Source organism: Sphaerodactylus townsendi, linkage group LG01, assembly GCF_021028975.2.
Source record: "Sphaerodactylus townsendi isolate TG3544 linkage group LG01, MPM_Stown_v2.3, whole genome shotgun sequence".
In the NCBI taxonomy this organism is placed as follows: domain Eukaryota; kingdom Metazoa; phylum Chordata; class Lepidosauria; order Squamata; family Sphaerodactylidae; genus Sphaerodactylus; species Sphaerodactylus townsendi.
Window position 1 is genome coordinate 12,619,176 of NC_059425.1, and position 106,079 is coordinate 12,725,254.

Genomic DNA, 106,079 nt, shown 5'->3' on the forward strand with positions numbered 1-106,079 from the left:
ACCCCACCTGCCTCACAAGATGTCTGTTGCGGGGAAAGGAAAGGAGTTTTGTAAATGATTGTTTGGAGTTTGTTTGTTTTGTTTGTTTATTAATTAATTCATTAATTATTTAAACTTTTATACCGCCCCATCCCTGGGGGGCTCTGGGCGGTGTACAACATTAAAAACAGTTAAAATAAACTAATTAAAACAATTAAGGCAGCAATAATAATAAGAGGCGTCCAGCAAACCCCATTTTGTTTCATAAAAACCTAACCCCCCAGGAGGGAGAGACGGCGAGTCCCATTAGCTGGAGAAGGCCCAGATGTCAAGAGCCAGCAGGGAGGGGGGGCACCTTCAGCAGCTGGTCCCTCCAAAGGCCCGGCGGAACAACTCCGTCTTACAGGCCCTGCGGAACTCACTAAGATCCCACAGGGCCCGGACAGCTGGAGGAAGAGCGTTCCACCAGGCCGGGGCCAGAGCCGTAAAGGCCCTGGCCCACGTGGAGGCCAGCCACATCATTGAGGGGCCGGGGACCACCAACAGATTGGCCTCTGCCGAACGGAGAGGCAGTGGAGGGTCTCGAAGGTACAAGGGTCCCAGGCCGCGTAAGGAAGAGGAGGTGCCGCGTAAGGAAGAGGAGGTGTAAATGATAACTGCAGACTATCAATGCAAAGGAAGAAAAATCAAACAGATGTTGTACTTGGCAGAGAATTCACACTGCTTAAGAAACAGGATATTTTAAAAATTACATGCTGTCACACATGTAATAATTACGTACATACCCTGTTCTCTCCCACCCTGGAACTGAATGCCATCTGTCTAGATTCATGATCAGTAGCACCTCAGAGACTGAGACTTTTCAGACATGAGCTTTTGACAGTCACACCTACCTTTGTCAGATACCTGATGAAGATATATCCCTCCCGAACCATTCTCTGCCTGAAGCATGTGGCTGTATTGCATAAAACCCAGGCAAAGATCTTCAGGCTGAGAGCCAGCGTGGTGTAGTGGTTAAGAGCAGGCAGATTCTAATCTGGAGAACAGGGTTTGATTCCCCACTCCTCCACCTGAGTGGCAGAGGCTTATCTGGTGAACCAGATGTGGTTCCGCACTCCTACATTCCTGCTGGGTGACCTTGGGCTAGTTACAGCTCTCTCAGAACTTTCTCAGCCCCACCTACCTCACCGGGTGTCTGTTGTGAGGAGAGGAAGGGGGAGGAGCATGTAAGCCACCTTGAGTCTCCTTACAGGAGAGAAAGGTGGGGTTTAAATCCAAGCACCTCCTCTTCCTCTTCTTCATTCTAGCCTCACAACAACCCTGCAAGGTAGGTCAAACTGAGAAATAGTGATCCAAATTGCGCAGCGAGCTTCACGGCAGTATAGGTGTTTGACACCCCCCCCCCCATCTCTTAATATAAACCAGGGGTCTTCAAACTATGCCCCTCCAGATGTTCATGGACTACAATTCCCATCAGCCCCTGCCAGCATGGCTAAGTGGCAGGGCTGGTGGGAATTGTAGTTCATGAACATCTGGGGGGCCATAGTTTGAAGACCCCTGATATAAACAAACATTGTAACCACTGCACCACGCTGCCCTTGCTGCAGAGTTTTTAAAGGTCAAAAGCAGCCTGCGAATCAAAACATCCATGCCAACCTTTCCTGCCACCTTTGGGAGAACTCCTTTGCAACCGCAGCTATTTGGAACACTACCCTTGGAGAGGAGAGGGTAGAGGCCGGCCGGAAAGCAGTGGCCTCCTCTGCCCACCCCCTGAGCCATGCGCAGCAGCGGCACATCTCTCGTGCAATGATGTTCTCTGCTGGGTAATCAGTGGCTTGTTAGCCCTAATCATGTCAACACACTGTCACTTTCTTTTCTGCCTGTTCAAGACGGGGAAACAATAAAGGCAGCGCGCTGGTGGCGGTGGGGGAAGAATCGACCCAACAGGCCGGCTTATTAGGGATGGCCCAGGGCCAGCTCCGTAATTAGACGCAGAGAGAGTTCAGGAGGAGACCACTCCGAGGGATGGGGGCAGGAACCAGGCATGCGAATGGTTTCACGTGCTCTGCTTCTCCGAGGAGTGACATCGATTCAGGGGTGCTGGGGCAACCGAGAATGTTGATTTCTCCGCAAGGAGAGTCAGCCGGAATTGCTGGAAGGGTGGGGTTGTTTGGTAGGGCGACATGTAATAAAGAAAAAAAGTTTGAAAGGGTAAAAATGCTCTGGAAGATTTTTGATAGGTGAAGGCACAATTTTGAGAGGTTCTCCCCCTTGCCCAATCAGAACTCTTGAAAAAACCTCGCACCTCCTCCGTAATTCTCTGCTGGGCGGCTATTGAAATGATGACTATGAAAGACACTTGATCCTAACCAAAAGGCCGAGAAGCTCGCCTGAATATTCTCCACACAGCCAGCCTTCGGGACAGGTATTTACACATACCTCATAGTCAGTGGTGGGATCCAAAAATGTTAGTAACAGGTTCCCATGGTGGAGGGATTCAAACAGTGGCGTAGCGCCAATGGGGCTGGGCGGGGCACAACGGGGGTGTGGCTGGGCATTCCGGGGCGGGGCATTAATAATTTCTCTGTTACTGTAAAAAACTCTTACTGTAAAAAAAAAGTTCCTAATTTCCAGCTGGTATCTTTCTGTCCATCATTTAAACTCATTATAGCAAGTCCTATCGTCTACTGCCAACAGAAACAACTACTTCTCCTCTAATTGACTGCCTGTCAAATACTTAATACTTTCAAATACTTAATTTTGTTTCTAGAATTCAAAAGAAGGATACTTTCCTTAAACAAGGAACTTTACCATATTTCTAAAACATGTTTTTAAAACAGCCCAACAGGGAGAATTATCCCGTTTTCTACCTTCGCTAACCAGCCACATAGGAAACAACAGGACTTTATGATTTTTGGACCTAATGGAATTTCTAACGGAAAAGCAGACGTAATTAGTAACCCCCTCTCGGCACACACAAATAATTAGTAACCCACTCTCGGGAAATGGTGAGAACCTGCTGGATCCCACCTCTGCTCATGGTAAAAGACGCATACCCCCTCTGCACATGCAGAATAATGCATCTCAATCCACCTTTACAACTGTTTGTAAGTGAATTTGGCTATTCTGCACAGCTGCAAAGTGGATTGAAAGTGGATTGAAAGCGCATTCTTCTGCACATGCGGAAGGGGCAGTTGCCCCTGTTCACGAAGGGACAACCTGAAACCGTTGCACACAGGTTGCTCGACTGTGAATTCTACACACCCCAGCGTAGAACACTTATCAGATCGCTGTTAAAAGGGGATACCTTGTTTACTGACAAGGAAACAATACGCTATCTTTTAGGCGATCGGCACTTCCAGGCAAAGGTAGAGGTAGCCAAGTTTCGCTCAATCGCTGTGAGGATACGTGACTCAAAGTGGACTATTTTGTAACTTTTTATGCTCAGTGCCAATAAAGGTTGTTGACTATGCAATACCTATTATCCTCCTTTTATCTAATTTTAGACTGTTTCGTTCCCTTGCTCAGTTCTTTGCCTATGTTGACTGTTTTGGCTTCTGTTTTATATTTGCCTGAATTGCTTTTGAAATTTATTATCATTTATAGACTGCCTTCCTCGTGACAGATGACAAGCAGGAACTGTGGCTGAGGGGAAGAGATTCTGCTTTGCTTGTCTCTGGTTCAATCCCAATTAAACTTATCAGCTAGGAACACAGATCACTGTGGCATGCCTCCAAAGATGCCAGCCACAGATGTGGGCGAAACGTGAGGAGCAAAAATGACCAGACCCCAGCCATGCAACCCGGCAAACCCACAACAGCCAGTTAACACAACATACTGGAGTGGGACTGGGATGGAAGAAGTGGAGGCAAAAAACATATTACTCCACACACACCCTGAACTGATCCATTACATCACCATCAGTGCTGGTTTTACCTATAGGCTTGGCAGGCCTAAGCCTAGGGCCTCAAAATCTAGGGGTGCCTTGCAGTGGTGGGATCCAAAAATTTTAGTAACAGGTTCCCATGGTGGTGGGATTCAAACAGTGGCATAGCGCCAATGGGGCTGGGCGGGGCATTGCCGGGCATTCCGGGGGCGGGGCATTAATAATTTCTCTGTTACTGTAAAAAACTCTTACTGTAAAAAAAAAGTTCCTAATTTCCAGCTGGTATCTTTATGTCCATAATTTAAACTCATTCTAGCAAGTCCTATCGTCTACTGCCGACAGAAACAACTACTTCTCCTCTAATTGACTGCCTGTCAAATACTTAATACTTTCAAATACTTAATTTTGTTTCTAGAAATCAAAAGAAGGATACTTTCCTTAAACAAGGAACTTTACCATATTTCTAAAACATGTTTTTAAAACAGCCCAACAACAGGGAGAATTATCCTGTTTTCTACCTTCGCTAACCAGCCACATAGGAAACAACAGGACTTTATGATTTTTGGACCTAATGGAATTTCTAACGGAAAAGCAGACCCAATTAGTAACCCCCTCTCGGCACACACAAATAATTAGTAACCCACTCTCAGGAACTGGTGAGAACCTGCTGGATCCCACCTCTGGTACTTTGGCCAAGGTGTATAATATTTTTGACACTGTCATAGGCCTTTCTTATACATGCTGTCATAACACACTGTGATCTCTAAACAACCCTTTGGTAATTTTCCTTGCACTCCATTTATGGATTTCTAAAATCGCTACGGCATTTAACAATAACATTTTATGTCCTTTACAGGAGGAATTGTGAATCGCAGAATTTTAAACACCCATCAACATCCTTGGTTTTACTCAGGCCCCTTCCGCACATGCAGAATAATGCACTTTCAATCCACTTTCAATGCACTTTGCAGCTGGATTTTACTGTGCGGAATAGCAGAATCCACCTTCAAACAATTGTGAAAGTGGATTGAAAGTGCATTATTCTGAATGTGCAGAAGGGGCCTCAGTTTTGTTTAAAACACTCTTCCATCTAACTCTAGGGGTGGCGGATCAGGAGGGGTCTCACAAGTTGAATAAGGCCTCTCCCCAGGAAGGCATTTTTATCAAAGGGAAGAGCTGAACAATTTTGTTTTGCACATTTTCTGAAATGAAAGAAGAAAGAAGACTTTCCAGGAAGGAAGACTATTCTGTAATGAAGGAGGCAGGTTGTGAATGGGCAGTTGCCAAGTTTACCCGTTTGCAGGGTGACACCTTCAGAAGAATTTGATCTCATACGTAAAGCTATCAAGGCAAAACGAAACAGGGAGGGCAGGACTACCAGTATGATGGTTCAACAGTGCTTGATTTGAGAATAGCAATAACCTTGAACTGAGCCCAATACCTGACCAGAAACCAGTGGAATCACTGCAAAGTTGGAGTGATATGCAGATTAAATTTTGCACAGTTTTCAAGGGCAGACCCCTTGCAAGAATACTTTATGGAAAGCTTCAGATATACCTGCAATAGAAAAATGGTAGGTTTGGAGTTGGCGGAGACGGTCAAACTCACTTCGTTACTTAAAGAAAGGAGTTTAGTAAATCTTTTGGACGATTGGAAACCATTGATGGATTACTCGGGTAACATAAAAGAAATAAAATGATGGTTAGTGATTTTGAAGATTAGTGGATTGTTATAAAACTTAACAGAGAGAAGTATTTTAATTACCACTAGTGGTTATTAGGTTGGAATTTTGAGTATGTGGTATAAGATCAAACGGTATCATTTTTTACCGTTCACACTCGACGTAGATGAAATGGGGAGTCTTTATGTTGAATGTACTTTTTTATACTTTTCGATCTTTTCCTTTGCTTTGCTTTTTGTAAACGTTTTAAGTACAAATAAAATTTGGATACAAAGGGCAGCCCCATGCAGCGTACATTACAGTAGTCAAGCCTCCAGGTAACTGCGGCATGGATTCATGTGGCCAGGTTAGCCTATTCCTGGTAGGGAGCCATCTTCCAGGATAAAAGGAAGTAGAATCGAATCGAATCGAATCGAATAGGAAGGGGCCACACAGGCTATCCCGTCCAACTCCCTGCTCAATGCGCATCCCGGACAAAGTGTTCATCCAGCCGCAGCTTGAAGACTGCCAGTGATGAGGGATTCACCTCCTCCATTCTTACTGTAAACAAGAGTTGGGTGTGATCAACATATTAGAATCATAGAATCAGAGTTGGAAGAGACCCCAAGGGACATCAAGTCCAACCCCCTGCAATGCAGGAACACACAATCAAGGTATCCCACATCCCAAACCACAGATGAGTTTCATACTAGGTTTGCCAACTGCCAGGATTACCCGGGGATTACAACGGATCTCCAGGAGACGAAGATCAGTCCACCTGGAGAAAATGGATGCTTCAGGATAACCTCATTGAAACCCCTCCCCTCCATAGGCCCCCCCTTCTCAAACCCCACCTCCAAATCTGCAGGGATTTCCCAACATACAGAGGGCAGCCCTACTTCACAGCCCTACTGAATACTTTGGGGGACAAGATAAGACTTTTGTAGAACGTCAGAAGGCAGTCTCCCTCATATCAGCCCTCTGAGTTCTACCCAGAAGGATCAAGTGAAGCTAGGGTTGCCAATTCCAAGTTAGGAAATTCCTGGAAATTTGGGGGCGGAGCCTGAGGATGGGGTTCGGGTGAGTCCAACCATCTCCAGGTCCCATCTGGAGGTTGGCAAAACTGACTGAAAACAATCTAAAGCACATCCCAACTTCTGCTTCTAAAAAAGTAATTTTTTTTTAATCATTGCTGCCTTTGGCTTGGAAAATTGCCAGAGATTTGGAGGGTTGAGTCTGGAGAATGCGAGGTTTGGGTGAGGGACTTCTGTGGGGTGTACCACTATGAAGCATACCCTCTGGAAATCAATTGTATTTCTTGGATAATCTGCAAGCCCCGCTTGGAAGCTGGCAACCCAAAAGCGAAGTGAATATTTAATTAATGTACACCCTGCCTTTCTACGCAGCTTACATCTTTTGCCTATCTCTTATTTTATCCTCATAACAACTACCCTGTGAGGTAGGTCAGGCGGAGAGTGTGTGACTGGCCCAAGGTCACACAGTGAGCTTCCCTGGCACGAGTGCTGATCCATACCTTGTATGCCACACTAACCACTGCACCACTTTGATGCTTATAACAGTCCAACGGATTAATTATTAATTAATATATAGTAATAATTAATAAATAACAATTAATTGCGTTGCTTACTACACAGCACCATTGCTGCTATTAATGAGGAAGTCACAAAGCTTATCCTCAAGTAAAAAAAGGTAACCACAGTTTAGTTGGCTCAGCTCAGGCCTTGGGGAGCTTTCAGCAGGGCCTTATCCAAGATGGCCCCCTTTTGAGTTTGTCTTGCCCCAGACGAGAGTGACCCAGAACCCAGACTTCCGATAAAAGCGGAAGGTCTCCTTAGTCTGTCCGCTCTGGGCTTCAGTATCTTTGACCTACTTCTTAATAACAAAAGCGGCTAACGTTTACCACAAGAGAGACAAGAGTCCCATAAACCTCCTTTGAAGGTTCCACAAAATCCCGGTTTATTGTTGGGGAGAGATGATTCACTGTCAGAGCCACTCTCAACATGGCGACCGTTCCGCAACCCGGCGCTTTTAAAATGGCGCCTGTCGCGCTCGTCCTGCCACACTCAACATGGCACCGCCTCCGCCGCTCCCAGTTCTAGCCCTCCCATACGGTGGCCTGTGGGATCCAAGCAACTGCGCACGCGCATCGAGCCTGTGTCGTTTCCTGATCAATGACTAAGGTGCCGCCGAGCAAGATGGACCTACCGTCGTTTCTGCCTCCTCCCTCGTTTTGGGCCGCTGGTCCCACGCCGGGGCAGCTTTATTCGCCGCCCTGCCCGGGCCAGGGATTGGGACCCCTCGTCTCAGAAGGAGGGGGAACCAACAGAACCCTGTAAGTGTGTGTGTGTGTGTAGGGGGGGTTATGTCGTCATGGGGAAGCGAGGAGGTGCTGGTGACGTTAAAGGAGAGCTGGGGGGCACTGGTGACGTCATGGGAAGTGGGGAAGAGTGTCTGTTGATGCCCCAATGGAGCCTCCATGCATAAGAGCAGTCTACCCCGTACAGGATATGGCATGCTTGCATGTCTGTGAACGAACTGGAATGAGGGAACAAACGAAGGGGCAGGGTTGAGCCCCCACACCTGTTCTTTGGGGGAGGGGGAGTAGGATATGGTATTGAGGCTGGTGTGATGTGTGGATGGGACCCAGAGGTAGATCACCTGTGGGAAGAGGCAAAACCTTGTGGAACAGGCTGTGCACCTCTGGTGTATTTTTAGTATGTGTGTTGGGTGCAGGATAATAACCATTCTTGAGCTCTCTTTGGACTTGCCTTTCAGCTTGGTGGTTATAAAGAAACAACCAAAGAGCGTTGAAGCACTTTGATGGCTAGCCACCTTGATGGCTAACCTTCCATATTCAGGAGCAGTCTACCTGTAACAGGCGGCGGGGGGGGGGGAATGTTCTGATGCTTTGATGCCTGCCTGCGCCTTCCTGGAAAGTGTAAAGTTGTCTGGTGTGGGAATTGGACGTTGGAGTGCTGAGAAGCATTTACATACAAGCTGTCAGCAGTCTCTTTGCAAAGCATCAGTCCTGGCCTATCTGGCTGGGTTGTTGTTTGCCTTGCTGAGAACAGACACTGTTCTCACCATCAGCAAAGCTGGTCTGATTCCACGAGGAATGGAAAGGAGGACCCAAATAAATAGGAGAAATGGGGAGAGGTACCAGTTGGAGGGATGAAGGGTGGAGCTGCCACCTCTTCCCACCCGTGGGGCCTCTCTGCAGGTAAGCCCTTTGCTGCCACATATATGGGGAAAAAGATCCTTCTACACTTTTCTGTGGTTGTCTGGGTCAAGAGCCTATCCCAGTGATGGCGAACCTATGGCACGGGTGCCAGAGGTGGCACTCAGAGCCCTCTCTGTGGGCATGCACAATCAGAGTCTTCTCTGTGGGTACGTGCAAAAAGAGTGCCCCCCCCCCTCATCTAGGCTGGCCTGGGCCGCTGGGCTCAATTATTAGCATTAAACCTAAGACCTAGTTTTGGGGAAGCAGTATAGGTAACCCTGTTAAGCGCTGTTAAACCCCACTGATTTTCATGCAAAGAACTAAAGCGCAATCCTTTACCTGGGAGTAAGCTTGATTGCTGGCAATGTGGCTTGCTTCTGAGTAAACCCTCCTACAGTCGTGATTCACCCGTTCGAAGAGTTGCACGGTTGCTTCAAAGCAAAGCCACCGACGACCGCCAAGCTTACTCTTGAGTAACGCATGCCTCGGAGCCAACCATTTTTTTCTAAACTAAAACCTCAGTATTCAGATTAAATTGCCGTGTTGGCACTTTGCGATAAATAAGTGGGGTTTGGGTTGCCGTTTGGGCACTCGGTCTCAAAAAGGTTCGCCATCACTGGCCTATCCATTTGTTCCATTCATCTTCATAGGTCTTTCTTTCGGTGCTCCCACAAATGCAGGCGAAATGTCAGGAGCGTAGATGGGCGGCAACCCAAGAAAGGGCCGTTGCAGTCGTGGCCCCAATACTTTGCAGCTCTCTCCCCAGGGAGAACCTTCATGTCCCTCTATCATGGTTTTCTTCAGGCGAACAGTTAAAAAAATTAGTTATGTTTGGCACCCCCCCTCCCCCCCACAACTAGCTTTGTTCCTCCTCCCTTCTTTTTGGGATGACATATGCATTTATACGTTTTTTGATTGAATTATGTCTGGATTTGAAATGCTCCCAAAGTTGAAATACTTTAAAGGCTAACATTCGCTGCCTTGGGAGGGGACCCTATTTCGGTGGACAAGCAGCGCAGCAACGTTAAATATTTTATTTTATTTAATAATAATTAGGATAGAATAAGGATTCAAATTCCAGCCCTGCCGTGGCAGCACACTAGGTGACTCCGGACCAGTTGAACAACACTCTCTGCCTTACCAGCCTCACAGGTTTGATGTGAGGATAAAATGGAGGTGAAGGGAATTGTGTTGGCCTCTTTGGCTCCTTACTGGAGAAAGGCACGATAAAAACGGAGTGGGTAAATAACCAAGGAACTTGGTTCCTCTGTGCTGTTTCTCCCAGGAATCCCATGGTGACGGGCACCTCGGTGCTGGGGGTAAAGTTTGACGGCGGAGTGATCATCGCCGCAGACATGCTGGGCTCCTACGGCTCCCTCGCCCGCTTCCGCAACATCTCCAGGGTCATGAAAATCAACGACAGCACTGTGCTGGGCGCCTCGGGTGATTACGCCGATTTCCAGTACCTCAAGCAAGTCATAGACCAGATGGTGTAAGTTGATCTAGTTCCCGCTCCTGAGGGTTGTGGATGGTTTGGCTCAGTGATTCTCAACCAGGGTTCCGTGGTACCCTGGGGTGCTGTGAGCATGTCCCAGGGGTACTGTGGCAATGCTACCAGCCCCCCTCACTTTTGTGGTGTCTCCCACTAGTGCCAGCAAGGACATGGAGCTGGCCCATGGGGCAGGGCCTGCTGCAAGGTCAGCAGCCACTTCCCAACCCGTCCCCAGTGCTTCCCTTCACCCTTGGAGGTGAAAGTGTGGGGATGGCAAGCAGGGGCACTGGGAGGGGAAGGTGGAGGGGATGGCAGGGGTACCATGAGATATGAAGAGTGAGGCCAAGGGTACCGTGACGTCGAAAAGGTTGGGAAACACTGGTTTGGCTGTTGGTGCGTTTCTGGATGTGCCCTGCTTGGGTGTAGATGCACATATGTGAGGTATGGCTCCCCATATTGTCTTCCTCTGGAGGTAGCTTTCTGGGGGGTCCTTGGCCTCAAGGAAACTCAGTATGTCTCAACCTCTGCCAGGGCCTTTTTGGCTTTGGCCCCGGCCTGGCGGAGCCTCCCTCCCAGCTGCCACCAGGGCCCTGTGGGAACTTACCCATTTCTGCAGGGCCTGCAAGATGCAGATGTTCCTTCAATCCCTGGTTGAGGCAGCCATGGGATAGTCCCATATTACTGGCCTCCCGATTCCCTCCCCCCCATCCTCCCAGTCCTGATAGTTAAGGATTCGAAATTCTAATAGGATGGGAATGATTAATGTTTTATAGGCAACAGAGGAACCAACAGCACAGAGTCCTACGGGGTCCTATTTCATTTCATTTCATTTATTAGATTTATACCCCGCCCTCCCCCGAAGGGCTCAGGGCGGCTTAACAACAAACAAATCAAACAGAAAACATCATCGATCTTGGATACCATTTGTTTGCTATCAATATTGTTATTGTGTTTTAAAGTTTCATTTTTGTTTTGATTGTTTTTGGTCACTGTTATTAAATTATGCTTGTAAGCTGCCCTGAGCTGGGTTAGGGTAGGGCAGTGGTGGCAAACCTTTGGCACTCCAGATGTTATGGACCACAATTCCCATCAGCCCCTGCCATGCTGGCAGGGGCTGATGGGAATTGTAGTCCATAACATCTGGAGTGCCAAAGGTTCGCCACCACGGGGGTAGGGTATGCCATTTAGTGTAATTAAAAGCTACAGTTTCCGCCTCCCACCTGGCCCCCTCTGCAGCCCATGAGCCGGATTGTGTGGGTCTGTTCCCTCCCCTGACCTCATCCCGTCGAGTGTCAGGTTCATCCCGGGTCGCTTCCATTTTTCAGGATTGACGAAGAGCTCCTGGGGGACGGCCACACCTACAGCCCAAAGGCCATTCATTCCTGGCTGACCCGAGCCATGTACAGCCGCCGGTCCAAGATGAACCCCCTGTGGAACACTGTTGTGATTGGCGGCTACGCCAACGGAGAAAGGTGAGCCTCGCGGCTTGGAAATATTTTACGTAGGGGCCGGTTTTTGTAGGGCACAGTTGGGTTGTGCTACGGTGGTTTCCATTTTATTCATTTACACGTGGAGGTAACAGTGGGTAAGAATGCCTTTTTTGCTTACACTTGTTATGATTCTGCTCCTTCTAAAATGGAATAAAAGGGAGGTTAAGAGCTCATGTATCTAATCTGGAGGAACTGGGTTTGATTCCCAGCTCTGCCTCCTGAGCTGTGGAGGCTTATCTGGGGAATTCAGATTAGCCTGGACACTCCCACACATGCCAGCTGGGTGACCTTGGGCTACTCACAGCTCTTCGGAGCTCTCTCAGCCCCACCCACCTCACAGGGTGTTTGTTGTGAGGGGGGAAGGGCAAGGAGATTGTAAGCCCCTTTGAGTCTCCTACAGGAGAGAAAGGGGGGATATAAATCCAAACTCTTCTTCTTCTTCTTCTTCTTCTTCTAAATTGCTTCTTGGTCCCCATAGGGAAGAAAAGCATGGTGTAAATGAAATAAATAAGAGAGCCAGCAGTGTAGTGGTTAAGAGCAGTCTTATCTGGAGCAGAGGCGTACGGCCAATATGTCCCCAGGTGCACGTCTTTTGGTCCCGTGGGGAGGCAATGGGCACCCCCGCCACCTACCTCGGCAGGTGTCTGTTGTGGGAAGTCAAAGGGGAAAGGAGCTTGTAAGACGCTTCAAGTCTCCTTACAGGAGAGGAAGGCAGACTAAAAATCCAAACTCTTCTTCTTCTTCAGCATCTTTCCATTTGTGTCCCGCCTTTTCTCCAAGAGACTTGAGTTTTTTACTCCATAGTTTTTTACTCTCCTCTGGTTGTCCTCACAGCAACCTTGTCCTGTAGGCTGAGTTGAACAACTTCGCAAGTAAGCTTCATCGCTGTTTGAGCCAAGATCTCCCAGCTCCTAGCTGGACACTTTTAACCACTGCAGTGCCTCCTGAAAAGGACATTGCAGAGTGGGGAAAAATACTGAGGAGGACAGCCAAGATGATGAGTGGTTGGGGGGACCTTCTCTATGAGGAAAGGCTGGAGAGACGACAACTTTTCAGTTTGGAAAAGCGGTGCCTGGGATGATGAAAATCGATAGGACGACCTAGCACTATAGTCTATCTAAGAAAAAAATATGATAGGGTTGTATATTTATCTGTCACAGACCTCAACATGCCAGACCTTCTTTGTTGTAGGATGCTTTTCTAATCTGAAAAACCGGGTTTGATTCCCCACTCCTCCACCTGAGTGGCAGAGGCTTATCTGGTGAACCAGATGTGTTTCCGCACTCCTACATTCCTGCTGGGTGACCTTGGGCTAGTCACAGTTCTTTGGAGCTCTCTCAGCCCCACCTACCTCCCAAGGTGTCTGTTGTGGGGAGAGGAAGGGAAAGGAGCTTGTAAGCCACCTTGAGTCTCCTAACAGGAGAGGAAGGTGGGGTATAAATACAAACTCTTCTTCTTCTTCAAACTACATGCCACATGAAATTTGGTCCCCTATTAGGCACACGTGCCCAAAGAAAGGTGGGGTATAAATCCAAACTCTTCTTCTATCCACACAGCAGGATTCATGTCTCATTCCTGACAGAGACTCTCAACAAACAATGGAAAGGAGATCAAACCAGCGCAGAAAGTGTGGGGTGTTTTTTTGAAGAGGCTTGGATCTTGTGTTGGGTTGTAATCATAGTAAGCGTCAGACAGGGTGAGCCTGAAGTCCGGATAGGAAAGGTATCTCTGTCTTCATAGTGGGAGGGAGGAAAAGAGAAGGAAGACTTAGGCAGCCGAGTTCATCTTTCTCAAAAATGGACTCTTTCTTCTCAGTTTCTTAGGTTACGTGGACATGCTGGGCGTGGCTTACGAAGCTCCTTCACTCGCGACTGGATACGGTTCTTATGTAGCACAGGTGAGCTGTCCTGGGCCACAGGTGTGGCCAAGAAGGGGTTCGGCCTGTCAGAAGCCCGGGGGGTCTTCTGGCTTCAGCCATGATAAGTCTCTCCCCTTTCTGACTGCAGCCGTTGATGAGGGACGCCCTGGAGAAGAAGGGGACCCTATCCAGAGAAGAGGCCCGGGCCCTCATTGAGCGCTGCATGAAAATCCTCTACTATCGAGATGCGCGTTCATTCAACAGGGTAAGTTGTCCTTCCCATCCCCCCACAGAATTGTGGAGCACTTAGGACAGGGGTGGGCAATTATTTTTTCCATGGGGCCACATAAGAAACAGAAAATATTGTGGAGGGCCGGGCCAAAAGGCTGAACTCAATTCTGCATAATAGGGGCTGATAAGTGACAGACAGGTGCACAGATCAACTTGGAATCAGTGGCAACAGTTCTGCATACAACACTATTTGGCACAAAGAATCACAGGCTTAACCTACCTGCATAGTTGTCCACTGTAACAATCAAGCAAGTGGGGAGACTTAAGTCCCTTGACCTACTTTTTTCATCAACTGGTGCTTTTGAAAGCCCCGCAGAAGCAGGAAGCCAAGGCAACCGACTTCTGCGGGGCTTTCAAAGACTCCTCGCTCCCCAGCAAGGCAGGGGGACGAGGTGCTTTTGAAAGCTCTGCAGAAGCAGGCAGCCAAGGCAACCGGCTTCTGCGGGGCTTTCAAAGGAGAGGATCGCCCCGGAAGCCACTGCGCGAGGGGGGAAGGGGGCGGGTTAGTGTGAGCAGCGTGGTTCTAAACAGATCCTCTTAGGCCAGGGCCAAGTCTGTCATAAGGGCCAGACAGGGTCATCCGGCGGGCCGGATGTGGCCCCCGGGCCGTACGATGCCCAGGTCTGACTTAGGAAGTAGCAAAGGGGTCTCAGCAGTAGTCTGAAATAACATTTGTTTCGGTACAACCTTTCGGCTTACCATAGTCAACCTCGTCGGACAGATACGAGACAGAAAATCTTAACAGGAGGGGTTAAGGCAGGGGTAGGGAACCTGCGGCTCTCCAGATGTTCAGGAACTACAATTCCCATCAGCCTCTACCAGCATGGCCAATTGGCCATGCTGGTAGGGGCTGATGGGAATTGTAGTTCCTGAACATCTGGAGAGCCGCAGGTTCCCTACCCCTGGGTTAAGGCATGGGATGGATTGTTGTGTGGGTTAAGGGCCATCGAGTCGATTCCAGCTCACGGTCATCTCACGAAGTCACGATCTCCAAAATGTCCTATTGTCAGCTGAGGTCAGGTCTTGCGAACAGGGCCAAGGCTGCCTTGATTTTTATTTTATTTTTATTATTTATGTGTTGAATTTATAAGGTGCTCTCCCCCGTTTGGGCTCAGGGCGTCGTACAACATAAAAACGTAATGAATACGTTAAAACGATAAAATTCCTATTTACAGTTCAACCTCCTAAGGGGAGGAATGATCAAACCGTACTCCCAACTCCATTCATACTGGCTTGTGGCGGGGGGGGGGGGGGGGGAAAAGGAGGAAAACAGGAAAGAAATAAGATAGGAGGAAGGGGAAAGGGATACCCCGCTTTTCTCCTCAGTGGGGACCCAAAGTGGCTAACATAATTCCCTCCTCCTCCATTTCATCCTCAGTATAACCCTGTGAGATAGAATCATAGAGTTGGAAGAGACCCCAAGGGCCATCAAGTCCAGCTCCCTGCCGTTCAGGAAGACACAATCAAAGCACCCCTGACAGATGGCCATCCAGCCTCTCTTTAAAAACCTCCCAAGAAGGAGACTCCATCACCCTCTGAGGCAGTGAATTCCACTGTCAAACAGTCCTCTGTGCAATCTCTTTTCCTGTACTTTGAACCCATTACTCCTAATCCTAGTCTCTGGAGCAGCAGAAAACAAGCTTGCTCCCTCACCAACATGACATCCCTTCAAATATCTAAACATGGCTATCATGGCTCTTAACCTTCTCTTCACCAACATGACATCCCTTCAAATATCTAAACATGGCTAAACATGGCTCTTAACCTTCTCTTCTCCACACTAAACATCCCCAGCTCTCTAAGTCTCTCCTTGTTGAGGATGGATTCCAGACCTTTGACCATTTTGGTTGCCCTCCTTGGACCTGTTCCAGTTTGTCAATATCCTTCTTGAATTGAGGTGCCCAGGACTGTACACAATATTTCACGTGAGGTCTGACCAATGCAGAAATATTGTGTACAGTTCTGGGCACCGCAGGTTAGGCTGAGTTTTCGTGACTGGCCTGACGTCACGTACTGAGCTCCTGTGGCAAAGTGGAATTGAAACATGGGACTCCTGGATTCTAGTTTAGTACTGTAATCACTACACCATACTGACTCCCACTGTGGAGTGTACCTTTCACCATAAGAGCAAAAGGAAGGTGTTGATGCAGAAAGATTCTGTGAGTGTGAGTCCTACAATAATGCAACAGAAATCGCCAGAGGCGTACCAGGGGTAAATGGCGCCCGGAAACAAATTGTCTCCACGACGCCCCCCAGGCCCTGCCCCTGACCCGCCCACCTCAGCTCCACCCCCACTGCCCTCGACCCTGCCCATGTCACCATGGACATGGGCAAGATTTAGGGTGCCCACCTCCGCCCCAGACTCCCCCTGCCGGCTAGGCTCCCAGCCGGCAGCCTGCAGTCTCTTCTGACCTCCCCTCCGGGCAGGCCAGAAGAGACTGCAGTCCCGGCCTCGGAGACCTTCTTTTATAAGCACTGAGGGGAGGTCAGAAGAGACTGCCGGCTGCCGGCTGGGAGCCCAGCCAGCAGGGTGGGGAGCAAGGGAAGGAGGAGTCCAGGGCAGGGTTGAGGGGGGTTGGAGGCAGCAGGAAGTCCTGCTGTCTCATCATTTTTGCATGCCTCAGATGGGGTCGAGGCACGGGAAAACGACAAGACAGCAGGACTTCCTGGTCACATGGGGGAGCGATTTTGCGCCCCCCACGTGACCAGAAGAGTGGCGCCCGGCGACAAGGGGTACCCCTTATCCCTAGGCAGATACGCCACTGCAAATCACCATCTTTTACTGTTCTGTTGTTTAAAGTTTTAAATGGTGTGGTTGCTGTACACACCGGTTTTATATGGTATTGTTTTAACTGTTTTTATATTGATGGTTGCCTCCTGAGCCCTGTCAGGAAGGGTGGGATACAAATCGAATGAATGAATGAATGAATGAATGACAGTTACAGATCCCGGGTGGACGAAAGGCGGCCCTCCGTCTTCCATCCAGTCCAGTCCAGATGGGATGAGTGTGCAATTCCAAGATGGCTGCCGAAGGCAAACACACAGGGCAGAAAATGAGGTGCGGCCTTGTTTTGCAGTATGAGCTGATCATCGTGACGGAGAAAGGCGTGGAAGTGGAAGGGCCGCTCACCTCCGACACCGAGTGGGAAATAGCACACCTGGTCAGGTAAGTGTGGGCTCCCTTGACCAACATTTGAGAAACAACGCAGCACCGGCGAACTTCTCATCTGCTGACCTGGCCTCTCTCTAAGGAGCTGTTCTGCAGACCCTTCTCTTGCGGGAGTCTCATTAGACTGAACTGCCTGCAGAGATATTGCCTGGCGGTCCCTGCCATCCAGTATCTTTTATTTATCATTTGAGTTCTAGGCCGCCCTTCCCCTAAACTGGCTCAGGGTGGCTTATAATGATAAATGAACCAGTTAAAATTTGCAGTCAGTCCACTGTAACACAGGTGTTGCAAAAATCAATCCCAAACTTCCAAGGGGAATGGTTTTTTTTAAAAGGAAGGGTATAGGAGCGGGAAAGAAAGGGGAAAAGGGTAAAAGAGGTCAGCTGTGTTGGAATGCACTGTAGAACCCGGTTCTCATTCGACAGCAGGGGAGGGCATCCCTTCCAGGGGGCGGGGCTTCTTGAAATCCCCTCCCACTGGGATTAGGCGTTTACGTTTTCCAGTTTCAGCCATTCTTCCGGTGCTTCAGAACTACATGCCAGTTGCAGGCACTCTTCCTTCTCCCAGGGAGGGACTTTCGCGATGCCTGTTTGTGTTGTATTCAAAGTGGTGTTTGCCCTTTCGGGAGTTAAATCTTTGGCTGGAAACTGACATAAAGCCAGAAAGCTCCTTTCGTCCCTCCTTTCTCTCCTATCAGAGACTCAAAGGGGCTTCCCTTCCCCCCTCACAACAAACACCCTGTGAGGAGGGTGGGGCTGAGAGAGCTCCGAAGAATTGTGACTAGCCCAAGGTCACCCAGCTGGCGTGTGTGGGAGTGCACAGGCCAATCTGAATTCCCCAGATAAGCCTCCACAACTCCGGCGGCAGAGCGGGGAATCAAACCCGGTTCCTCCAGATTAGAGTGCACCTGCTCTTAACCACTACGCCACTGCTGCTCCTGCACAGCATGCGGAAAGTCCCAGATTCAGTTCCCAGCATCTCTAGTTAGAAGTCTCAGATAATAGATGATGTGAAAAAACTCTGCTTAGGAGAGCAGCTGTCAGTCTGAGTAGACAGTACTGACCCTGATGAACTGATAGTCTGACTCAGTCTAATGCAGCTTCGCGTGTATTCCCGTGTTCCAGACTCTGCGCTCCTCTTTCTCGCGTGTCCCAATTTGCCTACAGTGGGCCTGATCTTTCTATTCTATTAAATTTAATAAATAATATTAAATTTAATAAATAATAATAATAATATAAAAAATAATAATAATATTCTCCCCCTTTTTTCTCCCCAGTGGCTTTGAATGAAACTGAAGAAGAAGAGGGTGCCCGCCGGCTCCCTTTCTGTGAGATGCTCCCCCAAGCTCTTCTGTGGCGGTGCTCAGATGTCTTTTTGTAAACAAAATAAATAGTATTGTAGAACAACAAAAAGAGATTCGTTTTCTTGTCTCAAAAAAAGCAGACAAAAATAAAATTACAAAGTGTTTTGGGAAGGAAAAAATGCCGCAGGACCCGGCGTTCAGCCGTGTTCAAGTCCATGCTGGGTGCCGAACAGGTTCCGATTTCCACCTGGCAGAGGGCCGGCTCGGATCTGGATTTATTCTCTTGCGACTTTTTCCCAGCAGGCCTTCCTGGAAAGGCGGTTGGAAATTGTGAATGGGGAAGGACAGAAAAGACTTTGTGGAATTGCTGTAGCTTGAAAAGAAAGCCTTTATGCCTATTAAAGGTTAATAAAGATAAAGAAAAGAAAGCCGTGGGAGGGGAGGACACAAGAACAAAGGGAAGAAGAATTAAAGTAAACTTACGGACATGTCTGGTAAAGAGCAGGAAACGGGTCGTGCCCTGCAGGGTGGAGTTAAAGGCAACCCCTAGAACACAGGTGTCAAACTCATGGCCCTCCAGATGTTATGGACTACAGTTTCCATCATCCCCTGCCAGCATGATGCTGGCAGGGGATGATGGAACCATGAATCAACATCGGAGAATATCTGGAGGGCCAATGAAATTTGATACCTATGCCTATACCCTAGGAATAGGCGTGTCAACGCTATTCACTTGTAGCCCTTCAGATGTTCATGAACTACAATTCCCATCAGTCCCTCCCAATATGAGCATTGGCTACATTGGCAAGGGCTGATGAGAATTGTAGTTCATGAACATCTGGAGGGCCGCGAATTTGACACCTGTGCCCTAGAATATAGTCCTGACCTGCATGGTCCAGGGGAGTCTGGTCTTATCAGATCTTAGAAACTAAGCGGAGTCGGCCTTGGTTCATATCTGGATGGGAGACCACCAAGGAAGTCTTGAGTTGCTCCGCAGAGGCAGGCGACAACAAACCGCCTTGGTTCATCTCTTGCCTTGACCTGGATAGCCCAGGCTGTTCCGATCTCATCAGACCTTGGAAGTTAAGCATAATTTGCCTTGGTTAGTACTTGGATGGGAGGCCACCAAGGAATACCAGGGTTGCTATGCAGAGGTAGGCAATGGCAAACCACCTGTCTCATCTTCAAAGCCCTACAGGGTCACCATGAGCTGCCTGCAGCTTGACATCGCCAAGGCATCCAGGGGTGCCAAACATGTGGCCCTGGCAGCCACATCTGGCTCCTTTGGGTGGGGGGGATTGCCTTGTAGGCCCGATAAGGAAGCCACCCCACCCCACTTCAGGCTTGCCAGTCCAGGCCATTCCTAACAAATGAGTTTGACATCCCTGATATGGTCTGCGAAGGATTCACGGTTAGATTCCTTCTAATATTAATATACACCAGGGGTCTGCAACCTGCAGCTCTCCAGATGTTCATGGACTACAATTCCCATCAGTCCCTGCCAGCAGACCCCTGATAGACACCAACAGGGAAGAAATCACCTTGTTGTGCATAACGAGACGCTGAAGGTGCACCAGAGGATCAGCCTATATAGGCCTTCTGGGGCTGTGGCTATGGGCTCTGCCTGGTTGACCCATCCAGGTGCTCTCTCTTTCAAGTTCGAAGAGCCTCTCTCCGGCTCCATCTGCTGGTCCGGATGATTCCTCCTTTATGGCACGCAAGAGGGAGTCGTTCGCCTTCAGATCTAGAGCGGGATTCGAGACCTTGGCGACCAACACATTGAAAGCTTGCGTGGTAGAAAGTGCTTGTCAAGATGCAGCCAACTGAAGAGCAGTAGTGGTTAAGAGCAGGTGCACTCTAATCTGGAGAACCAGGTTTGATTCCCCGCTCTGCCACTTTAGCTATGGAGGCTTATCTGGGGAACTAGATTAGCCTGTGCACTCCAATACATGCCAACTGGGTGACCTTGGGCGAGTCACAGCTCTTTGGAGCTCTCTCAGCCCCACCCACCTCACAGGGTGTTTGGTGTGGAGGAGGGGTGGGAGGGAAAGGAGTTTGTAAGCCCTCCTTACAGGAGAGAAAGGGGGGGATATAAATCCAAACTCCTCTTCTTTTCAAGACAAGATGAACGATGGTGATTGGCCATTACCAGCCTCTGCATAGCAACCCTGGACTCCCTTGGCTGTCTCCCATCTAAGTTGGATTGAACCTGATTGGCTTCCAAGATCCGGCTAGCCGGGACCATTTGGAGGAGAGTTAGTTCAAAGCAACACAATAAGGAATTGTCCATCCTCTTCAGTAATATTTAGGTTTCAAAATTATCCCAGTTTGCCCATTCAGCAGCAGTCAGGAATGGCATACACCTTTACTCTGGGCAGCTCCTACTTGGTTAAAACTGCACGATAATCCCTTTTCTGCTAAGTGATGTCCCAGTCCCACCACACCTGGTTCCACGCTGTCTGTGTAATAACTCCCCTGGCGCTCCAGGACACCCACGGGCTGGACATGAAGAAAACAGCCCTGCAAACTGGTAGCCTGCCTCTGAACTGGGAGGCTCCATTATAAAGGGCTTTATTAATTTGCATCAGAGGTGGGATCCAGCAGGTTCTCACAGGTTTCCGAGAGTAGGTTACTAATTATTTGTGTGTGCCGAGAGGGGGTTACTAATTGGTGATTTTGCCATGTGATTTTTGCCTTAGTTACGCCGCTCCTCTCAGCAGTAGCGCGCAGAACTTGAAGCAGTCTAGCAGGAGGTGCACCGGCATGCATGGCAGCCGGCGCCTGCGTGCATTCGTTTCCCGCCCAAGGACTGGCGCAGCGGCTGTGTCCTTGCCACAGCCCCGCCCAGGAATGCCCCACCCCCGGAATGCCTGGCCACGCCCCCGCCGTGCCCCGCCCAGCCCCATTGGCGCTATGCTACAGTTTGAATCCCACCACCATGGGAACCTGTTACTAAAATTTTTGGATCCCACCACTGATTTGCATGCAGCGTATGTTTGTAGGGAGCTTCCCCCCTGCTCTGCTTCTTTAGTATGGGCCGTTGCTGTTTTGAGTGTTGTACGATTTATTCAGGTTGATTCTGCTGATGCACATTTTTAACAACAGTCTTCTTGGGAGTTGGATTCAGACTAAATGCTCAAAAGGCAGAACGAACTTTTCTGACCTCTCCTACTGCATTCTACTGATCTCTCTGAAATGGAGGGAACAGTATGGGACGAGGGGGGACGGTCTCCAACAGGAAAGGGAAATATGTGGGGGCAGAGAGGTGGCCTCTGGAAACCAAACTGTACCAAAAGGAAATGTGGAATGTGAGTACTTTAATATTAATGAATTAATGGGGGGCATTTTCGGCTGCTTGCAGGATATCCTGTGGGTGAAAATTCTTGAAACACCCATTTGTAGCCAGATTGTAGCCATCAAGGAAATATTTAAACGGCATTCCTCGAATGTGTTCTTGGACAAGTCCAAACATACTTTATTCACAATCCTGCCACACAGGCACAAAGTCCGTTTGAAATATACATACCTGGGCTGATATAGAATCATTTCATTTGTTTGATCTTTGGGCGCGTGTGCGTAATATACTGTTACGGGGCCAAATTTTGTGAGGCATATGTGGTTTGAGATTATCAGTCCCTGTTTGCTGCCACAGGGGCTAGAAGTATCTTTGTTTTTAATATACTTATGCATATACACTTTGTAACAAACATGTTTCACTGTTTAATTTGATGTTATCTCGTCCTACTCTTTGGGTAATCATCAATATGGTTACTCACCAAAGCACATGTTGAAGTAGTGGCGTGAGACTGCTGGACTTTTGTTTTATTCAGATCTGGGGGGGCATTCAATCCCACTTCCTCCAGGGCAGTTTTAACAGCTCAGCCCTGCCCCGGTTGCCTCCGCCCCCCCATTGAGCCCTTCGGGGATAGGCGGCCTATAAGTTTAATAAAATAAAATAAATAAATATTGGCAATTGGAAGTGGGGGGGGAGATTTCAAATCTGTTTACCTCTGGCTCTTGGGATTGGTTTTCAAAAACACCATTTATGGATTTTTTTAAAAAAGGATAGAAATTAACAATACCGGGGGGGGGGGGGGACGGGGACGACGACACCAGAATCAAATTGTAGTTGCAGTTAATCCTAGGAAACAAAATTATACATATACTAGTATATAAAAATGTTAATAACCCAGTCACCAATATTGGCTTTTCTTAACATAGGTTCTAATAATTCAACATTACTTGAATTTGTCTCACTTATGCCCTGCCTTTTTCGAGATTTGGTTGTGGAATCTGGCTGACAATTTTGCTGGAACTTTTCTGTCTGATTTTTCTTTTTAAACGACAAGTTGTCTTGATTGGGTCTTGGGAAGCCTGTGGCTGCTCTCGTCCTGAGGATGAGTTCAGAAGCGCAAGATTTGGATTGTGGGAAACGGTGGATGGGCAGTGCAAGAGAAAGCAACAAGGGGATAGAAGGACGAGGAAGGAAACAGGACTCTGGAGCAGGAGGTGGCGAGAGGTGTGTTTGACCACAGAACAGTTCTCATTCCTTAATTAAAGGAACAGATGCACCTGCATATCTGAAGGACCGCGTCTCCCCTTATTGCCCCGTCAGGTCCCTCTGCTCTTTTGGGCAGGTCCCCTGCCCAAAAGAGATCCGGCTCCACGAGGGCAAGGGCTTTTACAGCCCTGGCCCCTACCTGGTGGAACAGAATCCCTAGGGAGATCAGGGCCCTGCGGGATTTGCAGAGCTTCCGCAGAGCCTGCAAGATGGACCTGTTCCGCCAGGCATTTGGCCAGCCGGGCTGAAAACTGTTTCCACCCAGCCCTTTGTGCACAAGGGTAAGGGGGGAGGAAAAGCCGCCATCTGTTTTAATGGTTCTGTTCTGTATTATGATGTTGTAATGTTTAATGGTTTTACTTATTTATATGGAATTGTATTTTTAACTGTTGTGCACTGCCCTGAGCCCTTCGGGGGAGGGCGGTTGAAAAATGTAATAATTAACATTAAATTAATGCCTGATGTGCTTTCCCTTTTGCTGTTCACCCCACGCGGTCAGCTTCTCTGAGCAATTGTTCTTGGAGCTGGAAAACCAGGCACAAGAATGCAGAAGGGGAAACTGCTGGGCCTACAGCCCCGACTGTAAACGGTTAACAGAACTGCAGGGCATCATGGGAAAGGAGGCGGAGATATGCAGATCAGCAGCCAATGCCTGTGGGAACCCTGGCAGTGAACGTCACAAAAGTGACAAAGTGGAGAGAATCTTCCCAATTATGACTTCAGGTTGTCTTTGGGGGGCTGAAGACCTGCCAAGCAGCAAGAGCTGTGTTTGTGGACGGGGACTTGAGGTGTTGTGACCCCATTTGGGCTGGCAGTGGTGTTGGGCCCCTCCAGCATTGCTCACCCTGCCCACGAAGGGCCTTCTAATGGGTACAAATGTCCTATTCCAGGGAGGCATTTTTATCGCTTCTCGGCCTATCGGCTAAGATCAAGTGTAGTATCTGTTCTTATCAGTTTAATATCTGATATGTTCTCTATTTGAGAACTATATATTAAATGGGTTTTTGGGACTGGGAGATGGACTAGGGGCTTGCTCCATCCACTCCATGCATCAGCCTGGTATTGCAGTATCTCCAGGAATGGTGCACCTCCCCACCCTGGGGAGAAAAAGGCTGGTTAAAGGATAGACTGGAAAATAATATTTTCTCACTTACTTGATTCTGGAAGCTGTTTCCTCCTTTGGTTTCTGGTCAGTTTTCTTCTGTCCCACTGTGACCTTTTGCACAAAAGTATTGCAAAAACCCTTAAATCTGATCTCATTTGCTAGAACAAACTTGAGAAGGAACAAAAGGAACTTGATTACTGGATTATTTCAAAATAGGCACAAGTTATTTGAGATGTGCACCCCCCCTCCTACAAGTATTTTTTAGATGTGGGCTCAATGGACCTGAAAAAGCTGTGTCTCTTCTAGCCTTTGTGCTGTCTCTATGGTTATGACTAATTAATACAAGTTAAACTGTGTGGGAGAAATGAGAAGGAGCTTTAAGAATCCGTCCTGGTTCCTTCATGACTGCCCTTCCCAACCCCTCTCCTTCATAAGAACGTAAGAACTAGCCTGCTGGATCAGACCAGAGTCCATCTAGTCCAGCATTCTGCTACTCGCAGTGGCCCACCAGGTGCCTTTGGGAGCTCACAAGCAGGATGTGAAAGCAATGGCCTTCTGCTGCTGCTGCTCCTGAGCACCTGGTCTGCTAAGGCATTTGCAACCTGAGATCAAGGAGGATCAAGATTGGTAGCCATAGATCTTCTGATTTCTGGACAGAAGTTTCCGTTTTGGCTGATGATGGAGCCAAGAACAATATTATGTTCCAATTTGAATCAAAGTTAAAAGTTGTCAATTACAACATATCTCCTCTGGTTCACCATTCATAGCCACTTACATGGTATATTGCTCACAATACAAAACAGAAGCATGGAACAAGGCCGTAATTCAGAACAGTGCTCAAAATCTTAGGTAGCTGAGTCTTGTTCTGAGTTACGGCACTGCAGTATGTATTGAGCGTGGAGATTTTACCTTAAACTTGGCTGACTGTGTCATTTCATGCTTATGTTTTGTGCTGTGAGTGGGATTCCACGTAATTGGCTAGGAATGATACACAAGAGAAAAATACATTGTGACTGACAACTTTTATTTCTGATTCAAACTCAATACAAATTGGAACACATCAATAATAAATACAACAGTTAGCACTTTATTTTGGTAATTTGTTATTATATATGATAGATTCTGTCCCACTCCCAATTATATTGCTTTTGCTGTTTTCTCCGGGACGGGGGGGGGGGGGGGGGGAAGGGGGGACTGGTATCTGTTGTCAGGAGAGCTTAAGAGATTTTCAGGCCCTTCGAGTCCTAATTGAGGGTGAAGGGTGGGAGATTCAGGACAGACACAAAGGAGGACTTCTTCACACAGGGCACAGTTAAATTGTGGAACCCACTGCTACTGGATTTATTGATGGTCACCAACTTTAGCAGACAAATTAAGAGGAGGACATGGTATCAGTGGCTACCAGTTACGATGGCTATTTACGCCTGCCAGTTCTAGAGGCAGTCTGCCTCTTTGTATCAATTGTGGGAAGAGGCTGTTGAAGTTGTCCTGCTTGTGGGCTTTCTAGAGGCAGCGGGCCGGTCACTGCCTGAACAGGACGTGGACTCGACGGGCCGTTGGTCTGATCTAGCAGGGCTTCTCTTGGGTTCTTTCTCTGGACTGCATCCAGAGTACATTTTCGTCCGGAAATTCCCACGGGCCTCCGGAATAAAAACGCGTGTTTATAAATCCATTTCCCTGGCTTTATTAAATGTTCCACGTATGTACATTTCAAAGATGAACCATTTACAGGTCGGCCTGGCCCGAACTCCCACTGCCCGCAAGTCCCAGGGGGGTAGGGGGTGGGGGAGAGACAGTGGGTAAGCGAGGTGCTTGAAACCTCAACAGAAATGTAGTGGGTGGGGTCCCACCATTTTTTTGCCATGTCAAAATGCTTTCTTTTTTTTATACCGTAATACGTTACAATTTTTTTTTTAAAAAAAACAAAACTCTCAAACATGCAAACAGTAGTAGAAAAAAAGTTTTCCTCTTTTTCTTGACGCTGGCAGTGGAAAATAAAGACAGAAGTTTTCTTTCATTGTGCATGTCGCTGCTGGGCCTCCGGGGAACGTAGTGTCTCGATGCCATCGCAGAAAAGCAGGCCGCAGTAGCTTACAGATAGTTTTAAAAGAGCAAGTCAGTGGTCCGGTACAGAGTCGGCTCCCAAATTAGCCGTCCCGAAAAGCCGCCGAGACGGGGCTTGGTTCTTTCCCATAGTACGACGTTGTCAGCGATTCCACGAAGCAGGTGACTGACGGCTTTTCAGCTGGGGGCGAAGGCAAACCTATTCATGCAGTCACCAGGAAGTCTAAATAACTTTCTATGAGTGCATCTTCGATCGACCCTTTTTTAAAAAATACAGTACAACCAAGTCTAAAGAATAACTTTGTTGGCTGGCAAAAGAACGGGCGGGATACACCCTCTTCCTCCTGCAGACAATGATGCACACATATAATATTTTTTTTCTCATTTAAAAAGGCAATCTGAAATTGTCCATGGGCAGTTCTACAATATTCCTTTTTGTTAAAGTAATTGTTTTTCTTTAAGAATAAAGTTACTGCGGAATCCTACTCCTCTGGGTCCAAGTGTTAAAGAAAAAAATAATTGGTGTTAAGACAAATTAAGACCAAAAAAAGAGAGAGAGAGAAAGATTTAGAGATATCAACTCATTAGCTACATATCGGTTTTCCTTGTCTTCAAAAAAGGTCACACTGATGATGCGGTATAATTAAAAACCTTTTGCACAATATAAAAACAAAAACAAAAAACCCCCCAGAAACTATAATACAGTGAGGTAAAGAAAAATGCCAAAAAATATTCACCCACAATATATCTTCAGAAAATACCAACACAGTGATTTCAAAAAATTAAGCACAAAAAAAAACTCTTTAAGAAACGAACAGCGTCAATGGCTATCAGTCTGCGTGTTCACCTACAAAACTCCTACGCCCACAAATCCACAGGAAGTGTAAACGGCCTCGTCCAACGCGGAGTTAAAAACAAAGGAAGAACCCTCCTCCCCGTTGGCCGGGCTCTTCAGATTTCCATCAGCTCCAAATCAGCATCCTCAAAGCCATAGAAAGATTCCGTCTCGCTCTCCCCTTCGAACAGCTGGTGGAGGATCTCGGGGTTGGCTGGATCTTCGTGCAAAACTCCGTCCGGCAGGTCGGTCTCGTTGCAGGGTTCCTGGGTGAGCTTCAGCTGCTCCTCCAGCGAGGCGATCAGCTCTTCCTGCATGTCGGCGTTGCGGGTGGGCGTGTTGGCCGTGCCATCGGGGCCGGGCAGGACGCTAGCCACTAGGAAAGACTGCTGCACGAGCTCGGGGCAATCGCCGATCACCTCGAGGGCCTCGGCCAGCCAGCACAAGACCAGCTGGAGAAGGATGTCCGAGTCGCAGCTGGTGTCCGCCATCTCCTTTGCTTGCTCCTTCCACTTTTTGTGCAAGAAGTTCTTCACAGTCCGTTTGATGCAAACGTCCAAAGGCTGGATTTTGGAGCTGCAGCCGGCCGGAACCATGGCCGGCAGCGTGCTGGCGGAGCTCAGCATGGAGAGGACTTCTTCCGACAGGTGCGTCCGGTGGCAATCGAGGACCAGCATGCCTTTGCTGTTCTGGCCCTCTATGTACTTCTGCCAAACTTTGGAGGACCACACTTCCATGATTTCGTCGTCGTGATACCCGTTCTCCTTCGCCTCGAGGATGATCGTATCGGCCACGTTGGAGGCCTGCTCCACGCGGCCCCGGTAGAAGACCAGGGTGGGCAAGACGCTCCCGTCGGCCAAAATGGCCAGGACGATGTCGCACCACGGCTCGCCCGTCCCCACCATTTGCAAGGCGTTTTCTTTCCGGTCGTCGCTGGACAGCACTTCCACGTCCAGGAAGAGGGAGATCTCGTCGATGGCCGCGATCATGGAGAGCGGCAGGTCCTGGGTGTGAATCTGCCGCTGCACGAACTCGATGAAGCAGCTGACGCTTTCCTCGACGTCTTTCGGGAGGGGGTGAGCCACCGCCCGGCGGTTGTGGGTGCTGAGGTTGTGCCGGAGCATGAACCGCACCGCCCACTCATAGGAGATCTTGAAGCCCCCCTCCAGGGACCGCCCGATCTTCGTCGCCTTCTGGAAGAGGGTCTCTTCGTTGACCGGCAACTGCTGCTCGCGCTGCGTCAGGACCCACTCCGCCAGCTTTTCTTCAGCCTCTAAGCTCAGGTACTTGCCCTCGGACAAGGACGCCATGTTCTCCTCCTGGAAGGCCTGAAACCTCCTCAGCCAGCGCTGGATTCGCTTGGGAGGGTTCTTGAAGTGTTCCGCCGCCTGCTCCGTGTTGCAGCACAAAGCAAAGAGGACCACCCGGAGTTTCTTCAAGGACAGCTGCTCCTTTTTGCTGACCGGTTCGGGCGGCTCCTTTGTCGGCTGCTGCTGCTGCTCCTCCTCTTCCTCCTCCTCGTGGTCTTCTTCCACGTTTACGCACTCTTCCTCTGGGGCAGCGACAGGCTCCTCGACGGCCTTAGGCTCCTCCTCTGGGGCGGGCTGGTCCTTCTCTTCCTCCGGTGGAGGAGATGGTGTATTCACAGTAGCAACTTTGCTTGGGGAGTAAGTAGAACTTGGTGCCTTCACAGCTCTGTCCAAAGGTTGGCTGAGCCTTTAAGGGAAGGAGGGGAAAAAAGGCATCAGACCCTTCCTTTCAATTTTAACTTTATTCTTCTCCTAGGTGAGAAAAAGTTTAGAATTTAATACTACATTTTTTTAAACAATATATGGGAAGAGGTTTAGAGATATAAAGGTAATCAGATGGATGTACTAAGAAATATCTCTTTAATCAATATTTAGATGATTTTTTTCTGTTCTCTGGTTCTCTCTTTTGTGTTTTTTTCTAAGAAACTCTGTGCTATTACTTGTTGTGGTGGGTTTTTTGGGCTGTGTGGCCGTGGTTTGGTGGATCTCGTTCCTAACGTTTCGCCTGCATCTGTGGCTGGCGTCTTCAGAGGTGTATCACAGAGGTGTGTCCAGTGTGTAACATATTTCTCTCTGTGATACACCTCTGAAGATGTCAGCCACAGATGCAGGCGAAACGTTAGGAACAAGATCCACCAGACCACGGCCACACAGCCCGGAAAACCCGCCACAACCAGTTGAATCCAGCCGCGAAAACCTTCGACGATACATTTGTGCTATTAATTGTTAAATAATTATAAATTGTAACATTTCATTTTGTCACTATACTATTGTATACTTATACTCAATCAACTTAAAAAAATCTTAAAGGGAAAAAAAATCGGTACAAGGGACAGTTGGCAGAGGAACAAAATGCACCAGGTATGCAGGATTTACCTTGGAAGTGGAGTCCAGGTAATACCTATTTAAAAGAGAGAGACAAAACAGGAAGTTAGGCTTGCTAGAGGAAATACAGAGTCAGGCACACCCTTGGCTTCCCACAAGACTTAAAGAACTGGCAACCTGCACAGATGGACCCAAAACACAAGGACTTCCAGCTCTCTATCATGAGATCTCCACATTCTGGGCTGGATCCTGCAGATCTGTTCAGCTGTCTTCAGATGAATATAAAACTGGAAATCAGCATCCCTGTTAGACTCCCCCCCCTCCCCACATGACACAGCAGCAGAAATAAGCAACCTCCTTGATCTGAGATTGCAAATGCCTTAGCAGACCAGGTGCTCAGGAGCAGCAGCAGTAGGCTACACATTGCTTTCTACATCCTCCTGCACGTGGAGTCTCCTGGGGCACTCTGGTGGGCCACTGCGAGCAGCAGAGTACTAGGCTAGTTGGACTCTGGTCTGATCCAGCAGGCTAGTTCTTATGTTCTTAACCGAGAGAAGAGGATGGAAGGACCCAAGCAGGTGTGACAGGTAAGAAGGGCAGACCTTCTGGAGCACCTCCCTTATGAGGAAAGGCTGAAAAGACCGAGGTCTTTCAGTTTAGAAAAGAGATGGCTTTGGGTGAACATGACAGAGGTTTGAGGTAAAATCAGGTATCAGGTGGAAGTGGGGATAGAGATGGGGTGAGGTGCTGAGGGAGGAGCAGGGGAAACAAGTCGTTAATTTTAGTCTTGTAGAGAGGAGAGGATAGAATAGGGGAGAAGGGAAAAGGGGATGTTAGTAAGAGATGTAGGTTAGTATAATATAACAGTGGGGGAGGTAAGGGAGGGAACTGACCCACGAATTGTGGTGGGTTGGTGTTAGGGATAGGCAGAGAATTAGGATTAGATTATGTTTGTTTTTGTTGTTGAATTCATATGAAACAAATAAAGATTAATAAAATCAGGCACAGGGTGGAGAGAGTGAACGAAAACAACTCTTTCTCCCTCTCCCAAAATACTGGGACTCGAGGGCAGCCAATGAAGCGGATGGGCAGGAGATTCAGGGCGGGCAAAAGGGAATACTTCTTTGCATGGTGAGGGAGTAAAATATGGAGCTAGTTTCCAGAGGATGCAGTGATGGCCACAGGTATAGTTGTCTTTCAAAGGGAATGAGGCAGAGGGAAGAGAGAGGTCTATCAGTGGCTACTGGCCGTAATGACTGAAGTGGACCTCTGCATTCTGTTTACATTCTGAATCCCAGTGACAGAAGGCAACATCGGGGAAAGGCCTTGGCTTCTGGGCCCTGTTGTTGGACCTCCAGAGGAACTGACTGGCCACTGTGGGAGACAGGATGCTGGACTAGATAGACTAGATCAGTCTGCAACCTGCGGCTCTCCAGATGTTCATGGACTACAATTCCCATCAGCCCCTGCCAGCATGCATGGCCAATTTGTAGTCCATGAACATCTGGAGAGCTGCAGGTTGCAGACCCCTGGACTAGATGGATGGAGAGCCAGCGTTGCAATGTGGTTATAGGTGTATTCCCACCTGGGGAACTGCCCATGAGTCCCTGGCTCTGCCACTCTGAGCTGTGGAGGCTTTCATCTCTGGTGAACCGTGTCTGTTTGTGCACTCCCACACATGCCAGCTGGGTGACCTTGGGCTAGTCACAGTTCTTCGGAGCTCTCTCAACCCCACCCACCTCACAGGGTGTTTGTTTTGTGGGAGGGGTGAAGGAAAAGGAGACCTTTGCGTCTCCTTGAAGGAGAGAAAGGGGGGATACAAATCCAAACTGCTCCTCTTCTTCTCACTGGTCTGATCCAGCAGGGCCCTTCTGATGGCCTTATCAGGGGAAAACTTCGGCCTCTGTGCCCTGTTGCTGAACCTCCAAAGGAACTGGTTGGCTGCTGCGTGAGACAGGATGCTAGGCGAGATGAACCACTGGCCTGATCCAACAGAGCTCATCTTCGGACACAGAGAGGGGTTGGGGTGGACTATGAGGGGGTGGGGCAGGAGCCGGGAAGGACACAAACCGCACTGGCAATAACAGAGGATGTCTTTCTCTCCTTTTCCTGCTTCTCTCCTGTGGCAGGGGAGGGACGGGGAGAAGGGGATACTCTCTGGCTCGCTTGTGCAGGTGCCAGGAGAAGCCGCAGCAGGGAAAGCTGGGCCGATGACAGCAACCCCTCCAGCCCTTACCTCGGATCACAACGGTGCTGAATTCGTGCGAGGGGTTGAAGACCAGGTGCTTGGCCATGGCGTCGCCTTCGGACGTTGCGAAGAGGCAGGCGGAGCAGGCCAGCCGCAGCCCGCTAGAAGGAAGAGAAACGGCAGAGCTCGGGGTCAGGAAATGCATCTGCCCCAAACTCTACCCAGCTGAAGATCAACCCACTGACCACACATCTGGCTACCGGGCGGATCCCATCTGCCTGGCATCAAGCAGAGAAGCACCAGAGGGGATGGGGGGATGAATGAGCTGGTGGCAAAATACTCCCCTAGGTAACCAAGTAGAGGCACCCAGGGCCAGGCGGCATTATCTCTGTCCTCTGACCTTGAGTCCATCTTGCATTCCTGACTTCCGCGCCTTCTGTAGTGTGGGATAAAGCTAAGGGATAGGGAGGGATACGGGATTGATATACTGGGATTGTTTGAATGTTCTAGCACACAGGTGTCAAACTCGCGGTCCTCCAGATGTTATGGACTACAGTTCCCATCATCCCCTGCCAGCAGAACTTAGCTTCTTCCCTCCAGCATTTGTGTCTGCTGATAAAGACTTCTAAACCTTCCAGTTATAGAGTCTGATTTAAGTCACAGGTCCGGGGCTTGACTCCAGCACAGTGAGACGTGTCGAGCCCTTTCTGCAGTTATTGGAGCACTTATTAGTATTCTGACAAAGTCATTTTGGTTCAGGCTTATCTGCTAGTCTGAGTGATTGTATTTTGCTGGCCTCGCAATTTCCAACTTGCATGTTTTGATCTATGCACCCCCCCTTTCCCGGCCAACAATTCCTATGAATGGAACTATTTTAAGATGGAGACAATAAAAGCTGTAGGCTGGGGATCTTTGGGCGCCCAAGAGATTGTGGTTCCCTCCTGTGGATTTTAGGATTTAGTTTAACAATGATCCTGTTTTTGTACTTGGAATGTATGGTCCTTCTGGTTTATGCCTAATAAAGGTTTTTGGATTGGATTGGATTGAGTTACATTGTGTTACTGAACTGCTCATAATGTTTTTAACTATGTGTGTAAGCCGCCCTGAGCCCAGCTTTGGCCGGGAAGGGCAGGGCAATAAGGAAAAATCCATCAAAGAGCTTTCTCCTGGTGAAAACCCTGACATCAGTCAAAGGTAGCAGGGAGAATCACAGGCCCCTTCCGCACATGCAAAATAATGCGTTTTCAAACCACTTTCACAACTGTTTGCAAGTGGATTTTGCCATTCCGCACAGCTTCAAAGAGCACTGAAAGCCGTTTGAAAGTGCATTATTCTGCATGTGCGGAATGAGCCACAGTGTCATCTTTTCCTCCTTTTGTTTCTCTCCCTGGTTCCACAGCTTAATCATTTTAAGCCTTTCGAGTTCATAAACGTTTTGCATATCCATAACATTTTGCATATCCCAGATCATAAACGTTTTGCATGTCCATACTAGCAAGGGAGCAGTTTGGGGTATCTCCCACCCACAAAACCCTTAGAATTACACTATTGAAGGAAATGCCCAGGGTAGCCCGATCTTGTCAGATCATAGAAGCTAACCAGGGTTGGCCCCATTAGTACATGGATGGGACGTCACCAAGGAAGTCCAGGGTTGCTATGCTGAGGTAGGCACCTAGGAACATCTCTTCCCTTGAAAACCCAAAGCACACATGATGGCTCTTTACCCACACGGCGAAGAGGCTGAGAATTCTCCATTAGCGATTCTGATGTCTCCTCACAAAACTACAATCCCCAGTGTTGTTAAGAGACCAGGAACGACCATTAAAACAATCTGCGCACATGTGACAAAGAAGAGGCAAAACTACAAGGCACGACTCATTTGCAGGGACTGGGCCTTACCAGGCAGTGTAGTTTTTGAACAAGGCCAAATACTTCGGACTCTTGCGAGGAACGTGGTTGCTGTTTAGGAGGACGAAGCACAAAACAAAGGCAAAATGAGACCATTGAGATGGACCTGTCCTTGCATTGAGTAGGGGATTGGACTAGAGGACCTGTTTGACCCCTTCTAACTCTATGAAGACATGATTCTACCCAGCAGGTCTGACCTTGCTCAAAGCCCATCAACATTCCCCCGTCCCGTCCCGCCCCAAGTCAAGACATTCCTGCCTGTTCCGATCATGGCCAGAGAGAGGCGCTCTTCCCTCTCCAACTTGTAGGAGAGACTAGCAGCTCCACCAGAAGAAGAGTTTGGATTTATATCCCCCCTTTTTTCTCCTGTAAGGAGACTCAAAGGGGCTGACAATCTCCTTTCCCTTCCCTCCCCCCACAACAAACACCCTGTGAGGTGGGTGGGGCTGAGAGAGCTCCAAGGAACTGTGACTAGTCCAAGGAAACTCAGCTGGCATGTGTTGGAGTGCACAAGCTAATCTGGTTCCCCAGATAAGCCTCCACAGCTCAAGTGGCAGAGCAGGGAATCAAACCCAGTTCTCCAGATTAGAGTGGGCAGGATGAAAGAGGCTGGCTGCCAGCCTGGCACCTCTGGGGCTACTAGTAGGAGGAAACGAAAGGTCCTTTGGGTCAGGACATGAGCGCCCATGCCCAGAATCCTCTCCTGATCCAGGCAAGCACGTGGCCCTGCATAGCCAATCACATGCCAGCTCCATCCTCCTCCCTCGTTCTAGTCACCGTGCTGCTAAGTAATGGTTGGGAGGAATCCCAGAGAAATCACATGGTTTAAAGAACTCAAGGAGTATTGCCTCTGTTTCCCTTTAGAGAAGAAGAGTTGGATTTATACCCTGCTTTTCTCTACCGCAAGGAGTCTCAAAGTGGCTTGCAATCTCCTTCCCTTTCCCACCAGACCCCTTGTGAGGCAGGTGGGGTTGAGAGCGTTCTGAATGAACTGTGATTGGCCCAAGGTCACCCAGCAGGATTGAAGTGGAGGGATGGGGAATCGAACCCGGTTCTCCAGGTTAGAGTCCACCCCCTCTTATCCACTACACCAGGGGTCTGCAACCTGCAGCTCTCCAGATGTTCATGGACTACAAATCCCACCAGCCCCTGCCAATTGGCCATGGTGGCAGGGGCTGATGGGAATTGTAGTCCACAAACATCTGGAGAGCCACAGGTTGCAGACCCCTGCACTACACCATGCTGGCTCTCTGGGGTCAGAAATAGGGGGCACTGGAGTTTTAGGCTCTCTGAATTCTAGCTAGTGTGTGTGCCTTGACTGACAAGAAAACAAAACTATGCTAAGAAAAACTACATCTGCCATTCGAATAACTTGTGCCTATCTGCATATTTCTCCCAAACTTTGCATCATTTATTCTAGCTTTGACTTGTCCTGGGGAAAAACAAACAGCTACATTGAAGACATTCAACTTCCCTCCCAGAGTTCTGAGATTTTGGCAGTCGTAGTCCACTCATGCACAAGCAGTTCTTCAAAACCATAACTTTGCGCTTTCTGACTGCCAAGATCCTCAGCAAATCTGGCCCTCGTGACAACCCTTCTCCGTCAACATTGGCGCCCTGCACCCGGGCCTGCCTGTTTTTTTTTAAATCACGCCTGCTTACTTGATCATGTGGTTGGCATAGGCCCGTGAGCAGCAGGTGCTGTAGCGGCACAGCGAACAGTGGACGTAGGTGGGGAAGTGGTTGGGGAAATCCGGGATCTCGAAGCTGCATTCCAGGCACGTCTGTCTGCCGAGGACGCTCCTGCGGACACAAAGGGGGTGGCCGAGTCAGGGGCCAGCCGGCAAAGCGGTGCAGATCGTCTGATAGGGCAGCAATGGGACGGCCAGATGCTTCAGGGGTGGGGTGTGAGTGGAATTAATGAGCAAAGGAGAACGAGGGGGCAAGTTGCCACAAAAGCGCCCTGGCGAGCTAGAAACACACTGAACGCTCAGCTTCAAATATCCTCTCTTATGAAAAGGAAGGGGAAGGCAGGAGACAAACACACACACGCACGGCATTCCGGGAGTACGCATCTAAAGAGCCCGTGGAGGTTTTTGGCCTGTTAAATATCCCTGGGGATCAGTCAGGATTCAACCGGGAAGATCACCCTTGGAAAAAGTTCAGATGACGGAAAGCGGCATCACCCCACAGTCTCCTCAAAGCAACCTGCAGGAGTAAAATCTCTCTGTGGAAGGGTCTCCGATCTTTTAAAGCCGGCAGGCACCTTTGACATTCTGACACAAGAGCGGCGGCCGCAATCACAAAGTGGCTGCCAGAGGAAAAGGAGGAAAAGCCAATCACAAAATAGGGTGTTGTGGGTTTTCCGGGTTGCATGGCCGTGTCCCAGCAGCCTTTTCTCCTGACGTTTCGCCTGCATCTGTTACTGGAACATGGCCATACAACCCGGAAAACCCAAAACACCCTGGTGATTCCAGTCTGTGAAAGCCTTCGACAAAACAATCACAAAATGCCGGTGAACAAAGTTATGTATAACTCTAATAGTAACTCTTCGGTATCTTGGGCAGAATCTCTGTTTAACAGGACGCTTGTTATTCTGCGTGCACAATCAGGGTAGAAACCCCGCATGTTTCCTAAAAGCGCCGGGGGGCACTCAAAAAGGGGTCAGCAGTTGCCAACAGTCCAGTGCCTGTAGGACTGATTGGTAAAATCCCAGAATTCATGCCAAGGAGGCATGAATTCCTTCCCACTGCTAAGGGATAAATCCATACAAAGCCGCCTTCCCCATGTCGGACCCTTAGTCTCCCAACATCCATATCGTCTACTCTGACCGGCAGCAACTTTGTAAGGCGGAGCTCTTTCTCGTCACCTTCAACTTGACCTGTTAAAACTGGAGATGCTGGGGGGGACGGGGGGGAGGCTGGGTTTGTGCCCTTCTACATTCAAAGCCACTTGTGCGGCCTGCCCACCAGCTAGAACACGACCCCACGAATTCAGAGTTTCATCCATCCCAAGGGAGAAAAGGGAAGGAGAAATTGCACTGTTGAAGACTTTCACGAGCGAATCAACCAGCTTTGTAGGGTTACTAGACCAAAGCTGCACAGCCCAGAAAACCCACAACAGCCAGAAAGCAGGAAGCTGAGCCATTCAAACACAGGTGGAGCACTCACGGGGACCTGTGAGGTCACATGTCCCCGGGTGCACGCCAGCTGGTCACATGGGGGGGGGGCAGAGAATCCCACACCCTCCCCTTGGCCTGGCCAGGCTATTCCGTCAGCTGGCAGAGCCTCTGTCGGCGAAAGGAGCAGCTTGGCTGGGCCACTGCCAGGCATCCCTCGGTCCCGCCCTGCTACTCCTTCAACTCCTCCAACTGAAAGAGCAGCCTTGTGGGGCTGGGCCGAGGGGCGGTCCGCGGCAGGCTCCCGCCGGCTATTGTAAGTGGGGTGTGGGAGAGGGGTGGGCACGGGGGCGGCGGGTGGCCAAAGCAGGCGTTGCCCCAGGTGCCATTCCCCCCCCCCCACGCATCTGCTTTAGAGCCACCTGACAACATTGCCCCCCTCCCAAAAAGCACAACAAGACTTCTTTAAAAAACAGGATTTGAGCCTGAAACTTGGTAAGAAGCACTGACATTTTCCTGACGGCTTTTTTCTGGATGTTCCTCTGGAATGGCGGGTACGGGAAGTTGGGCTGAGGGTCCGAAGAAGCCGACATCATGCTGGCGTCCTGCGCGAGGCTTGAGGACATGTCGTTGGAGGAGAGGGACACCGTCCGGGGCTGACCTCTAGATGCCCGGATGGTCACCTGCAGCCAAGCACAAAAGGGAAGGATGTAATAAGGTTGCACCAGCCTCTTCCCAGCAGGAGAGGAAACTGCAAAAACACAGAGTCTTCCTTTTTGGCTAAAGTCAGCCAGGTGTAGTGGTTAAGAGTGGGGGACTCTAATCTGGATTCCCTGCTCCTCCACATGAACGGTGGACTCTAATCTGGTGAATCAGATTTGTTTTCCTGCTCCTGCACTCATGATCTAGAGGGCAAAGTCTGCAATAGCATTTGCAAATGATACCAAAAATTGGCCTGGGAGAACGGTTCACCAGATGAGATTGGGTGTGGGGGATTGCCTCAACTGGGGCGCAGGCCATTTAAGAAGAAGAGTTTGGATTTATATCCCCCGCTTTCTCTCCTGTAAGGAGACTTCAAGGGGCTTACAATTTCCTGTCCCTTCCCCCCCAGCTGGCATGTGTTGGAGTGCACAAGCTAATCTGGTTCATCAGATAAGCCTCCACACCTCAAGTGGCAGAGTGGGGAATCAAACCCGGTTCTCCAGATTAGAGTGCACCTGCTCTTAACCACTATACCACGCTGGCTCTAAAGGGGTGCATCCGGCCCCTGATTTGCACATTTGGCACCCTCACTGCAGATACATACAATATTTTACAGATTTTTTGCATATATTTCCATTTTCCACCAACATTTCCAGGGGATACAAAATGGCTTCAAAATTTCTGGGAATTTTACATATCCAGGCTTGACACATTTGTCACCGTGCCTACAGCCATTATGCTAGCCTCGCTTAAAAAGAACACCAATCAGACAAGAGCAAGAAGATTCCCTTGTCTAAACCTCAAAGCCAGCAGCTGCTGGATTCAAGGGTCTGAACATTTGCAATACAAGAGCCCTTATTGGCATAGTTATAATACAACCTCCCCAAAGAAAACAGTGACAAAGAATCTCTTAATAACAGTGATGCTACAAAATTAGACAGAACAGAGCTATCCTTTAAAGTGTATGGTTTCTAGTAAAAACTTGGCCACCAATTCATAAACTACAAGACCAGAATTGTTTAAGAAGAAGAAGAGTTGGATTTATATCCCCCCTTTCTCTCCTATAGGAGACTCAAAGGGGCTTACAAACTCCTCTCCCCCCCCCCCCACAAACACCCTGCAAGGTGGGTGGGACTGAGAGAGCTCAGAAGAATTGTGACCAAGGTCACCCAACTGGCGTGTACTGGAGTGTCCAATATCTTATCACAGTTCAAAAAAGATAATTTTCATATTTTCCCAATTCCCTTGTATTTAGTGCAATAGAAGAGGGAATGGGCTAAAGTTTCCAGTTGATTGGAGTTACAGGAGCAGAAACTCTTCGCGCCCTCTATTTTTTTAAAATCTACCCTACAGCAGCGCTGAAGGCAGAACATTAAACCCAGCCACTGATATGACTCTTCTAAAACTAGGGGTCAGCATTGGCCTGAACATTGCCTCTGAGGATAGCATACTTCTGATAAACCCCGCTGCCCCCACCCCCACCCTCACCCATTGCTAGTACCTTGGTGCCTGGTTTCAGCCCCTCCAACTGTTTGGGTTTGCGGAAAGTTTTATGGTGCTGCAGCTTGTGCTCAATTTTATCCTTGGCAAAGAGGAACTGAAGTCGGCATTTGTTGCAGTGGTAGACGCTCTTCTTCTGCAGGAAGAAAACAAGACAAAACCAGGGGAAGGGCGGTATAAATTTTTTTAAATAAATAAATAAATAAATAAATAATAAAAAATAATAATAAAATAAAATAAAATAAAATAAAAACGCCCCGGGGAGAGGGCGAATAGAGAGTTGAAACGGTGGCAAAAATGCCAGCAGGCCAAATCCTGGTTCTCCCTGAATGAGCAAGGCACACCTGGAAGGATGCCCTGCTCCCATGCGCCCCACCCCCACGAGAAAGGTTCCTCCTGGGCCACCGCCATACCTGATGCCTCATGAAATGCTGCTGGAAAGCATTGCCAGCTCTTGGAAGACTCTCTTGGAGGCAGGGTAAGGGCAGAGGGAGGATGCCACAGGTCTTCGCAGGACGCTATGGAAATGGTTTGTCCACCGTGAGTAGAGCGAGGAACGGTACTGGCAGACCTGAGGGGGGGGAGACCCAATCAGAGAAGAGCAGGGGGGGCGAGAAGCAAGCGGAACAGCCTGATGGAGAGCCCTCAAAACTGGGTTGCTCTCCCTCCCTCCTCTCTCCCCAACCCCCTCGCTGCGGTTCCATGAAGGGGGAAAGACAGCCAGGTGTGGTTAGCATTTCTCTGTGCTGTGGTTAACATCTCAGAGTCAGATGTGGGAGGCCCAGTGTGATATTTTTTTCTTAAAGCAGTGTTTCCCAACCTTTCCGACGTCATGGTACCCTTGACCTCACTCTTCATATCTCATGGTACCCCTTGCCATCCCCCCACCTTCCCCTCCCAGTGCCCCTGCTTGCTACCCCCCACTTTCCCTCCCAGGGTGAAGGGAAGCACTGGGGGTGGGAGTAGCTGCTGACCTTGCAGCAGGTCCTGTCCCATGGGTCAGCTCCATGTCCTTGCTGGTGCTGGTGGGAGACACCCAGAGGTGTCTCACCACTTGTCTAGGGAAGTGAGCTACTCATTTTTCTCTGGAGTGCCAGGTTGGGGAGGATCAAAGCAACCTCCCCTGCCCACAGGGACTGGAGTTATGGCTGCGTGTGCTGCATACCGCCACTGTTTGAACTCCACCGGCCCTGGAAACCCGTTGCTAACCTGGATACACTGCAGCTTTTAGGAGAGGCCAGTAGCTGTTGCCGTGGTCCTCCTGGGATGATGCTTCATGGCACCCCAGGGTACCACGGAACCCTGGTTGGGAATCGCTGTCTTAAAGTATTACTGTTCCCCTAGCACACCTGATGATTATTAAACCTGGTGTTTTATCAAGAGCCGGTTGTGGTTGCTCTCCTGCCGTTCTCGTTCTCTAACTATGCTCAGAGACTTTGTGTCTCCCGGCTTCCCTCTATTCAACTCGACTGCTGCCCTATGAGCATGTCTGAGGATCGCCGTGTTTGCTGCGACTAAGAGACGCGACACCCAGGTTCCAATCCCCGGAAGGAGTGAGCGGAAAGTGAACTGCCCAGTTCTTATCTGAAACAAGAAGCTAGGATAGGCTGGGCTCAGTGAGGCAACAAAGTGTTAAAAATAAAGAAATGTAAATCCACTTGGTCAGGGCTTTGATTGTGTGTTCCTGGATTGCAGGGGGTTGGACTGGATGGCCCTTGGGTTTGATTCTATGATCCCAACTCTATGATTCTATGAAGACAGAAGGCACAGTCTACTGACACGAGATGTTTGGGAAGAGGATTTTACATCAGGGGGAGTCTCCACATGCCAAGGCTAGAGCCTTTATTAGTGCAGCAGAGTGGCAGGATCTAGCCCCCCGGCTCCCTGTGGGTCTTCCCCATACCTGGCAGACGTAGGGCATCTCTCCTGGCTTGTGGGTGTCCTTCATGTGCTGCAGGAACAGGGGCTCGCTCTCAAATGCCCACTCGCAGATCTTGCATTTTGCTGGAACGGAGAGGAAACGCATCAAGCCAAGCACACCTTCCTGGGAGTAAGTTCCACAGAATGAGACCTGGGTAGGATTCGGCTCGGGATGGTGTGGTGAGGTAGGGGGGAAATTGTGAGTGCTAAGGTCATCCTTGGCCGCCCACTTGAGTGCTAAGGTCATCCTTGGCAGAGCGACTCTGGGTGCTCCCAGCTCCGTGGCAACTCACAGGGGGCCTCGCCAGCAAAACGCTGACATTGCTTCCTGTATGCAACGCACGGGACACTCTAGCACTTGAGGAGAACTCTATGGCTTTACTATAGAGCTTTGCACAAATGTGGGAAAATCCCTGGCGTTCCCTGGCAACGTGCAGATGTTACTTCCTGTGGTCCTTTTAACTGGAGAGGGTGGGGATTGAACCTGGGACCTTCTGCATGCCAAGCAGGTCCATGGCCCCTCCCCAAAATCACACCAATCAGGACCTCCGTATGACTTTTTTCCCACATGAACACATGAAGTTACCGTACAGCAGAGGTGTCCAACTCTGGCGCTTCAGCTGTTCGTGGACTACAATCCCCATCAGCCCCTGCTGGCATGCTCAAACCAGCAGGGGCTGATGGGAATTGTAGTCCACGAACATCTGAAGTGCCAGAATTGGGCACCCCTGTCATAAATTGAATCTGACGCTCAGTCCCCTGAAGTCAGTACTATCTTGTCAGATGAGCTGCTGCTCTCCAGTGTCTCAGTGAGGTTTCTCGTCACCAACTGCTGAGCCCTTCTTTCAAAAAATGGAATTGCCTGGGATTGAACCCAGGATCTTCTGGAGGTCAAGCAGATGTTCTACCACTGAGCATCCTCCTTATGAGGAGGGAAACACAAGATGGGTCCTTGGGAGTCTGAGTCTGTCAGAGCCAGAGGAAGTGAGATGGGGGGACGTGGAAATAGCTCTCCCTTTCCCTTGCTTTTGAGAAGAGGAGGAAGAGGAGGAGTTTGGATTTATACCCCACTTTCTCTCCTTTAAGGAGATCTCAAGCAGAGGTGGGATCCAGCAGGTTCTCACAGGTTCCCGAGAGAAGGTTACTAATTATTTGTGTGTGCCGAGAGGGGGTTACTAATTGGTGATTTTGCCACGTGATGTTTGCCTTAGTTACGCCCCTCCTCTCAGCAGTAGCACGCACAACTTGAAGCAGTCTAGCAGGAGGTGCACCGGCGTGCGTGGCAGCCTGCACCTGCGTGCATTCGTTTCCTGCCCAAGGACCAGCGCAGTGGCTGCGTCCTTGCCACAGCCCTCCGCCCATGGGAATGCCCGCCACTCTGCTGTCGGCCCCCACTCAGCCCCATTGGCGCTATGCCACAGTTTGAATCCCACCACCATGGGAACCTGTTACTAAAATGTTTGGATCCCACCACTGATCTCAAGGCGGCTGACAAGCTCCTTTCCCTTCCTCTCCCCACAACAGACACCTTGTGAGGCAGGTGGGGCTGAGAGAGTTCTGAGAGAACTGTGACTGGACCCAGGTCACCCAGCAGGAACGCAGGAGTGAGGAAACACATCTGGTTCAAGGCCTTTGGCAACTGCTTGAGGCAGACACACATAAGATGAATACGACTCCCAACTGACGTGTGAATGCATGCCCAGCCACGCAAGCTTAAGGTACACACACACACACACCGAATGTGTCTAATGCCTCCAAGCAGGATTTTGACGGTTTTCTTGTCAGGAAAGTTTTGTTGAAACCATCTCTACCACAAAGGAAAGGAAACCTTGGAAGGAAGCTTTGTTCAGCTCCACCCCCACCCCGGTGGGCGCAGAAGGGGACTGCCACGAGCAGTTCCTCCGCCTCCCTCTGCCCTGCGACAAGATCACGGACGACACAGGACTCACTGGTCGACTCGTACGGACTGTGCACGTTTTCCAAGTGGCACTGCAGATGGAAGGGAGTGTTGAACTGCCGGTAACAGTGCTGGCAGATGGTGTGGACGTCCACTTCCCCGTTCTGCTGATCCAGTTCGACATGGTGCTTCATGTGATTCATAAACCTTGGGGAGGGAGGGAGGGAAGGAGATACAGGCGTTGCTGGTTTTTGTGGACAAAAAAGTGTGAGCGCCCTTGATGCTCACAGGGCCAGAATTCTCTCCCTACATCATAGGTGTCAAACTCGCAGCCCTCCAGATGTTATGGACTACAGTTCCCATGATCCCCTGCCAGCATCATGCTGGCAGGGGATGATGGGAACTGTAGTCCATAACATCTGGAGGGCCGCGAGTTTGACACCTGTGCCCTACATGGTGCCACTGCTCTCTTTTCCATGAAACCCAACCCAGAAATTCACCTTTCCCATGGCCTTAAGCCCTCACAATCCTCACTAGAGGTGAGGGGTGAAATTTTCTCGTCTTGTGTGCGTGCGTGCGTGTAGAAAATTTCAATGTTTAAAGATTCATTCGTGAAGGCAGTTTGAGAGTAAGCTGTGCAGAACTGTAATAGAACAGCTAGGGGTCTTCAACCTGCGGTTCTCCAGGTGTTCATGGACTACAATTCCCATCAGCCCCTGCCAGCATGGCCAATTGGCAATGTGCAGATGTTACTTCCTGTGGGAGGAGGGCTTGGGGGATTGGATATTTGGTTCAGACTCAGAGGGCTTCCCTTTCTTGAGGAATTCCACCATTTCGGGGCAGCAGTACTGGCCAATTGGCCATGCTGGCTGGGGCTGATGGGAATTGTAGTCCATGGACATCTGGAGAGCCACAGGTTGCAGGCCCTGGAGCTAGAAGCTGAAGAAGAGTTTGGATTTATACCCCATCTTTTCCTCCAGGAAGGAGACTCAAAGTGGCCTACAAACTCCTTTCACTACCTCTCCCCTTGTGAGCTAGGTGCGGACTGAGAAAGTTCTAGAAAGAACTGTGACTGGCCCAAGGTAGCCCAGCAGGCTTCATGCGGAAGAGCGGGAAAACGAGCCCACGTCACCGTGTAAGAGTCCACCACCCATGTGATGAAAGTGGGGAATCAAATCCGGGACCCAAATTAGAGCCCGCCATGAGTTGGAGGTGGATTGATGGCACTTAGCACAAATTCTCTTCCCACCTTCTCTACAGCTCACATAACTTCATAAACCTGTCCAGTCTCCCGGTTTAGATAAACATTTTGTATGTCCAGTTGTGAAATGGGGTTGCCAGTCTCCAGACAATGGCTGCAAATCTCCCAAAATTACAGTTGGTTTCCAGGTTGCAGAAGAAGAGTTTGGATTTATACCCCACCTTCCTGTCCTGTAAGGAGACTCAAGGTGGCTGACAAGCTCCTTTCCCTTCCTCTCCGCACAACAGACACTGAGAGAGTTCTGGAACTGGGACTGAGAGAGTTCTGAGAGAACTGGGACTGGTCTGAGGTCACCCAGCAGGAATGTAGGAGTGTGGAAACACATCCGGTTCACCAGATAAGCCTTTGCCACTCAGGTGGAGGAATGGGGAACCAAACCCGGTTCTCCAGATTAGAATCCACCTGCTCTTCACCACTACACCATGCTGGGTCTCAGAGCTCAGTTCCCTTGGAACGAATGGCTGATTTGGAAGGTGGACTCCATGGCATTTTGCCCCATTGAGGCCCCCCCCTCATCCGCCCCGGGCTCCTTTCCCAAAATCACCAGTAATTTCCCAACCCACAGCTGCCAACCTGACTCTGAAGCTTACTGGACAGACACCAGGAATCCATCACATGATTGGCAGTGCCTCCTGCTAGCACAGGGGTCTGCAACCTGCGGCTCTCCAATTGGCCATGGTGGCAGGGACTGATGGGAACTGTAGTCCATGATGGGAATTGTAGTCCATGAACATCTGGAGAGCCGCAGGTTGCAGACCCCCTGTGCTAGCATAAAGACTCCAACCCAGATGCAAGCAGCACCCAACGTGTGGGTGGGCTTCAGAGAAAGGTCACACACACGCACCCCAACCCGGTCATTACCGTATGTTATTCTTGAGCCTCTTGGTACAGTGCGGACACCGGAAGGACGTTGGCACCTTGGGGAAATTCAGCAGCTGGCCCGCTTTGCCGCTGTCCCTGCCGTAGTAGAAGTCGTCCACCAGCATGATCAGCTTGCTCTGCGTCACGTCGCCCGTGCCGTCATTTTGCTCGGACATCCTGGCCGGCGGCGAGAGCGTGGGGATGGGGGTGGAGGACGGGGGTGAGGCGACGGCGGCGTTCTTCTCTGGGGAGGAGGGCTTGGGGGATTGGATATTTGGTTCAGACTCGGAGGGCTTCCCTTTCTTGAGGAATTCCACCATTTCGGGGCAGCAGTACTGGAGGAAGCAAGGAAAAGGTATCTTTACGCTGGAGGTGCGGTGGCAAGCAGGAAACTGGTGGACTGGGGCAATGGCTGCTGGAATCACTCTGGCCCCTTCCGCACATGCAGAATAATGCACTTTCAATCCACTTTCAATGCACTTCGCAGCTGGATTTTACTGTGCGGAATAGCAAACTCCACTTACAAAGCATTGTGAAAGTGGATTGAAAGTGCATTATTCTGCATGTGCGGAAGAGGCCTCTGCCAAGTGCTAGTTTTTTAAGGGACATTTCAGGATCCGCCTCCTCAAATACAATCCATTACTTCCCACTCGGCCTCCACTTTCAAACACAACTCTCCTGTTGACCAGTTAGTAAGAACCCTCCGGGAAGCTTAAAAACACAGCACAAAGGGCATATGACCCCGTTTGGGCACATAGAAGTACTTCCTTTTTCCTCCCTCTGCCGAAGCTGATAGGTGGCAAAAGGAAAGAATTCTTTACACAGGAAGTGATTAAAATGTAGAATCAGGTATCAGAGGATGTAGTGATGGCTATAGGCACAGACGGCTTTCAAAGGGGATTCGACATGTTGATGGGGAAGAGGTCTATCAGTGGCTAATAGCCATGGCGATTAAAGGAAACCTCTGCATCTAGAGGCAGTCAAGCTCTGAACCCCAGTGCTGGGAGGCAACATTAGGGGAAGGCCTCAGCCCTATGCTCTGTTGATGACTGGCTGCTGTGTGAGACGGGGTGCTGGCCAAGATGGGCCCCTAGTCTGACCCAGAAGGGGTCTTCTGATGTCCTCATCAGGGGAAGACCTCGGTCTCCATGCCCTGCTGTTGACCTTTCAGAGGAACTGGTTGGCCAATGAGTGAGACAGTCTGGTGGACTAGATGGACCCCTGCTCTGATCCAGCAGGGCTCTTTTGATGTTCTTCTACATATGACTAGAGCAAGGTGTAACTCTTTTCCGTCAGTACATCTTCAAGGTCGCTTCTCTAGTATTCCACAAAATGAGAATTGCTGTCGATTTTGTCCTGATACAACTGATACACTTTCTCACATTCTGCTTCATTTTTCAAAATACAACAACATCAGAACTGATTTGAGAACTGTATTACCAACAGGATTTATGCTCCTTTCTGAAAAAATAAAAATGGCTAAGCTTCTAAATAACTCTAATGTTGAAATCTCTGAAGCTGTTGCTATATTTTTACTCTGTGTGCTGCAAGTTGCGCAATAATGATCTTCTTATTGTATTTGAAATTCTTGACACACTCCGGTTTTATGCCTAATAAAGGTTTTGGATTTGGATTTGTTCTTCTACATGGAGTTCCAATTGTCATGGCTATTAGCTGCTGACAGACCTCCTCGAAACTACCTCCCTCTCTTTTTTAAAAGCCACCCGAGCCAGTGGCCATAGCAACATCCATTTTTACCTGAAAGAGCACTGCAGCATCTGAGCTCTGCCCGTTTACCTGGGGGAAAAGGCAGGCTTATAACTGTTTTAAAAAATGCCCAGTAGCCACGAGTTCCAAACAGGCCATCCCTCTGTGAGTCTCAGGCCTACCACTTCATCAACTTGACTAGATGAGAAGCAATGTTTATCCCAGGCTCATTTCCACTCTGGGCTCAGCCAAGCAAAATCAAGTGAAGTCCTCCCCTCCTGGGAAGGGGCTACTTACGCACATATGGCCTCTTAAAGCTTCAGTGACTCTAAACTGGGAGTTACACCTCGGACAGACTTTCTTGCCACTGTCCTGCAAATCGAAGGCGGGGATCGGCGAAGAACTGACTGTAACAAGGGGAAAAAAGGGCGAAAGGTCAAGGCTGGAACCAGGAACATAGAGAATCATAATATCAGAACGGGATCAGCCAAAAACATCCCTTGTTAAGTGTCCGTCCAGGTGCTGCCTGAAGACTGATAGTGAGGGGGAGTTCACCATCTCCCCAGGCAGCTGATTCCACTGTGGAACTACTTGCGATTTAAAACAAAACAAAACACCAGAAACAAAAGGCCAGATGGACAAGCAAACATGACTGTGTGACATTTGTATTGTCAAAGATTCTCACAGCCGGAATCAATGGACTGTTGTGGATTTTTTGGGCAGTGTGGCCATGGCTTCTCTACGGAGAGAAACACATATCACCATGACATCCTCTGAAGGTGCCAGTCACCAACGCGGGTGAAACACTAGGAGCAAAACTACCAGACCAAGGCGGCTTATAAACGCCTTTCCCCTCCCCACAACAGACCCCTTGTGAGGCAGATGAGGCTGAGAGAGTTCAGAAAGAGGGAATAACAATAACACAGAGAATGGAGAAAATGATAAAATATAATTATGAGGAAAGGTGGAAATTTTTTTTGAAACAATTAAAAGATTGGGAGACAAAGATTCTATCTATAACCGGAAAAATAAAGGCATTAAAGATGTGCATAATGCCAAAAATGTTCTATCTTTTTAGAACTCTTCCGCTAGACATTAAAAAGAAATGTTTTGAGGATTGGGACAAACGATTAAAAGCATGGCTATTCAACCAAAAATCGGTAAGAGCAATGAATAAAGGTATATATATGACAAAAAAAAAACTTCTAGGCTGGGGCATTCCGAAGATGCAAGAATATTATGAAGCATTTCAGATTAAGAGTCTGATGGAAATTAAGGAAAATAAAATAGATAAATGGATTAAATTTGAGAATGAAATAAATGAAGGGATGGGTAGGTATGGAATATTCACAGACGATATGAATAAAGAAAAACAAAGAGTAATTGGACCAAGAAAGGTGATGTTGGAAATATGGGGGAAATGGAGAAAACAAATGGATGCCTGGCATCCTGGATTCGACACCACTGGCAAGCATAGGAGGAAAAGAAGGTGTAAAGGGGATAAGGAAGTTGACAGAACATGGAATACATACAGTAGCAAATTTAATAGGGGAAGGAGGCGATTTGATGACATTACAGAATTTCATAGAAATAGGTGGTACAGAGAAGTGGTTAGTGCTAAGAGGGATTTGGGAAAGAATAAAGGCTTCAAGAATAAAAGGAAAACGTATAACGGCACAATGTCTGAAAAAGTGTAAGACAAAACAAAGATCCTACGTTTTATATACAATTGTACGATAGAGGATAAAGAATTCATGAAAAGAGTTTTAAAACAAAAATGGGAGAAGGAAGAAGTGATAGACGATGAAAAAATAGACCACATATTGGAAAGTATAAATAATATAAAAATAGGAAAGTATGCAGTGATGGAAAGAAAAATAAAGTAGCATTTAAAATGGTATAGGAACTCCAATACAACTAGCTCATAAGGATTTTAGAGGGAAATGATGGCACTGCAGAGAACCAATAGTACTTATTACACTCATATGTGGATTGAATGTAAAGAGGTGAAAAATTTTTGGGAAAAAATATTATTGTATATAGAGAAACTTGTGAAGATTAAAATAGCATTAAACAAAGGTTTGCTGTATTGTCGAAGGCTTTCACGGCCGGAATCGCGCGATTTGGTGCTATGTGGTTTCGGGCTGTATCAGGGAACCGTGTTCTGTAACATTCTCTCCCTGGCGTTTCGCCGATTGCTATCTGTGGCTGGGATCTTCAGAGGATCCTCTGAAGATGCCAGCCACAGATGCAGGCAAAACGTCAGGAGAGAATGCTGCTAGAACACGGCCATACAGCCTGGAAACCACACAGCACTCCAAAGGTTTGCTGTTTACAGGAATAATTGAGGAGAATAAAATAGATAAAAAATATGGTTTAATGTATAAAAGGATGATAAAAGCTGCACACGCAGTAATAGCATTGGGATGGAAAGATAAGAAGAAATTGACTATTTTGAAATGGCTAGAATATATATGGGAACAAACACAACTGGACATTTTTGAAATAATGGCAAGAGATAATTTATGGCAAGAGAAACAGAGAGACATTTTGAAGATCTGGACACAATTTACGGACTGGATGAAAGATATCGGAGTCAAAGAAGAAATATGGGAGAAGAGATACAAAGAATGAACTTATTGCTGCTTGCTTAAATATATGAGAAAGAAAATAGAGGGAGGGAGGGGAAAAAGGGGGGAAAGTATGGTTTGGAATCTGTCAATATGAATGCATATTGTACTGAAATTTAATGTACTGAATGTATATTCATATAAATGTATATGAATGTATATACTATATAAATGTACTGAAATTTCAAACTACACAATAAAAATTTATTTTAAAAAAAGAGTTCAGAGAGAACTGTGACTGGCCCAAGGTCACCCAGCAGGCTTTGTGTGGAGGAGTGGGGAAACAAATCTGGTTCACCAGATAAGCCTCGGCCACTCTGGTGGAGGAGGGGGAATCAACCCTGGTTCTCCAGATTAGAGTCCACCTGATCTTAACCACTACACCACGCGGGCTCTCCTTTAAGGGAAAAGGAAACAGAAAAGAAAAGGTAAGGGAAAGCAAAGAAAGGCCAGGAAGTTGATAAGACTGAACTGCCTCGACTGTAGGCCTGGTAGAACTGTACTGTATCCCACAGTAGAGTGTTGCTGAGAAGTGCCATCAGGGGTCAAAGCCTCCGGGCCTGGCAGAACTTACCTTTCAGGGATGAGGCGTCGGACGCAGTCACTCTCTGGGAGCCATGGGCGGGGCTGTTGTTGGAGACCACGATGGGTCCTGAGCCCTGGCCTAGCGAAGGGATGGTGTTCACTGTGTTCACCAGCTTTGCCACCTCGTTGTTGTTCTCGCCCGTTACCCCGGGCCTTTTCACCGTCACGAAGCTGGCAATGCTCACTGTCGAAAGGGAAGGGGTTTTTCAGTCTCCAGAGGAACGGGAAGGTGTTGGAACAGACATTTTATTAGATGAAATCAAGGCCATGCTGGAAAGGTACCCCAAATGGCCCCTCAGACAAAGGACTAAGCAGCAAAAATATGTCCCCTCTTTGGAAATACTGAGCTATAGGGTGTCCTACACTTAACTAGGAAAAGGAGGGTGGGGTTAACATTCCTTCCCCCTAATTTGAGGATGGCTGGATTAGCCTGCAGGATTAAAACAGCCCTCTTTTAATCCCATGTGAAGTTACACAATTCAGGTCTCAGCATTGACCTCTCTCCCTTGAAAGCCTCATCAACCTCCTTCTGGAATATGGGAATCAACAGTAACTCCTGCCTGTTCCAAAATCTAGGACTGCCAAGAGATTAAAACACATCTCCCTTATTTACCGCTCAGTACTTGAACGAGTTCAGTTAAGCACTTTTTGGATGTTACGAAGGGCCCTTCCGCACATGCAGAATAATGCTCTTTCAATCCACTTTCAGTGCACTTTGCAACTGGATTTTATTGATTGATTGATTGATTGATTGATTGATTGATTGATTGATTGATTGATTGATTGATTGGCTGGCTATATTTATATACCGCCCTCCCCCGGAGGGCTTTACTGTGCGGAACAGCAAAATCCACTTGCAAACAATTGTGAAAGTGGGTTGAAAGTGAATTATTCTGCATGTGCGGAAAAGATCTAAGTGACTTTCTCCGAATGACTTTTTGAGATATGGAAGAACTTGAAAAAGCCTGCCCAATTTCTTAAAAAGAAGCTACCAGCGTTGGGCTCCATCCGTTCTACTAATAGCAGCGCCTTTTCCCACAAGACAAGGATACTCTTATTTCAGGAGAACAGCCTTGAGTTGGGGAAAGTCTCACTGTTAGTGGAATGCGCCTGCAGGACACAACCCTTTTTAGAAGAGAAAATCCCCTTAGTATTATTTTTCTTATTCTCTCCCTGCTACGTTAACACACAAAAAACTTCTTAAAAAGAAGAGGAGTGGATTTATACGCCACCTTTCTCTCCTGTAAGGAAACTCAAAGGGGCTTACAATCGCCTTCCCCCTCCCCTCACAAACACCCTGTGAGGTGGGTGGGGCTGAGAGAGCTGAGAAGAACTGTGACTAGCCCAAGGTCACCCAGCTGGCATGTATTAGGAGTGCATGAGCTAATCTGGTTCACCAGATAAGCCTCCATAGCTCAAGTGGCAGAGCAGGGAATCAAACCTGGTTCTCCAGATCAGAGAGCACCTGCTCACTACGCCACGCTGGGAAAACAATCATACCCCACACCCTTATGCACTGAGTGCATTCCATATCAAGGAAGTCCCTCAACAGGTAGCATCAACAGGTGGCATCATGTCGCTCAGCTGACAGCTTCATTGCTGGACCTCAAGATGCATGTTCTGTTTCTAGGACATTGTAAAACGCCAGAGGTGGGGGAAGCAACTTAGGATATTTTCCATTGCTCAGAATTGTCTATCATCAAAGAACAAGTTAGTGACCCCTGGTCTAAACAATCTTCTTTCTGTCCCTCCCATTTTTTGTGTGCTATGCCTGTTTTCCACCATAACCTATTTCAGTAGGGGCTTCCTCTAGGTTCTTTATCAAGAACCTTTGTAAAGATCTTCATTAATATAAACACTTTGCCACAAACTACGGTTGGTTAGGGTCCAGCAAACTACAGCTTGAATTTGGTTTATGAGTCACTGCTAGTCTTCACTTTTGACTTCATGTGATGTAGCAACACACAATCATCCTGGCTAAATCCTGGTTTGTTCTCAAAGCAACATAAGACCATGAGAACTAGCCTGCTGGATCAGACCAGAGTCCATCTAGTCCAGACCTCTGCTACTCGCAGTGGCCCACCAGGTGCCTTTGGGAGCTCATGTGCAGGATGTGAAAGCAATGGCCTTCTGCTGCTGCTCCTGAGCACCTGAACATCTGCCACACTCTGCAACTGTACAGCAACTGCTTTGCATGATGATGGGAGAGTTTGAGTTTGGATTTATTCCTCGCTTTTCTCAACTGTAAGGAGTCTCAAAGGGGCTAACAAACTCCTTTCCCTTCCTCTCCCCACAACAGACACCCTGTGAAGTAGGTGAGGCTGCGAGAGTTGGAGAGAACTGTGACTAGCCCAGGTTCCATGCCAGGGCTGGAACAAGGGGGAACTGTGCCCAGGGCACACATGCACCTTGAGCCCCTGCCATGCCTCTGCACTGGCGCGCACCTGGGGCATCACAACCCCTCCCCCAAGCCCCCTTGGCGCTACGCCACTGGTTCACACAGCAGGCTTTGTGTGTAGGAGCGGGGAAACAAATCCGGTTCACCAGATTACAGCCTGCTGCTCATGTGGAGGAGTGGGGAATCAAACCCGCGTCTCCAGTTTAGAGTCCACCTGCTCTTAACCACTACACTATGCTGGCTCTCCCAAGTGCCTCCAAATGCTACAAGGATCAGGAAGCAGGAAAAGAAGAGAATGTGGAAAGTTGCAGAACAAGACAGGCCAAGGGGCCGGGCACAGAAGTCACCAATTGCCTTTGTTCATCCTGGAGAATCCCAGACGGTGCAAAGACCCCAAAGCAAGCGTTTGCGGCACGGTTGTTAGTCTGAAAGCTCAGTCCTGGGTTCCCCAAACTAACCAGAGTTCCATTTTCTGCCTGAACTGAGCCGGTTTGTTTTTTGTTTTATCCATGTGCTCCCAGGGGAAGGGCGGCGCCTCAAATCTGCTCTCTCGACCTGATGTATAATTTTTTGCCGTCAAGTCACTTTTGGCAAACCTGCAGAGTTCTGAAGGCAAGTGTCGTTCAAAGGTGGTTTACCCCTGCCTGCCTCTATGCCAGGCAGTTCACCAGTTCACCAGATTACAGCCTGCTGCTCCAGTTCACCAGATTACTCCTTGGAGGCTGCCCATCCAAATACTTGCCAGGGTCGAGGCTGAGGGTGCGTGACTGGCCAATGGTCACCCAACCAGTTTCCATTGCAGAGCAGGGATTTGAACCTGCATTTCCCAGATCCTAGTCTAACATCTTAACCACTACACCACGCTGGCTCTCACTGACACATAACTGCTCCTTTTCAAATCTATATCGCAGAGATTAATGGAATGACATTATGTGATTTTGCCACATATGTTTTAAATCAGGGGGTGTTGAACTCTGGCCTTCCATGTGTTCATGGACTACAAGTCCCACCCGCCCAATTGGCCATGCTGGCAGGGGCTGATGGGAATTGACATCCGGAGGGTCAGAGTTCAACATCCCTGTTCGAAATCGCTAGCTGTCTTGCTGACCCTTGTCAAGGCGGAAAGGTGGGATGCAAACTTTGAAACCAATTGAACAAATAACATCGTCATGCACTTACGCAGGGCGGGGGACTCTACAGACAATGAAGACCAAATGATAAGATACAGTTATCCCTTCCACATTGAGGGAGTGAGGGGCAAAAAATGTTTGGCCCTCCCTTGGTGCCAGAGAAGAAGCCTAATTTTTTTCCCTTTACTTTCATTTTAACTTTTAAAAAAGGAATCGTGTGTATTTATGGTATTAAAAGATAAGATATGTTGATATCATACAATACTCTACGTCAATTTTACGCAGTTCTGAGTGTCTAAACTTTTTCTGTGTTATCTGCTGGCCGTTGCGTATTGTCTGCGGGCTGGGCGGAAACTCCTCCCCAAATTCCCACTTAGTTTCTCACGCCGCTCGGTGATACATCAAAACCTGCGATGGGGGGGAAGCCGCGATGTGGAAAGGATAACTCTCTTCCTCGGTTTTCCTCTTACCTAATTTGGGGTTAGTAGCTTGAGAGGGCTGCCCTGGCTGCTGTACAGTTAACTGTCCCAGTGCTGCTGGCTGCGTTGAAGTGGCAGAAGAGGAGGTGCTGGGAGTGGACTTACTTTGCGGCTGCGCCTGGGACTGCGGTACCGTGCTCCGGATGGTAAGGGTGGCGGGAATGACCGTAGTGAAAGTGTTGGAGGGCGGTCGGACCGGCATCGTCGGTCCTGGTCTCACCTGGGCCACTTGGGAGAAGACCTGAGGGACGCCGACAGCAGCGGGTTTCACAAACTGGGTACCTGGGGCTTGGGGGAAAAGGACAGAAGGGCCCGTCAGATCCCTGCGTTGCCCTGAAACGGCGACCACCAGAACAGGAAATCTTGCAGCGTCGTTGAAACTGACACATTTCTATACTAGGACCAGGTGCTTTGAGGGCTTTATCCATACAATGTTACGCTAGGACCGTGGTGGCGAACCTTTGGCACTCCAGATGTTATGGACTACAATTCCCATCAACCCCTGCCAGCATGGCCATGCTGATGGGGCTGATGGGAATTGTAGTCCATAACATCTGGAGTGCCAAAGGTTCGCCACCACTGCACTAGGAATTCTTCTGCAAGACTTTTAAGTGCCACGAGATTTATATTCATAAACCGAAGAATAGTTGGGATTTATACCCTGCCTTTCTCTCCTGTCTGAAGGGGGCTTTCAAATTCCTTTTCCTTCCTCTCCCTGCAACAGACACCTTGCAGGTTAGGTGGGGCTGAGAGAACCATGACTGGCCCAATAGGCTTTGTGTGTGTGTGTGTGTGGGGGGGTGGCGGGGGGAATTCAGTTCACCAGATAAGAGTCCCCTGTTCATGTGGAACAGTGGGGAATCAAACAAGTTCTCCAGAGCAGAGCCCACCTGCTCTTAACCGCTATATCACGCTAGCTAAAGTCTAGTGACCTTTAGCGACCAACAAAATTTTGGGCGTATAAACTTATGGAGAGTCAAGACCTATGTATTGTCAGGTGGCTTCTCATCGGTCGGAATATCACTGGGGTGCTGTATTGGCTTCAGAGCTGAAAGCACGTGTTCTAGCAGGGCATTCTCTCCTGATCGCTTTCGGCCTTCAGGATTCTTCTGAAGATGCCAGCCAGATATGCAGGCAAAAGATGCCAGATGTGCAGAAGATGCCATATGTGCAGGCGAAACGTCAGGAGAGAATGCTGCTAGAACACGGCCATACAGCCCGGAAACCACACAGCACCCCAGTCAAGACCTACTTTGTTGCGTATCTGACAAATTAAGGTTTGACTCTCGAAAGCTGATACCCCCAAAATATTGAAACTATTCATATATATAATGCAGCAGCAATATGAGACTGACCTGAAGTTCATTCACATATTCAGAATAATGCGTGCACACGCACATACACACAGACAAACACCCCTGCCCTCAGATTGAATGGAGACACGGGATTCTCGTGACAGATGCCAAATTATTTATTTCCTGTATATTTATTTCCCACTTCTCAACAAAGTCCCTGAGTGGGGTGAAATCGTAGAATCACCACAAAAACACAAACATCTAAAACTGCCCTAAAACCTCCTTGATGTGCCCATCCTCTGCCCTCGCCCTCCTCAAAATACGTAAGCACCCAACCACAACACATTTCAGAGCTTCAGCTGAGGCTGAGGCTAAACCAGGAGACAGCTGGGGCTGGGATCAAAATAAAAAGGGAGTCTGGGTTGGAGGAGGAGGCACCACCCAGAAGGGGTCACCTGTATACTTGGGTACAGAGGGTGGTCTTGACCAGGTGCCTAAACTCCTGCAGAGTTGGCGCCTGGTAAACCTCTGGGGGAGAGAGTGTTCCAGAGTGCCAATGCCACCACAGAGAAGGTCCTCCAGGTACCTCTCCCCCAATCTCGGAAGGTGATGGACTGCCAGGAGGGCCCCCCCTAGCTGACCTCAGCGCCTGGGCAGATCTGTATGGAACAGGGGTCTGCAACCTGTGGCTCTCCAGATGTTCATGAACTACAATTCCCATCAGCCCCTGTCAGCATGGCCAATTGACCATGCTGGCAGGGGCTGGTGGGAATTGTAGTTCATGAACATCTGGAGAGCCGCAGGTTGCAGGCCCCTGGTATGGAATGAGGGGTTCCTTCAGGTATGTAGGGCCCAGGCTGTTGCAGGGCCTTGTATGCTGAATTGGCCCCGGTAGTGAATAGGGAGCCCAAAGCATTTCTCATCTATTCTAATAGATCTGATTACACCTTTGCCCCCTGAGTCCCTTCTTTGCAACATCCCACCCAATTCCTGACTCAGATATAAGGACTCAAGGATCTCCACTCCAAACTGAACCCGACAAAGGGAGCCTTAATTCTTGGCAGTTCACACCCTGAACATCTCACTGGCCTATTAAAGGGTAGCCCACTGGACTCCAAACCTCCCAGCTATAACAATGTAACAAGAAGGCTCGGGTGTGGTGCTTGCTAGTCAGGAACGTCAAAGGGAACATAACATTTAAATTTCTGCATCGATTTTGCATCAAGACATTATCTTCCACCGTTCTCAAACACATCCCACATTTTAATTTCTAAACTGAAAAAATTCTAGGGCCTGAAAACCCAGATTGTAATCCCAGATATGGGGTCTGTTTATAGTTCTTCACTAGCCTTTCACAATGATCGTACCACAACTAAGTTAAAAAGGCCTGTAGCTAAGTAGCAAAGCAGTAAAGATCCAAAGAACTTTATTGGCACTGCCATTTAGAGGATTTCATGTAGCAGGGGTTTCAACAGTCCCTCCTCTGCCTTAACAATGCATGAGAATTACTCTGTATAAGGCAACTTCCTATATTTACTGAACACTGTTTTGTGATCTTGGTGGTGAGATGAAGTGCCATCTCTTTCTTTCTGATCCTCTTTCCTCTCCAATTCTTTCCAGCTCATCTTCAATAAAGTCCCCTCTCCCTGCATTCTTTGCAAACTCAGAGAAAGGCAAGGAGGAGGAGGAGTTTGAATTTATATCCCTCCTTTCTCTCCTGCAAGGAGACTCAAGGTGGCTTACAAGCGCCTTTCCCTTCCCCCCCCCCCCCACAACAAACACCCTGTGAGGTAGGTGGGGCTCAGAGAGTTCTGAGAGAACTGTGACTCACAGCCTCCAAAGGTCATCCCAGTAGCAAAGAATATGGGAGTGGGGAAACAATTCTGGTTCACCAGATAAGCCTCTGCCTCTCAGGTAGAGGAGTGGGGGATCAAACCTGGTTCTCCAGTTTAGAATCCACCTGCTCTTAACCACTACACCACGCTGGTCAAAAAGACAAGCATGTATCTAACAATGCAATCCTTCTAAAGGGAAGTCAGCGAGGGCTCTAAAAGCTGGTATAACTCCCCTGCTCAGGGTCACACTCTAGTAGGGAATAGGCTGTGGCTCAGGAGTACGCATTTGCTTGGCACGCAGAAGGTCCCAGATTTCACCCTCAGCATCTCCAGTTAAAAATGATCAGGAAGGAGGTGAAAGCGAAGATCTCCACCTGAGACTCCCTGTAGAGCTAGGCTGCCAGTCTGAGCACACAAGGCTGACCTCTGATTCAGTATAAGGCAAGTTCATGTGTTCAAATGATGCACGGGATACAACCATGCTAACTTGTATGTCTGGTGTAAACTCTGCTCCTCTCCTCTTTTCACAACTTCACCCCTTTTGACTTCACAGTTCCCATTTCCCCCTTACCTGGGACTAGGGTGATGGGCCTCACTGTCTGGCCTTGCTGTACATTCAAAACAATTCCCACCTGATTCATGGAATTGTTCCTGCACAGGCGGTGGACGTTGCCCTGCACAGGGAAACCCTGCAGCAGGCAAGCAAAAGGAAACAGAAACAGCCTTTATACCCCACTTTTCTCTACCGTTAAGAGTCTCAAAGCAGCTTCTGAGCTCCTTCCCTTCCTCTCCCCACAACAAACATTTATAAATTTAATACAATAAATAAATAAAACGAACAGACACCCGATGAGGTAAGTGGGGCTCAGAGGGTTCTTCAACAACTGTAACCGGCCCAAGGTCATCTAGCAGGCTTCAGGTGGAGGAGCAGGGAAATAAACCTGGTTTTCCAGATTAGAGCCCACTGATTTTAACCACCACATCACACCGTACTAGAAGAGGAGGAGGAGTTTGGATTTATACCTGACCTTTCTCTTCTGTAAGGAGACTCAAGGCAATTTACAAACTCCTTTCCCCTTCCTCTTCTCACAACAGACATCTTGTGAGGTAGGTGCGGCTGAGAGAGTTTAGTTTGCAGGGCCCTAGGTCAACCAGTAGGAGCAAGGAAACATAGGTGTCTGGCCCTAGGTCAGGGGTAGGGAACCTGCGGCTCTCCAGATGTTCAGGAACTACAATTCCCATCAGCCTCTGTCAGCATGGCCAATTGGCCATGCTGGTAGGGGCTGACGGGAAGTGGGCTCCTATTTATCTGAGTTTAGGTTCCTACCCCTGCCCTAGGTCAACCAGTAGGAGCAAGGAAACAAATGCAGTTCATCAGATAAGAGTCTGCCGCTCATGTAGGGGAGTGGGGAATCAAACCTGGTCCACCAGATTGGAGTCTACCTGCTCTTAATCACTACACCACAGCTATATTAGGTTTAGTTCAGCATCAGGAAAACCAGAGCCTCAGGTAGGTCATAATTAGCAGCAGAAGGCCATTGCTTTCACCTCCTGCATGTGAACTCCCAAAGGCACCTGGTGGGCCACTGCGAGTAGCAGAGAGCTGGACTAGATGGACTCTGGTCTGATCCAGCTGGCTTGTTCTTATGTTCTTATAATTCTGTGGGAATGCCAAAAGTGGTATCAGAAACACAATTCACCTTGGGGTGCTGTGTGGTGCCGGGCTGTATGGCCGTGTTCTGGCAGCATTCTCTCCTGACGTTTTGCCTGCATCTGTGGCTGGCATCTTCAGAGGTTCCTCTGAAGATGCCAACCACAGATGTGAACGCTTTTAACGTAAGAGAATACTGCTAAGAGACACGGCCATGGGTTGCTCCAATAAACCACACAACACCCCAGTGATTCTGGCTGTGAAAGCCTTCAACAATACAATTCACCTTATTTATTTATTTATTGCATTTTTAGACCGCCCTCCCCAGAAGGCTCAGGGCGGTGTACATCAAAGATAAATCTCTCCATAAAACCAACATAAAACAATAATTGAAATTAGCAACCCAGAATATTAATACAATCTTCCTAAGAACATGAGCTTTCATTTACTTAAAAAAAAAAGGTTTCTTAATTCAGGGGCTGGCAGGAGCAAGATTGTGGCCAAAACAAAAAGGAAAAGAAACCCAACATTTCCAGGTAGCGATCCGGTCCAGTTGCGGTTGGGGAGTCTTATTTGTCAAAGTTGGCCAGGCAAGTGCCTATTCACAAGTCTTGTCTGGTGGGGCTCTGATCCAAGCAAGTGTCTAGATGGAAGGAAGTAATCGTACCACTTTTCTCTGCATTGGTCAGACCTCACCTAGAGTACTGTGTTCAGTTCTGGGCACCGCAATTCAAGAAGGATATTGACAAGCTGGAACAGGTCCAGAGGAAGTGACCAAATTGGTAAAGGTCTGGAAACCATGCCCTACAAAAGGAGGCTTAGGGAGCTGGGTATGTTTAGTCTGGAGAAAAGAAGGTGGCCCGGGGGGCGCAGGGGGCGCGCGGCGGAGAACATGATGGTTATGTTTATATATTTGAAGGGATGTAATGTCGAAGAGGGAGCAAGCTTGTTTTCTGCTGCTCCAGAGACTAGGGCCGTTTCATGCGGCCCAAAAGCGGCGACACTGGGGGCGGTAAAAGCGCCGCCCGCCAGAATACCCGTTAACTGGGTGGCGCTGCTGCAGCGCGTAGCGCCGACAACTAAACGCTCGAGGCCGGTGTCAGGCTGCCCTAAGCTGACAACCCTTTAAAGGGTTGTTGTTGAGAAGCGTCTTCCCGGCGGCGCGGTGTGAACCGTGCCACCGGGGAAGACGCTGTCTCCCTTCTCCGCCCACTCCCGCGATGTCTCCCGTCGTCACTGGCTGGCGTGGAAGCCCGCCCACACTGTCCTCCGACCTCCAGGGGTCGGAGGGCGGCGTGGGCGGAGGCGCTATGTTTCCAGCTTTGGGGAGCGACGGAGACATCGTGAGTGAAGACGAATGAAGAAGCGGCTCCGTCTTGGAGCCGCCTCTCACCGAGAACCTCTGCCAGCCTGCTTCGCGCGGCTTTAACGTCTGCGAAGCGAGATTGCGCCCGCCCGGCAAGGCAGAACTCTTGGCGTGGGGAGCATAACCGTGCGGAAACGGCCTAGGAAAAGGAGTCATGGGTTCAAGGTGAAGGAAAAGAGGTTCCACCTAAACACCAGGAAAAACTTCCTGACAGTAAGGGCTGTTTGACAGTGGAGTGCACTGTCTGGGAGTGTGGTGGAGTCTCCTTCTTGGGAGTTTTTTAAAGGGAGGCTGGATGGCCATCTGTCAGGAGTGCTTTGATTGTGTGTTCCTGCACTGCAGGGGGTTGGACTGGATGGCCCTTGGGGTTTCTTCCAACACTATGATTTTCATGGCAAAACATTGAGGAACGTGGGGGGGCCCTCTCACCTGGGTGGTGATGAAGATTGGTTGACTGGTCACTGGGGCATTGGTGACGTGGTTGGCGTTCTGCATCACCTGCACAGGCCGGAGGACTGGCTGGGTGACCACCGTGCTGAGGCTGGAGGTGGGGTTCTGAGTGAGGATTAGCGGCTGTCCCCCTTGCTGAACCAGAGGAGTGCCGGCTGGAGGGGAAAGAGAACAAGAAAGAAAAGCGAAATTTAAAGGAACGGTCACGTCTTCTGTCAACTCGACCTCAAGGAAAAGTAATCAGCCCTACAACAACAACAACAACAACAACAACAACAACAACAACAACAACAACTTTATTCTGTATGATGAATCGCCTTTGAATTGACAACATTAACATTGGTCAAATTCAGAAGGCAGCCCTGCTGGGATCCACACGAATACTACGCCGATACATTACAACTTCCTAGGCCTCTGGGGGAGGCTCGAATTGTAATGAAGGCCAACAACCAGCTAAAGATCTGGCAGCTGTGAAATCCACCCCACCCCCACGACCACCACCTGCAAAATCCACTTGCAAACCATTGTGAAAGTGGATTGAAAGTGCATTATTCTGCATGTGCGGAAGGGGCCAAAGCGATTCATACAGGTTCCAAAATTCAGCTTTATTTGGAACACTACTTGCAGGATTCTAACTCGGAGCACTGCGCAGACCGGCATACTGCCCACAGACACTAAAAGCGCCCCAAATGCCACCTTCTTATTGCTAGAATGTCAATGCCTTTCTCTTTACCGCTGTTGTTTGCAAATAGCGTGACGAGCGTCTTCTTCGTCCCATCGCTGTTAACCGGCCCGCTGCTGCTGACAGTGGACGTGGAGAGGCTGCCACCGATGGATGCGTGGGCAACGATCGGCATCGGAGTGGCGACAGGTTGCATGCTCACCGAAACTGCCAAGAAGGAAATTCAGAGCGGTTAGCGGCTCAGTTCAGAAGTCGTGAAGAACTCTACTTTGACAGACAGTTTGGTTGGTCTCATGTGGGCAAACGTATCTGGCTTGCTGTGCCCGTGCCCACTCTCAGCCGCTGTTTTTATTTACTGAAACATTTTTATGCTGCCTTTCCACCTGATGGCGGTCCCTAAAGCGGTGCATGTAAAACGTTAAAACAATGAAAAACATTTAAAATTATAACACAGTTCAATATAAACACGTAAAGAAACACGCCCAGAACCAGGAAGAAGGGGCAATAACTGTTATTGGGCGGTATCCAGTAGCAAACCAAAAAGAGCAATGGTTTGCTACTGGATTTTCCAGTAGAGAAGAAGAAGAAGAATAGTTTGGATTTACACCCCCCCTTCTCTCCTGTAAGGAGTCTCAAAGGGGCTTACAATCTCCTTTTCATCCCCACCCTCACAACAAACACCCTGTGAGGTAGGTGGGGCTGAAAGAGCTCCAAAGAACTATGACTAGCCCAAGGTCACCCAGCTGGCATGTGTAGGAGTGCACAGCTAATCTGGTTCACCAGATAAACCTCCACAGATGAAGTGGAAGAATGGGGAATCAAACCTGGTTCTCCAGATTAGAATGCACCTGCTCTTAACCACTACACCTACATAATGATCTATTACTCCACAGCAGTGCACTATTCAAAGATGTGTGGAAGCCATAGATGCAGGCAAAATGCAGGAAGCCACAGATGTCAGGAGAAAATACTACTGGAACTATTGTAATTTAAATTATCCTTCTTGTGAGATATTTTATTTTTAAGGTGCCAAGTTTTACTAGGATGTTGCGGGTTTTCCAGGTTGTACAGCCCCACGCTCCATACAATAAACATGACCAAGGGGTAGGGGAGAGGAAACAAGGGGTAGGGAATAGGAGAAGAAAGGGAGGCCAAGTAAGTGGGGGGGGGGGGGGGGCGCTGCGGCCCTCAATCATGGGCCTGGCAGAGCAGTTCCGTCTTCCAGACCTCTGCGGAATTGCAATAGATCCTGCAGGGCCCGGCTCTCACAAGATAGAGTGCTCCACCAGGTCTTAGACAACAATTATTCAGTTGCCAGCCCCATTGGATTATTTTGTTTGTTAAGAATCTGGCTGTGAGATTAAATTTCTCATACCTGTAGCTAGCCCAGCCCCACAGCGTCATTCTTAGCAGTTGGATTCAAATGCGTCTGTCTCACTTTGTAATTGGCTTGCCGACTGGCAGAGCAGTGCTTATCATATTTGTAATCTGCTTTGAGTCCCAGTGAGGAAAGGCAGAGTACAAAAGAAGAATAAACGTTAATAATATTAGCAAACAACAGTAATAATTTCAAGCTGTTGTTATGGTCTATACCAGTGATGGTGACACGCCACAAAGTTTTGGGTGACACTCCAGCATTCGCCAGCACCCCACAACAGTTATTCCCCCTGTTTGAGTCTGAGCCATTTTTGTGACTATTTGACCTTTCTTTAGATAATTAAGTACCCAAAAGTCAAGAAAAAATTTAAGGGGTCATATGTATTTATTACAAATTAAAATAATCTACACTTGTAAAAGACCTATAATAGCAACCCTTAAACATACCATTTCATGGTATCATCGAGGGCTTTCAGGAGCAGCAGTGGCGTAGGAGGTTAAGAGCTCATGTATCTAATCTGGAGGAACCGGGTTTGATTCCCCGCTCTGCCGCCTGAGCTGTGGAAGCTTATCTGGGGAATTCAGATTAGCCTGTACACTCCCACACATGCCAGCTGGGTGACCTTGGGCTAGTCACAGCTTCTCGGAGCTCTCTCAGCCCCACCTACCTCACAGGGTGTTTGTTGTGAGGGGGGAAGGGCAAGGAAGTTAAGCAGCCCTTTGAGTCTCCTGCAGGAGAGAAGGAGATGATATAAATCAAACTCCTCCCTCAGCTCCTCCTCCCCCACTTTTTCCTGTTAATACCTCTTCTTTAACTTCGCTCGTCTTCACAACCGGATTCAACTGGTGGCTGGCATCTTCAGAGGTCTGCCAGCCACACAGAGGGAAGTCTGCCAGCCACAGATGCAGGCGAAACGTTAGGAACAAGATCCACCAGACCACGGCCACACAGCCCGGAAAACCCATCAGAACCAAAACAATTTCACGTTTGTGGTATTGCTTGTATAAGGTAGGCTGCGTAAGGTTTGCATAAGGTAAGCTGGGCAAAAAGATGAGTCTGTTCTCTTACAAGGCAAATCTCACATATTCACCTAAACAGAAGGCTCTTCTTGCTATCAGACAGAAGGCAGGGAAGGAGCAAACTGGAACAGCCGGACGAGAAGGCAAACTGCTAAACATGCCAGTTTGCGACACCCACAAGAATATTAATAGCCAGGAAGGGATAATTTCTCTAACATGCCAGACTTATGAACATGAATCCAAGCAGAAAGGCAACGGTTTTTTACAACTTGTCCAGGTCACGCTTTAGTCTATAGTTTTTAGTGAATTGTAATACAAAGCAGACGTGGTAATAAAGTAACCCAGCATTTACCAGGATTGAGGACTGCACAGTCCATTCCTTCCTTTATTATGGTAAGCTGCTACATCTGAACTTAACTGTGGCCTGGACCACGTGAATGCAAAATTCAGCACATGGTGGAAATGCTCTTAAGCAGCGGTGGGATTCAAATAATTTAACAATTGGTTGGTTAAAAGCACCATTTTAACAACCGGTTCTGCCGAAGTGGTGCGAACCGGTTGAATCCCACCACTGCTCTTTAGCCTTCTCCACCAGCCTTCCTGGACCAGCAGTTGCTCTCCCCTCTCGGAACTGTCCCATCACTGGCCACTTTCATTGGTCGTTGTTAAAACCGCATGATTCATCTGGTCAGTCAGACTCATCCATTCAATTCAAAATATTTTGATCAATTCGGAATGCGCCTCCAATTAATTCACCAACAAATCCGTCCCTCCGCAGCTGTGATTTAAATGCAATTTCTTACGCGTTTCCAACTTTCTCAAGCTCAGGAGATTTTTGGCACATGGAAGGACAAAGCCTGCTGAGGGAAAACCAGCATGGCTTCTGCCAAGGGAAGCCCTGCCTCATCAACCTTTGAGAAAGTGAACAAGCACGTAGACAAAGATGATCCGACGGATATTATAGCCCAGGACTTTTAAAAGACTCCTGATAACGTAAAAGTAGCAGCCGTGTTTGGAACTGATGCCTGGTCCTGACTCAACCCCGCCCTGACACAACCAAAAATACCGTAAGCAGAGGTGGGGAGGGAGTAATCAAAAGAAGAAGAAGATTTTAGATTTATATCCCTCCTTTCTCTCCTGTATCTGATCTGATCTGATGTTCCTCATGGGCCAGTGATGACCAGGGTCCCCAGCCTGGTATTCAAGGAACCATCGTGCACAATGACGATCTTCCTGGCCCCCACCACGTATTTTTAGAGGGGGGGGAGTTAGCGGGGCTCCTGCCCAGCAGGGCTTCTGATTGGCTGCACATATCAAAATAATATTTCGGCAGCAGGTGCCACTGCAGTGTCGGTTTTATTCCTTCATGTCTCATCCCCTCTGCATTTTTAAAAAAATTACTTCTTTTATTCATTAGAACATAAGGAAAAGCCTGCTGGATCAGATCAGAGTTCATCTAGTCCAGCTCTCTGCTACTCGCAGCAGCCCACCAGGTGCCTTTGGGAGCTCAAGTGCAGGAGGTGAAAGCAATGGCTTTCTGCTGCTGCTGTTGCTGCTGAGCACCTGGTCTGCTAAGGCATTTGCAACCTCAGATCAAGGAGGATCAAGATTGGTAGCCATAAATCGACTTCTCCTCCATAAATCTGTCCAAGCCCCTTTTAAAGCTATCCAGGTTAGTGGCCATCACCACCTCCTGTGGCAGCATATTCCAAACGCCAATCACAGGTTGCGTGAAGAAATGTTTCCTTTTATTAGTCCTAATTCTTCCCCCCAGCATTTTCAGTGGATGCCCCCATATTCCTTGCTCCTGGGTTTCCCCTGTGCTTATGCGGCTCCATCTCCTCTGGCAGCCATTTTCTGGTCCCCACCCCCACCCCCCCGCATCTCAAAAGGCATCCACAGGCCCATAAAGCCCGGGGATTCCCAAACTGGAACATGCTTGTGTACACAATAATTGCCCGGTAGTCACAGTCATGGTTGCAAAATGCTTGGTGGAGACTAACCGTGAAGTCCCTCAAGCCTGCCAAAACCTGTGCATTGTTATAAGTAACCCTGTAAAATTCTAGTCTCGTTTAATCCTAATTTTATCATTTATTCATTTTGCATACTCAAATTTGATACGAGCGTGTGATGGAATAATGAAAATGCCGATAAAGGCGGTGGTGGTTATGACTGCTGTGAATAAACTGCAAAGGAGCAGGAGAGCGCCACCCTCCATCCCAGAGTAATCCCCACACCATTATTTTAAACATTCGGAAAATGAACACAGTGCCAGCCTGAAATCCGCAGGCAGCCTGATTTTCACTAGATACAGATCGCTGTTTTTCCACCCAACACTGAGCAACACAGCGTAACACTGGACGCGTCAAAGGAAAAGAAAACACGCAAAAGATTACTTACCCGTTGCTGTTTTGTCAACTGAATTGTAATCTTCAACCACGGAGTCCTCGATCACGTCACTGATTTTCTGCCAGGGCTCTAATTCCTCCTCCTCGCATTCCATAAACAGATCCGTGTCCGCCATCCTGAAATGAAGCACAAGATCCCTTTAGTGTATCTTCTTGAGTACACTGAAACCTGAACTAAGTCTCACAGGCATGTACCTCCAACACAATAGTTTTCATACTTACTGCCCAAAGAGATCCCTTTTCCCCATTCACCTGTTTTCCAACCCCCGCCCCCCACAATTAATTATTTGCATATCTTAGCGGTATACTCTTGTTCTTGCTGGGAATCAGCACCTGTTGAACCTCACTTAGAACAGATAGATGTAAAGATGTGGTTTCTATGTCTTCAACAGCTGGAAAATTGCGGCTAAAGATTTCACTGATGCAGACTTATCAGCCACTCCTGATTGTGAGATTATTATTTATCTTATTTATTCCATTTATAGCCCGCCCTACAATGAAGTCCCAGGACGGCTTACATAAAGGGGTTAAAAGCCCCCCTTAAAACATACAATCCTAAAAACATAAACATTAAGCTTCCTAGACATCTCATGACTGCTAAGTTCAAAATTTGAACACTGGCAGTTTCCAAATTCCAACATGCCGGAAAGAACATAAGAACATAAGAACTAGCCTGCTGGATCAGACCAGAGTCCATCTAGTCCAGAACTCTGCTACTCGCAGTGGCCCACCAGGTGCCTTTGGGAGCTCACATGCAGGATGTGAAAGCAATGGCCCTCTGCGGCTGTTGCTCCCGATCACCTGGTCTGTTAAGGCATTTGCAACCTCAGATCAAAGAGGATCAAGATTGGTAGCCATAGATCGACTTCTCCTCCATAAATCTGTCCAAGCCCCTTTTAAAGCTATCCAGGTTAGTGGCCAGTGAATTCCTTCTAGCAGTTTGTTCCATACAGATAGCAAGAAACCCAGAATCACCACAATCTTTACATTTTGGCTAAAGCCATCTCACTATTGACACTTGTATCAGAAATCCACTGATTCTTATGTTACCTATAGAATATCTTTCTTTGCTTGTGCAGCAAAAATAATAAGGGTCAATGAGATCTCAAAAAGAGCAAGTCCATAAAATGTATTAGTGTGGATGTTTTCAGTTAATTCATTTTTAAAGTTCAGTGAAATGCTCGATTCATTAATATACTTTAAATTTTATTGATTTATTGTACTTACTGTACTTATTTTGTAATGGCTTTTGGCTATACACCAGTGAAATCTGACTTGGCTTGTATCAGAAATCAGACATGTATCAGACATGCCAGCAAGGGCTGATGGGAACTGTAGTCCACGAACATCTGAAGTGCCAGAGTTGGACACCCCTGCCTTATTGTTTTAATTTTTTTACAGCACACTGGCTATTCTGTTCTGACTCACTAAACAACCCACTGTTTGAAGACTTCCAGGCTTAGCCAGACAATGTGAAACACACAGCAGTGTCGACCGCCGCCGAAACTATCAGGAATAAATTATTTTATGCATAAATTATTCAGGAACCGTAAAGGGACAACATTCTAGACCAGCTGCTGTTATGGGCCTCAGGATCACACGTGGGCTACATCGGTACTGCAGGCCGACTCCGCCAAGAAAACGCTTTTCGCCCGTCCGCTTCCCGCTTCTTACAGAGCTTCAGTTGCGAGCCATTTGGGATGCCAGACCCTCGCTCAATCTAAACGACTCAATCCCAGCAATAAATATCCTAACATTTAGCTTCCCACCACCGCGCTGGCAGACGCTCGCTTGCAAACGCAGGCACCAGAATGTGCTAAATATATTGCCATTTTTTAAAAAAATAAAATACTGGAACATATTGGAAATTTGTTCTTCCACTGATAAGACTTCTGTTGGCACTCAAAGGCCGTTGTAGAGGGTGTCATTAGTCCGTGGCAAAAAAAAATAAAAATAAACCACAGGCTGTTTATTTTACATTACGAAACTGGACAAAGAAAGAGAGGAAGAAATCGGTCGTTCCCAGATTGCGCGCCCTCTGTAGGGTTGCCAACTGCCTGGAGGAAAAAAATGCCTCGTCCCTTGCACATAAGCTTAATTGGATGTCACTGACTGGACAGTATTATTCACCTCCACACTTTGTTAATGGGAGTCTCTGAAGGACTATCTTAATAAGAACATAAGAACAAGCCAGCTGGATCAGACCAGAGTCCATCTAGTCCAGCACTCTGCTACTCGCAGTGGCCCACCAGGTGCCTTTGGGAGCTCACCTGCAGGATGTGAAAGCAATGGCCTTCTGCTGCTGCTGCTCCTGAGCACCTGGACTGTTAAGGCATTTGCAATCTGAGATCAAGGAGGATCTTCTCTCAAACGTTCCCGCCTGGGAATTAAATCACAGGGAGAGGCCCTCCCAACTGTCCCACCAATCAAAGAAGCTTGTCTGGTGGGCGCCCAAGAGAGGAATCTTTGGGTGGTAGCCTCATAATGATAGAACCACCGTCCCAGCAAGGTGCGCCTGGCTCCCTCATCGCCCATTTCCCGCTGAAGACAGTTTTATTAAGGACTGCATTTGACTGATGTAGTTTTTATTTATTGGCAGTCCTAACCGGAGCGTGACAAATCCTAACACTTGCTCATGTTTAAGAGAGCCACTTAGAGTACCTGGATCCCTACATTCCATTAGAAATTCCACTTCCATTCCACACTGGAGCATCCTGGCAGACGAGCAGCCCAATCCGGGGGTGGGGCAAATCTCCCTCTGGATGTGATGTGGGCTTATGCCAACAGAGAGTCATTTAAGCCAGCGCCTGGCAGCTGCAGAGCCCTGGGACACTGGGCTGTGGCGCTCAGCTCTCTGACAGCACTTCCCTGAGCCGTGTCTGCGTGGGGGTTCCCAGGGATGGAACCAACCTTAAGTGACTTCTACCGCTAGTTCAGTCCCCGCCCCTTGGTGCCTGCAGAGCAGGGCTTGGACATACTCTGCAATTTTCATGGCGGATCTCCACTTCCCCCCACGGGGAAGTTCAAGGTAAGATCATTCAAAAAAAAAAAAACAACTTGGGGGGCTTTCTATACTGCAGGAGTGGCACCATCCCCGCCTGCATAACAGCTCTGGATTGGGCTGTTTATCCCTTTTGAACAAAGGATGGTCTGGTTTGCACCAGAGTAGTTCAGAGCCATGACTGGGTGCTTGATGGGAGGTGGGACTATACTGTACACAGCTCCAACTAGTAAAAGTAGCCTCGGAGATGGGGATTTCCATTGGATTGGAGAAATCTGCTTGGCACTCTTAGAAAGGGGTTTGGCTTAAATGTCTGGACAGTTGAATATCCCACTGTCTTCAGTTTTCAGACTTCAGCAGAACCTGGGTCCACAGGAAGTTGAGCAGGGGTTTTTTATGTGTTTTTACAATTGTTGTTTTATGAACAGTGCTTTTATTGTGATTTTATAATCATTTTATTTGTATTTTCAGCCACCTTGAGTTCTGCAAGGGAGACAAGCAGCCTAAATCAATATTTTACACAAATAAATTAGCTTCAACTGCCCATTTTCACATATTAAGCCTCTACTAGTAGTACAGCTACTACTACTTATTATCAAATCATCATCATCATCAATATCATCGTCGTCATCATCATCATTTGTCCACTTTTCTCAGTGGGACTCAAAGTATATCACAAATATGATAAGAACTATTGAGTAAATCAGCAGGCAAATCACAAAGTATGACAACTTTGGGAGCACATTTTTTCCTCTAGTTTGTTGGTCACCCCGGCCAGGAGAATGCTTGAAATGCCTTGAAATTTTAAACCACTTGGTGGGATACACCTTTGTTTCCTTCAGTACAGGCAGGGCCTTCCAGCAAAGATCCCCCCCCCCCCAAAAAAATTAGCTAATACATGGACAATGACTGGGTATGTTTGGTTTGGTGAAGAGAAGGTTAAGAGGTAGCATGATAGCCCTGTTTGGATGTTTGAAGGGATGTCATGTTGGTGAGGGAGCAAGCTTGTTTTCTGTGGCTCCAGAGACTAGGACCAGGAGTCATGGGTTCAAGGTGAATGGAAAGAGATTCCACCTAAACATCAGGAAAAACGTCCTGACAGTCAGGGTTGTTCAACAGTGGAATGCACTACCTCAGAGTATGGTGGAGTCTTTGGAGTTTTTTAAAGGGAGGCTGGATGGCCATCTGACAGGAGTGCTTTGATTGTGTGTTCCTGCATTGCAGGGGGTTGGACTTGATGGCCCTTGGGGTCTCTTCCAACTCTGTGATTCTATGATTAAAGATATGGTGGGGTTCCCTGGTGCAGCCCATGATAACAGCTGACAGAGAAGAATGCAAGAACATAACAGCCCACAAAGTCCAGAATCCCGCTCCTGAAAGCTCCATCCTTCTTGAATCTGTCAGCTCCCCTTTTAAAGCCTTCCAAATTGGCAGTAGTTTAAATTCGGTAGCAGTGAGTTCCACAGTTTAACTATGCATTGCGTGAAGAGGTCTTTCTTTGCATCCGCCCTGAATCTCCCATCCTTCAGTTTCAGCGCATGATCCTGGATCCTAGTATTCTAGGACAGAGAAAAAAAATCTTCTCCCAGTCTCTCTACACTGTGAATTATTTTGCAGACCTCTTTTATGTCTCCTATTAGACATAATAGACAGCAAGCGTGGTGTGGTGGTTAAGAGCAGGTGGATTGTAATCTGGAGAACCAGGTTTGATTCCCCACTCCTCCACCTGAATGGCAGAGGCTTATCTGGTGAACCAAATGTGTTTCCCCACTCCTACATTCCTGCTGGGTGTCCTTGGGCTAGTCACCGTTCTCTCTGAACTCTCTCAGCTCCTCCTCCTTCTATTACCCGCCTTTTTTCCCTAGACAGCCAATCCTCATGAGGCAGATGCTCTAACCACTGATGCAGGGAATCCCGGAAACATCACCAATGTCCAGCAGCATCCCAGACGCATCTTCAAGCTTTACTGGGCAAAAAGAACACTGGACTGACAACGAGGAATACTAACTGAGCTACTGCACAGTTGGAAAAAAGGGTGCCACTGTTTTAAGAATCAGTTCAGAGCATGCAGGTATCTTTGTGCATGCAGGCAAAAAGCGTGCCTTCAACATTTCAACATCAACAGAAGAAAAAAACCTCCGTCTCAAGTATTAGAAGTTTGGAAAACTCTGGAGCAATTAATGGAAGGCACTTAGATTGCTATTGGATTGCCAGGTGACACTCTTTCTTGGGATATCCAATCAGAAGAAATCATCCGGGGGGGGGGGGGGGGGCTTTGCATGCGGCTCCATAAACAAATGATCCCAATATGGGGAGGGGGAGAGATCTGTTTTTGTTAATTTAGCAGTTGGCTTCTCCCTTCCGCTCTAGAAATATTAGCTCAAGCTTGACAGCCAATACCATGTTACAATTTTATTTTCCGATTAGCAGCAACAACAACAACAAAAAATCCACTGCAGTTAAGGAATACATTCTGCAAAATGAATTGCTATAACTCAACAAAAACCACCTCCTACGCCTCCAAATCTGACTCCCTCCCAAAAGAATAGCAGAGGAGTGAGCAAAGAATACAACAGGCAGGTTCGTCCCCTTCCTCACCCCCAGAAGACTTCATACTTTCAGCCTACTTTTTAAAATAAAAGACTTTGCCCGGAGGTGGTTTTTACAACCACAAGTGACTACTGGGCTTCTGGCTGCTCAAAAGCCTATTTAGAACGAATATTAAATCTTATAATATTTGGGGTTTCTGTGCCACTCCCCATCCTAGACATTCAAAGTACTCCCCAAGCACTGTTTCAATTCAGGCCTCGCAACACCCCTACGAGGTTGGAAAGGATGAAGCATGCTTCATCAACAGAAAAAAGAGTGCAGAGAGCGAAGACTGGAGGGGGGAGGGAAGAGACAGAACTTTGCAGCAAGCCGGCCAAATGACCTGTCTAGGAAATAGAATCATAGAGTTGGAAGAGACCACAAGGACCATCCAGTCCAACCCCCTGCAATGAAGGATACATAATCAAAGCACTCCTGACATAGGATCATCCAGTCTCTGTTTAAAAACCTCCCAAGAAGGAGACTCCACCACACTTCCAGGCAGTTCACTCCACTGTCAAACAGCCCTGACTGTCAGAAAGTTCTTCCTGATGTTTAGGTGGAATTTCTTTTCCAGCACCTTGAATCCATTATTCCAGGTGCTAGACTCTGAGGCAGCAGAAAACGAGCTTCCCTTCTCTTCAACATGACATACCCTCTCCTCTTCCAACCAAAAGAAACACTGCCAATTTGCTCTTAAATATTCAGGCCGGAATGAAAACAGATATGGCCGAGGTGGGAAAATAATATATTAACATGGCTTATGACAGTGATGGCGAACCTTTTCAAGACCAAGTGCCCAAATTGCAACCCAAAACCCACTTATTTATCGCAAAGTGCCAACACAGCAATTTAACCTGAATACTGAGGTTTTAGTTTAGAAAAAACGGTTGGCTGCGAGGCGTGCGTTACTCGGGAGTAAGCTTGGTGGTAGTCAGTGGCTTTGCTTTGAAGCAACCGTGCAACTCTTTCAACAGGTGAATCACGACCCTAGGAAGTTTACTCAGAAGCAAACCCCATTGCCAGCAACTGAGTTTACTCCCAGGTAAAGGATTGCGCTTTAGTTCTTCACATGAAAATCAGTGGGGTTTAACAGCGTTTAACAGGGTTATCTACACTGCTTCCCCAAAACTAGATCTTAGATTTAATGCTAATAATCGAGACCAGCGGCCCAGGCCAGCCTAGATGTGTGTGTGGGGGGGGGTGCACTCTGTTTGCGCGGGCCCACAGGGTCCCGTGCCAGAGGTTTGCCACCACTGGCTTATGACTTTGTTTTTACCCACACAGACATCCCACCTGCTGTATCAAATAACTATGCAGCCCCACCAGTTTCTAACTGCAAGGCTGCTTTAAATCTAGAATCACAGAATTGGAAGGGGAGACGCAGGCCATCATTCTAGTCCAATCAATGCAGGACCAGCCTAGAACAGCGTTTTTTTCTCTCGAGCAGCCCTTGGCAATCCGTTTTCCTAAAATTGTACCATTACATGATTTTTTGTGTGTTCCCCTAAGCTCTCTGGTGCATACCAGTGGGGGGTATGCATACCCCAGGTTGGGAACCACTGGCCTAGAGCATCCTAGACAAGTGTTCACCCAGTTGCTTCTTAAAGATGGTCAGTGAGAGAAAGTTTACCACCTACCTCCCTAGGCAGCACATTCTACTGCTAAACCACTCTTACAATTGGTTGTGGTGGGTTTTCCAGGCTGTGTGGCCGTGGTCTGGTGGATCTTATTCCTAACGTTTCGCCTGCAACTGTGGTCGCCATCTTCAGAGGCATATCACAGAGAGAAGTGTGTTACACACTGATACACCTCTGAAGATGCCAGCCACAGATGCAGGTGAAACGTTAGGAACAAGATCAACCAGGCCATGGCCACGCAGTCCAGAAAACCCACAACAACCAGTTGAATCTGGCTGTGAAAGCTTTCGACAATTCTTACAGTAATTTTTCCCCTATTATCCAGCTGGTACCTTCCTGCCTGTATAAGAAAATGTCAGTACTCTTTTACATTTTAGCAGATTCCAGTGAGATAGGCAAAATCTTACATGGAGGATCAAGAAGGATGGTATCTGGTTGCAGACTGCAGCAGGGTGGATTTGATTGAAATCTCTGGTCAGTAAGGCTTGATTTAAATCAAGGTTTTCTACCTAAAGATTCTTGCAGATATCATCTTAATATCTACAATGAGATGAAAGTTTCATTTTCAGAATAACTTTTCGGATTAGTTCTACAGTTACATTTAAAATTACTAATCTGGTTATACTATTAGAAATGCAGATAGATAATTATGAATGTATTGAGAGGGGAACTATCTTCAGTGTCAAGCGGGTCATTAAGCTTTGCATTTCTTTATTGCGGGGTTTGAATTTTGCATGCAGGAATGTACTACCCATAAGTAGAGGGGATACTCATTAAAATGTTCCCAAACTGGGTTTCTTCATGACCTGCTGCCATTACCAGTTCTTTCCTCCAAGGGGAGGATTACATGATTAACCTAAGGCTATACACACACAGATTCCAAGACTCTGTTGAGTATTCTGCTCAAAAAGTTTCATTGTTATTGCTTGCCCTTCTTTCCTCACACTTAGCTCCTTCTGCAGATCTAGTCCGCTGCTAACAATCTTATATTCATTGAACAATAGAATTAAGGACTTTGTCTCAAATCTGTATGTTTATTTTACAACATTTTTCTGTGAAGAAAAGGCAAGTTATCTGTGTAGACACCAATTCACAGAACTGCAGAACCAGACATATGTCATAATATCTTCTAGATGGAAAATTTGCCACCATAATCTTACAGAAACCTCCGGAACAGCATGACATTGTGAACGGATTAATGGAATTCATTTAGCAAGAAATTTAAACGTTGCAAGAATTTACAGTCTCATGCTACATAATTAAAAACTAATCCTTATTTTTTTGATGAATAACAGTTGGACTATATGGCATAGCTTAAATAGAAAACCATTTAAACTATTGTTAGATTTTTCCTCAAAATGCATTTTATTTTACAAAATCCTCCTTAAATAAAAACCCCCATTCTTAATTTTTAAATTAGTGCTTTTTCAGTTACTGCTTTTAAAAAAGTATTGCCTTTTATCCACCCTGCAGACTATTGTGCGTATTACCCCTATTTTGACTGCAACATTCTTTATTTTTATGACCCCATTTCTTCATTATGTTATATACTGAGCCTTAGATCAGTTTTCGTTTACATTTTTCCCTGCTGTGTAAGCCTACACAACTGGGAAAAAATGTTTACTGCAGGTGTTTGCTGAATGCTTTCAAGGTTTTATTAATCCACCTCAGTCTCATTGAGAAAGCCGAGCAATTATTATTTATTTATTTATTAAATTTCTATCTAAACATTTATTATTTATTAAATTTCTACACAAACATCACACAACATGAATCCATACCAATGACTAAAACAATTTTAAAAATCTACAATCCCTACAATACCGATATGATCCATCAATCACAACAAAATTTAACTAAACTCTTGGGGTACCATGTTTCCCCGAATATAAGACAGTGTCTTACATTAATTTTTGCTCCCAAAGATGCGCTATGTCTTATTTTCAGGGGATGTCTTATATTTCTGTATTCTGTTCGTCAGGCATGCTTCCAAACAAAAACTTTGCTACGTCTTACTTTTGGGGGATGCCTTATATTTCGCACTTCAGCAAAACCTCTACTACGTCTTATTTTCCGGGGAAGTCTTATATTTGGGGAAACAGGGTAATAGCCAAATTTGACAGTAACATCGAGTTTGGGCATGGATAAACGGTATCGGTTTAACCAAACTAATAACAGCTATGGCGCCACCTAACGCAAAAGTTACCATAAAATGGAATAAGTTAAAAATGAGTGAAAATAGAGTAAACCTGATAAAGTGGGGGAAAGTTAAGAAAAAACCCTAAGAAATTAATGAAGAATACAATCATAGAATGATAAGAGTTGGAAGAGACCACAAGGGCCATCAAGTCCAACACCCTGCCATGCAGGAACACACAATCAAAGCACTCCTGACAGATGGCCACCCAGCCTCTGTTTAAAGAAGAAGACTCCACCACTCTCCAAGGCAGTGAATTTCACTGTCGAAGAAAGAATAAATAAGTATGTAAATAAGATGCTGCTGTTCCTGGTCCAGTTACAGTTCTTTTATTATTATTATTATTATTATTATTATTATTATTATTATTATTATTATTATTATTATTATTATTATTATTATTTGTTAAGTTTCTATTAAGTTTCTGGAGAACTGGGTTCTGCCAGGTAAGTATTTGGATTTGAAAACCCCCTGTCAACCCCAAATTCCGCCCTGACGCTACCTGGGTTCCATCGCAGTCATCAAGTTGTTCTGATCCCGGCAACCTGAATTTTTAAAATCAAGTTGGCACCCTTAAGTGTGAGGATGCATTTTCCACTCTACTCTATCATACTGTTTGATTGCAAGCTCCTTCTCACAAACCGTCGAGGGATCTGTTGTGACATGGCTCTTTTGTGAGAGCCAACATGACATAACAGTTGGAATGTTGGACTGGGAGACCCAGGTTCAAAACCCTGCTCCCCACAAAATGCACAGGGTGACCGTTAACAAAGGCCTCTCTCAGCTCACCTACCTCACGGACTTATTGTGTGGCTAAAGTGGAGGAGGAAAGAACTGTGTTCCATGTCCTGAGCCTGGAGGAAGGGCAAGGTAAAAATGAATTAAACTATACGGGTGCTGGACTATGAGCTACCAAGCAGGAGTTAACTCTGAGAAAGCTATCTGGCATGTTTTTACTTATTTATACCAGTGGCTGATGAGGCTTTGGTCGGTTCAAGGCGCATGTTTCTTATACTTTTATGCAGCAAATGGAGCAGGGAACCCGTAAGAAAGATCTGTAGCAACTGACTGATCGCTTGGGTACCAGTACTTCCCAGGTCTCTTTGAAAGAGCACACACTAAGCCCTGGTAAATGGACTGACACAAAATTAGACGAAAGAATAGGCACAGATGTTGATGACAAGGAACTGGGACACCCAGTTTCAAATCCCCACTAACCCTAACCCTAAGTCCCTCGGGTCAGTCACACACTCTCAGCCTAACCAACCTCACAGGGATGTTGTGAGTATAAAACAAAGGCAAGGAGAACAATGTGAGACGGTTTGAGCCCCCACTGGAGAGAAAGGGGGATATAAAATAAAGTAAACACAAAAACACAACTTCAGAGGATTTGCTTTAAAAAATTCAAACTCATTTTGAAGCTAATGAAAGAAGTTGCGACAGCTTTGCTCCTCAGAGCAAGATTTACTTAAGGTAAGAACAATTCTAAGCTGATCGACTCTGAATTTTAGGTCTGGTCACTGGGGAAAGGTCAAGAGAAGTGTTCTCAGCATTGTGCCACAGGTACTTAAGAATACCCTTCATGCTACTAACATACCAGGTCTAACTATTTAGAAAGGCCCTCCCAGAGCATAGGTGTCAAACTTGCGGCCCTCCAGATGTTATGGACTACAGCTCCCATCATCCCCTGCCAGCATGATGCTGGCAGGGGATGATGGGAACTGTAGTCCATAACATTTGGAGGGCTGCGAGTTTGACACCTATGTTCCAGAGGATGGTAAAAAGTTTCAGGGGTTAAAAGTAGATTGAGAGTGCTTGGCTTCTAGTGCTTTTAAAAAATCAGTGTGTGTGTGTGTGTAACTTTTTTCCACAGTTACTATGAGGTGTACTTTAAATACCAATGTAACCTGCCTCAGACGTTTTAATTTTTAAAGAGACAGGCAGGTTAAAAAAAATGCCTTCCATAAATAAAATTCAACTGAAATAGAAGATAAGCATTAAACCAAATGCGCAAGTACGAGATAGGAGATTGCTCACTAGCTAGGAGCACTTCAAAGGAAGATTCTGTACTGGATAAAAAGAGTCAACAATATGTTGCTATGGCACGGAAGTTCAATGCCGTTTTAGGCTGTGCTAAGAGAAGTACTATGCGCAAGATCGCAGAAGCTATCTGACAGCAAGGAATGTTCTGGAATAGCGTTTTCTGTTCTGAGCAACACCATTCACAAAAGAATTGTTGGGAAACAACGGAAGGCAATCTGAAGGTTCGAAGGCGCTTGGCGTGTTTAGCATCAAAAGATACTGCTCTCGCTTTGAGCCGTTTAAAACATATTGCAAAGAAGAAAAGGAAAAAATTGTTCACCGTGCCCGGTGAGCACAGAACAAGGGAGACTGGCTCAAATGGTAAAGTAGATTTTAGATGTAATATTACAAAAAGCTTTCTAAACTAAAGAGTTGCTCAGCAATGGACCAAGAAACGGGGCTCAAATCCAAGGTGATTGGGTATGTTTTACCTGTGTGCTCCTTGGCTTCACACCCATGGCCTCTCTTAACATCACCTATATGCTCTCCCTTCTTGTTGGGAGGATGAAATCCCTCGGCTCCTTGAATGGTCACCAATAAAAATATAAATAAGGGGTTTGCATCAGAACCCAGCTTGCAAGTCTGTCCCGCGAAGGAAACCTGCCTAGCAAAAGTCGTGATCTGATGTCCCCCATGGGCCAGTGATGACCAGTTGCTTGCACAGGGTGGGGCTACCTTTACTTGCAAACAAAGGCTGGCCAGATTCTACCCTTTATGGGCTCAACATTGTAGGACCAGAGAGAATTGGACCCATCTCAGGAGCCTCCGCTTCCACGCTTTAGGACAGAGGGGAAACCACTCAGATAAACCTATCAGCTCCCTCCTACTCACGTATAAGAGACTTGGGGTTCCAATTAGCTGGCTCAAAGAAATGACATCTAGACTTCATCTAATACATCTCGTGCACACAGACACACACAATGTACGCTAGGGATCCTTCCTTATAAATCATTTGTGCTGTATTTTGAATGGCAGAGATGCCAACTTCTGGAGCAGCTCCTGCATCCCATGCCTTTAAAGAGGTACAGGCAGGCAGGACCTTGTTCACCTTCTGTGCTGAGAAAAGCTTCATCTGCGGGTTTCTGCATATCAAACTGCTGTAGGAGCAGACCCGGCTGTATTTGTGTTCAGCTGACAACGTACACATGGACAAAACTCCGGGCATACAGAGAATGGGCGTATCAGGTGGAAAGACTGCTCTAGATTCTCTTATTAGCTTCAAAATGAGTTTGGTTTTTTCAAGCCAATTCGCAAAAGTTTCATTTATGTATTTATTTCATTTATGTCAGGGAGTGTTCAAAAATACAGTCTGAAGTGATGTAGGCCAAGGCAGTCTCTTCTGCTCAAATCAAAGATCAGTTTATAATATTTTAAGATGCTCTTGTTGGTCAATTTACAGCATAGCCTTCCTGAAGCTGCTGAGGTTCCAGAAGTTATGAAAAATGAAATTATTCAGGAGAGTTTTTAACCCTGCCACCTACTTTTTAATTATAATTAAGTTTAATGAAGTTAAGTTTAATGAAGTTTGTCAGTTTGTATTAATTTTAATTTACACTGTTTTTATTTCTGTAACCCACCTTGAGTCCAATTTCAGAGAAAGGTTAGTAAAAAATGTTCTAAATAAATAAACAAACAAGTGCTAGACTGAGAAATGTGTACATTGCAGTAAAATATACTGTTTATCCAGGGGAATACTTTTGCAATGTTTGGAGCCCCAGGTGCATAAAAGGATATTAAGAGATTAGTACCAGGTTACACAGGTCTTTCAAAAACATCAAACCATTTCATCCTTTTCTTATACACTTCGATGACTAGGCATCTGTGATTTTTACAGATCTTCCAGAACTGAAGTATGGACAACATTCTATTATTTAGGACACAGGAATATTTTGATGCAATTTCTGTCAAGGTTCTTAGAACTGAGGTTTGTCTTTACACATAGGTAAAGAATCATAATCTTTATCATACTCATGTACCATAATCATGTAAAGGGCTAGTTTGGATGAACTCTAAAGGACAGTAGAAAATGGGGTAGAAAATGATGACAGAGATAATTTTTTCTCTCTTTCTCACAATACTAGAACCAGGGGGCATACATTGAAAATGCTGGGGGGAAGAATTAGGACTAATAAAAGGAAACACTTCTTCACACAACGTGTGATTGGTGTTTGGAATATGCTGCCACAAGAGGTGGTGATGGCCACTAACCTGGATAGCTTTAAGGGGGGCTTGGGCAGATTTATGGAGGAGAAGTCGATCTATGGCTACCAATCTTGATCCTCCTTGATCTGAGATTGCAAATGCCTTAGCAGACCAGGTGCTCAGGAGCAGCAGCAGCAGCAGCAGCAGAAGACCATTGCTTTCACATCCTGCATGTGAGCTCCCAAAGGCACCTGGTGGGCCACTGTGAGTAGCAGAGTGCTGGACTAGATGGACTCTGGTCTGATCCAGCAGGCTAGTTCTTATGACAGGGCTTTCTCTCAGCTTCAGTTCACTTCTACAGTTAATAAAATAACAGGCTATCTTAACTATTTTATTGCAAGCTTATTAAGATAGCATCATGTCTCAAGTACATGTTATGTGAGTACGTGCCATCAAGGCATAACTGACTTTTGGCAACCCCAGCTAGGGCCTTTCAAGGCAAGTGAGAAGCAGAGGTCTCTTATCCAAGTACTGACCCTGCTTAGCTTCCAAGATGTGGTGAGATTGGGCTATGCCATTCCACATCCCCAAGAACAGGCTACAGTATATATACTACTTTTAATTATATTTCTTCCAGGTATTAAAAGTAATGGGCAAAAGCCCACAGATGTTCTACCAGACAGCAGCATTTCACCCAGATGTAAGCAGTCTTCCTCCAGGCAAAACAACTTATTGAGCAGAGGAAAAGTACCAGTTAGCTGAACAGATCTGTGAGATCCGATCCATTAGGTAGCTTGCAACTTGGGAGAAGGTCTTCTGAAGGCATGCACCTAGATCTCGGGTCTCACAGCCCAAAAGGTTTCCCACAAAACGCATGCCACATTATACCCACATGAAGACCACAGTGAAACACGACTTGTCCATGTGGCACATGCGCAGGAGAAGCTGACAATGGCACAAGTTAACCATCCGATAGTCTCCTCAGAAAACCCCTGCATGGAAACACCATTGGTACAGAAATGCTGGAACAAGCAAAGTTGGAGGGAGTGTGACTCTGTGTGGAAAGGGTTGGTGTTTCTCATCTCTCCTCACATTTTTGGCCTTAGACATTTCCACAAGCTACTGCAAATAAGAAATCTTGTTTAATGCAGAATACAAGAGTCAAAGGATGGTGGGGAGACATGGAGGGTGCATCCAAAACACTACAGAGGGCCCAGTCCCCAAAGATCAACATCCTAGTCATGTCTCCATGGACAAGCATTATTCTTGCTTCAGGGGGGGGGGAAAGGAGGCTCCTCTTCTTCTCAGAGATCCCCCCTACATCTGCTCTCTGCCCTCAAGGCGGCATGTCAACACAACAGAACCCACAACCAGAACTCTAAAATAGGCCATGAAATATCATTATTCCTCACAACGTTAAAGCAATTTTTTTGTAAGAAAACGTCAGATTTTCGTGTTGCAGGAAGAAAATTAATCCCAACATGGCCGCCCCTCCAGAGTTAAACCTTATAGTTTTGTGTGATACAGATATGTGTATTTATGTGAGTTCTAGCAAGATTTAGTCTGAGGTAATGGGCTGCGTATTGCGTGAGTGCTTTCTAAAACACCACCCGGAGAATGAGGGGGCGACATTGGCGAAAGAGAGAAAACCGGGGGGGGGGGGAGCGGAGGGAGCAGGCGATTTACCGCTTTTCACCCCGTCCCGCCCCTCAAGGCGAGGGGGTCGCGTATCCCTCCGCGCGCTCCCCCGCTCTCGAGCCTCACGCGGGGGAAAAAAGAAGTGCCGAGGAGAAGGCGCGAGCCAGGTCTGCCGCCGCCTAGCGGGTGTGGGGGGGAGGGAGGCTGCGCGACAGAAACCCGCCCCTTTCCCCTCCCCCGCTCCCAGCGCCCCCCAATCACCGGCCTCCCCATGCCGCGGCTCGCGCCGTCAGTCCTCCGTCCACCCCCCCTCCCTCGCGCTGGCTTTTGTGTGTGTGTGTGTGTGCGGCGCGCGCGCGCCCTCGCTCGCTCCTCCTTTTTCTCCGGCTTGCTCGCTCCCCCTCAGGGAAAAAAAAGGGGGGGCACAGACAGACGCCGGGACGGGAGTGAGAAAGAACGCTTCCCCCCCCCACCCGGCCAAGCGGTTCGAATTGGCTCGCCAACGGTTTCCAACCGCCACCTGCGTCCCGGTCGCGCGCGCACGCGCAGAAACCCCCCAGTCGCCCTCCCTCCCCACTCCCCAGGCTGCTTCAGCTGCGTCCGCCTCTCCCCTACATAACGGAATGGCGCCAACTCACCTTGCCGTCTCTGGGCGGGCGTCGGTGCCCCCTCCCGCTCCTCCTGCTGCTCCTCAGCCGAGGCGGGCTGGTCCCCGTTCTTAAAGGGGCACACCCCCCCTGCAGCCCCGCGGAGAAGGGCGAAGGGAGCGGGAGGCGAGAGCGGCGCGCATGAGCCTCTCCTTCCCCCCAGCCGCGCTCGCTTCAAGATTTAAAAAAAAATTATATGTATAGTTGCGGGTGGATATACACAGGACCGACAACACACACACAAAAAAGGGGTCCTGGCTGGCGGAGGGATACAGTGACGTCATTTCCTCCGTTCCTCAAGCCCGCCTCTTGATTGGCCGGTGGGCGTGACGTCACTGGCAGACTGGCACACTAACCCAACCTGGTCAAGTTTGTCTGAGGCTTAAATTGTTTGGCTGGTTTCTTGTTCCCCCCAGTTTTAGGGGTCTTTTTTGTCTCACAACTTGGAGTTTGGAAGTTGGTTGGCTTTCCCAGAAGCTCAGAAATGGAACAACAAGTGGTAAAATGTATATGAGGGTCTCAATGGGTGAAATGCTGCCCATTCTTGGTTAGTCAGATCCAGCGGGTTGGGATGTTAGCGCTTAGGATCAAATATTGAGTTTCTACTGGAATATTTTTTAAATTTTTATTCTTTTTAACAGGTTGCTGTTCTCTGCGGTTTACATTTTTGCAATTCTTGAATGGACTGAATGGCAGAGTCTTGCTTTGTTCCAACCATCAAACTGCCAGTAGCTGATGTTCAATATAAACTAGTTGCCGTGGATTCCAATCCTAACATTGAAGCATTAGAAACTTTTACTTTAATTATTTTTTAAAGTATTTAAATCTAATGAACCCTTGAGGTTATAGAAGGTGAAAGTCTCTGTAGAATTTAGTTTGGCCTTGTTATTAGCCTTACTTTTTTCACATATTCCAATTAAGTAATACATTGCTCTTCTGTCCACCCAAATTAGGCCCACAAATTAGATTTCAACTGTCAAATACAAAACAGAATCATAAAAATTACAAATTGTAACACAATAATAGCACCAATTAAACTCAAACACAAAATACACACATTAAACTGCAGTCACTAAACATTTTAGCCTTGTTGAAGGAGAAACTCTTCACCATTCTAAATGCCAAAAGTCCCTCAGGTAGAAAATCTACGTAACTGGTACCCTTTCAGTCATAAAAACTGAAATAACTGACAATTTGTTGTTCTTTAAAAACTATCAACAGAGGTGTGTCTTCCTACTTTGCCTAAGTATGACAATACTGGAAGTATTGGACAGTGTCCAATTGCCCTTCTACTTGCCTTTTAGAGTTGGTCCTTGGAATTCTGCCTATAATTTTTATTATTTCGATGACTTGAAGGCACAGCCGTTAGGAGCTGAGCTCCATCCTGTGTCAGTAATGCAATTTTAACACCTGAAGGCCATCAACTGTTAAATAGAGCTACAGGTGTGGCTAAGCAGAGGGTATTGATTTAATACCTGTTTCAATTATTTGATAGTCTCTATTGCAGGGGCTTCTAATTTGTGTACCTCTGGATATTAAAATTTTGTTTCCACAAAAATGATTTCACTTCATAATGTTTTAATAAACCTTAGCCCCCAAATCAGAATTTTCCACTCTGAACATAATATCTTCTTTAGCGGTTGAGAATAATGAGACTCACCTTAGACAATAGAGTAGTCTCTCCAAAGGCATTAATTAATGCCATGCTGAGGTCACTCTCCCCCCCAAACTCTGCCCGTTCCAAGACTTTACCCCCCCCCCCACTCCAGGAATTTCCCAACATGAAATTGGCAACCCTACTACTGTGACCATTGAAAAAAGGAGAGGGCTGTAGGGCTGATCTCTTGGTTGGGGTTGGGGTTCATGAGCACATAACAGCTTTGAATTTCCTCCCTTTTGAATTCTGCTTGTTAACTGGAGTTTACTTGAATAGACATGTTTGCTTTTGGTTAGCAAAGCAATTGGCATAAAATTGCACCCTGTTTTGGAGGAAGAGAAGGAGGATAGACATTGCCATAATCAGAATCACAGCACAGTCAAAAACAAAAATGTAGTGCCAAGCAGTAGACTACGACTGCATCGTGTACTAGAGGTGGGTGGGTAACCAAGGGGAGGGCTTTTTAAGTGCTGGTGCCTTGCCTATAGAATTCCCCTCCTCTTGAAGCTTGCCTGTTCCCTGCTTTCCTCCGTTTTAGATGCCATGCCAAAACACTTCTTTTACCCAGGCTTTTAGCTAAGTGGTTTGATCCAAGTAGTTGTTTTTACAGAATACTTCTAGCTTGAGGTCTGTTTGACAAGGATCATTTTAATTAGTTTGTGCTGTTTTTATGCCCTGCTGGATTTTTAGTGGCTGAGTCCTAGTGGTTTGTTAATATAAATTGTTTTTATGGTTTGATCATGTTTTACTTTGTGGGCTGCCTCAGGCAAGTCTCCTGAGAGGCAACGTACACATTTTGTGAGTAATAATGACATTTGGGAGGCACTGTTTTAGTGAAGGCACCATTTGAGTTCAGTGAGTCAACCAGTTACACATCCATCTAACAGTAGTGTTGTCTAGCCCACATTTTACTAGCTTGCTTGCAAGAATATCAGGGGGATCCTTGTCGAAGGACTTACTAAAATGAAGGTATGCTATGTTCACAGCGTCCCCTTTGTCTACCAAACTTGTCACTCTATTAAAAAAAAATACAGTGGAACCTCGGTTTTCATCAATTTCTGTTTTCATCGATTTTTTCAGTGAAAAATTTGTCTCGGTTTTCATCGATTTGCCTGGGTTTTCATCAATTTGCAGTAAGGTGCAGGGGCTTGTGGAGAGAAATCACCCAGACAAAGCTGTTGCAGGCTGTGTCTGCAGCTTGTTTAATGACAATGTCTTGCCCCATTTCAGACAAATCTTAAAGAGACGTCAGAAACAGACCTCTTTGGACAGCTTTCTGGTGCGACATTGGTCCACTGGCTCTGAAGCTGGTCCTAGTGTTATTGTTTGTTACTGTTTTCAGCATTAAATACTATGTTTATTCACCAAAAATGTGTTTTTGGTATGTTTTTGGGAGTGCCTAGAACGGATTAATTGGATTTACATTGATTCCTATGGAAAAGTTTGCCTCGGTTTTCATCGGTTTCGGTTTTCATTGATTCTTTTCGGATGGATTACCAACAAAAGCCGAGGTTCTACTTTATGATTTGACTAGCGGGGCCCGGCCACGCGTGGCTGTGGCAATTGTCCTTCACATCACAGTCCGCAACCCACACAGATGTCTATGCAGGTCCAATGATCCTCAGCATAACCTTTTGGGGTGGTCAAATGGAATCCCTCTTTCCCTTTTCAATTCACATTGTTATATGGTGAAGTCTTGTTTTTGTAGTATAAGGTAACCCTTTCCATTCCACAACGGAACTGTCCAGAGTGCGAATCCCGCTGTCCATGAGGCTGGTTGACACGCACAGTCCTGGCTTGAGTAAGGCAGAACTGAAGCAAGCAGGCTATCCTAGTCAGGCAGCAGAGGCAGGGTGGTGAGGCGTTCAGATCGAGGCCAGCTCCCTGGGTTCTTAAAGGGCCATGTGCAAAAGAAGTGGAGCCAGTAGTGTTGGTTCGCCCCCACCCTGCGGATTGTCTTAGAAGAAAAAGGCAAACTCCAGCTCGCTTTTAGTAAAAGAGAGCTGTGGCGAATATGGGTGAGGAAGTGGGTAAGTGGTGGTTGGATGTGAGGGAGGGCAGAGTGAGGTGTGTGAGGATGAGCTGGATGTGTATGAGAGTATGTGTGTTGTGTGGTAGCAGTGGGTGAGGCACAGAGAGTGAAAGTTACCAGCGTGTGAGGGGGGGGGAACATCTCACACGGCAAAGTGTGTATGTGTTTCACTTCCACTCGTATTACCTAACAGTGTTACCTATTTACTGTTTTCACTGCTCATCTCTGGCCATCTGTGCGAACATTGTAAGGGCATACCAACCCCTCAGGCCACAGACATGCTGCACGAACATTCTAAGGGTGACAGTTAAACACAGCCAGCTTCATGGCCTGGTGTGTCAGGAAAAAGACGTTTTACCTGGCTCAAGTATGGACTTTCGGCGATTTGAAGGTCCGATTACCTGCCCGCAACAGGGAGGGACGTCATGTGAAAATTTGGGGGTGATCCGTCCAGCCGTTTCAGCGTTAGGGCATGACTAACAAAGTCACTGTTAGCTTTTTATATATATAGATTGGTATGACTTGTATTTGATAAACAGTGATAACACTATTCCCAAGTGCTTACAAACGGTCTGCTCTAGAATCTTTCTTGGTATTAATGTCAGGCTGATTGGACGGTAATTGTTTAGGTCCTCTTTTTATCCATTTTTGAAAATGGAGACAACTTTAACCCTCCTCCAGTCTGCTGGGACTTCCTGGAGAACAGGACTTCTCAAATATTAGAACAAGTGGTTCTGAGATTACTTCTGCCAGTTCTTTTAATACGCTGTAGATTATCAGACACTGGAGATTTGAATTCATTTAAAGTAGCCATTTATTCCTGTACTACCTCTTTATTCAGTCTGCTGAATTTCCCCTACTGTATCTTCTGGTCCATTTCCCCCTGGTTGACCACTGGTTTCCTTTTGGAAAAAGACCAAAATTGTGCCTTCAAGATCTCATTTAAAAAAAACTCCCATCTATCTATGTACTCTTTTAGTATTCTTAACCACAGAATTACACCTAGTAACTTCCTAAGTTTACTGAAATCAGTTTCTTAAAGCCTGGAATGTGTGTCTGATTATGTTTGGCATTCCCTGACCACTGTATAACAAACTCCAGAAGAACAGGTCACTCCCACTCCCACCCTACTATTCAAGTCATGATTGTTGGTTAGGAGCAGATCTAAAATAGTCAATCCCCTTGTTGCCTCTTCCACCTTCTGGACCATAAGATTGTCTGCAAGGCAAGTAAGGAATTTGTTGGACCTTATAGTCTTGGAAGAGTTTGACTCTCAACAAATATCAGGATATTTGAAATATTCCATTACTACCACTTCTCTCCTTTCTGAAAGTTTGGTCATCTGTTCCAGAAAGGCATCATTCAACTCTTCAGTCTGGCTTGGGTGTCTGCCATAGACTTCAACAATGAGATCACTGTTGTTTCTCTTCCCCTTAATTTTTACCCAAATGCTCTCAACCTGGCTTCCAGGATTAAATCATGGACCTGCTCACAGGTGTAATCATCCCTGACATACAACACTCCTCCTCCTCCTTTCCTAGTTGGTCTGTTTCTCTGAAATAGGTTATACCCCTCAAATATTACATTCCAGTCATGAGACTAATCCTACCAGGCTTCAGTGATGCCTATTATATTTGCTTTGCCATGTTAAGAGTTCAAGTTCATCTTGTTTATTTCCCATGGTCCGTGCAATAGTGTGGAGACATCTAAGGCCATAGTTCATTTCCCCCTGACTGCTTATTTAAGGATCTTTCCCTCCCACTGTTGGGTTCTTGAACTTTTCACTCAGTTCTCTCTATAACTTTCTGTCTATTATCTCTAGCACTTGATGAACTCCTGTCTGCTTCAATAGTGTCTCCCTCCCCCAAATAACTCAGTTTAAAGCCCTCCAGGTTTGTTAGCCTCCTAGCAAAAATGTTCCTATCTAGAGCTGTGAGGTCTCAGCCTCAACTACCTCACAGGGTGTTTGTGGGACGGGAGGGAAAGGAGATTGTAAGCCCCTTTGAGTCTTCTTACTGGAGAGAAAGGGGGATATAAATCCAAACTACTACTACTAGTAGTAGTAGCAGTAGCAGTAGCAGTAGTATTTTATACAAGTTATATTATAATTGTTTTATTATTTCATCTATTCTGACCCTTTCAAGGACAAGATGCATCTGGATAAAACCATTTTTATTCAAAATTTGAAAGCCCTTTTAGTGATTAAAAATAGTGGGCAGAGTCTTTATTTTAATACAGCACTTAAAAAGGCCTAGAGATGCATCATTAATTGTCACAAAACAGTCCTTAAATTCCATGAAGATTTGGTGTAAGTGAACTATATTCATTTTGCATTGGAAAGTCTGTTTTTTTGGAAACAAGTCACCCAGTAATTTTGACTAGCTTTTGGTGGAATGTTATTGTCATATGTATCTAATATACCACAGCTACAAACCAGAACACAGTCATGTTCTGTTCAAATTAATGGGGATAATCTGCTGGACTATAGCCAGTGCCTCACACATATATAATTATGGGGACACAGTTGTCAAAGTGCCAGTTCTCTGGTCTTGTGAGTACTATTCTTTGATAATAAAGTTGTTCTTTGTTACCATAATGCAAGTGATAGGGACAGTATCAATTTATAATTCATTTGCAAATTTAAAAAATGACCTTACAGGCATTTAGATTCATTCCTCAAATTTCTATGGTTATTTACATTAATAATGGAAGAGCTTTTAAAACTCTCAAACTAACATTCAGAGGGCATAATACCATACTTTATTTGGTATGATTTTATCCCTCTCTTCTGAGGACCCTCAATGGTATAAATGGTTCTGTCCTATAACCCTTTAAACCATGGTTGACAGTACGGGTGATTGGGCCAGGGTCACCTGGTCAGTTATTTCATGGTCAGTGGCAATTCAGATCTAAGTCTCCACAGGGCTAGTCCAGTTCTTTAGCCAGTATACGACATGGCCCCTTAGAATTACAGATCAATTATTTGTCATTTGTCACCATGTCAAAGTGTATACATTGTAGTAGCTTAAAAAAATAGAAATAATGCATCAAAACAATCTGTGCCCCTAGAAAAGCACTGTAGTACATTTTAAACTGGGAGAAACCAAAGCCTCCTTTATCATCTTTAATTACCTCCAATTATCTCCACTAATTACCTCCAAAAATTTTAAGTCATCATGGAGGAAAAAAATTTTCCTCCCAGAAAAAAAAGAAATTTGGGGAAAAATTAAAATATATGCAGTGCTAAGTCTTATCAAACCAAAATTAGTTTTACTTCTTTCACAACATAAAATGCATCATGTATAACTTAGTGAACAAAATTTCACTGTTTGACATGTGTATGCAATTTAAAAGTTATAAATGCCTCAAGTTTTCTACAAGTGAAATTGCAAATATGCTCAATATTGGAGAGAAAATTGCAAGTTGATTCACTCTATGTAACGTTGACCCTTTCCACACAATCCCCTGAAAATGTTTTGCACATGTTTTGAAAATGTCTTCAAATCCCCTGTTTATCTGCACTCACCCTTCAAAAATGCTTCCTGGCCACCATTTTGTGGTCATTCTGTTTTTCAAAAAACTTCTTAGATTTATAGCTATAAAGCTTCAAAGCCTTGTGCTGCAATTCTCTAAGGGAATCTAAGTCTACATAGCTAAACTTTTCCAATTCCAAAATTTAAATACTAAAAAATGATATACCACACAACAACAATAATAATAACCCATACAATATGGTGATACAAATTAAAAATTATTCCATACCGCATTGTTCGTCGCACAGGTTGACAAGGGCCGCATCGCATGCTGGGGTCCCTGGGCATGCAGCGACAAGTGGGCCACAAGTGAACCAATCATTCAAAAGAAAGAAGTATAATGCACAAGAAAATCATGCCATCATGCCTTGTTACTACAACTCAGAGCCAGAAAAAAGAGGATACTTGAAACGGATGTGCGAACTGTGGAAACAACGCTACCCAGATTCGAATATCACTGGCAGATCAAAGGCGATTCATCATACAGAATAGAGTGTTTACAGAGATAGATCTAGAAGAAATCCAGAAAAATTGTGAAAAGAGATCAACTGTAACACCAGAAGAAAGAACAGTACATACTCCAGAAACAAAAGGAGAGATAATGGTAGAACTGCTAGATGAAAACACCACTATAGAGGAGGAAATACTAGTACAACCACCAGTGAAAGTTGCCATGGAAAAAAATGATAGCCTGCCAGAAAGACAGGGAAAAGATCATCCAGTATGGACAATTAAATGAGGAAAGACAATGGTTGCCAGCATTGAAAATGGTGCCCCAAAAAGACCTGGTACCCATAATGAGGGATGTAAACATGGCACTGATGACAATTGAAACAACTTCCATTAAACAAACCAATCAGCTCATGTACAGTACTGCAGTAGTGTCACAAGAGAACTGGGCATTGAAATACCTAAATGCAAGATAAATCAACCATCAAAACCAAAGCGGAAAATTCGACTGGAACAGAAGATCAAGAAACTAAGATCAGATGCCAGTAACCTGAAAAATATGAAGGAAAAAATATTAAAGAATGGCAAGATCATGAAATAACTAATTAGAAGGTACTGGCTAGACACTAGAACAATCGAAGAAGCACTGGAGATCACCAAACAACAAATAACAGCCACAGTGAGAAAAATTGAAAGATATGAAGCAAGAAACATCCAGTACAAACAAAATCAGCAATTTTGATCAGACCAAAAGCATTTCTACCAAAACCTCCACACAAAGATCAATGTTGAAAGCAAAAAAAAAAAAAAAACAGAGAAAAATGTAACCAGTTTTGGAAAGATTTGTGGGGAAATGTAAAGGATTACAACAGAAAAGTGCAGTGGATAAAAGATTTTGAGAAAGATGTTGGCCAAAAACAAATGCAAGTGCTGGAAATAACAACTGATATAATAAAAAATCGAAGCAAGAAAGTGAAAAACTGGACAGCACCAGGACATGATCAATTGCATGGCTTCTGGCTTAAATCCCTAACCAGTTTGCACCTGACAATGGCCAAGCAGTTCAGTGAAATCATGCAAAATGGTGAAATGGATGAATGGCTAACAACTGGGAAGATATACTTGATTCAGAAAGATCCAGCCAAAGGAACAACACCTGGAAACTACAGGCCAATAACATGTTTGCCCACGTTGCTCAAACTGCTCACCGGCATAATAGCAGATAACATCATGGACTACTTGGAAGCAAATAGCCTCCTGCTGGTGGAGCAAAAGGGAAACAAAAGAAGGAGCAGGGGTACAAAAGATCAACTCCTGATAGACAAAATGATAATGGAGAATTGCAAGAATCAAAGAACGAATTTGCATATGGATTGATTACAAGAAGGCATTTGACTCACTGTCCCATAGTTGGATCATGAAATGCTTGGAAACAATTCATGTCAGCGAAAACATTTGAGTATTTACTGAAAAAGCGATGAGACAGTGGAATCTGAACTGACAGTCGGAAATGAAAACTTCAGAACAGTCAACATTAAGCAAGGAATTTTCCAAGGTGATTCATTATCACCCCTACTGTTCATCATTGCCATGATCCCACTAACAGTTAAAAGAAAACAACGGGCTATCAAATGGCCAAAGACTCAGAAAAAATCTCACATTTGCTGTGCATGGATGATTTGAAGCTGTATGGGAAATCAGACACAGAAATCTAGTCACTAGTGAACACAGTCTGAATATTCAGAACAGATATTTCGATGGAGTTTGGCTTGGAAAAGTGCGCTATTGTGGCAATAAAGAGGGGCAAGATCACCGAGAGTGATGGGATTGAAATGCCTGATCAAGTGCAACTCATCAAGTGCAACCAGGAGGCAGCTTATAAATTCTTGGGCATTTTGGAGCTGGATAACATCAAGCACAAGAAAGTGAAGATTGTTGTCAGCAGACAATACACCCAGAGGGTCAGGAACATTTTGAAATCTAAATTAAACGGCGGGAATACCATCAAGGCCATCAACACCTGGGCCATATCCGTCATCAGGTACACTGTGGGAATCATCAACTAGACACAGACTGAGTTGGATTCATTGGATAGAAAAACTTGGAAGCTTATGACAATGCACCATGCCTTACGCACTTTTGCAGTGATACTGATAGATTATACCTTCCCGGAGATCTGGTGGCAGAGGCTTACTGCAAGTACAGCAAACAGTGGAAGAGGAGAAGCAGGCGCTGGCCGATTATGTAAATGAAAGTCAAGAACAGGCATTGATTGAAGTGAAGAACAGACTGAAGTCGTGCCCGCGAAGTCAGCGTAAGAACGAGACGAGACGCGGAGATATCATCCGGTGGAGAGAGCCAGCAGCGGGAGCACGGGGGTCCGTGATCCTGGCAACTCTGCCGCGTGCTAGTCTCTTGGCACCTTTTATTAGAGTTCTCATGGGGGGCGTGCAAAGGGGTGGATCGATAGGAGAGCGGGAGACCGGGAGATCATCATGTGATGTATGATCTCATCTGGCTGCTACGTGCGGGGAGAGGTGTCCGCGTCTGCGTCTATCCTCACCTGGGGGCGAAGGCTCTATTGTCCCTTTGTCTAGGACACCCAGTGGTTGTGAGCCAGGCAGTTCATGACCTGTGACTCATCAGGGGGTGGAGGATGGGAGAGCGGGTGCGACCAGAAGGCCGTAGTTGGGCCGGTGTGCCAGCGCTCTGCCTACGGTTCTGCTGGGTCAGCGGCTCATCCCTACATCTCCTCCTTTTTTACATTTTAGAAGGAAGGCCGAAATGGTGGGGGCAATTTAAGGGGACACTTACCTCCTCCGCCGTTTTGCCAAGCTGGTCGAGTTGCTTGTGCAACATAAGGACTTGGTCGCAATGCAAGGGAAAGTCAAAGGGTTTCTTACACACGTTACAGGCAATATTAGAGATACACTGAATAAGGCAAGATCCGACGACGAGGCATACAATCAAACCAATGCAGAACTGTACAATAATACTTAACCATCCCCCCGGCAGCCAGCTCCAGAGGGCTGACCACCAGTGGGGCAATACGTCATACTTCAGATTGGATACAACATCTTGCAACTCACGCACTTTCGTATGAATCAAATGGGAATTATCAGAGAGATTAAAACAACACATATTATGTACATTCTCACAACCTTGGTGATGCAGTAACAACAAATAATCAATAGCGGCACGGTTATCTAAAGTCGCTTGACGAAGTTCTTGCTGCTCGGAGGCCAGGGCATCCAGAGCGATGGAGGTAGAATTGATGGACTTCGCAAGGGCACAGGCCAGCCGGCCAATTGTCTTAGCGTTGTAAGAAGCAAGTCCGGGGACTCCCACTAGGGAAGTCGCGAGGGAGACGAACTCTGCTTCGGAGAGGGCGACCGCGTCACTCTGACAAGAGGGGTCGAGGGGTAGAGTGGAGTGGCGGCGGCAGCGCCCGGGCTCCTGGGGTGGAGCCTGGGGTAGAACGATGGTGAGGCGACTGAGACAGCAAAGAGTTCCGGCGGAGAGTCGGGCAGGGATGTAGTTAAAGGTTCTCTCCCCGCAAGTCCAGAACCAGCCCTTGGGGAGCAGGACGTTCCCGAACAGGGGGGGGAATGTCCTCCATGTGCGTGCAGTTCCAGCTGGCCGAGCCGGTGAATAGGCCCGGGCCGGTCTTTCGTCCTGCCCCGCCGGCAATGCGGGCGCAGGTGTTGGACTTGTGGTTAGCGACAGTCTTAGTGATAAGGGAGAGAGCGCCGGCCGGGAGGGTTTGGACGACGGGTCCCCAATCGGCGCTCATGGAGTATTTGATGGACGAAGCATACATAAAGGGGCTTAGGCCAGATTCCGCTAGGAAGTCCCCAGGGGCTTTGCAAACGGGGAGCAGGCAGGAGCTTAGCAAACTCCCGACTCCTAGGTACTGGCCCAGGCAGAAGGTTGAGATGTTGGCAGCGGTAGCGAACCATTCCCAGATGTTGGTTTGGTCAGGGCTCATCAGGGGGTGACCGACGGCCACCGGCAGGAAGCAGCAGAGCAGGCAGAGGATGGTGACTGCCGAGTTGGCTGTGATGATTGCGAAGACGGCAGCACAGAGATCCTCGGGTGTCTTGGGGAGGCCTTGCTGTCGCAATAGCTCCTGAGCCCGGCTGATGGTCGCCTTGACATCCCCCCAGGTCATCCGGGTCTTCGGACCGTCTGAGCGCTGGCGGCGGCTCCGTTGAGGCCGTGGGGCGGGATCCTCCAAAGAGATCCGTTCCATCTCCGGGATGGGGTTGGTTTCTTCCTGGCGCCATTCCATGGGCTGGCTGGTCATGGCGAATCGGGATCCACAGAGGACCTGTAGGAAGAAGGACTGAAGCACACCCTTTTCCCCAGGTTATGGGAGGGGCCGGGTCCCGCCAGGCTCGGTAGAGCAGATTGCGGGAGGTCAAGTTCGAGTTTTTGTTTGATATGAGAAAGCTTAATTTGCAGCCTGCGTGAGGATTGCTTTTAATGCAATCCGTTGAGGGCCTCCGTTGAGGGCCGCCTACTCCTCTTTCTTTAGTTTGTTTGACAGGGAGGGCAGAGGGTAGGCGATCCTGAGGGAAGCTGGCTTCGAAACGTCATCAGGGTGCGTCAGGGCGAGGGTCCGAGCCTCAAGAGAGGGGGGGCGAGCGGACCCTGAGGGAATTGTGGGTATGCATGCTTAATTTGCAATACAAAAGGGGCTTGGAGGACGCTTTGGGGCTAATGGGTGCATCAGGGAGACAAAGCAATCAGGTGATTAGGGGTAGAATTCCAAACGTAAAAGGGGAGGGGGTTTTTCTTTGCAACGGGGGATGTACTTACCGTGACCTTGGTGGTTGACGCAGAAAGGTTGGAAGGGTGCAAAATTAGTGATCAATTTATCTTGGGGAAATGCCGCCCGCCGAAACCGCTCCTTAAGGGGCGGCTTCGGCCAAGCGCCTGGCCCTGCACACTGTATTGATACAGCTGCCAGGCGCTGGGCAACCACAACCCACACGGGTTATGTGTGAATTTGGTGCGGCAGCATCTCCTTGACTAGAGGCCTGCCCTGGCCGCCGAAACCATTCCTTAAGGTGCGGTTTCGGCTAAGCGCCCTGGCGTTGGACATGGTATTGGTAGAGTTGCCATGCGCTGGATAAGACGCCATGCACCAGGCGACCACGACTCAACGGGTTGTGAGTACGTGCAGATGGCGGACGCCTCCCCTTAACTTGGGGCCTGTCCTGGTAGTGCTGCGGTACCAGGATGGGCCCAGATTTTAATCCAGGGAGGGCCAGTCAGCCAATTGGCCCTCCCGCCTTTGCTGGTAGAAAAATAGAGGAAAAAAAGGGGGGAAGAGGAAAACAGCTTCGGGGCAGAAATCAGGAAATGGAGTCAGGTAACACAGTTGGGGTCGAAGATCTGTACGATGGGGAAAAATGGCAGGGGCGGATTTATCCATCCCAGACTAAGGTTGTCTTGACCTGGCTCATGAGGTCTCTCCCCCAGAGGTTAACATGAATGTCCAGAACGATGGGGCGGACCGTGAGCTGCCGCTCGAGCCCTGGGCTGTAGACCGTGAGCGGGCGGATGCTCCGTCTCGCGGTTTGTTTCCCCCCCACTCCCCAGATGCGCGGGCAAGCCTCGGTCGGCCACTGATCAGGCCACTTGGCTGCTCTGATGACGGTTACGTCGGCGCCGGTGTCCACCAGTCCTTTGAATAGACACCCTTCTATGGTGAGCTCCAGGTACGGGCGGGAGCTCCCGATGGGTGTCTCCACCGCTGCGACGGTGGTGCTGGCTGCATCCGGATGGCTGCTTGGGCTCGTGGCCTCTACTGAGCTGATGGCGGGCAGCGCGTGGGGCAGGAGGATCAGCTGTGCGCAGCTGGTTCCGCTGGGCAGCTCCTGTGGGATGTTTGTCCATACCTGGAGGTGGATGGACCCCTGGTGCATGGAGTCGATGACTCCTGGGATGATGAACAATCCCTGCTCCGCGGCGGAAGCCTTTGGCAACACCAGCCCAATGGTCCCTGTCGGGAGGGGGTCGCTATACTGGGTTGGGGCGACGAGGACCTCGTTGGGGAATTTAAAGGATATGGGCTGGGTGCAAGTGAGCGAGATGCTACGAGAGGGAGGTGGTTTGGACTGTTCTAGTAATCTCCTCCTTGGTCCTGGGCTGGGGAGACGCCCAGGCGCAAGTTTCCCGACGGGCATTCGCTTCTCCAATGGAAGCCTCTCTGACACTGGGGGCATCGGGTTTTGGGCGGCCTTGGGGGTCTTCGCCTCCTGGGGGAGGAGGATCCTCCTCCGTCGGGATTGTAGGCTCCCCCGCCGGGCAGCCTACACTCCCTTCGGAAGTGCCCTGGTTTGCCGCAATTGAAGCACTCATCCTGGGGCTGTCCCCTGGTGGTGGAGAGTGCTGCGGCTAGGAGGCTGGCTTGGTGGGTGGAGGACCCGACGTCCTGGCAAGCCTTAAGCATGTCGGCCAGTTCCGGGTTCCTCCCTAAGCCGGTGATTGCTCTGCGGCACTCAGTGGAGGCGTTCTCCTTGGCGAGGCGCAAAAGGAGCTCGTTCTGGGCCACCTTGCTATCTACCTGCCTTTTGAGGGCTTCCTGGAGCCTGTTCACAAAGTCGGCATAAGGCTCTTGGGGTTTCTGGCGGATGGTAGAGAAACTTTGGGTCGGTTGCCCAGCACTGGGGACCTTTACGAACGCCTTGTAGGCACAGTCAGAGGCTACCGCAAGGGTTGGGGTTGGCGAAAGCCTCGCAGCCGTAAAGCTGCGCGGCGGTGTAGGCGCCGCCAGAGGCTGCTCCTCTGTTCACGCACTGCTGGCGGTACTCGCTTTCCCAGACCACATATTGTGCGGGATTCAAAAGCATGCAAAAGGTGGTTTTCCAGTCCTCCGGAACCATTAAGTGATTCCTCGCGACTGCTTCCAGCATGCCTCTCACATAGGGGCTGGTGATTCCTACGTCCCGCATCGCCTTGCGGAGCTCGGTGAGGATGTTGTAACCTAGGGGGTGGTACTCAACAACTCTCCTAACGATGCCATCCTCCCCCTCATGATCGGTGTAGTGGATGGGGCACACGGCAAGGAGGTCGGCATCATCTTCTGTCAGGGTCTCCTTTTTTTGCAGATCGTGGCTAATACGTTCTGCTAGGGTTTTGAAACCCGCGCCATTACGTGGCGCTGACGGAGGTGCGGTGGCTTCAGAAAATGAAGGCGAGGAAGGGCTGACGAGCCACGGGAGGATTTGAATGGGGCGGGCAAGGGAGGCAGAAGGAGGACAGGCGTCCAATTTAGCGGATAGAGAAAGTTCCGGGGGTGAAACTGAAGCTGAAGGGTCGAAAGGAGGGTGATCTACAGCAAGGGAGCCATAGACCTGCAGGCTGATGGCGACATAACATTGCCTCCACGTCAGTAGCAGTGACATCGGCGCGCGAGGCTCTGTGTGAAGAGTGCGCCCGATGTTTTCCCAATCCTTAAGATTCAATGTCCCCCTTTCTGGGTACCATGGACATTGAGCTTCAATCTCCTCAACCAATTTGTGCAGCTCCCCTCTCTTTACGGAGACCCTGCCGCATTTCGCTAGCGCTTTCAATTCGCTAACGTGCTTGTCATAAGCCCTGCTTTTACAAGCTCCCATACTTACCGGTGTTTCGTCGGACAAGAGAGTGTCCTAGAACTCGGGTCCCTGGATGCGCCGATCCAGCGGACGGGCGGTACCGAGATGAGGGTCCCTGGATGCGCCGATCCAGCGGACGTCGGTACCGCGGCCCTTTCCCAGGCGACGGTAAGCAGGGTGGAGGTTCGAGGATTCCCGGGTTTCGGCCCCAGCTTGAAGTCGTGCCCGCGAAGTCAGCGTAAGAACGAGACGAGACGCGGAGATATCATCCGGTGGAGAGAGCCAGCAGCGGGAGCGCGGGGGTCCGTGATCCTGGCAACTCTGCCGCGTGCTAGTCTCTTGGCACCTTTTATTAGAGTTCTCATGGGGGGCGTGCAAAGGGGTGGATAGATAGGAGAGCGGGAGACCGGGAGATCATCACGTGATGTATGATCTCATCTGGCTGCTATGTGCAGGGAGAGGTGTCCGCGTCTGGGTCTAATCCTCACCTGGGGGCGAAGGCTCTATTGTCCCTTTGTCTAGGACACCCGGTGGTTGTGAGCCAGGCAGTTCATGACCTGTGACTCATCAGGGGGTGGAGGATGGGAGAGCGGATGCGACCAGAAGGCCGTAGTTGGGCCGGTGTGCCAGCGCTCTGCCTACGGTTCTGCTGGGTCAGCGGCTCATCCCTACACAGACATTTGCTGAAGACCCAGAAAACCAAACAAGAATACAGAACAAATGTGATTAAAATGAGGACCAAAAGCTGGTACAACAAAGCTCTTCACAGCCAATTTCTGGAGAAGATCAAGGATAAGGTGGACAATGAAAAAACCTGGCTGTGGTTAACAACTGGAAGTCTGAAAAAGGAAACTGAATCCCTGATTTTAGCCACTCAAGAGCAAGGCATTAGAACAAATTCGATCCAGGCCAAAATCGAAAAATCCGCGGATGATGCAAAATGCAGATTGTGCAAAGAAGCTGATGAAACTGTAGATCATGTCCTCAGTTGCTGCAAAAAGATTGCCCAGACTGAGTACAAACAGAGACACAACTCAGTGGCCAAGATGATCCACTGGAATTTAAGCAAGAATTACAACATATGAACAGCTAAGAACTGGTGAGAACATTGTCCAGAGAAAGTAATGGAAAATGAGAAGGTCAGGATCCTGTGGGACTTTTGAATCCAAATGGACAGAGTGTTGAAACACATTACACCAGACATCTCCGTGATCGAGGACAAGAAAATGACCATCATCGACATAGCAGTATTCGGTGACAGCAGGATAACTGAAAAAGAACACAAGAAGGTCACTAGATACCACGATTTGAAAATTGAGCTTCAGTGTCTATGGCACAAACCAGCTGAGGTCGTCCCAGTGGTAATCAGCACGCTGGGCACCATCCCGAAAACATTAGGGCAGCACTTGAAACATCTTCGAATTCACATCTGTCAAATTCAGAAGGCAGCCCTGCTGGGATCTGCACGAATACTACACCGATACATTACAACTTCCTAGGCCTCTGGGTGAGGCTCGAATTGTAATGAAAGGCCAACAACCAGCTAAAGATCTGGCAGCTGTGAAATCTACGATCATCATCATCCCCCAAGTACAGCCTGCCCTGTAGCAAGACCTGTTACGAGAACAAGACAGAGAAGATCACAGAAAATGAAGAAACAAAAAATACTCTGAGACTTTAGAATACAGACAAACACCTGGCACATAACACCCAGACATAACGTGGTAGAAAAAAAATACAAGGACCTACAAATTGAAGTCGAATGTTTGTGGTGAAAAAAAACAACAGTAATCCCAATAGTAGTCGGTGCTCTAGGAGAAATCCCAAGAAACCTTGAAAAGCATCTGAAAAGCGTAAACTTGGACAGAACATCAGTCCATATGCTCCAGAAAGCAGCACTTCTAGGAACTGCACACATTCTACACAAATACCTCTAATATCCTAGTTCCTAGACAGTTCCTAGACTAGACACTTGTGCTGTATTGTTTTGTACATCATCATCATTATCATCATGGAGAAGAAGCAGCAGCTATGCTGATATAGTACAACTTCCTAGGCCTCTGGGTGAGGCTCGAATTGTAATGAAAGGCCAACAACCAGCTAAATATCTGGCAGCTGTGAAATCAACCAATAATAATAATAAACTTGATGGAAATACAGCAAGAGATAGCCGGTGCAAGGTCAGAAATTGGTGCCAACGAGGAAGTCCAGAGATCATGGAGAGGCGCCCAAGATATTTTAAAGAGATCACACAGCAAGTGAAAACACTTTCAAAACGTTTTGAAAAAAGAATCGCTACAGAACATGCAAATAAAATGCATGGTATGTTTAGTCTGGATAAGAGAAGGTTAAGGGGTGACATGATAGCCATGTTTAAATATTTGAAGGAATGTCATGGTGAAGAGAGAGCAAGCTTGTATTCTGCTGCTCCAGAGTCCAGGAAAAGGAGCAATGGATTCAAGGTGCAGGAAAAGAGATTCCACCTAAACATTAGGAAGAACTTCCTGACAGTAAGGGCAGTTCATCAGTGGAAGACACTGCCAAGGAGGGTGGTGGAGCTTCCTTCTCTGTGGGTTTTTATACTCAGGGTGTATGGCCATCTGTCAAGTGTGCTTTGATTGTGTCTTTCTGCATGGCAGGGGATTGGACTGGATGGCACTGGAGGTCTCTTCCAACTCTAGGTGCAGAAATTCATCTTGGATTTAAGAGCTGTCAGTGTCTACAGCTTGTGTACCCTGGCTTTAAAAGCATTTCACTAATTTCACTCAAAATTTCTATTTTTTTTTCATTATAAAAATTGGAAAAAGGATCTCTTAAAAATGCAGTTTAGTCTCTGATTTTTTCCAGCTTTTGTCTGATTTCTCACATCTTTACCTCCATCTCCTTCTTGTTTGATTGAACAGCTTTTTGAATTTTGTAATCCATCTTGAAGTCTTAATGAGAAAGGCAGCCTATAAATGAAGTTAATGAAAATAAGATAAACAAATTAGTTAGTATTTTGGTTCTGGTGGGTTTTCCGGGCTGTGTGGCCGTAGTCTGGTGGATTTTGTTCCTAACGTTTTGCCTGTATCTGTGGCCGGCATCTTCAGAGGTGTATCGCAGAGAAAAGTCTGTTTCACACTGTGTCCAGGTGAGAAGGGAAAGTTTAGTGGGGTATATTGTCCATGTCCCAGGGTGGGGAACCAATCATTAAGTGTTTGGGTGGAACTTGCTATGCAAAGGTGTGGATGAGTTCATTGTATTGCAAGTGGAATTATCAGTCCATTTTTTAAGTACTGGGAGCCATGCTTTGCTAATTTTAACGTCTCTTCTTTCTTATTGAAGTTGTCCTGGTGTTTGTGAATTTCAGTGGTCTCCCTGTGCAGTCTGACATATTGGAAAACTGGGAGGCTGCCGCTGTACCTCAGACAGAAACTTGGACAAAAGAACTATTGGATTGGGGAGAGAAGGGAAAAATAGCATTTACCGGTAATAGATAGAAGACAGGCATGAAATACAGTACCTTTAGGTTCTTTTAGGACTCTCTGAAACTGATCTGTTTGAATAAACAGGCAAAATGTCAGGAGAAAATGCTACTGGAACAGAGCCATCCAACCTGGAAAACCCACAACCCTAGTGATTCCAGCCGTGAAAGCCTTCAACAATGTTTGAATAAAGTTAGCTCCCTCCTTTCCCCCCTTGTTTTATGTATGGATTCGTTTCTTTTGTATTTCTTCCTCTCAATCTCTTTTCCCACTCCTCTCTGGCTAGAGCTCAGGACCAGGGTGGGTTTGTAGGAGGGAAAGATTGTTAGGGTTGTAGAGGACATATTTCTCAAAAGTAAGCTTTAAATAAAAAGATGCCGTGCTCTCAAAATAAGAAAGGAGTGTATTAGTCACACAAAAACAATTCCGTCCAGCAGAGGGTGTGAATACACATTCATTTGTCCAATTTGACGACAGTGGTAATGCAAATATAGTGCAGAACCAACTGAAAACCTGCCATAACATTAAGGAACATTTTTTATTATTTTAGATTAGTCTTCACAGAATCAATAGGAAAACTGAAAAGTGAAGGTATAGAAGAAATAAACATCCCATGGAAATGTGGGAATTTCAAAAGCAAATACCAGTAGTTTATATCAATGTCTACAATAAAATGTGGTTTTAGTGGAGAATTTTTGAGCTAGCTCCAAGTATAACAAGGGGCACTGATAAGCTTACCGTTAGTATCAACAATCCATTAACAGAAGTGACTATTTAGTACAGTATGTCAATCTTTAAAGAAACATTAAAAATTTTAGGCTAATGCTGGTGTTTTGGCTGTAGTTAATACTGGAAGCCTTCATTGCTATTGGAGTGGAACACTGTCTACCTTTCAAAGGAGTATTGCTCACAGCAGTGGTGTAGCGCCCAGGGGACATGGCAGGGGGCGCAGGGCACACATGTGCCCCGGGCGCAGTTCCCCCTCACTCTGGCTCTGGTTCGCAGTTATTTAGGTCTAATTACCATTCTGTCCTGACTGCTGAATGCATTATTTCATTGTATATCTCCCAAGAGTCCTGCAAGGTCCAAGCGAAGCAGCAAATAAGTTTCTACATGCCTTTGATTCGGCTACTGATTTTCTATGGTATTCTCAAAACCGAAGCAGTGACTTCTTTGGCAACAGGGACTGTGATCCATTCAATTGACTTCTGCTCCTAACCAGTACATATCTGTCCACAGTGATTCATGCTTTGATCATACTCGGTTAGCACCCAGTTTGGGTAATGATTAAGAACCAGGTTCGATTCCCCACTCCTACACATGAAGCCTGCTAGATGACCTTGGGCTAGTCTCGGTTCTCTCTGAACTCTGTCAGCCCCATTTACCTCACAAGGTGTCTGTTGTGAGGAGAGGAAGGGAAAAGAATTTGTAAGCCCCTTTGAGTCCCCTTAAAGAAGGGAAATATTTTAAAGAGATTGCATAGCAAGTTAAAATGTTTTCAAGACATTTTCAAAAAAGCATCTCTAGGGAACAGTATGCAAATAAAACAGTTTCAGGCAAGAAATAAAATGTTTTGGGTTAAAAACCATGCAGAACTCCATGGAGGAAATATTCTATTTCCTGATGATGATACATTAAATATTTCTTTCTTTGGCTCGATTTTTCTCCTCCCAAACTGATGTAATTAATTATGAATATGGAACCATCTCAAGATACAAGATGAATTATGAGAAATCTATAGCCCTGCCAGTCAGTCAAATCCCAATTAGTTCCTCCTTAGAAGACTGGCTTTTTTCAGTGTTGTACATAACATTTAAACTATTTAGGGACTTTGATCCTAAGGAATACTTGGGACATGCTAACATTTGAGGGTATAAATCCAAACTCTTCTTCTTCTCTTTGTCTTCTTATGATGAGTCCTACATAGAGCTACCTTTGAAAATTGTCCAGGAACTTTAGCTGGTCCAAAATGCAGCAGCCATTATTGCTGTCGGAGATTGGAAACTGGGAGAGAACATATCACTTGAAAGATCTGCATTGCCTATCAATTTGTTTTCTGGGACCAATTAAAAGTGATAGTGCTTATCTTTAAGCCCCTAAGGATACTTGAAGGTAAAGCTGCCAAAACCCTGTGGTGGTGGGAGACATCTTGCCTCCAGGTCCTGTTGCCTGCCACTACTCCAAATGATGGAAGGATAAAGATTAAGGGAAAACAGCAGCCTTGTGTACCCACTGCAGTCTATACAGGAAGTTGCATTGAGTAGCTCTAGGAATTGCCAGAAACTCTATGGCACTTCCTGTATGAACTTCTAGTAAGCACATTAGGCTATTTTTTCCTCCTTGTGAACTGTGCCTTCCCTTCTTGCGTTTTGCCGAGCTCTGCTATGCAACCCTTCTTGACAGACCAGCTCCTTTCCTACTGACCCGCCTGCCTGTGTAGATCTTCATCACAAGCTCTGCTTTCCTTGACCCCACGTGCAAGAGGAAATGTGGTTGGTAACCAGAGACAGGGCATTTTCAGTGGTGGCTCCTTGCCTGTGGAAGTTCCTTCCTCCTGAGAGACACATGGCTATCTTTTCGGCACTAGGCTAAAACATTTCTTCTTACCCAATCTTTTAATTGATCTTGTCAACTCATTTTTACTGTCTTTTTTCCAGCCAGGGAGATGTTTTAGGAGGCTCAATTGAATGTGCTATATGCTTTAGGCTGTTTTTCCAATCTTGCCTGGTTTTTAATGTTGGCTTTTTAATGGTTAATTAACAGCTATCGTTTTTGGTTACTGTAAGATGCTGTCACTCAGACTGTAACTTTATCAATCATAATAAATGTACAAGCCAAAAGAACACAGCTTGCCTGGACCCAGTTTATTCAGAGCCACAGGAAAACCTGGTCTGGAACTGTTCCAAATTCTGGCACCCTGGAGTTATAACAAAACACAGGAATAGGCTCATAAATAATAGCACAGTTTGCTAAGTCTTTGCCAGCTGTCCTGAGCTGGATGTATGGAGAGGCAGCATAGAAATTGTCTAAATAAATGCGTAACAGAAATATTCTCTTTTTAAAAGAAGGAATATTTCAAAACCCTGCCGTGAGATGGATACTGAGCGAGTAATTGTGTATATAGAAAGTTACGGCAAGTTTGAATCTAAGTGGTAGTTACTGTCAGAAGGGAAACATTGACTTTATAGCTAGATTTGAGTCCAGGAACACCTTAGGAACCACAGAAGGTATCTGACAAAGGGAGGGAAAAATTTCAGTCCAGTGTCACATTTAAGACCAACAAATGTTGTTTGGCACTGGACTCAAACTTTTACCTGCAGCTTCAGACCGACACAGCACCCCACCTGATGAAGAGAGCTTTGGCTCTCGAAAACTTATACTGCCGAAAATCTTGTTGGTCTTTAAGGTGCGGGTTCAAATATGTCTCTTCTACTGCAGTCTAATATGACTATCCTTTGAAACTTTATAGGAAACCTTTAGAAGAAGAAGAGTTTGGATTTATATCCCCCCTTTCCTGTAAGGAAACTCAAAGGGGCTTACAAGCTCCTTTCCTTCCCCTCCCCAACAACAAACACGCTGCGAGGTGGGTGGGGCTGAGAGAGCTCCGAAGAACTGTGACTAACCCAAGGTCACCCAGCTGGCATGGGTTGGAGTGCACAGGCTAATCTGGTTCACCAGATAAGCCTCCACAGCTCAAGTGGCAGAGCGGGGAATCAAACCGGGTTCTCCAAATTAGAGTGAACCTGCTCTTAACCACTGCACCACAAAGGTTCTTGGGTGTCTTGTGCTGTGCTCACATAACATCTCAAGACGTGGCTTGCAGCTATGCTATGCAAACATGGAATGGTTATCTTTTTCGGCTACAAGCGAATGATATTTATTTTCCCTGCTTGCTTAATCCCCATTTTGACTGGGCCAGCACTTGTTGTTTGGATTGAATGCGAACTCTTGAGAGGAAATAAAATGTTGGAGCCAGCTAGTATGCAGAAGCAAGCTGTGTGGTTGGCTTCAGACCCAAGCAAAACGTTGCGCAATACTGTTTCTTGGATGTGTCACTGATATTTGCAGAATGAGTCCTCATTAAAAAAAGTTTTAAAAATATAGGTTATGATCTCCAACCAGTCTTGGGAAAGCACCAAATAACGTCAGTAGTATACCAATAGTAGTGTACTAGTAGCATACCAGTACCAGCAGTATACCAGTAATTAGAGAACTGAAGATTACGTCTGCAGCAAACAAAGGTATAGTCTGAAGACATTTGCAGGCTCACTTGTGTGACATCATAGAGACATCAGGTTGGTCCAAATTCTTCAGCTGCATCAAAACAGTTACATAACAGACTGCTGAAATAAATAAGCTGAAAAAAGGCTTACATTGGGGGTAGGGGGAAAAAATGAGTAGAAATGTGTTAATTTGGTGGGATCTGTTTCGATTTGTGGCTTAAACTGCCCTGGTTAGTTTGGGGATGCTGAAAACATCTTGGCCATCTAAGAAGTCCTTTTAAAAAAATAATTATTTTTATTTTCTTACATATAAAATACAACAAAGCACACAAACATAAAATCAAAACATTACACATCATATATTGACTTCCAGTTGTCTCATCTTTGAAAAAAGCTAACTCTAGATTGCATGCATATAATTAAAACATTGGTTCAATAGTGATTTCTTAAATGTATTCTAGTATTTAAATGTGCTGTTTTCTTTAGATTTCAGACCCTGCCCCTACTTCTCTACTTTAATACATTTTCAAAAATATTCTGTAAAAGGTTTCTAGTTTTCTAAAACATTGTTCAAACCTAGTAATGTCATCAGCTTTGCCATTTCTGAATATTCCGTAACTTCACAATCCAGTCCTCTTTTGTTGGTATCTAACTATCTCTCAATTTTTGTGCATATAAAGTCCTTGCTGCAGTTGTCATATACATAAATAGCATTCTATATTTCTTAGGAAACTCCTCTTGCATAATTCCCAACTGGAAAACCTCATTTTTTCCTCAAAATTGTTATTTTCAGAATTTTTTGTACTTTCTTATGTATCATATCCACAAAAGTCTTAGTTTCTTTACACATCCACCACACATGGAATAAAGACCCCTCCTGCCGTTGACATTTCCTTTATACATCTTTGCCAATATTTTTGGCATTAAATACCATCTGTATATCATTTTGTAATAATTCTCATTCCGATTATAACATGCTGTAAATTTTAAGCCATTCTTCCACAATCCTTCTAAATACGTTCCATCTAAATCAGTGATGGAAACCTTTTCGAGACCGAGTGCCCAAATTGCAACCCAAAACCCACTTATTTATCGCAAAGTGCCTACATGGCAATTTAACCTGAATACTGAGGTTTTAGTTTAGAAAAAACAGTTGGCTCCGAGGCACGCGTTGCTCAGGAGTAAGCTTAGTGAAGGAACCGTGCTTCAAATGGGTGAATCACAATCCTAGGAGGGTTTACTCAGAAGCAAGCCCCATTGCCAGCAACCGAGCTTACTCCCAGGTAAAGGATCATGCCCAGGCCAGCCTAGATGTGTGTGTGTGGGGGGGTGATTTTCCACCCCCTCCCACATGATGAACTTTGTGTGCAAGTGCTCACAGAGAGGGCTCTGAGCGCCACCTCTGGCACCCGTGCCATAGGTTCGCCACCACTGATCTAAATGTCATGGTCAACATTGCTAGCCCATTTAACCATTACAGATTTAACCACCTCATTTTTCGTATCCCATTTTAGTAACATT

At 47.1% G+C, this 106,079-nt stretch overlaps 2 protein-coding genes and 1 non-coding gene across 3 annotated transcripts; 2 read left to right on the forward strand and 1 right to left on the reverse strand.

Moving 5' to 3' along the window:
* The first annotated feature begins 7,686 nt into the window (after positions 1-7,686).
* Positions 7,687-18,478, forward strand: PSMB4 (proteasome 20S subunit beta 4). Its single transcript, XM_048511099.1, has 7 exons — positions 7,687-7,878; positions 10,052-10,258; positions 11,584-11,730; positions 13,564-13,645; positions 13,755-13,871; positions 16,975-17,063; positions 18,343-18,478. The coding sequence occupies exons 1-7, from the start codon at positions 7,718-7,720 to the stop codon at positions 18,353-18,355; spliced, it is 816 nt and encodes a 271-aa protein (XP_048367056.1). The 5' UTR covers positions 7,687-7,717; the 3' UTR covers positions 18,356-18,478.
* A 5,354-nt stretch (positions 18,479-23,832) lies between these two features.
* LOC125425473 lies at positions 23,833-24,023 on the forward strand. Its single transcript, XR_007243369.1, has one exon. It is a non-coding gene; the product is annotated as a U2 spliceosomal RNA (small nuclear RNA).
* A 1,672-nt stretch (positions 24,024-25,695) lies between these two features.
* POGZ (pogo transposable element derived with ZNF domain) lies at positions 25,696-81,876 on the reverse strand. The gene is given in 20 exon segments (XM_048511044.1): positions 25,696-28,650; positions 29,340-29,364; positions 31,525-31,637; positions 33,376-33,435; positions 35,047-35,187; positions 37,013-37,185; positions 38,706-38,840; positions 39,118-39,180; positions 39,183-39,275; positions 40,608-40,708; positions 42,574-42,728; positions 44,644-44,978; positions 46,648-46,757; positions 49,555-49,749; positions 53,564-53,860; positions 57,274-57,391; positions 60,149-60,324; positions 60,903-61,058; positions 65,649-65,773; positions 81,584-81,876. Coding segments are annotated over 19 exon segments (4,170 nt in total). The 5' UTR covers position 65,773; positions 81,584-81,876; the 3' UTR covers positions 25,696-27,050.
* Positions 81,877-106,079: the final 24,203 nt, after the last annotated feature.

Bases quoted from the DNA above. Each gene is read 5' to 3' on its own strand.
- PSMB4 (XM_048511099.1), top strand. From the start codon at position 7,718: ATGACTAAGGTGCCGCCGAGCAAGATGGACCTACCGTCGTTTCTGCCT. The intron at 7,879-10,051 runs GTAAGTGTGTGT...TGTTTCTCCCAG, and splicing joins GGGGGAACCAACAGAACCCT to GAATCCCATGGTGACGGGCA. The intron at 13,646-13,754 runs GTGAGCTGTCCT...TTCTGACTGCAG, and splicing joins ACGGTTCTTATGTAGCACAG to CCGTTGATGAGGGACGCCCT.